Below are 129,809 nucleotides of genomic sequence, written 5' to 3'. Positions count from 1 at the left end.
GCAGTAAGAACAAAAGGCATGCCCTCTTATCCACTGCTGCCAAATTAGGCTTTTGGGATCTTTGAATACAATGTAGATTTGTACTTAAACGTGAGGGCTATCTCAGTATATGGCCGGTGTTGTCAATCCTCTTATATAAAAAAAGTTAGGAGTGGGGTAGAGTTTGGGACTTGGGCATCTATACAGTAAGGCACGAACTACAGACTGGGAAACTGACTGCAGACTTTTGTGTAGTGTGACATTTTACGGAACCTTCCATGCATAAGTACAGAGAATCACAAGGAGGGCTGGAGTCTTTAATGGGAAAACAACATCAAACTGCAAGTATGATCAGTGGATGGAAAGTAATTTTATGGGGTGGGGATAAGGGGGAAGCCTGGAGAAGGGCACAACTGACCTGAATCCTGAAATCATTAACGATCTAGTTGGTCATGCTGGCTGGCGATGATAAGTCCAACATACTTAAAGGTACTAGGTTGCTGCAGAGCTGGGGGAGAAAAATCCTTAAAAAAAAAAAAAAAGAATGGCAACTCCAGATTGTTGTGCAAGTTGACAGATCAGCACCCAGTGGTGAAGGCTGCTTTTGACTAGCAAAAGTCATTGACTTCAGCTCCTTTGGCCATTATGATACTTCCTTGCAGAGCACCTAAGGCCACCATGTCCTTCCACCTTTTTCATCATGAGATGCTGGGTAATATCCTTGGCATACCCAGTGACCTACAAACAATCCATAAGCCACTGTATCATTGGGAAGGGCTATCGAGGTGCGTGACTTGTGCGCAGGGCTGAATCTTCAGGGTCTTCAAGAAACCCTCCGAAACTCTGCATTGCTGCTGTTGTTCAGAGCTGATCATCCAGAGCTAGGAGAGCCAACAATCTGACTCAGTGTAAGGCAGTTTCCTATGTCCAATGTCTTAAGGCAGAGACTTGCTATTTTGGCCAAGTTGCTTTCTGCCATGATTTGGGGGTGATGATTAGATCATTTAATAAACCATCTCATTTGTATGTAGCTTTAAGGCAGAGCATTTGATTTGCACATTCTTTCTTTTCTCACTTTGTATTCCCTTAAGCTCTGGAGAATCTCAGCCTGTGTAGTGCTGTTATTGTTGTGTGAAGAATGTTTACTCCTAGCTCTCTTTAGGACTTAAAAGGATGGGAACTGCCTCCTAATTGCCCAATTAGTCCTAATGCTGCGTAGTGTTGACTGTTTAGTTACCACGTATTGTGTACAGAACTAATTGTGGTGAAAGCAAATGAATGGGAAGGAAACAAACAAGCTACTAGAAAATAATTACTTGGAGTGTTTCTTTTTAGTACCTGTAGAGCAGATTTCATTATAGTCAACAGCTTCTAAAGCTGCTCAAAATAGTGGTATTTGTCATTTTCATAGAAACTTGATAATGACATTAATTTATCTTAATGGTCTGTTCTATTGTTATAAATAGTAAAATTAGCTCAAATTGTCTTGCTTTTGCTGGTTTTGGATGGCTCCAAAGGGCCCCACAACAGCAGATGAGTAGGTAATTTGGTGTGCTTGACAGACTTCCAATAATTTGTTATGTGGAACATGAGTAATGTTAGTGCCATTAATGTTCATTTTCCTCTAAATTCATTACTGCCCTTTTCCCTTTTATCTTTTTTAATGTCTGGGCCATTTTTCTATATTTCAAGTGGCTCCACCAAGCCTATTCATATTCCTCTATAGTAGCTATTAACATTCTCAACATAGCGAACATCAGGTAGAAAAACAACTCTTTATGGAATGATGGGCTTGGTGGCTATTTATGACCTGAAGCAGGGAGAACAGGGTGGCACAGGCTACGACCATAATTAAATAAAACCACATTGTAAAGAAATTTAAATGTTTTCGTGTTTCTTGCAAAGATTAATGGAAAAAACATTTACGGAAATGTCTATGAAGGTGTAAATGCTTTAATATATAACCAATTATTTGATTTGTTTGTTAATTGTATGGTGGTATTTCTGACACTAACAAAGGAAAAAAAGAATAACAAATAATTACAAGAAGAACAATAAAAAGTCATTAGCACAACCAATTACTTTTTTGTTATCTGTGTTCAAACTTCACTAGATGTTTCAATCCAATGTAATGGTATATAGAGGATTTTCTGATTTGTTTAATTCTTATTGTCCCTGAGAAATAGTCCTTTGGAATTATAGGATTAATTGTAGAAATGTGTTCCTTTTTGGATCTATCGGCTTTGAATTCCTGACTCTTTTCCTCCCTTCTATAGGTTATCTGGGTTTTGCACTTCCACTGAAATTAAAAATAATATTTTAATGAAAAAGGGAGGCTTGATTTAATGCAGTCTTGCTAGCTGGATTGTGCCCAAATAAGCCACAAGGAAAGAATAGTGTGCCAGAGGTTTTAACACTTTGGCTCCTCAATCTTTTTTTAAATCCAGCTATTGGCCCTAGATGAGTGGTTCCCAACCTCGGGTCCCTAGATGTTCTTGGACTACCCAGAAATCCTGGACAGCACAGCTAGTGCTGAAGACTTTTAGGAACTGTAATCCAAAAACCTCTGGGGATCCCAAGTTGGGAACCACTGCCCTAGACTATAACCCTTTTCAGTCATTTTTTAAAACATGCGTATAAAACAATAGAGGTAAAGGGGTAGTCTGTGACCCTTCAGTGAGCAATATGAGCTCTTCATCAAATGTACAAAATTAGCATGGCTTTGGCCTTGCCACAGATCCGTGCACCACACCTCTGTGGCCTGCATCTCTGTGCTGTGGGGTCAGGGGGAAAGGGGCTTCACATTGGTCAAAGATGTAAATGTACTAGCATATTTACTCACACATATTTGAGCCCAGTGTAAGCCAATGACTCCAGTTTCAAAGGGGCAGTGAATCTGTTCCAGATTTTAGCTTGAACTTTGCAGTTGCTATCCAACATGCTGAACCTATTTTGCGGATATGTGATTGGTTCTCACTGTCTGTGGGATCAACGTCTTGATTATTATTGGGTGTTTGTCTTTCCTATTGTACAGGGGATCCTGGTACAGGGAACATGTCCACCCTATCTGTGCATAGTGACACAGTATGTTATTCGTATCTGGTTAACTAATTACAATATTCATTCATACTTTAATACAGAAATGGAAAATTATTATTTTAACACTGGATTTAGAAAAGAAACATTGTGCCACAACATGTTAGTTTTCAGCCTTTGCTTCCAGAGAACTTTTTCTTTAACTGCAGAAAATGCAGAAAATTAAATGGAATGGATCACATCCATTCCTAGGATCTTTCTATCTTGTGGCTTGTGGAAGAAGCACCACAATCAGCACAGTCATCAAAATATATTCAGGACTTGTATGAACACAGTTTTTGAAAAAAAAATATGGAAGATAATGCTTTCATAATGCAGGGTATCAGAGACAGAGTTCATAAATATTTATCTTAATAATGTAAATGCATCCACCTGCCTTCATTTATAAAATAATAGCTTTCGAACATGAGGCACAAACATTATTCCATTTAACTGACTTTGTCTACAGTCCATTAGACTGGGTTATGTATTGTGCTATGGATGCTGCAGCATGTCAGCAGCCCATAATGATTCATAGAAGATAAATGGAATTAGGCAATTGAATAATTACAGGGCCACTCTCTCTGTAACACTGTAAGTAAAGGTCTGTCAGCATTTCCATTAGGAAAACTGGTCCTTCCTCAGCTTTAGCATACAACTGCAAAAGTTTGAGTGAAACAGGAGAACTCAATACACAAAAACACATCCTGAAGGAGGAATTGTTTTACATTAGTTTTATATAGCTTGGTGGCAAAATAAAATGACATATTTGTAAAATACAAGTCTATGCCACCAACTCTGTTTTGACGTATGCAGTGCTTCTCAGGGACGTGGTGGCGCTGTGGGCTAAACCGCAGAAGCCTGTGCTGCAGGGTCAGAAGACCAAGCAGTCGTAAGATCGAATCCACGCAACGGAATGAGCACCCGTCACCTGTCCCAGCTCCCGCCAACCTAGCGGTTCGAAAGCATGCAAATGCAAGTAGATAAATAGGGACCACCTCGGTGGGAATGTAACAGCGTTCTGTGTCCAAGTCGCACTGGTCATGTGACCACAGAAGATTGTCTTCGGACAAACGCTGGCTCTATGACTTAGAAACGGGGATGAGCACCGCCCCCTAGAGTCGGACACGACTGGACAAAAATTGTCAAGGGGAACCTTTACCTTTACCTTTACCTAGTGCTTCTCAGGGTTTTCTGAGAGTTTTTTGGGTAAAAAGTATATAGATACACCTTCTGGTAGTGCTTTTGGGCCATCCAGTTTCCCAAGCCTCTGAGAGGCACAGTGGAGAATTGAACTCCTGCCCCCCCAGACTTCTCATCTCCACAGAGATGTGCTCCAAGCCATTTACCAGTTTTTTTTTTTAAAAAAAAACACAATATATTTTCTTATATGCTATGAAGTCACATCTAACTTATAGTGATCCTAATAGCATTTTCATGGTAAGTGAGAAATTTGAGGAGTTGTTTTACCAGTGCCACTTGCCCTTGCCGAAGAATTTCCATGGCTGAGCAAGGATTCAAACCTAGCCTTCTGCATCCTAGTCCATCACTCTATTCACTACACTACACTGAGAACATCTTTACCCTTATACCTCTTATTTACCCTTTTGTTTTTAAAATATCCCATCACTTGTTTTGGCTTAGTGGTGACTAGTAAATCCAATTTCAGAGGTGCTGTGAATCCACTCCAGGTTTTATTCTGTGTTCTATAGGCATTCTTCAAGGTGAGAAACCTGTTTGGGGAATAGGGTTCGGCACTATAGATAGCTACCCTGAAATGCAGAATAAAACCTGGAGTGGATTTACATTACTCTCCAAACTGGAGTCACCAACTGCCACCACTTCCACAAGACCTATGAAGTAAGAGCTAAATGAGTAGGTTTGACCTCAAGTACAAGATGTGTGGTTAGCTCATTATGTTTTGATGTATGCAGTGCTTCTCAGGGACGTGGTGGCGCTGTGGGCTAAACCGCAGAAGCCTGTGCTGCAGGGTCAGAAGACCAAGCAGTCGTAAGATCGAATCCACGGGACGGAGTGAGCTCCCATTGCTTGTCCCAGCTCCCGCCAACCTAGCGGTTTGAAAGCATGCAAATGCGAGTAAATAAATAGGGACCACCTCAGTGGGAAGGTAACAGCGTTCCGTGTCTAAGTCGCACTGGCCATGTGACCACGGAAGATTGTCTTTGGACAAAAACGCTGGCACTACAGCTTGGAAATAGGGATGAGCACCACCCCCTATAGTCGAACACGACTGGACAAAAATTGTCAAGGGGAACCTTTACCTAGATAAGATTTTGACCATTTAAAAAGGTGATCCAGTAATACTAAGTAGGCCAGAGATGGACCATCATAACTGGGCTCATTATACTTCAGTTTATATAAGCCCCTTATAATAGATGTGCTTCACTTAGAAGAGAAGACATTCACGTAAATGCCAGATGCTCCTACTTGCCATTTCTATCATTCCCCATCATTATTTATTCTGGCTAAAGCTGATGAACTCCAGCAACACCTGGATGTCTATGTGTCCTCTAATCCAGCCTGAGTCAAACAGTATGATACAATGAGCACAATGAGTAGAAGCTGATATGTTTTCCCTTTGGAGAAGTAATTCCTTCAACATTCTGTGCCTGATAGAGTATCCCAAGCTTTTCTACCACTTGAGAAGAAAAACAAGGCACTACATGTCCGACTTTACGTATGCATCAGCACAGCCAAGCTGTCTTTGCTCTGCTGGACCTGGAGGAATTTGCATCCCTTCCCAAGCATAGAGATGGTGGCAGAAACCTCCTTTCCTTGGAGGTGCCCAAGGGGGAAAAAAAAGAGAGTGAGAGAAGGAGAAGGTTCATGACGGAGCTGGCAAAAGACAGTGATGTTTTTACTTTTCAGAAAGAGAAGGCATCCCCCCTCCTCTCCAGAAAGGGTAGGAAGAAGACACGGCTTGTGACAGGGATGAGGGGTGTGTGCATGTGGATTTATAAAAGAAAATGGTAGGAAGCCTGGCTCTGAAAAGTTTGCCTCTTGAATCAGTGCCAAGCTCCAAGGGGTCATTGGAGCCGAGTTTGTACGGGAGGCATGATCAGAAAAATTGCCTGTGCCATGGCACAAGCAATGGCTACTTCTCTCATTGTGTTTTCTAAACATTAACTGAAGAAAGTGAGCAATCTGGAACTCTCTGTAGCCCTCACCCTGTGTGAATACGTTGGCTGGCAGGCAGCTGTGTGGCAGACAGTGAGATGGCTGGGAGTAGCAAAAAGTGGCTATACATTTGCTGCCTCTAAAAGCCAGATTTCAGAGCTTGGCACATGACTACCTTATCTAACTCAATGGCAGGGATGGGTTTGGAGTTGAGGGATCATCTTGTACACAAAGCCCTGCTTATGCTCTAAAATGCATCTCAAAACAAATGCAAGCCAATTTGGAACAGTCAAAGCTTCAGCAAACTTATTCTAAGATAAATAGATGTCCTGTATCTTTTAAGGGTACTTTGTCTAATGATATGCTGATTGTACTGTAGCATTTCACTCCAAGTCACAAGCCAGTATCTTATCTTATCTTATCTTATCTTATCTTATCTTATCTTATCTTATCTTATCTTATCTTATCTTATCTTATCTTATCTTATCTTACCTGCTTTGCCCAATTTAGCACCTTCAGGATCTCTTGCACTACAACTCCTATTGGCCATGGGAGCTAGGAATGATGAGGGTTTTAGTCTAGCAGATCCAGAAGCTTGCTCTAATTCACTGTCAACACTTTGTGTTAATTCCCTTTTTGCATTTCTGCTTAGATGAAGGGACATTTCCAAACTGTACAGAACAAGGAAGATCAGATTCAAAAAAGTAACCTTTGTCAAGCAGTTACATCTTAAAAATCAGGACACATTTGGACTTCTACAAAATCAGCTCGAGATATTAGTTTTTACTAAGTGAATTATTATCCCATTTGAAGCACAGAATCTTTCTCAAATGGCTTTAAAACCATATTGTAGTGAAATATGCAGTTTATTCCATTAACTACTGACTGAGTCAATTGGAGAACAGCTGTTATTATATTCAATGGAAAGCTAAAATGTGGTTCATTTTCAGTAATTGCAAGCCCATGGCCTAAAGAGTCCGTAAAAGCTTTTAATCTCAGGCATTTTTAGAAGGGCATGATCAGAATTACATTTAGCATCAGCATAAGGTGCATAATTATGAAAGGCTCTGTAAAATACAAATCAAAAGGGGTTCAGTCAGTATGATCTAAAGCTCCAGAGAAAACACACACAAAAACACACAATATTATGCACACTTACACAATTTTAAAACGGTGGGGGCATGCAGGTGTTTGCATTTCAATCTTGTTTTGAAGGAAGCAGAGCTTGACATTTTCTTGGGAGAACATCTCCCAGCCAGCATGACTAGATTCTGAAGGTTATAGCCTGAAAAAAGTAACTTAGCCAAAATCTAAAAGTAAGAAACACAGTCATTAATTAGATTAGCATATCTCAGCATTCACCTGAGAAATTGAGATCAAGCTGAAGGGGATTATAATATTTTACCAGTGCAACAGCCTTGCACCGTTGATGAGGTTATGAGACAATGTCTAGAATCCTATTGTTGTTTGTGTACATTTTGTGTAACTTGCCACACATAACTGTGGGTAGTGGATTAGATGCTGGGGTACATCTTGGTTTAGCAGCTGGGTGCATTACAAGGTGTGCAACCCAAACATGCCTCATAGCAACGGGTTTATTTATTTATTTATTCAACTACAAATCCAACAACTCTCCATTCTGGGAGTTTTATGTGATAGAACCTAAGTGTGGCTCACCTGCGGAAAAAGCCTAACTGGAAGGTTTTGAACTCTGCCTAGCTTTGCCTAACTTCCTTTCAGTAAGAAAGTTCCCAGCTAGCATTAGGATGGGAAGAAGAAACCTGGGAGGAGCTAATTTCAAAGCCTTCCAGTTTAGCCCTTTCACTCAAGCGAATCACTCAAGTGAATTAAGTGTTTGTAAGGTATCTGTCTCTCAGACAGAACTCCCTGAATAAATTATGGGATTTGTTGTCCGTCCAGCCAACCAACCAACCAACCAACCAACCAACCAACCAACCAACCAACCAACCAACCAACCAACCAACCAACCAACCAACCAACCAACCAACCAACCAACCAACCAACCAACCAACCAACCAACCAACCAATCCCATCGCTAGTGCTATGGCAACTCCTACATTAGTTGCAATTAGCTGCAACAAGTTATGCAAACCTTATACAAACACCAATAGGACCGTGATTTATCTAAGGCCACTTAGGGAGTAATGACTCTTGTTTTCCTGGTCCAAGTTAGCACCAGTACACTACCATGGGTACCATGAGTCATAGAGCTCACAGTATTCACTCCTCACTTTTGGAGGATGACTCTTTGCTGTTGCCACCATTACTCATTCAGTCTCTCATTCCCTAGGGACTCAACACGCTTGGTGTTCACCCAACTGAAAAGGGACGGCCAATAAGGAGAAGTTGGGCAGTGGAAGGGGCAGCAGTGGGCACTGTTTCTGGGGTCATTTGCTCTCATACTGAGAATGGCACTTTCAAATAGAGTTTAGAAAAGTCCCTTTTTAAGATTATATAAGTGACAGTATGCACCAGCCAGCATGGACATTGGGTAGTCCAAAACTGTAGTCTGAACAAGTAATATTTCTAAGCTCTGTATTTCAAATCAAGTGAAAATATATCCTGGCCTTAAAACACTGTAATTCCAGATCACAATTTATATAGAAATGGGTTTCCTCAGTAGTACAGATTTACTGGGTATGCAAAAGCTTGATCCTGGTGTGAGAAGGGGGAATGACTATGTATGGAAACCACAAAATGTTTAAAATTTCTAGCAATGTGCAGTGACTTTGGAAAAAGGTGTCCAAATGTAGTGGAACAGAGATATTTCTTTGTTACAGGGCTTATACATGGTGGTTTAAAAAACCTCCAGTCATGCTAGAGTTAGTTTGCAAACCCCAACAATCCCACTGAATCTCCTGAGTATCTGTGATCAAAAATCATTGATTGATCTTACGTATTTATTTTCCCTCTACCCTGTGCAGCAACTGTTTCACATTCAGGCATGGCTATAAAGCCCTAAATGGATTGGGCTCAAGCTATCTCAAGGACCACATCTCCATTTATGAGCCTGCTTGGGTATTAGGATAATTAGGAGAGGCCTTTCTCTCAGTCGTACCAACTTCTCTGGTGTGTTTGGTGGGGAGTAGAGATGGGCATGAACTGTGAGTTTGGCAGTTTGGCGTTGTTAGTTTACTGGCCGCAGAGCAGATCCGTGGTCTGCCCCCTGCCCCCTCCAGTGGGCATTCACTCTGGGACAGTATAAAGAACTCTGGAAGGAATCTTATACAGTGGACCCTTGACTTACAGACGGCTTGACTTACAGACCTTTTGAGTTACAGACTTCTCTGGCCACAAAATTTAGGTTTGACTTGCAGACTGAGATTTGACTTACAGACCAGAAAAAAACCAAAATGGAACAAAAACGGCCTGTTACGGGATTAATCGGTTTTCAATGCACTGTAGGTCAATGGAGACGTGACTTACAGACTTTTTGACTTGAGAACCGCCTTCCAATACGGATTAAGTTCTCAAGTCAAGACCCCACTGTTAGTAGTTTTATGTACAAATGCAAAGGCCACCATTTTCCAAAACCTGATGGTGCCATTCCATATAATTGCCTTTTATTTCACAAATTTCAAGGGGTTACCTCTCCCTGAGTTGAAACATACAAATACACACACGTATGTCAAAAACATTCAAGAACATATCAGGCTACAAGAATTTACAGGAAATATTTGTATATTTTACAGCAAATATTTGTACACCCCTCAGAATTTTCATTTCTGTTGAGTAAACTATTAGTGGCAATTTTTCAGCACGTGCTGGACACTCAGTCCTCATTTTCGCTAGTCACTGATACTGTATAAGAAATATATTCTGGTATTGTAGTTCTGTGTGTAGGACTATTAGCATAGGTTGCCGTAAAGATGAGCTGGAGTTGACTAAGGACTGTTGAGGCAATTTTGTTGCAGACAATGTAGCTTAAACTCAACATTAAGAGGAATGCATATTTAGTAAGTTAGGTATTTGGCTGTGGAGCAGAACACAATTCCACAGTGTGTCTTGCAGGAGAACAGCCAACTTGTGTAGCCTTTGGTTACACAAGGACACCCCAAAATAAGGAAATAGCAAACCTTCTGAGTACTCTGTACCGAGAAAACTATGGAACGGCCACTAGAAGTAAGAATCATTAATATTATCAATATTGTCCAGAATTAACCCATCTCTCCTCCCCCATTAAAGACTTCTGTCGTCAGAAAGCAGACGCAAAACAAAAGCTTGTGATTAATTTCCAGTGATGACTCATTAAAAACATTTGAAATGCAAAATGGATAAGTAGGGAAAATTATATGCTATGACAAACATGTCCTTCATCACTTTGACGGAGAATCTGGAAAAATGTGATAAACATATTGTTCAGCTTGACACTTAAGAGACCTGCTCTGTGCTCTGAATGTTGCATTTGTATCTCTCCTCAATGTGCATATATATATATATATTTATATATATAAAAAACTCTCTTCATTTGGACTTTACTTCACAACCACCTTTCTGTCAGGCTGAGAGATGATGACTGGCACAAGGTCATTCAGTTCTTTCTTGATCAAACTGGAAGCAGGCTTTCCAAATCTCAGTCTAGTACTCTTAATTACTACACTAGACTGTATCTTAAGGATCTGGCTGTCTTCCTCGCAATCTAGCACAGGATCCGGAGTCTAGTCACCTCTCGTGTTTTAAGCTTTGCCTCCACCTGTGTTCAGCTGGTATATTTGCAATTAAGTTTGAATACTGTCAAATATCAGCAAATCCCCATGACCTCCTCCTAAAGAGGAAGAAAAGCTGGCTTAGAGTGGCAAGACAAATGGGGGCTCAATTCTGCAATTAGAGAAACGTGTTCCTCCAGCAGGTAAAGTGTTTCAACTGGGCAGTCCGAGGTGGCAGAGGAGAAGGCCTCTTTGGGCAGTTAAAAAAAATGAACCAAACTAGTTCAGACCAAACTACAGCCATTTTGCTGCTGCTGCACTTTTGCTTTGGCTTAATTTAATGAAATGGAATGTCATTAAACCTTAACATATGCCCACGTCCCTACATTCGAAGCTGTAAACTTGTTCATTAATTTAATTGCACAGGCGGCTCAAAATTGGAGTGGAGGATCCACCTAATATGTTGGAGTGAGGTACCCCTCTCCACCCAGTCCAGAACATTCACCGTATACTCGTCCAACATCTTAGACTCAGTCCCAGTCTAAAGGCGTCTAGTGCTGGCAAAGGACTAATTTGGCAGGGGAAACAGTGGTATTAAAGTCTTGTTTCTTTTTGACTGCAGTTCTAAGTGGCCTCAAGAAGAGAGACAACTGCCACTTGCCCAGCAGAAACAAGAGGAAGACTAGCAAGACAACACACTTTTGAAGGCCCCTAGCTCTACTCATGGGAAGGTCTGCTGTTGTTGGTTTTCCTTTGTCTTGAGTGGAGGACAAGGGAGCATGTATGGAACGTGTTAGATGGATGGTAAGGATGTGTACAGGAATTTATTGTATTTGTTCTGTTTAAACATAAGCTGCCTTGAGCAAGCAGTCTTCATTAAACAGTAGTTAGATAACCATCTGTCAAGGAGGCTCTGGGGTAGATTTCTTGCACTTACAGGAGGTTGGGTTAGATTATCCATTCTCAACCTTTTTTTTATTTTTTATTTTTGCCGTGACCATAAAAATATGAAAAAAAAATTATAGGTCAACTCAGAATTGTCTAAGACGCTTAATGAACCTTATAAGGTGGTGTGTGAAGACTTGTTTCCTGTCTGTGGCCCCCTTCAAGTGTTCCAGGACCACCACCACCCGGGGGGGGCATATGGCCCTCATTGATAATGGCGGGCTTAGATGACCCTTGGAGCCCCTATCCAACACTTCAAACAAACATACTGTACTGCAGAATTCTTTGATTCAGTATCATACTTTGCCTGTGGAAGCTGAACTGTAAAGAGCTATTAGCGTTCTTGTCATGACCTACGTGGGGAGTTCACTTATGTCCCTTCTCTTCAACGGCACAAGAGGCAGAGAGTGCAATGAAAGTATCGTTGTTTGGGGACTCTTTTTGTTGGGTGAGGATAAATGGGCCAATTTGTGCAATCAAAAGCACTGTAGATAGAAATGACAGATAATGGTGCCAGGAAACCATGCAAGATCACACAGGCCATGTTTACTTTCAAAAAAAAAAAAAAAATTGAGTTTCGCCAACCAATCCTTGTCAGCTAGATTCAGCCAGGAGAGACCTACACTGACAAGAGGAAACTTAAAAGCCAAAGCCACACACTACCGCGAACAGGAGAAATTGTTTTTATTTTTTTTCTTATCCTTCAGTTAATACCAAACCACTGGAATTCATAGTTGGAAATAATTTAAGACAGAAGGCACAGAAGAACAAACCCAATAAGATAATCTACAATAGTATAGAAAGGGGGTGGGGGTGGGAAGATGTGCATGGTGGGAAAGAAATAAAGGAATCTAGTCTGAAGAAATATATAAACAGAATGAGCTTATATGACCAGAGATTGGAAGGGTCGGACATAAAATCTACAGTACCCCTTGCACTCCCGGATCATGTATTGAGAGCAAAAAATGATGTGTTTTTTTCCAGAGCTTGTAAAAGTTATTCTTTTGGACCACGTCTTCTAGATTACTTCACCTGACATTCAAGCCAAAATGTTGCTCATCCTTTTCCCACCTTGGAAACGGTTTCTGAGTTGTATATTTCAATATAACATGTATGCTTATTCCATTTTTGCAGGTGAGAATGAAAAATGTGTAGAATCCACAACACCACCACCCCCACCTTGAGCAGGATTACAAGATTTTTTTTTGTACTTTTTGCACTTAGCAGTTTTTTAAAAAAGAAATTAACAGAAGTGTTTTTTGCACAAAAGTATACTTTGCATAAAAAACTTCTGTAAAAAAAAAACTTATATTGTTTGAAAGATACAGAGGAGGGGAAGGATCTGTATTCAATCATCCCAGAGTTCAGGACATGTAATAATGGACTCAAGTTACAGGATGCCAGAATTTGGCTGAATATCAGGGGAAAAAACTCTTTAATATTAGACAGTATGACAGTGGAACCAATTTTCTTGGGAAGTGGTGAGTGCTCCAGCGTTGAGCAGAAAGTTGGACTCCATGGCTGTTATAGGCTTCTTCCAACTCAATTATTCTGATTTTCTAATTGTGAAATACAAGGTGCTTTGTGCAAAACACAAGTGTGACGACTCAAAAGCAATGCAAAGAGGAGGAAGAAAATTACGTTAGTATGTAATGAGTAAGTTTCAAGTTACTTTTTAGTATAACTTTTAAAGGGCATTTTTAGAGGCATTTTGGCTTTTCTAAAAGGATGTGAGCAATGAGAACAATTTGCTTTGGTAAACAGCATTCAGATCTATGGCCCACAATGGTAGTTCAATAGTGCTGTGAGCTTTTTTGATGACACACTGGCATTGCCAGAACCACAATAGATCTCTTCTTCCTCCTCCTCCTCCTCCCACTCCCATTCTTGTGATTTGCTATGTGCACAGGATCCTGAGATTCACCTTGCCTTCAAGAAATTCTCTAGTCTTATCAAGGAAGAGGCCCTTCAGCAATTTGGGAGAAGTTACGTAAACAAGTGGAAAAACCTGCACAGATGGCATCATTAAAGCAGAGACGGAGAAACATCTGTTTTTTGGAGTATGATTCCCAGAATGCCCAGCTTGGTTGAAACAAATGTTGTGGGCAGTGGGATTCTGAGAGTTGTATTAGCATCTCATTGGGTAAGTCCATGAAAAACCTTGCAACAGTAGCTCCTCTCTCTTTCCATTCACCAAAATGCTTGCGGAACAAGAAGGCCTATCACAAGCAGTGTGTGTGTGATCCAGCACAGGACTCAGCTTGTCAGAGAAAATGTTCCACAGCACCAACCCCCCCATGCAAACCTAAATAGTACTTTCGAGCTAAGCCTGTGCATGGATCCGAGGAACCACTGGAGGTCTGATTCAACTGATACATTCCTTTCCCAAATGGATATCTTCACCACAGCTAGGAAAAGTTGTTTTTTTTTTTCAGACTATAATTCCCACAATCCCTAGCCAGCAAACTAACTGGGCATACTTGCTGAGGGATAATAAGACTTGTAATTCTGAACAGTCCCCCCCCCCCACCTTTCAAGCTCCAGTTATAATGCAGTAGTGTACAATGCGGATGTACAGGACAAACACAAAAACTTTCACATCCTACAGGGAACATAACCTTTTTCTCTGATTTTTTTCTTTTTGGTTGAGAACCCTCTTTTTTTAATAGAAAAGGCTTGTAATTTTTAATTGTATTTTTTTTTTTTAAAAAAATGACATGCTGTAGTATGGCATTGCTTTCTAAGAGGGCAAGGAGGAAAACGGGACCAACCTGAACCATGGATATATATTAAACTAGCTAATGAAATACATTCTCTGATCATTAATAACTAGCATTATTGTATAGAAATCATAAAATTCATCAAACTATCTGGGATTTGGTTGCATTTTCAACTAAGCAAAACTTCTGATACAAGTTTGGCTCTAGTTCAGAACAAACATTATGGGTGCCTTCTGAAAGGCCGGAGCTTGGAAGAATTATTTCCAGTTTTTGAGACGACAACTTCCACAACACTCCCGGCTAGCCTCTACCCACTAGGCACCCACTGGCTGGGTGTTCTTGAGAGCTCTAATCTGAACAAGGAAGAATACCAAGTTCTGCAAATCGATACCCATTCCATCCAGGTTGCAGACCAGCTGAAACACATGACACTGTCCATTTGGCTTAGACGTACGACTGCAAGTAAACAAGCTAGCAGTTGTCAACTCATGCGACTGGCGATTAACGAAGAAAATGCTTCTGCAAACATGGCAGAATTGTTTCAGCATTTTATGTGAAGGCATCTGGGCTTTTGTCAGCAGATGACAGGACAAGCAGCAAAATATGCAGTTTTCCCCCCTCTCAGTTTTGGGTGTGGGGGGAAAAGAGACTCTCTCTCCCCTTTGGGATTCCTGAAACTGATAACCAGCAGTCCTACCAAAAGGTTGGTTTTCTTTTTCTTAAATTACTTCTTGCGTTTTGCATACATACACAATAGAGTCAAGAGAGAGCACAGACAGCTGCAATATAAACTGTAAAAATGGTTCTTAGAAAAAAAACGACTCATCAAAATTCTTACATAGTAAAACATTCACTTTGGAACAGTAGTATCAGTAAATTACTAACATTGCAGATCAATTAAAGATCATTTCCAAATTCATTTTCTTTCTGTTGTTCCCAGCATAGCAAGTAATCACACCACCTTATGTTTTTACTATAGGATACAAACTCCTTTATACACTAAATTCATTTCCCCTCCCCCAAAAGAAACAGTTCAATTATTGCACTTCATTAGGAAAACAAAAACAAACCCAGTCTTTAGTCCTAGTTATTCAATGCACATGGCCTGCAAATAAAACTAGGAGATGAAAACAATTTCTGACCACAAGACAGACCCTTGGATGGTAATGTAAAAATGTGGCACGTGAATATGAAAAAGGTTTGCAACGATCTACTTTTTAAAAAATTGTACTGAAAACGAAAGGGAGAAACAGCTGGAACTGCCAACAAGGCTGTTTTGGGGGAAATGGAAACTTGACTATATCTAGATTATCATTCCATTCCACTTTTCAGAAACTGCTAAGGACAAATTAAAATTACACCAATTAGGCTAATTTTGCCAGGATGCTACTAGCCTGGAAAAGTTTTGGCTCTGCCTACTTTAGTAAACAGAAACGTTGTGGCATACCCTGTACTCCTGAAACAAGGAACATTCTGTCGCAGAACAGCCACTTATATATAATGACTGCACCAGCACCTATCTAAACAGGGCACTGGAAGCCATCCAATGCCTCCATGAAGGAGCTGTACCACTTCTGGATATCCTGTGACAGTCCTGCACTCCAAACATCGGTGTTGGGCACTGAATTTAACACTGTCACCACTTCAGTTGAAGAAAGCTAAGTTTCTAGCCCTTAAGGTTAAAGACCAACATCTGGACAAGTAAGGATTTATTAGTGTTTAAGGTAACTTTTGGTAGAAAGGGACTGAACAGAATCTCCAGGGCCAAAGATCTGGGGAATTATGAAAAACTTCCTTCAGAGCAAGAGACATTTTCTTTCTTTCCTTATTTTTGGTGAGTTATTGCTTTCAAGCACTGAACAGGTCAGTAGACAAAAGAGGGGGACAAAATACTAGTATATGTCAGTTCTTATCTCCAGTAACTAAGCCTTAGGGGAGGTATTGGAAAGACACCCATACAAAACTGGGGAGACACTCAAAAGCATCATCATGGGGGGGGGAAAGGGTGTAGCCATCAAAGAGAGTCTGAAGTATCAAACTGGGACCCCCTGGAGGCCCAGATTCAGCCCTAGTTCCTGAGGTCTGAGACTTTATGGTACTGCATGGTTCCATGACTTACTCTACAACTACCGCAGCAGAATAAATTATGCAAAATACAGATGTACTTGCAGTTTTTCATAATTTATTAGGTTACAGGATTTGGATTTCCTTTATAAGAAAGAATACACAACCTCACCCATTGCACAGCACAGATTATGCAGGGAGGAATCCACGTTGTTATGCACAGACTGGTTGTGCACTTGTGCATGCCAGGTGCCGTAACACTGAGTGCAGCCACAGCCTTGGGACTGTTGCCGACACTGTTGCTGGATAATATGGTGGGTGCTCTTACAAAGTTGCTGTCATGCTCGACAAGGAAACACAGGACTGCCAACTAGACGAAGGTAGGGGTACATTGAGACCCTGCATTCTTGACATGGTATCTGCTATAGTACATGCTTTGGCAGGTCAGTGGCCATAACATGGGGCAATGTTCACCTTAATGACTCCCCACTCCTTTTTGGGAAAGGTTCCCATGCCTACAATGCCATTTCCTGATGACACCGATAGCTGGCTGTTGGGTGGAATCATTCCATACAATGGGGGAAACCTACAAGGTCTATTCTTCTCATGTGCAACAATTGTTATGATGGTGGTTGCCACTTGGGATTGTTTCCTCAAGCTTCCATGTAGCAGACACAGTGCATGGCATTGCCCCCACCTCCAAAGGGAATGTGAGGGACAGCGACAACTTCTGGGAGCACTCCCTTGTGGAATAGTAACATCAGGAGTGTACTGTAGCAACACAAGAGGTGCTTTCAGACGTTTCCCTCCCAAACAAAGGTGGCTACAAATCTGGAGTGGAAAATACCTTACAGAATGGCAACCATTATTTATGGGTGCTGGAGCTACCACTGAAGTTACGGCATGTCAGATGCTTGTGAAACCTTCACCCCTGCTCTCGGATCCTACTCATATATGTGGATCACTTCCTAACCGCAGAGGAACATCTGGCATACCTGCCTGTTAGCATACTGATTAGGTGCAAAGAAACACTACCACTTCCTAGATCATAGTTGGCTTGTGACTGGGCAGCCCCAACCCCAGAAATACTGGGGGGGAAGCACCGCTTCTTACTTGCTCCCCAAGTCTCCCTATCCTTGAGAACCCTGACTTCTTTAAGCACCCCCAGATCACAAAGTGTGCAGGTGTAGATGGATGATCCGAGTGTCAGCATGTGAAAAATGATGCAGAAGCACAAGAACTATGGGAAGACGGTGGCTGTTTCAAGATGGAATGACAACACGTAATGACGTTGAGAACCTTCATCTCCCAGGTAGCAGTTTTTGGCCCAGCTTTATTACCAGCTGCAACAGTAGTAGAAAAGAAAAGAAAATACAGCTTGCTTGAGGATTTTGAACCAGCCATTTAGAAAAAACTAAGCTGCTTGAACCAAAATGGTGTCATTATGCACGTCTATACTAGACTTCCTGGCCAGCAGATAACTGTCAACGTGACTTTGCTTCTTTGCTCCTTCAGCATAGGAACCAGTGCTGAGTGGCTCATGCCCACGGTTGAAAGTCCATTGACCGCAACAATCATATCACCACATCTAGGGAGAGAAACAGAGAGTGGGGAAAGCCCATGAAGTTCAGTAAAATGAAAAATGTTACAGCATCCAAAAATGTTGCAGCATAATTCCCTAATGGAATTATGCTCTGTGGCTGGATTAATCCATCCAGAGAACATCTGATCAGAGAGCAAGAAACCTATCATTCTCCATATACAGTTGAACTACTGTACATTATAACTACTGACCATGGTAACTAAAGTTGATGGCAGCTGGAATCCATCAATATCTGGACAGCCACCAATTCCCCTCTTTTGGTTTAGCTGTAAGCGTTTTTAACATGAGTTAACAAATTAAAAATTCAGATTAAAAATTAATCTGAATGTATTTGCACTGGTGGCTGGGGGATCATGGATGTTATATCCCAACACAGACTCAGGAAGAATGGCATGGAAAGAATATTTGAATTGCTTGAAAAGGTTAAGCCTGACTAACCTCTCAGTGGGCAGAATCCAATTGGGAATTTATGCTGGTGTAATTCTGTAAATTATAGCAGTGAGTTGTCACTAACTAAGCTGTTGTCACTTTCATTCTTGGATACATGCCAATTGTGTGATGCATGCAAAAGCAATGAGTGCTGCTCATATACCGCCCCAGAGCACTCAAAGAACTCTCTGGGTGGTTTACAATTATATTAGGCAGGCCACACATTGTGCACACACCCTGCAACCTGAGTGCTCAATTTACCAACCTTGGAAGGATGGCAGGCTGATTGAACCTTGAAACAGCTACCTGGGATTGAACCTGGGTTGTGAGCAGAATTTTGGTTGCAGTACTGCAGTTTAACCACTGCACCGAGACTCCTCGTGTAATTAGACCTTTGTTGGTAGATACCTCCAGCAGGATTTGGGCCATTACGTGTTAATTTCAAAGCTATTTTTAACATGGGTGCCTCACTTTAAGAACAAGAAAATAGCAACTGCTACTGTACTCTTGTGTGTCATAAAAACAATGTTACTTTCGTAAAATGCAATGGTATCTATCATTGTCAGAGGCAAAACAGCCAATCCCCCACCCCCAAAGATATGGAGACTAGAATTCAGCTGTGCAATTTTAATGTGATGATGTCATCAGCTGCAGCCTTCTGGGGAGAATGAGGGAGGTGCTTAAAAATGGCTGTCGCCAGTCCTGATCTCAGAGTTCCCCCCAGAGTTCCCTCCTCCATTCTGTAGCTTCCAAAAGCTTCCTCATGATGAAGGAGATTGCTGAGGCCTGGTAGGGGCATAGAGAGCTTTTAATTCCCCTGTAATGGCTGTGGGAGATGTCACCATCACAGTCGCTGTCCATGGACAGGGTGATGCTCACCCACAGAGGGAGGGCCCACGGATGCCTAGTGGCCACAAAAGTTACAAGCTCCTTCTGGAGCAAAAGCCGCCTAATGCCACTGTGCACCAGTTGCAGGTGGAAAAACACTGGCAGGAAAGTTAGTCATGTATTGCTTATGGCAATCTTGGACGCATTGATGCAATGTGCTGGACGACAGAGTGCTTTGGCCTCATCCAGCAGGGTTCTGTTTATGTTTATCCTAAGCCTGGCCAACCTTGGAGCCAGAGAGTGCGTGTCAGTCTCAGTGATGAATATTTAACCCACCAGTCCCTTCTGTTTATTAAAATAAGGCTCTGGATCCTAAACACAAAGAAAGCCCAAAAAATTCCTGTTGCATGATTCAGAGTTTGGAAATGTACATGCTGGCATAAGCATAGTGTCTTCGGAATTGTGATGCAATGTGTGTGTGTGTGTGTGTGTGTGTGTGTGTGTGTGTGTGTGTGTGTGTGTGTGTGTGTGTGTGTGTGTGTGTGTGTGTGTGTGTGTGTGTGTGTGTGTGTGTGTGTGTGTGTGTGTGTGTGTGTGTGTGTGTGTGTGTGTGTGTGTGTGTTGGCCATCAAACAACATACTACCATGTTTCCCCGAAAATAAGACAGGGTCTTCTATCAATTTTTGCTCCAAAAATGCATTAGGGCTTATTTTCAGGGGATTTTTTTTCATGTACAACAATCTACATTGATTCAAATACAGTCATGTCATCTTCTTCTGGTTGCTGCACGATGGTGGAGGGCAGGGTTTCACTTAACTGGGGCTTATTTTTGGGATAAGACTTATATTACGAGCATCCTGAAAAATCATACTAGGGGTTATTTTCAGGTTAGGTCATATTTTGGGGAAAACAGGGTATCCCATAGATTTATATATTTTATTATAAGCTTTGTTACATTATATCACATTACATTCCTTATATCTATGCATCTATCTATCCAAGTACACTGCAGAAAAAAGGGTGATCACACGTCAATAAATGTGCCATGACAACATTATAAATTTGCATAATAACACATTTAGATCACAAACATGTACATTGTCTGGACAATGAATTTTTAGATTCACATACTTTGAATGTATTCTTGCATTGAGCAGGGAGTTGGACTTGATGGCTTTATAGGCCCCTTCCAACTTCACTTTTCTATGATCCTTTATTAAGTCTGGCTATTGCACCTCCTTGTTTCAGACGCATATGAAAACAGGAAAATAGTATAGCTTACTTGAGTCTTCCATCGAAATACGCTGGTGTTCCCAGAACAATCGTTTTTATGAAGAAAGGCTGGTTTGTGTGATTTTCCTCATAGCCCCCAACAATGCTAAAGCCCCAGCTTGCTAAATTGCTCCTCCGTAGAACTACATCATGGCAGCTATGCAGGCAGCTAAGGAAAGAGGAGGGGGGGGGAAGGATAACCCATATTTTTTGTAGTCAGTGCTTCAAAGGCTTGCAATAAAACTGTCCACACCCACCTGCATGTGTAAATTCAATCATGATCAAAGCTCAAAAAAAGCTACTTTTGGGAGGATATGACTCCCAGAACTCTTCAACCAGAAAATTATTAAATAATTTAGAAAAAAAAACCCAAACAAACAGAAAACAGTAATCATTTCTATGTGGCCACACCAGGTCTTCACAATTCTCTAAGGTAAGTAACCAGTCAGTTGAACAGGAAAGAGGAATGATTTAATCAAGGTTAAATAGTCCACAAAGCTACTGTTCAGATAGCAATTTACTTTTACAACTTACTTTAAAAACTGATCTTTATTTTGTGCAATAGATTTCCATTTTAACTTATTTTCCCTTTGCTTTTTTAAAAAAATCTCTTTAAAACACTCTGCTGACTCATCCTAGTGTTCTACAATCAAAGCTAAAGAGAAGCATTGCTCTCTCAGTTTCTTGCAACACTGGTAAAAAATTAGAACACTGGGGAGAAAATTATCATTGGTTAAAAAAAAATTAAAATAACTCATTTGGAATCTAGGGCGGGGGAAATCAGGATTCTCCCTCCCCCTCCCCCGCTTTTATTCTCATAAGAATTGTGTAGCATATGACAGGTTGAGAGAAAAGAGTGCCCATCTCAAAGTTACTCAGTTAGTTTCATGGCACAGTGGAATCTGGACCACGGACTTCCAAGTTCTAGCCCAATATTCAAACCATTTATACCATACTAGTTCTCCAGTGGCATCAAATCATATTAAAGACTTGGGAAATACATAAAATGTTACAGTGACTCAACTAGGAAATGAACTGAAGGGTATTCAAAAACCAACCAAAATAAATACCTCCAGAAAACCACAAATGAGCCTGTTAGGTGTTTAGCTGTTTTACAAGCCCTACCTTGGGAGTCCAAGCCACATCACCCATGACGGCGACCAGCTGGCATCGTATTCATTTTCACTGATGGTGCTGGGCTGCTCCTCCATTGCCTGGGGCTGCTCTTCTGCGATCTGAACCTCCAAGGCTTTGAGGGCAACCACCGAGGAGGCCGCGCTGGCTTTCAGCATGGCCACGGCCTCGCTGTGACTTAAGTTGGTCAGATCAATGCCATTAATATTCATCAGAACATCACCTAGGGAGAAAGTAAATGGTCCATAAACTCATGACTTCAATATGGAGATACATCACGGTGCTGTTTTCTCCTTCTAACTGGAATCTGCAACCTAGAAGCTGGTGTAGATAGTACTGCAAGGGCAAACACGGTGTCCTGCAGCATCCTGCTAGCAACGATACCCAGACTTGCATTCCTGGACTTGAAAACTACATTTCTCAGGTGCTATCCACAAGCAATATCACCCAAGCTTGTATTTCTGAGCTGCAGTGTCAGGGACCCCTGATGAAACGATGTTTCCCAGGAGCTATCTGTAAGCAAAGTAACCTAAGCTTGCGTATTTCTTGGGTGCAGTATGAATAACCTTTGAGGAAAACTATATTATCCATGAGCTGTTTGTAGGCAATGTTCCCTTAGTTGTATTTCTGGGCTAAAGTGTCTTTGAGAAAACAGCTTCTACCAGGGTCCCAATGGCAGTGATGTAAGGAAGTTGACCAGGAAGCAGTGGGGCAGAGGACTGCAGAAGGGGAAGAGGTAAAGTTTGGGTATTCAGAGGGATGGAATAAGCTTAATGCAGCCTGGCCTGGAAATAAGCAGTTACAGTTGTGCCCTGCTTAACAATTACCCCGTATAATGACGAATCCACTTCAGGACGATGTTTTTGCGATCGCAATTGTGATTGCAAAATGATGTTTTAATGGGTTTTTTTTCACTTTGCGACAATCGTTTCCCTGCTTCGGGAACCGATTCTTCACGATCAAAACAGCTGACTGTCGGGTTTTCAACATGGGCGCCGGCTGCTCAAAATGGCTCCCTGCTGTGTTTTTGGACAGATTCCTCGCTTTACAGGCAGTGAAAATGGCCGCCCCTATGGAGGATCTTCGCTGGACGGTGAGTTATTCAGCCCTTTGGAACGCATTGAACGGTTTTCAATGCGTTTCAATGGGCTTTTTTATTTCGCTTTATGACGTTTTTGCTCTACAGTGATTTCGCTGGAACGAATTAATGTCGTCAAGCGAGGCACCACTGTATTTTCATTGGAATGAGCAAAAAAGCAAAAAGCAAAGTGTGCTGCTTATATACTGCCCCATCGTGCTGAGAGCACTCTCTGGGCGGTTTACAATTTAATTAGGCTGGCTACACATTACCCACCCAGCCCCACCCCCCAGCAAGCTGGGCGCTCAATTTACCAACTTTGGAAGGCTGGATGAATGTGGGTTGTGAGCAGAGTTTGGCCTGCAGTACCGCCATTTAACCACTGAGTCATGAGGAATGAAGTGAGGAAATGGTCCATCTTTTTACTAAGCTGATCCTATTTAAGCTTGGAGGATCTTGCTTGCCACTAGATCATATCATGCAAACCCAATCTGCTAAATTTCCAGTCAACTCTAAGAGAGATTATGTATTTTTATGCTTGCGCCACTGTTGGTGACTATGCAAAATACGAACAATTCATCTCTAGCACTGAACAGCTCCTTGTCTTTTGCCCATGACAAGCAAATCTAGAAGAAGTGGCAAGATATACAGACACATGCTTATTTTTGTACAATTCAACCACAGAATATGGCTTTTCAGGGCATGGGGGGACGTTCTTGGCCCTAAATCCCACCTCTTGCTGCAACATATAAACAATTGTGAATATGGCCATCAGCTTTACAGGTGTGCAGAATATGCCTGGAAAGGAAATGTTGATGGTGCTGGATAAGAAAAGTGATTGCTATGCCCACTATTTGTACCCTTCAAGCTTTAACGTGAAGCTCAGAACACTTGAGGGGGACCAGAGTTTGCAGATGTTACATTTTACAGTGGTTTTTCTGGTGGGGCAACAGCTCAGGACCACAAACAGTGGTGTTCCTTCATTTGAAGGACAAAGGACACTCATTTGATGACCAAGATTTTAGACCAAGATAGGTTTGAGAGAGGGGTTAGGAAAGGTATACATGTGCATATAGATAATCCCTCACTCAACAGGTGTGGAGGTCTTAGATGCAGTCTGTCTCCTATTTATCATGCTGCTCTTTCATCCATCCCCAGAAAGATAAGGACCACATACACCAGAAAGACCACTGTTAATGACTGTTAACGACCCATGACAATGAGTGGAGAAGGACGCAAAAATGGGATTATCCCTCACCCCCAGTCCTTTCTCCTTCTAAGGAGCCTATTCAGACCAGGGGGAAGTGAAACCAATGTGGAGGATATATCAGGGATCTCCTACCAACTCTCTTCAGACTCAAGAAGCTACTTGGATGAGTAGCAAAATGTTTCAACCTAAGAAGAAAGAAGTCCAATTGCCATGACTCAGCTTCCAGATAACCACGCCTGGATGACTGAGAATCTTCACAGATATATTGCTAAACAACTTTTAATGATGTTAACCACCAATTTACTCATTTAGTCATTGTTTTCAGCTTTAAATATTGTATTTCATTGTTGTAAACCACCTTGAGTCCTTTATAAAGAGAAAGGTGGGGTAAAAATATTTTAAATAAATAATTTTCTTTTGAAAAATACTGTATACTGGAGAGAGATCTCAACCTACTTTCTATCCACCCCTGCTTTACCATAATGTACAAGTACAAGGGGTATATTTGTATAATGATTACACAAATTTTTGCAGGGAAACCAGATTCACACTGTACGGTAAGGCCCCATCCGTTGGAACCTCTCTTATCTAAACCCTGTGGCAATGGAAAAGGGAAACAAGTCAGGTGAAGGGTGCTCCCCATGCATTTCATTGGGGTCTATGTGAGACTGAGTGCTTCCTGCCAAGAAGGCATCTCATAGGTTCATTCCACTCCCACCTCTTTTGATCCGTCCGTCTCTCGCCAGGCAGCCATGAGGTTGCACACTGGTCACAAAGATGGGCAGCTCTCCACTTTTGCTTCCTCGGCCTCCTGCCACTGTCATGCCAAGGGACTCGTGAGGCTCTTTCTTCACCATTATGTGCTTCTCTTGGCAAGTGACACACTGGGAAAGGTCCTGGAAACAGGTATTCAGTGTTATTCTTATCTTTTAGGCAGACAGTCAAGTCAGGCTGATCTGAAAACCATGTAGGGACACATAAACGTATGGCCTCTTCCTTCACTTCTTCTCTACCACCAATAATAACAGAGATCCTGATTACCTTCATCAACTTTCTCGGAGTAAGCTCCCATCACTTGCCCCAGCTCCTGCCAGCCTAGCAGTTTAAAAGCATGTAAAATGTGAGTAGGTAAATAGGTACCACCACGGTGGGAAGGTAACAGCATTCTGTGTCTAGTCGCGCTGGCCACGTGACCATGGAAACTGTCTACAGACAAACGCTGGCTCTATGGCTTGGAGACGGGGATGAGCACCGCGCCCTAGAGTCGGGCATGACTGGACTAAATGTCAAGGGGAACCTTTACCTTTATCTAAATAAGTCAGCCAATGAATAAAAAAAAGGATAATCAGTGTCATTGACCGACACCACTCAGGTGTTCATCAATCATCCATCCTATCCAGTGGATGAAAAAACAACAGCAAGCCATCCAACCATAGTACCAAGCCTGGTTCCCCTTTGATCCAGCAGCTTACCCTGTGCGGGCTGGGCCTATTGCTGTGATAAAGCTGATGCGACTGGTGCTGGCTGAAGGGATGACTGCCTCCGCCGTCTCTTAAGATGCTCACCATTTGGGACTTGGCTGGCCTGGAAATGGCCAGACTTACTCGCTCCCCACTAGCCTGCAGAATAGAAATGGAAGATGGGGACAGGGAGTGCAATCAGCCTTCCAGCTCATACAGCAGATACCCATGAGAACCAAAACTCAGTCAAAATATTCAGCAAGCTTAGTTCTTCAGGTAATAATCACAATAGTCTGAAACTGGACTAAAATGCACAAATTAATTTAGTTTCCAGTTTGCAGAATGTTTGCTGCAGACACACTCAATCCTCAGGCCTCCTTTGTTAGGTGCCAATGTATTTATAGTTCCTCAGTCCTCAGGAACTATAAATATACTGGCACCTAACAAAGGAAGGGCCTGTTTGAGGCGGACAGGTCAGCTGGTTAAGTTCTCCTTGGCCTTTTTTCCCAAGGGTATGGAGGGCATCTCCATAAGCCTTTTAACAGGCAGCATTCCCTTCTTACATAGAATTTACCAAGACATGGAAGGTTTCTCAACTTGCACAGACAGTGAACATTGAAATGCGCCACATACGCCAGCTAGGAAGTTTTGATATGAGAAGCTGTGCTACTCCTTACAGGCAAGTACAGAGTCTCTACGGTGGAAGACCAGAAGAAGCACATGCAAGTGTATCCAATACAGTGGTGCCTCGCTTAATAATTACCTTGTTAAACGATGAAACCGCTTGACGATGAGGTTTTTGCGATCGCTTTTGTGATCGCAAAACAATTTTTTAATGGGCAAAATTCACTTCCCGATTATTGGTTCCCTGCTTCAGGAACCGATTCTTCACATTATGACGATCAAAACAGCTGATTGTTGGGTTTCAAATGGCCGCCTGCTGTGCTTTAGTATGGATTTTTCACTGCACAGGCATCGGAAAATGGCCGCCCTATGGAGGATCTTCGCTGGACGCTGAGGTATTTAGCCCAATGGAATGCATTGAGCAGTTTCCAGTGTGTTTCAATGGGCTTTTTTATTTCGCTTGACGAGGATTTCGCTTGACAAGGACTTTGCTGAAATGGATTATCCTCGTCAAGCGAGGCACCACTGTATATAGCAGATGACACGTTGAAATGTTTTCTCTAAACTGAGACTGTAGGGCTGAAATAGGGGGAAGTCAACCCGTCATTCCAGGGTCCCCTTTTTCTCCCGCTGCAGGACCCTCTGGGGACTACTCTAGGGCCTCCAAATGACAAAACTCTTTTTAAAAATCACATGTGACTTTAAAAAATGAGCAACTGCTAAAACATGGAAAGGGGGCGTACTTTGTTTTAAGGGAGAATTATGGTCCCTGGACACCCCAGAGGGACCTGAGGCACATATAAAGAGCCTTGAGATGCTCCATGTAGCCAGTGGTTCCCAACCTCAGGCCCAACAAGCATGGCTCAGGTTGGCATAGGCTGGCACTGTCATAAAGCGTATCTCATTCCTGATGCATCAAGCAGGAGGGTTGAATTATGTGACACACCAAGAGGGGTAAATCAAGCCGGTGCCCTCCAGATGTTTTAAATAACTCGTATCACCTGCAGGAAGCCTGATCAATGGCCAGGAATAATGGAAGTTATTTCAAACATCTGGAGAGGGCAGTCATGAAAGAACATGGTTTATTTTTAAGAACAGATTTTCTTTTCTTTGAAACTGGAATGTTAACCTGCAGATTAGAACTTCCAGGAGGGATCTCCTCTCCAAAATCATAGGGAAAAATCCATACTAAAAAGTAAATGGGGTTGAGAGGGTCCCCCCCCCCCACTTTTTTCTAGTGTGGAGAGGATCCCTTGCAAGCAACAGCTATGTACAACCCTGCAGTGCATGCCAGGATCTGAGTTTAGCTCTCCCAGCCCCAGAAAGTAGTAGAGAGGTCAGCAAATGATTGTGACTGCCTCCCTCTCCAAGGGACCAACTTCAGGTGTACCTGGATAATCTGTGCCGCCAACTCCGGTGTGCCATGCTTCAGGTCATGCCCATTGATGGCTAGCACCTTGTCGTTGCTACAGAGCCTGCCATCCTGAGCCGCCAAGCCCCCTTCCAAAAGGTCAAGTATGAACACCCCAGGCTCATCTGTTCTGCGCACCAGTTTAATGCCCAGCTGCTCACTGGAGTCCCGTTTGTGCAGGGTCACGTGGAAACTATCTTCTCGCTGGGGAGGGCTGTCGCTGTGGTTGTGAGTCCGGCCCCCGAACCGCCTCTCTCGGAGGACAGTGAGGTGGAGCACAGAACAAGGCTGGGAAAGGATGGCTCTGGCATTGTTGTGAGACACGTTGCTGATATCAACATTATTGACCTGAAAAACAAGAAGCAGAAAAGGACTAGTGGAATTTGCAACAAGAGGGTAATGTATTCGCGAAGGCTTTCACGGCCAGGATCTAATGGTTGTTGTGGGTTTTTTGGGCTCTTTGGCCGTGTTCCGAAGGTTGTTCTTCCTAACGTTTTGCCAGTCTCTGTGGCCGACATCTTCAGAGGACAGCACTCTGAGAGAGCACTAACATCACAAAATACAGATTCAAACCCAGATCTTTATGAATCAAACACTTAAAGCTCATGTTTGAATCTACTAGTTTTGGTTTCTTTTAAAACTTGTAAGTTCTTTCCACCGCACTATCACCTAAAAAATATAGCTTGCTAAATTCCCATCAAAAGTGAACTGAAACATTTGTATATTCTCGGCCATTGGTAGTCATGGGCACATGATGTATCTTTTACCTTTCCTATCGCTATCTCTGGCTGCTCAACAGCATTTCGCCCAAAAAGCAAAGAGAGGAGCACTAGAAGCTCTTGAAGCATGCAAGGCAATTATAAGATAGCTACCAGCAGGTTGGGGTCCTCCATATGAGTAATCAACCTGGGCAATTCATGTCTGCAAGGTCCCTGGATCCCAACTTCTCAAATAGGCTTCCCCAAATCTTGCATCTCCTTCTAAGCCCCGACAGACTTAAAAAGACAGCCTGTTCTCCCTTGAATGTGCAGCAGCAAGCAAGAGCCACGTTTAGCTTAGCTTGCTCTTGAGATGGTTAAGATAAAGGAGGCAAGAGATGTGAACCAGTCTGCATACCAAAGGGAAGGAGGCAGCAGATTTAGAGGAAAAGTCATAAGAATGTAATAACATAAGAAGAGCCTTGCTGAATCAGGCTTCTAGTCCAGCTTCCTGTATCTCACATGTGCCTCTGGGAGCACATGAGACAACTAGATACCGGTCTCCTGATACCCCTGCCCTGCATCTGTTATTTGGAAGTACCTCCATTCTAAGCCTGGAGATTATACATCCCCATCATGGCTTGTAACCTGTGATGGACCTTTCCTCCAGGAATCTGTCCAATCCCCTTTTCAAGGCATCTATGCTAGATGTCATCACCATGTCTTGTGGCAAGGAGTTCCACAGACTAACAGCACACTGGATAAATAAATATTTTCTTTTGTCTGTTCTCACTCTCCCAACACTCCATTGGAGTGGATGTCCCCTGGTTCTGGTATTGTGTGAGAGGGAAAAGAGCTTCCCTCTATCCACTTTCTCCATCCCCTGCATAATTTTATATGTCTCAACCATGTCCCCCCTCAGGTGCCTTTTTTCTAGACTAAAGAGCCCCAAACGCTGTAGCCTTTCCTCTTGAGGGAGGTGCCCCAGCCCAGTCATCATTTTAGTCGCTCTCTTCTGCATTTTTTCCAGTTCCACAATGTCTTTTTTGAAGTGTGGCAACCAGAACTGTATGCAATACTCCAGGAGCTGCTTACCAGTGTTTTGTACAATGGCATTATAATGTTGGCCATTTTATTTTCAATCTCCATTTTAATGATCCTTAGCATGGAATTGGTCTTCTTCACTGCTGCCGCATACTGGGTTGAGACTTTCATTGAGCTGTCCACCAGCACACCAAAAATCTCTTTCCTGATCCATCATGAACAGCTCAAAACCCATTAGCTGATAAATAAAGTTTTTAATTTTTTGCCACAATATGCATTACTTTACATGTTTTTATACTGAAACACATTTGCCATTTTGTAGCCCATTCTCCCAGTTTGGAGAGATTCTTCTGGAGCTCTTCACAGTCCCTTCTGGCCTTCACCATCCGGAAAAGTTTCATATCATCTGCAACTTGGCCACCTCACTGCTCTGTTTCCTGATTCTCAGCCAGTTCTCAGTCCATAAGAGGACCTACCACCTTATCCCCTGAAGTGATCAACAATAATCCACGCCACTGCACTCAGTTTATGATAAGATCCAAAAACAAAACAAAAAACAAAAAAAACAACCCTCTCAGGACACTAAAAGCTACCAAGAACAGAAAGCATTCCACATCATTCACAAAACAAAGACAGAACAATTAGCCTGACTTCCCTTGTTCAGAAAGATGTGACGGACCAGAAGCAGTTATTGGATGCAAAACTCCCAGAGCCACATAAATCACCGGTATTGATACTGAAATAGTAAATCTTGTTTTGTCTGATTAATAATGTTTTCCCAACCAGAAACTGCTGTGCCAACATTTGCCCGGAGCAGAGATGCCCAATCAGGAAATTGTGACTCCCACTCACAGTGCCTTCTTCTCTTGCTACTCACTTGATGTGATGCTGCACAGTCCAGGCTATGGACACATTCAGTCAAGAAGAATATATAATTGGGTACCTACCTGCAGTATTTGATCTCCAGCAAGGAGCCTTCCATCTCTGGCAATAATCCCATCTCGATACACTTCTTGAATAACAATGTTGATCAAAGGTGTTTCATTGCCACCCACGATGCTAATGCCCAGCTCAATGTAAGGATTGGATCGATGAATTTCAATGGTGGTGATTTCACCTTCTGGCAAGCTTGGCGGGTGATGGGTTGCTGCCCAGTTTGAAAAGAAAAACAATACATAACCCCTAAATAGGCTTTCCCCCCACAAAACCAAAGGGACAGTTGGACAAGAAACAAAAGGACATTGGATTTCATAATGGATATCAAATAAATAAATTAAATTAAAAGCTCATGCAACTTGTGATCTGCCAAGCGAAATGCTGGTACTAGAGATGTAAAATTTCCAAAAATTACAATTTTTTCCAGGGGAAAAAAAGTTACCACCCCTTTTTTATTGGGAAACATTTGAAATGTTTAATGCGCTAACATTCAAGTGATTTACAGTATGGATCAACAGGGCCAGTCCTGCCATAAGGCAGAGTGAAGGAATTGTCTCAGGTGGCAGATACTGGGAAGCAGCAGCTGCAACCTCCATCCTGAACTCTCTGGTTACTTCCTCGTGTTAGAGGACAGAACTGTGTGTACCACACAATCTGTCCTGCTCACATTATATTAGAGCACTTCCCTCAAGTGCAGCGCAGGCCATTGTTCCATCACCTACAGTGGTGCCTCGCTAGACAGTTACGCTGCATGACAGTTTTTTCGCTAGACATTGACTTTTTGCGATCGCTATAGCGATTCGCAAAACAGTGATTCCTATGGTGGAATTTCGCTGGACAATGTTTGGTCCCTGCTTCGCAAACCGATTTTCGCTAGACGATTTTGACAGCTCCCTCCGCGCTCGCAAAACAGGTGTTTTCGGGACCTAAGCTTCGCAAGACAGCTATTTAAACAGCTGATCGGAGGTTTGCAAAGCGGCTTTCCTCTGGCCGATATTCGCTAGACAACGACGATTCTTCCCCATTGGAATGCATTAAACAGGTTTCAGTGCATTCCAATGGGGAAATGCTTTTTGCTAGACAATGATTTCGTTAAACAGCTATTTCAGTGGAATGGGTTATCATTGTCTAGCGAGGCACCGCTGTATCTTGCTGTAAAATGCAATTGTCAGTTTTGTTTGTACATGAAATTGGAGGGCAAAGGCATCTTGATTTCTGCCTTGGATAGGAAACTCTTTGGATTTGCCTTGTGTACCAATAGTGTCTCACAGAGGAAGAACTACCTGATCTAGTGATACTAAATGCAACCTGAAAGCCAAGGTGCTTCACTGAGGAAAAACCAGGGTTGGGGTAGTGGTGGAAATGGCTCCAGTATCCTTGTATTATATAAGCAAACCTTGGATAATGAAATGGCCGTAGGCCAAGTTGTGCAAGAGGAGGCATTTCTCCAACTTGCCATCGAGTAGCCAAGAGATGAACAGAGATCATGTAGTTCATCTAGATTAGGGTGGGCAACCCAACAGCCTGTAGGCCCTCATTTTGCAGCTGCAGACATTCCCATCCACTGGAAAAAATGTTTCTCAGAAAAGGGAAGCTTCCACTCTGGAAATCATCAGGAGAACAGTTCTCTACAACAGTGGTCCCCAACCTTGGGCCTCCAGATGTTTTTGGACTTCAACTCCCAGAAATCCTGACCAGCAGAGGTGGTGGTGAAGGCTTCTGGGAGTTGTAGTCCAAGAACATCTGGAGGCCCAAGGTTGGGGACCACTGCTCCTACAACAAAGCACAGAGCCTTCCTTCAGACTGTCTCTGTGTGAGGTGTGATTCTCCCCTCCCCAAAAAACAAAACAAAACCTGGAAGTAAACCTCAACTTCAGTTTGGGCAAAAAGGCCCTCTCCCAATTTCTGAACTGGATGTGGCCTGCGTCTAGTCCTGGCTGGGGGCGCTGAAGCTGTATATCCTTGAGATTAATCAACAGATAACAGGAAAAAGATACAAAGAGCAAACAGATAAGATACTTTCTGGCCCAATTCTGGGTGAGTTACAAAATGAGTCCCTTTCTCAGGGAAAAAGGCAGGGCAAAAATCAATTGAATGAATGAATGAGACTGAAACTCTAAACATTCAAAATAGCACTGCCACCATTCAGAGATGTGCACAAATACTGTACATGGCTAACATCTGAAATTCCAGCAGAATCAAGAAAAGTTACTGTCTTCTACTCTTACTTCTAGAATCCTTCAACCAGCATAGCTATGACTAGGTGAGGAATTCTGGGAGTTGAGGTCCTAAAGAATAAATATTTCAAGAGATGAACAGGTCACCAGGGGAAATACTTTTATTCTTGAGAGCTCAATCCAATAAAGCCACTAATGCCACTGGATGTCCCTTAAAGTAGGTTTCGTCTCTCAGTCTTCTTTCCTGGCCATCATTTGAACTCTAAGTAGTTTAGTGAACTGATTAATTAGATGTATAAATTAAAATGGTTATCTGGACTGCTTAAAATAGTGCACCAATTAAGCTGGCAGATGGTGCTTCAAGCCTGTTACTTCTATTTTCTTAAAGTAATCAAAACATGGAAGGCTTGAACGCCTGGAAAATTAAAGATTTGTTACACACATACAATCAAGTCTCAAAGAATCCAAAAGCTATTTCACTGTCTTGTTGGTTATGTGTGTTGTCATATCACCTCTGACTTATAGCAACCCTATGAATGAGCAATCTCTAAAATGTCCTGTCCTCAAAAGCCCTGCTCAGCTCTTGTTGACTCAAGCCTATGGCTTCTTTTAGGGAATCAGTCCATTTCATATTTGGGGTCTTCCTCTTTTCCTGCTGCTTTCCACCTTTCCCAGCATTATTGTTTTTTCCAGAGAATCCTGCCTTCTTATGATGTGCCTGAAGTAAGACAGACTCAGACTTCAGTATTTTTGCCTCTAGAGATAGTTGATCTAGGGCCCAATGGCTTGTCTTTCTGGCAGTCCAGGGTATCCACAACAATCTCCCCCAGCACATTTCAAGGCCTTTGCTGTTTTAGTTGTTATTGTTAAAAAGCAACCCTGTTTCCCCAAAGTAGCTAAAACAGACACTTTGGGTTCTTTCAAGAAGGAGGACAAAGCTAAGGAGAAGGAGAAGGTTATAAGCCATTAGTCAGTGGTACAAAACACACACCCCTTCTGTTTGTTTGGCAACTCAACATTCACGACAGAACATGAGCGGGCAACAAAGAATACAACATAAGGCAGCACTTGAACTATGTGATGCTATCACTCATTAAGTTACAACAGTAATATACTGCAATGCTCCCTTGTCTTCCCTGGAAAAACAAAATAATTAATTCTAAGTAACTAGCTATTTGTAACTCATTACTTTCAGCTTTGGTCTGTAGCCGTATCTAGTTCACAAGATTGTTGTGAGCAGAAGATTGCTGAGCACTAATGAGAAAACATAAATATTTGGAAAAAAAGTGATGACTCACTTGCAAGAAAGAATAAAATCTCCCTTTAAAACATCCCAAGGTTTAAGACAGGTGGGTCAAACAGTGTGTCAAAACAGAAATAGAACATACTGTCAGCTCCCATGTTCTCCTCGAAGGCAGGGTTATCAAGGCCAGATTCATCTGTCCACACTGGAACAGTTGCTGATGTGAGGTTCTGCTCCACTGGTGCTGCTCCCGTCCCAGAATGCTCTGCATCAGGAGACTGGGAACTTGGGCGATCCAGCATGCTGTTCTCATTCTCACTCTCTGCATCTCCCTGTAATTTGCTGTTTTTCCTTCTCTCCAATGCAGCTCTTCGATGGGAAGCCCCAGGACACCTAGGAGATTACATGCAACCATGTCTTTACAAAAACAGGGAACATAACAACAAGCCTGAACACAATTAAAACGTCTTACTGCTCCAAATGTACAATCCAGTATAGCTTTCCCCAATGTACAGTCGTGCCCCGCTTAATGATTACCCCGTATAACGACAAATCCGCTTCACGGCGATGTTTTTGCGATTGCAATTGCGATAGCAAAACGATATTTTAAATGTTTTTTTTTTTTCACTTTGCGAAGATCGGTTCCCTGCTTTGGGAACCAATTCTTCACATTACGACAATCAAAACAGCTGATTGTCGGGTTTTCAAAATGGCCACCAGGTGCTCAAAATGGCTCCCTGTTGTGTTTTTGGATGGATTCTTCGCTCTACAGACAGCGAAAATGGCCGCTTATGCAAACTTTCACAAGAAGCCCATGTTTAACCTTGGCACCCAATCACAAAACAAACATGCAAAATACAGGAAGTGAGAAAAGGTCATGCTGTTATAATCACATATCCTTTAATACTTCAGGGAGCTCTGCTTCTAAATGCAAAGCTGCTTTCTTGCCTAATCTGAGCCTAGAGAGAGCAATTTGGTTTGCCTCTAGCTTGCTATTGGACCATTATCTCCCAACTGAGATAATGAGTTGTGTCCAAATGGGTCCAATTAATTGGACTGAGATCTCACTGAAATTGATGGGAATTAAATTCAGACACTTTGGTCTGAATCTAACCCTCTGTGCACTGCATTCTGTAAACAGATCTGAATGCAGAGATCCAAAAAAAAAAATATCTCCATCAATTAGGACAATGAGCGAATGAACATCCACTATGGTTGTAGCTTACAGTAGGTGTGGTGCTGTATTCACTTGTATTTATTGAGTATACCTGGACAGAGTATACTCTCTGGCATAGCATATAAATTAATCTGTAATGCCTGCATTCTTGGAGAAGCTTTCATCATATCCTGAGCTGCTAGCCTTATATTTTGAATTTGTATTATTTTGATGAAGCAACAGAAAACAAAAGTCAACTAAATTCAGACAAATAGCTGCAGCCCGTTGTTCAGTCAGCAGCTTTTGGCAAAACACATCTCAAAATACTATTAAACATTTAGAAGGTTTCTAAAACAATGCATGCTTGGGAATTAAAAGTCCACCCAAAACTTCGGGTAGTTTATTAAAGATGAACTGTAAGTGCTTTCTGGAGTCTGTGGCTCTCAGGGGAACCTGCTGAACCTGAAAATGTGGTAAATCAAGGGGATGCTAATGAGGCAATAGCGTAATATTGGGGGGGGGGTTGATTAGTGACCAGGAAATAATTACATTTGTGCCTCTTTCTTCTAATCTCCTTGTTAAACTGGGTCACAGATTTACCACACACTCAAAAATTGCCAAAGGGTTACATTGACATTTCCACTTTGCTTTTATGCTTAAACGAGGCAGTTTATTTTGTCAATGGAAAGTGCCAGGCCGAAGTCAGACTGTCTCCAATGCTGAGGTCAGCTGAGTCTGTTCCAGTTTTGTGTGGTCATAGTGAAAGTTGTGGCCTTGGATCTGGGAGGTGGACTTCAGCCTTGAATTCAGACAACGGTTCACTGAAGCTAGCTTTGGACAATCCGTATTCCTCAGCAATGGGGCTAAACACAATGTTAACCTTACCTACAGGAGGCTCATTGTAATAAATCGGATTTGAATTCTTTGTGACTACCAAGCTTATTTTTTTCACCAGGTGTGTTCTCATCAAGACTACATTTAGCCAGTGACTTTCCATCTACAGAACTAGAACAATAATGACAAACCATGAAGGGGTGCCTTGGAAAATGAACAGAATTTGGAGAAGTTCCTTTTCGGATTACAACTCACACAATCCCGCACTCAGCATGGCCAAAGTAGCAAATATATTTTGGAAGAGGTAGTCCAAATTTCCCCCCCCCCAAGCTTTGAAAATAAGTTTAATAACTCTAAAGCACCCTAGGTGTTGATAGCGGTGTGTTAATGAGGGCAATGACATCCCTGCTTACATTTATCTTCTCCCAGGTAAACTGTGCACATGCCATACATTTACTCAAAGGATGCCCCAAGCATCTGAACAAGTACTGTACTGTGATATCTGGTATTCCTGTCTACCCAAAACAATCAGGTTTCTTGTTATATAACTACAGCACAGTGTTTTTGACATATCTGTAGATCAATCCACATGGAAATGAAAAGACCAGGGCTTGGTTTGTCAACAGCAGCACATGCAAAAAGCTTTCGCTTTCCATGTAATGCAAGGTTTGGGTGAAAAATTCAAAGTTTTTGAGGGGGAAAAACATTATTCATTCAGTCAGTTTTTTAAACTTGGTTGTAGACATTATCAGCAATGTGTTGTTGTTTAGTCATTAAATCGTGTAGGACTCTTCGTGACCCCATGAACCAGAGCATGCCAGGCCCTCCTGTCTTCCACTGCAATCAGCAATGTATGTAACACCAAAATAGTGTTGTTTTTGTTTTTGTATAGTTATGATTATTTAATGACTAAAACAGCATTTGTTCAAAAATTGCTGCTAAAAAATTTGAAGAATTATGCCAATAAATTAATTTTTAACAGATTATTTTCAACATCTAGTTTTTATTCAAATGCAGAGAGGGAAAAGTTTAGAACTGGTTGTTTCCCCCCCCTTAATTTAAAAAAAAGAGAATCAGGAGAATTGATAACTCTTCCAAGATCTTCCATCTGACTTGGACAACCTTCTCAGCTTACCTGTTTTTAAGGTGTGCCTCCAGGTCGCACCGTTGCATGACCTCCTCACATATTGGAGAAAAGGGACACAACACCAAGAGCTTGTCAAGCAGTTTGTGAACAAGGATGCTGGATTTTTTGCACAGCTTAAAGTGGAGCCGTTTGCGATCCAAAGGACAGAAATCCTTCTCTTGCAGAAAGTTCCGTAGGCACTTGTAGCAGAATGTGTGACCGCAAGGCGTATCCAATGGCTGTAGCAAGGGCTGAAGGCAAATATGGCAGACCAAGTCATCATCCACGTCATTTTGATAATTGTATAAATGGTTCTCCCTTGTCCAGTGCTGCTGCCCACATTCAAAGCACAGAGGGTTCAAGTTCTGTTCCACTGAAACCATCTCTTCATTCGTGGTGCCCATTATAACACAACCTGGTCTGGCTCCCTCATCAGTGGAGAACTTGTAGAGGTTTTGGCATTGCTTAGCAAGGAGTCATTTTTCTGAAAAAGTTAAAAGAAACACATCACTGACAGAAACAGTGGCTGCTAAAAATAGAAGGTTAGCAACAATACTTAAAATGCTTCCAAATTCATATAGGAAATTTCTGGTCTATGGCTGGGTCCACGAACGAAGCGCTAAAAGGTGGTCCACTTATTCTCAAAGGCTTTCACAAAGTCAATTTCAAGAGGTCGATCTCTTGAAATTTTGGGGTCAAGATTTTTGCAGGGAAGCACAAATCACGTGGGGGAATCATGAATGCTCCTTTGGCTCCTTCCATTGGTGGATGCCACTTCCAACCTACCCATGTCCTCAAACATGCTGTAAGGTAGCATTCTTCCAGGCACCCTGAAAACACCAAAATGGCTGCCATTGCACAGCAGAAGGACTGGTGAAATGTTGGGTGTCCTCTGACTGACCCCTTCCCTACTTTCTAGGCCATGAAGGCATCTGTGAGATTTGGAAAAATTGAAGGGAGAATTGACATGGCAGTAATGTATACCATGTTCTTTTCAAAGAACCTGAAAATTTAAATCCAAAGCCCATACATCTATATCCTGGCCAGACAAAGGTGATGCCTACAACCCAAATACAGTGGTGCCTCGCTAGACGATGATAATCCGTTCCACTGAAATCGCTGTTTAGTGAAATCATTGTCTAGCGAAAAGCATTTCCCTATTGGAATGCATTGAAACCTGTTTAATGCGTTCCAATGGGGAAGACTCATAGTTGTCTAGTGAAGAATGGCATAGGAAAGCCGATCAGCTGTTTAAATAGCTGTCTTGCGAAGCTTAGGTCCTGAAAACACCCGTTTTGCAAGTGCGGAGAGAGCTGTCAAAATCGTTGTCTAGCGAAAATCAGTTTGAGAAGCAGGGACCAAACATTGTCCAGCGAAATTCCCCCATAGGAATCACTGTTTTGCAAATCGCTATAGCGATCGCAAAAAGTCAATGTCTAGTGAAAAAACTGTCATGCGGCGTAACTGTCTAGCGAGGCACCACTGTATGTTATATGAGCTGCAGAAATTTGCCCTGTTTCTTTTCCTTTACACAACATCATGCAACTTTTATTATTCTGCATAATTCATGCTTCTTCTGCAGGCAACAGAGGACAAGCTCCATACACTCAAATACATGTACCAGATCTATCGTAGTTCCACTTTTTGTGGCTTGTCAGAACCACAAAAACTCCCTTTTTCAAAGGAAAAATTGAGAGGAAAAATGTGAGGGTATGTGTTCAATCCTTCCCCATCTTGCTGTAAACTCCAAGTCCCAAAGCTTTGTTTGCTTAGAAAGGGCCATCAGGGTTTTGCTATGCACATCTATACAAACTGTAGATCAGTCCTCAGCCTCAGCAGGGATAAATTCCTGGAAAGCTGTAAGAGCGAGAGAATTGCTTTGAAAATACTAATAGTAAATATTCAGGAAGGAATGCTTTAATATCACGTTCTCTGCTTCTTTTGCTGCCCTGGATCCCCCCAGTTATAGCAGAGTCATGACCCTATCCCTTCCATACCCTTACACTGCAATACATGCATAGCACTAGGCTTTTATTTTCACACAATGGCAAGTATGCCCCAGTGCTATTATGTGTTTTTTAGTCACATGAGCATATGTGGCACTGTGGGAGTACTAAATGCTTCAAACAAAAACAATTAGTTTCATGGACAAGCACAAAATAAATGCTCCCATTGTGCAGGAAAGATTGGGTGATGCCATTAATCAAACCTGCTGTTTAACTGCAGGAGAAAACACGGCCATCCCATGTGCACAAAGGTTTGGATTTGTTTCTTTTCCTTTTTAGGCTTTTTAGACAGTTTGCAAGTCTGCATATCAGAATCCAAATGCACACATCAGAAGTTTACCTGCTTGCTGATCTCAGTAACAGACATTAGCAGTCAGACTCCGTGTGCACTATCATAGCATGTAGTCTTGATGATGCAGGCTGATGACGTCTGCTTATTGTTCTGTCTGCATTTTAACATAATTGTTTTGCCATCTGTTCTTTTTTATATATATTGTTATACTATGTTATTGTCCACCACTGTAGGTGTTTAATAAATGGAAAGGCAGGATAGAAATATGTTCTAATAAAGATCAAACAAACACACTGGGTAACAAGTTAGAATCTGAATCCAATATTGGGAAGGAGTAATGGAATTCATAACCTAGCAAGGTTATGCTCAAAATCCTCCAAGGTAGGCTTCAGCAGTATGTGGACCGAGAACTCCCAGAAGTACAAGATGAATTTCAAAGGGGCAGAGGAACTAGATACCAAATTGCTAACATGTGCTGGATTATGGAGAAAGCCAGAGAGTTCCAGAAAAATATCTACTTCTGCTTCATTGACTATGCAAAAGCCTTTGACTGTATGGACCACAGCAAATTATGGCAAGTCCTTAAAGAAATGGGAGTGCCTGATCACCTTATCTATCTCCTAAGAAACCTATACGTGAGACAGGAAGTAGCAGTTAGAACTGGATATGGAACAACTGATTGGATCAAAATTGGGAAAGGAGTACAACAAGGCTGTATATTGTCCCCCAGCTTATTTAACTCATATGCAGAATATATCATGCGAAAGGCCGGACTGGATGAATCTCAAGCCAGAATTAATACTGCCGGAAGAAATATCAACAACCTTCGATATGCAGATGATACCATTCTGATGGCAGAAAGTGAGGAGGAATTAAAGAACCTTGTAATGAGGGTGAAAGAGGAGAGTGCAAAAAACGGTCTGAAGCTCAACATCAAAAAAGCTAAGTTCATGGCCACTGGTCCCATCATCTCCTGGGAAACAGAAGGGGAAGATATGGAGGCAGTGACAGATTTTACTTTCTTGGGCTCCGTGATCACTGCAGATAGGGACAGCAGCCACGAAATTAAAAGACATCTGCTTTTGGGGAGGAAAGCGATGACAAACCTTGACAGCATCTTAAAAAGCAGAGACATCACCTTGCCGACAAAAGTCCGCATAGTCCATGCTATGGTTTTTCCAGTAGTGATGTATGGAAGTGAGAGCTGGACCATTTGGAAGGCTGACTGCCGAAGAATTGGTGCTTTTGAATGTGGTGCTGGATGAGACTCTTGAGAGTCCCCTGGACTGCAAGGAGAACAAACCTATCCATTTTGCAGGAAATCAACCCTGAGTGCTCACTGGAAGGACAGATCCTGAAGCTGAGGTTCCAATACTTTGGCCATCTCATGAGAAGAGAGGACTCCTTGGAAACGACCCTGATGTTGGGAAAGTGTGAGGGCAGGAGGAGAAAGGGACGACAGAGGACGAGATGTTTGGACAGTGTCATCGAAGTGACCAACATGAATTTGACACAACTCCGGGAGGCGGTGGAAGACAGGAGGGCCTGGCGTGCTCTGGTCCATGGGGTCACAAAGAGTCGGACACAATTAAATGTCTAAACAACAACAAATATGGAATTCATTCCCCCCCAGAGCATGCAGTAGCATTGTTGTTCTTAGGGGCCCTTGTTAAATTGGAACAGCTTGCCCAATGGCTTATGCAACTTGAAGCTGTGTGAAATCTCTCAGTTGCACATAATTTGGTACCCAAAGTTTCAGATAGAGCATAATTTGCTTTAGTGGAAAGATATCCCAAGACACAGGCCAAGGAAAGGAAAGGAAAAGATTACCACTTGGTTCGGACATTCATTTGTGGACTTACAAACCATGGTTTATAAAGAAACAAGCACCCTGCTAACCATGATTAGAACAACAAGCACTCTGCCAACCATGATTAGAAAAATCAGCCTCTAGCCTTTAAAATTTGTAGTTTCAATCCTTTCACAGCCTTTCCGCCATCTCAAACAAATGTGTCTATATGCACCTTCGTCACAACCATACAGTTTCAAACCACCAAAGTTAAACTGCTCAAAGCTTACTGAATTCTTCTTTAACTTGAATCTAACACTGTATTCCAAATCCTAGCTGAAACCCTAGTTAGCTATGCCCTGATTCAGAGGGGTACCAACAAACTGCTTCATGGGTCAAGGGAGGATTGTGCTTTAGGAAGGGGATGTTATGAACAAGAAGCCTGCACTAGGCTCTAATAATGGTTAACAAAAATCAACTTCTTCCTGCTCCAGCGTGATAACAACACACATTTTTGGTGTGTTGAAAAAAGAGCAAGTAACATAAGCAGCTCCAGTTACGGATAAGTTTCACTGGCATTTCTTTCCAATAAAATAAAACATACAACATGACAAGACAGTGAGAAAGTTACTCCAATGATTAAAAGTCAGCACCAGCCAAATGATTAGCATTCATGTAATATGCAGACTGCCTCCCAAGTATGTTAATAGGAGTTTTTGCAAACAAGACAGATTCAACAGGAAGACTGGGCAGCAACAAAGTACCCTGAAGTAGAGATGTAAATCTTCACCAGTCTTATTCTTGTGTGGAAAGATACACTATTCTTCTCCTCACCAGTGAAGATGGTAAAGAATTTCCTAAAATTCTTTGTAAGAGTAACCCCGAAGGGAAAAAGCATTTTATGAAAACTCACCTCCCACCCCCAACTCACCTATTTTTGCTTATTACATAGTTTTTGTGCCAGACGGTGAAACAACGTGAACTGCCCCAAAGCAGAATGATAGCAGCGTCATTCAGAAATGTGGAGCGCTAAAGGGGTTGTTTGCTGTTTTTTAAACAGTCCTGTTCCTGCTGTGTTTGTGTGTGTTTCACTGCTCAAAAGAAGAAATCAACTAGAATAATTTTGCACAAATTAAGAAAACTTGAGGGGCAGAGAGAGAGAGAACTTTGATTTTTTTTTTCAAATTCAGATAAAAAGATTTTTTTTAGGGGGCCTGTGTTGAATTGGGTAAAGTATTCTGGGAATTATAATGTTAAAAAAGGTGTCGTTCTCATCTGTAATGGTGCTTCACATCATATTGTGCTGGCCTTGAATTAACCAAAATGTTTCTGAAGGTGTTTTTTTAAAAACTGTCTTGTATTTGAAATACAATCTATTTTGCCAGTGCTAACTGGGAATCAAACCTTTAGGCAGTTTTCAAAGATGCAGCTGTGTTAGTCTGTTTCAGTAGATATAGATATATAAAAGAAAAAAACAGAACAGTTGTGGGATCTTAAAGATTAACTGATTTATTACAGCACGAGTTTTTGTGGATTGCAAACTACCTCCTCAGATACATGGAGCACAACAGTTGCCTTCCACATTTACAATTGGCTTAAAACAACTTCTTTCTGGAATAAAGGTGATGCTATGATTATGAGTTTCACATGACAGCCAGTTACAATTACTGTAAGATAAAACAACTGTCCTACTAAGATACTGTAGGTAGTTCTTGGGTAGGACAACTCTACAGCTATTTTAAAAAGCAGTACTTTCCAAAAGACAAATGCTTCTGGTTTTAATTGGCTACTTCTGGGTGTGTATATGCGCCATTCCACCCACCCCAGCCCCACCCCCGGTCTGGCATAAATCATTCTGGATTCATGTAAGGTTTTCTCATATCAAGAGACAATTCTTTATAACCTGAAAAAGTATTCCTGGCATCTAGTTGTATGTAGATAGTTCAAATTCAGTTGTGTTTGCTATTTTTTATTTATTATTATTTTATTTTATTTGATTTCTACCCCGCCCATCTGGTCTAAAAGACCACTCTAGGCGGCTTCCAATATAGTAAAAACAGTGAAATAATACAAAAAACACAAACAATTACATAAATCATATTGTAATAAACAGAATACAACAATAGAATAGAAAATACATAAGGAGAGAATAAACAGAAAAGTCAGATATTAACTGGAGGGAAGGCCTGAATGTATAGCCATGTTTTTAATTGACTTTTAAAAGTGTCCAAAGTGGGGGCCGCACGGATCTCAGGAGGGAGATTGTTCCAGAGGCGAGGAGCCACCGCTGAGAAGGCCCGGTTTCATGTCCTTTCTTCCCGGGCCTCCCTCGTTGTTAGGCTCCTCAGCCTCACCTCCTGGCTTGTACGGGTGATACGAGTAGATCTAGGTGGAAGCAGGCGTTCTGTCAAGTATCGAGGTCCTAAACCGTTTAGGGCCTTATATGTAAGCATTAACACTTTGAAGTCTTTTGGGCCACTCATGTTGTGGATGTGGAAGTTGGGGCCCTGAAGATGTTTTCATAACTCCTATCAACCTTAGCCAACATGGCAGATGACGGGGGATGATATCCAACAACAATATTTGGAGAGAAAGTTTCTCCGCCCCAAATTATAATTTATTAAGGTCCTGGTAACTGGCAGCCAAGAAATATAACGACCTTTAGGATAATTTTCAGGCAAATCACGTTTGCTGCTGACTTCAAAACAACTCATTGGCAAAAATTGGACGCTATCAAGAAACTGGTGCCTGGGAAGGTATGCCAAAGTATTTCTTATGGCAGTGGCGGCGGCGGCAGCAGAAGACAATGATGGCAGGTAATGGGGGTTAGATTCAGAGTACCAGGATCTGAGATAGTGTGCGCACAGTTGTAAGTAAGTGTGGTGACTTCCACTGGCAACTTGCACATGAATGATCTCCCTCTGCCCTTCTTTCACCTTCCTCTCAAAGATGAAAATTCTGAATGGTTCAAATAGCGTAGGGGTCCAAGTACGGCAGCAGAGCCTTGAATTGTTATTTCCTATTCACCGACCAGCTGGACCAAGCAGGAAATCATACACACACTAATACCTTTAAAAATATTTAGAGGAAACTGAAGCAATGTCGCCAGCCGATGGGACGTTTCCGCAGCTGAGGGTGTCTGCTAAGCACCTGAACAATTGGTGGAAAAGACAGGCTTCTGAACATATTTCCATCTACGTTAAAGGCTTCCGAACAGATTGTTTATTTTCCTCTACGCTCCAGTTGCTCCAATTTAAACCCTACCATTATGCTACTAAGTAAAATGTAAATGTTTTTTCATAGCACTTCAGACACACACACACACACACACACACGTCTGTTGATATTTGGTCTACTATTTCTTATAATATTTAGTAGATAAAGAATATAGTCATTTAAAAAATGTGTTATTTTTAAAATGTTATCTCCAAGAAGGCATTGATTCATCAATGTGAATAATAAAGGATAAAGGATTACTATTATTTAGCAATCTGTGAGCAAACGCTCAGTCTCTCACTCTCTCTATGATTCAGGGTGTGCACCCAAAATAAACCATGTACTTTTAAGCAACTCCAGCACTGCAATCCCATTCATGCTTATTTAGAACTAGCATCAAACTCAATGGGATTTATCTTTTGGCTTGTTTATGTTGCAGCTTAAAGACAGTCTTCCCAACTGCAGAATGAAAGACATTTTTGGCAAAGGGCTCCAGATTCCTCAAGTGTAAAGGATGTGTTTGTTTCATTCTGAACCCAGAAAGAAGAAAGATAGTTCTTAATGGTGAAGGAAGGCTATTACCAGTGTAATGATGATGGGTGGTTTCTCCCACTTAAAAACTAGACTGAGTCAATGAGAAAGACGCCGTGGGTAATTATTAATAACAGGTGATACCTTATATAAAAAGCAAATACTTACAAAAGGACTATAAAGGTGGATCCTATACAATAATAAACAGTGTACAGTGGACCCTCTACTTACGGAATTAATCCGTATTGGAATGGTGGCTGCAAGTTGAAAAGTCTATAGGTCGAATCTCCATTGACCTACAATGCATTGAAAACCAATTAATCCCATAACTGGCAGTTTTTATTCTATTTTTGTTCCATTTTGGTTTTTTTCTGGTCTGTAGGTCGATTCTCCGGATGCAAGTCGAATCTAAATTTTGCGGCCAGAGAAGTCTGTAACTCGAAAAGTCTGTAAGTCGAGCCGTCTGTAAGTCGAGGGTCCACTGTACCACAATTGTTTAATGAATAATATCGCTGTGTATCTTTTTTCACAAATTCATTAACGTACTTTCTGGAGAGGGCATCTCAGGAGCAGGGCAGGGGTCTCTCCTGAAAATCTGTTGTGAGGTGAGCCCCCCCATCCCACTCCATGACCCAACCCCAGCCTCCTGGTCTAGTGTACAGAAGTGAGCATAATTATTATTTTGGAATTTGCACTCCTTTTCTCCATGCAAAAAAAAAGGTATAGAGGAGCACTGAAATCATGTGAGCCTCCAGAGGTAGCAAGCATATAATTGTGCAGGCCAAACACACCTATCTCATCTTCTCTGTCTGCGGGAAGCAGTTTGGGACCAGCACCCACTCTTACCAATGTACGAACTAGAATACCGAGTGACTAAACACAATGCACGCAAGAGGTTGATCATTACCGCAGTAACTGTAATTACTCTTAAGAAACGTAAACAGATGAAAACTATTGTCAAAAGAAAGAGGATAAACTGACACAAGCCTATTTTTTCAAAACATATAATTCACCAGAAAATAAGCCCCTCAGACCTTCAAAATAAATAGCATAGGTGATGCCTTTGCCTCTTCTTTAAAATTATAACCCTTTCAGCAACAGGTCATAGTCGGCTAGACAGTTGCACAAGAAGGATTTTGCAGACTATTTTCTGTGATTTGCTTACAATTTTGATTCTGTTTATAAAGCTTCAGTGCAGAGGCACTTCACTGTACAATGTTTAAAAGGAAGGAAGACAAGATTGGATATTACTAACTTTATCACATCACATAGAACTGGATAATACCTCTATTGACTCACTAAGTTACAAATAAGACCAGCTTTTAAATTCTCCAGAATGCTCCATCAGACAAAGATGGCATAACATTGGGAAGACAATCCACATATTGTGCCAGATGTGATGCCCTTGACTCTTGAAACCAGACTGCCAGCAAGGCAGGTAGGAGTTTGCAGCTTCTGCAGGAGACCAGGATGTCAACCATGTCAATTTACAGCCTTTCTTGTTCTTCTGCAGACAAAAGCCTGGCTTGGCCCACTAAAGATCCTCTATTGCTTCCCATCTGGTATCACAACTGGGCCAACTTTTGACTATTTGCCTTAACTCCACATTTTATACCATCTTTGCCTGCGGAAGAGTTGTGGAGAACTCAGAGGTTCATCCCATTTTTAACTTTTAGTGATCCAATAAAGGCATTGTAGCTTCCATAAAGTAAAGTCTGATCTTTTCTCCTTTTGACAAGATAGTATGGCAACTCACCATATTCTCTGCATTGGAGTGTAATTGATTTAAGTGACTACTGGTCTACCAAGCTCATTGGCAGTGTTGGCAATGAGATTTTGGGAGCTGTAGTCCCGTTTCCAGTCTCAAGCCAAGCTTCACTGAAATCTGAGACAGTGCTTGGTGGGGCTGCCCAAAAATGGAACCAAGATCTGGAGGCAAGAACTCCCTAATAAAAATGTATACACAAGATTTACATCATTGTTAAGCCTAAACTTGATTCACAAATGTATTTGCAGTGTTGTGTTTTATTTATACCACCTGATTTTTTTGGGGGGCGGTAGGAATCTCATCTGCAATGCACTAACACAACATGTAAATTAATTCCAGATAGAGGTACAGTGGTGCCTCGCTAGACGATGATAATCCGTTCCACTGAAATCGCTGTTTAGCGAAATCATTGTCTAGCGAAAAGCATTTCCCCATTGGAATGCATTGAAACCTGTTTAATGCGTTCCAATGGGGAAGAATCTTTGTTGTCTAGCGAAGATCGGCCATAGGAAAGCCGCTTTGCGAACTGCCGATCACCTGTTTAAATCACAGTCTTGCGAAGCTTAGGTCCCGAAAACACCTGTTTTGCAAATGGGGAGGGAGCTGTCAAAATCGTCATCTAGCGAAAATCGGTTTGCGAAGCAGGGACCAAACATTGTCCAGCGAAATTCCCCCATAGGAATCACTGTTTTGTGAATCGCTATAGCGATCGCAAAAAGTCAATGTCTAGCGAAAAAACTGTCATGCAAGGTAACTGTCTAGCGAGGATACAATGTAATGTCAGGAGATGATACAAGAGTATGTTTCTGTCATGAGTTTTACCTCTGGAACAGTCTCGCCCATACAGTATTTGGCAGCTTCTCCAAAAGACATTTCTGCAGTTACAGGGCAGAATCAGACACATCTGACAGTGACTGGCCCAAGATCACGCAGAGAACTTTGGATCTGACTCCAGACCTTCCTAGTCCTAGTCTGATGCTCATAAACTCTACACCAGATAGCATTCAGTGTCCCAGCAGTCAAATCCTATTTATTTTCATAAGATTTGGTAGGCAAAGTGTGACCTACTGCTAACATGCAACGTTGGATGTCCCATTCTTCTCCAAAGTATGTGGTTCCCCCATGAACCCTGACCAGTAACTTTCTGTTTTGCAAAAAAGTCATTTTCTAGCTGAAAACAGTCCCCCAGTATATCAAAATGACAGATCAAACATTCTGAAGTCTCCTGCCTGTATTCTAAACGAAGTAGAGAGATCTTGCATGCTCATATTACGGATCAGGCATGTGTGCTTCCTTGAAAAGACTAGGAGATTCTGCACTGGCTACAGCTTGTCTTCATCTTGAGCCCTCTTCAGCCCAGAGTTTGCAGAAATTAGCTTTTGGGGTCTCAGAGCCACTCAGCCTGTGGCTGTCCTGGGACGAGTAGTTTCATACAGATAACATTCTCAAGCTCCAAAATTTTTTGACATACGTTCCCCCCCCAAAAAAGAGCCAGATTTGACAGGTCACCTGACCACAAATCAAACAGGAATTGTCAGTGAAGTTCACATTTAAGCCTAATTATGCTTTGGCTTCCAAGCAGATGCTCAGCCCATCCCAGAGCTCAGCAGAATTACAGAATGTAATGTAGGGTCTTAGCCAGCTGTCTTAACTAGGCAGTGATATAGCTGGATAATTAGAGATGACATAAATTGCTACATACTCAGTCTTGTCATACTTTTTTCCATGACAAACATCTGGTGCTGTAAAGCAAAAAACAATGCTCCATGTCCATTGCTGATGACTCTATCCTTCATCAAACATGACCTGGCTCAATGGGTGGTTGACTCCACAATGGAAAATGCATTTTCAGGAAGGGGGATGACAAATATATGATGCGAACCATAGATAACCTTCTGATTTCCTCTCTTCTTCTGTTTTAGACAAATATTCTACCTGTATATCCTGCCTTTCCTCCGGTGTATTTGAAATAGCAAGGAAGAGTAGCACAGCTTTATCCTGTTCACTTGATCCACACACCAACTTTACAAGAGGGAAAGGGACAGACTGCACTCAATTAATTTCACGGTTCAGTGGGGACTTGAAACTGGACTTCCCAAGTCCCACATTAACCACTAGACTGCATTGGTGCAGTGTGGATAAAACTCAATGATTTTTTTTAAAAAATCAAACTGATTTAAATCATGATTTAAACTTTAAAACTGTTAAAAAGTAAATTGTCAAAAAATTTGATTTTTTTAAAAAATTAGATCATGATTTATATCAAAGCCACTCTGATTGGCTGGAATATGTGCAGCTTGGAATAATTAGTGGTCGTTAATACTGAACACTAGTGCCCAGGAAAGCAGAAACATGGGAACAGGCAAAGTCAGTGCAACAGATGCCTGGGAAAGCTTGCTGAGGTGGGGTATTGACACTGAAAGGGAGAGCAATTTAAAAAGAGAGGTTTGAAAGAAAAATAATCATGAAAAGGGAAGAAAGCAAGGACAGAGAGGAAAGAGGGACCAACTGAGAGGAGACAAGATGCTTTCTTTTCCAAGCGGGAATCTTGCACTTGTCCAAGGTAAAAGGCTGGACTCTGAACTCATCAGATCAACAATGGGCATAACAGTTAGGTGGGAGTCACCAGAAAAATCAAGACATCACAGCGTATTGGTACTGGGGTTCATCTAAGACACTATGAGTGTACACAGCAACTGGCATCAGTGTCTCACAAAAAGCAACAAAGTGGTGAGGCAAGGATTTGGCTCAACGAGACGGAATGTTCATGCTGTTCAATTTCAGTTGGAGAAACACTATGCTAAGCATTTGACAAGATCCTTCAATCCCTGTCTTAGGTCTCTATTTAAAAAGAGCCACTGGACCCATTTGTCTATAACAATGAAGGACTGGAACATTCCAGCTTGTTTTGTGTAGCCAGCCAATTTTCCACTGTCAATGATCCCTCCTCTTCTCCAGATCTTGTCAGAGAAGTCAGCAAAGGTGGCCACTCACTGCCCACTGCCTTCAGAAAGGACACAAGTGTCATGAATCTATTTTCTTGTTTTAATTTCCTTCTCCAATGGCCATTGTATGAGACGGACAGCAAACTTACCACTACATTCCCACTGCACTCCAAAGTACTTTGAGAAGAATTAGTAATGTAGACATCCAGTCAAAGACCCTGACCACCACCCCCTGGAATTTGTCTGAACTACGTGGCAATCAGAAGGAAAGAGGGTGAGCTAGACTGTGGAAATGATGCTTCTAATCTATTCTGCAGGAAGGGGGATTAAAGACAGGCATGAGGGACGGATGGAGTTGGATTTCCTCCTCTGGCCCTCCAAGAATTAGATGGCATTAGATAAAACAACTCCCTGATATCACTGAATTCCAGGTTTATATCCTGGAGGAAACTTTTCCAGACAGTGCATCCATCGAAAACTAGGTTGTGCTCCCCCTTTTCATATGGGGAGGGTGATGGAAGAATGGATGGAGGTTTCCATGAGCTCCTGGAATGTTGGCTTAGAGCACTGGTTCTTAACCTTGGGTTACTCAGGATTTTTGGACTGCAACTCCCAGAAGCCTTCACCACCAACTGTGCTGGCTGGGGTTTCTGGGAGTTGCAGTTCAAAAACATCCGAGTAACAAAGGTTAGGAACCACTGGCTTAGAGCATGAAAGGGTGCCCTCACTATCTCCAATCACTGATTGGAAATAACACTGGGTAACAGCAGAGTCTGTAGTGGACAGTGAGGGGCAGGACTCACAAGGCCTGAGTCTGAATCCTTGCTCCGCCACAGAAACTCACTGGGTTAGCGGAACTGGGTGGCATTAGTAAAACCACTGCTAAAGTATCTCACTAAAGAAATATAAAAACCTTATAGTGGACCCTTGACTTACAGACGGCTTGACTTACAGACTTTTTGAGTTACAGACTTCTCTGGCCGCAAAATTTAGGTTTGACTTGCAGCCTGAGAATTGACTTACAGACCAGAAAAAAACCAAAATGGAACAAAAACGGCCTGTTACGGGATTAATCGGTTTTGAATGCACTGTAGGTCAATGGAGACTTGACCTACAGACTTTTTGACTTGAGAACCGCCTTCCAATACGGATTAAGTTCTCTAGTCAAGACCCCACTGTATTTGGATCACTCTAAGTTGCGTCTGACTAGACAGCACACAATGTAACAATGGCAGGGCCTCTTCTACATCCCGAGAGGGATCAGGTGGACACGAGCTGTCAATGTCCTGGATCCAAATGCTGTGTAGGATCAAGGCTTTCTCCACCCTTGACACAAGGATTACCAACAGATTCGAGATAAACTGATTTGAACATTTGAAAACGTTTATCAGCAACACTAGCCTCATCGTGCAAATTTTTAATTATTTGGATATTAGGAATATCATGATTTTGAAGATGAAAGCCATTGATTTAAGTCAAGATCTCTCACACATATGAACAATCCTTTAAAGATTTCACCTCTTAAAAATTGATGCTGAGCTTTCCTAGGTCTAACTGGGTATAAATGACTCATGTATTACATTGTCACTGGAAAGATGCTGACAGCAGGAAGCCAGAAAAGCTGCCAGGCTGCCAGAGGAGAATGTTAAGATTAGAACTGTGTCAAAATTACAATCAAGAGAAGGGAAGCCAGAAACACTTTGCAGCAAACTCTCCATTTTCCTCTGAACGTGTTTGCTTTGTCTCAGTTCCCAAAGGCAACCCATGGAGATTTCAAAGCAAAGTCGTGATTTCCTCTTCGGTAACCCAGCTTTGATTGAACAGCTTTTATCAGAGAGAGATCATATTTGCCCAGCATTCTAACTGCAATACTTTGTATTGGAAAGGGAGCATATTTCACTGATTATCCAGGCTGCAGTGATTCCCTGAAGAACTTCCTTTGCTTGGTACAAGCCTCTCTGCGCTTGCAGATCAGCTTTGAAGACCCTCTTTGTAATCCTGCTTGCTGGTTGCATTAAGTTGTCAACCATGAAAAATGGGGCCTTTTCAGTTAGGGTATCAAACTGTGTGACCCCACCTAATTAATATATATCTTTCACGATCAAAACCTAGTTTTCAATGGGCTTTTAAAAAGACATATATTTTGGGTTGCTTGCTCTTGAAAAGCTTTACCAATAATTTGGGTTTGAAATCATTTTAGCTTCTTTTTTTCTTACTAAGTTACAATGATACGTTACTGTCCTATTAGTTTGTATTGATGTTTTTAAAATGTTTCTTTTTATTGTCAAATGATACTGTATTTTATTTGTCTTCTTACTGTATTTTATGTTTAATGTAGGCCATTTGGTATAGGCTCTACCCTACAAGAGAGTCTGAAAACAAAAGACATTTGAAGGGAGGCAGAAGGTGATACAGCATTTCAATTTTCTAGGGAAAAGGCTTGGGTGGCTTTGATTACCAATTTTTAAAAAATCATTTCCTAAAAGAGTTTATTATTATCATGTAGTGCTCTTCTAATTAATCAAATGGTAGAACATTTGCATTACAACATGAAATTGAACTCTACTAAAAGAATTCCATTACATTTGTACCATGGGTATAACAGACACACTTTTTAAAGAAAAGATTAATACTTGGTTTTGCACCTGTATTGCCAATATATGGCAAAGTAAAACGCAGTCTTGTCAGCAGGCAATCTAAAAGGTAATAAAATGACTGAATAAGGTGATAGGTTGGTATAATCAAACCAAAGCAAACCAAATGAAAACTTTGTGGCACTTTGTGCTAATTAATCATCAGGGACAGATGGGATATTGGTACAGCTAGTTTAAGCTACAGAGACTGGATCTATTAAAATCCTTAACAGGAATATGCCAACAAATATGGAAAATAAGATAATGACCAAGAGATTATCGTTGGTCGCTTTGGTAGATGACCTACGCCCGGAACTGGATAGGGGATCTGTGTCCCTGTTGGTTTTGCTAGACCTCTCAGTGGCTTTTGGTACTATTGAGCACACTATCCTCCTAACCCGTCTCTCTGGAATAGGACTTGAAGGTGTTGTTTTATGCTGATTCCAGTTCTTTCTGGAGGAAAGAACAAAGAAGGTGGTGCCATGGGACTCCTGTTTGAAACCATGACCGCTGACCTGTGGAGTCCCTCAGGGTTCTGTTTTGTCTCCTGTGTTATTGAATAAGTACATAAAACCACTGGGAGAGATCATCCAGAGTTTGGGGGTTCGGTGTCTCCAGTATGTGGATGATAGTCAACTCTACCTCTCCTTGCCACCAAAATCCAAGGAGGCCTTTCTCTCAGTCCCACTACCTTCACTGGTGCATCAGATGGAGACACAGGAGAGAGCCTTCTCTGTTGCTGCTCCCAGACTTTGGAACTCCCTCCCACAGGAGGCCAGCCTGGCCCCATCTTTGCTATCCTTCTGCAAGCAGGCAAAGACCTTTTTCTTCAGGAGGAGAAAGGCAGGTTAAAAATACTTTAATTTTTTTTTAAAAAAAGATTAGAAATATTCAATACGTCCTCTAACTGCAAAGGATGAAGATGCCAAAGACTGTAATAACTACAGGACCATTCACTAATTTCCCCTGTAAGCAAAGTGATGCTCAAGATTTTGCAATAAAGATTTTTGCATTACATGGAACAAGAAATGCCAGATTTTCAAGCTGAATTTAAAAGAGGAAAAGGCACTATAGATCATATAGCAATTCTAAGTTGACTACTGGATTCTTCAAGGTAAAGATGCGTGGCTGGAAACCAAGGCCAAGACAATCAGTATGTTGTTATTCCTGGTTATAACATATGGATGTGAACACTGGACAATGAAAAACACAACCACAAAAAAAATTATGATCCTTAGGGATCAAATTTAGGTTGTGAGAAGAGTCTGGACTGCAGTTTAACCACTGTGTCATGAGGCTCCTTAAGAGTCTGTCTTCAGACAGGAGAAGGAAGAGTAGCCAACTTTCCTTCCTCAACCTTTAGAGGAACAAAGTCCCCTACCCATGATTCAACACTAGGAAATGATCCATCTGATCCTTCCTCTGGTTTTTTCCTCCCCTCTCCTGATGTGTGGTACAGCTGCAGATGGGCTGAGAAAAGGCGGCGGAAGGCCTAAGTAGAAGAAGGCATGCCTGCGCCACCTCCCATTTAATGGATAGTTTCAAAAAGAAAGAAAGCCTGGGTTGTGAACTAACGATGTGTTTTTATTACAGTGTACATTTCGAGATCACTTTTTTAGTTTTCCAGAGCACCACAGTAGGCTGCCTTCCCCTGCTTCTCCTTTGGAATTAAATCTCAAGGCCTGGAAAAAAAAAATACACAAATGGCCTCGCTTCAAGAACCGTTTGTGCTCTCACCTGCAGAAGGAAACGGTTACCCATGGGAGAAAACACGTACAGAGAGACACATACAAAGGAGCAGAAAATATTAAAGTATGGAGAACTACAACCCTGAAACCTGCGTTTCCTACTTGCGCTGGTTTGTGTTTCCATAGGAACAAGAAGCTTCAGGCTTTAATTACAGCATTGACTTTAAAAAGAGTGCTAACTCCTCTCTCTCTTTCTCTCAAGGACACCTCTTGTCATTTTGTTGTCCTATGAAAAGCTAATCTTAGGTTCTAGAACAAATTATACACAATGCTGTGTACATGCTGCGGGGGGCAGGGTGGGGAAGCAAACCTAACTATGTCCCCAAACAAAATTCTGTACTCTTTATAAATTACAGATTTAACTATAACAACATAAAATCAAGCAAAACCAGTCTTGCTGTAAAAGTTATTAGTTACATTTACATATTTCTAATGAGCTGAATGTAGTATATGCAGCTCTCCTCTCCCCCTCCTTTAATTTCACAATATCCTTGGGAAGCTGATTAACTTCAAAAGAGTGACTAGTCAACAGCCACCTTCTAGATTTTACTTCTCAGTGGGATGTACAACCTGGATTTCCAAGTCTCTGTTCAGACTCTTAACTATCACACCATCTCTAATATGTTACCCTGCAACCGTGCTGGATTACAATTCTTGTCAACCGCCAGTTAGTATAGCGATCAGTAAACTAAACTTTAAAAGCACACCATGTTAATTTTAGCAAGTCCCAAAGAACAACACATTCATAGTACTTTTACAAACACGCTTTCTAGGAGTGTCACTTGGGAGTGGAACTTGGAAACTGCTCCATTTCACTGGCATTGTCTCTGACTACCATGTTATTAATTTTATGAAACAATGCATGCACTTATTTATTTTTTTGGCAGGGAAATCTTTCTACAGAAATATAGCTGAAAGATTCCCCCTCCCCTTGGCATATCATTCAAGCCTTAGGATTTTGTGGGACGTATTACAAGAAATAATTGACGGAGAGGCTGAAGGTCCAGCAAGAATCTCACTTTGAGACAGAAAAGAAGGGCCTTTAGGTTGTAGGGGAGAAGAGAAACTATTCAACCTGTTTACTGTCTTCCAATCCTATGCTTGCTTTGTCTGTTTCACTTGTTACTGCTCATACTGATGAAACACCTAGGCCTGATAAGAGGTGTTAAATTCACTGGAATCTTCTAGCCCAGAATATAGTACAGAAAATGCAGTACATTGGTAATATGAGTCTTAGGATTAATATAGCATCAACATAAAAATGGCAAATAGCAAGAGAAACATGTACTTCTGCTCAAAAGTAGGTATCTGGTTCTCTTTTCAGAATCCAGTGTCAATTACAAACTCATAAGAAGCAATAAGTACACTGAACCTTAAATCAGATGACAAAAATATTTCTCATTTGTCCGTGATACTAAGAGAATGTCACAAATCAAAAACAGCAAAAGTGATCATGGTTCCTATCCTCTCTACCATTACATGACACGCAGGGAATCGCCCAACGAAAGGAACTGACAAAATCTGTGATGGAGAAAGAAAGCGCGTTTGCACGCAGTGCATTATTTCCTGCCATAAGGTGTGGCAATAGCTGCTAAAATCTTAGTTTTCATTAAAAAGAGATTTAAAAAGAGATGTAAACAAATGCTAATATATAAAAATGCAAAGAACCACAAAGAGAAACCTTAATTATTATAACTATATATTATATAACTTTGATTACAAGAAAGAAATACATGAAGCCTCATACAAATACACAAATAGGAAAACTTAAATGTATCGTTTGTTCATGAGACAGTAAGATGATAAATCATTTTAAAAGGCGAAATAAAATAAAACTATATACCTTATTGCACACTTTTTCAACAATCCAAACTATTTTTCTCTAAAAAAACCTGGAATGTAATATTTAGTTAGGAAATGCTTGCTTCTCTACATTTAAACAACTTCATTTCCACTAAGGAAATGACACACACACCCTGGCGCAAAGCAGATTTTTCTCATATAATTAAAAGAAGAAACATACTTAGCCAGACGGACTCCTTCTCACCAACAAAGTAAGTTTGTGGAACTAGGACGGTAAAAACGAGCTTTCACAAGGCGCACCACCTAACTGCTCTTGAAGGACTGGATGTGCTTCCGAGATACAAAGTCTAATGAAGCCCGTCAGGTCCATTTTTTTCCCTAAGTACATGTGCTTCCAAAGATTAGACAGGATGCAGAAAAGTTTGTTAATCATTACTGAAATGACAGCATCAATCCTTTTGTGCTGTTAATACCAAACCTTTAAAATAAAAATAGAACATCACAAAATGAAGTGGTATACTTTACACATACAGTACTTACCTTTCACCTAAGTTGTTTTCCAAAAGTTTCAACCAGCTTACAAGCAAATCTTTGCTTCACCTGCGCTGAAAAATGAGAGGGTAAAGTGTGCATCCTGTACACTTTGCCAGTGAAGCACAAATATCTCATAGGATTGGTGCAGGCTTAGTGGAGGAGAATGCTCAAGCCTGCACTCTGCAGACAGAGAGGAAGTGTTGTGACCTTTCAAAAAGAAAGGATGGGTCAAAGTGATGCAAATGGGAACGTCTCACAAGCAAAGGGTAGAAGAGATCAAGTAACTCTACAATATAAGAGTCACAGGAATGGGCTCTTTCATTTGGTTGTATCTTTAGAGAGAAGGTTGCCTCAGGCAGCAGATGAGAGCAGTGGCAGCAGTTCCCCCACCCATTCCTCTTGAACTCCTTTACCGTTTCCCTCCACTGGAAGACACATCTGTATATATCACACAGAATATTATGCGACAGAACCTAGCCTCTAAACTAGTCTTCTTCTAGGTTGTTATCCCATTATCATTGCTATGTGCCTTTCAAATTACATTGATCCTATTAGTTACTTCCAAAAGGTTTTATCATTAAGAGCCCTGTTCAGATCTTCCAGACTTAAGGGGCATGAGTTCGTTTATAAAATCAACCCACTTCTAATTTGATCTTTATCTTTTCCTGCTGCATCCCATTTTCCCCAACATGATTGCCTTTTCCAGTGAGTGTTATCTTCTTGTGATGAACCCAAAATATGATATTCTCAGTTTAATCACCTCGTTTTCTCAAAACAGATCAAGGTTGACTTGATCTAGCATCCACTTTTTTCTATTTGATGGCATCTTTAAGGCTCCTCGCCAACACCACATTTCAAATGGTTAATTTCTCCCTGATCAGTTTTTTTTTTCGCAGTACAGCTTGGACATCTGCAAATAGAAATATTGTAATATGGTTGATCTTGGCCATGGTCTCTAGTGATACATCCTTACTCTTAGGGATGTTTTAAGGATGCTCTTAAGGATTCCATTGCCATTGCTGAATTAAAGTTTTTAGATGCTTGTTCAGTTAACTTCTCTACTGGGAGAGAGGAGAGGCTTATCATCTAGCCCTTTGCTTCAGGCAGCAGAAGATGTTGGGCCAGCCCTGGGAATGAACGGTAGTCCCAAAGAGCCTAATAGATATATGCAAAGCTCCTTCCTCAAATATCTAGTGCTTCGAGGTAACAGCCCTTCCAATGATGGGAATAAAAAAAGGGAACATGATGAACATATTGGAAAAATACTGAATATCCATGCAGATTTCTTTCTGAGCTGTAGCTGGGCATAATACTAGCATCCAGCTTTGAAGACAATTCTGGAAGATGCATGTGGATGACTGATTTAAATGCAGCATTTTTACATGCAGCACATCCATGGAAATAATTCCGAAAGCATTCCAGTGGAGGTAAATGAGAAAACAAGACGTCTATCAGCTGTTAATAGCTCTTTTGCCATTACTTCTATTGGAGAAGTAGTTCCTGAGAATGAGGGCAGCAAGGACTATTAGAAAATAAGTGATTCTATTCTACTACAAATGAACCAGAGATGCAGAAAATGTTGCCAGGTTTGCATTCTGGAGCCACAGTAAGCAAGCCTTGTATGAGGTACAGATCTGGGATCAAGGTAGGCAGATGGTTTTAGAGGGGAAAACCTGGGCTGTCCCATTTTACTGCACCCTGAGCAAGAGACAGATGGAGATGCACAGGGGTAGGTAACTTGGTGCTCAACAGATGTTTGGACTGTAAGTCCCATGAGCCCCAAGTGGCATTGTCAATAGACAAGTCTCCATGACAACCATCACCACTATTATCATAATTATCTTAGAACTCAAGAGATGGAAGGGACTCTATGGATCATTGAGTTTGGCCCCTGTCAAGGAGTCACAGTGGGGAATCGAACTTCCAACTTCTGGTTCTATAGCCAGATACCTAAACCACTGAGCTATCCAGCAGTCATGCCCATGAAGTGCTCCATAACAGTCTCCCTGGCCTGTTGCACTCTATCTGTGTTGAACTACACCTCCTGTCATTCCCCATCCAGTGCAGAAACTGATCAAATGCTTTAACAGAAGAGTAAAAAATAAGTAGGATGGGTATGTGTGTGGATAAATAGTTTGTTCAGGTAAGGCAGGCAGAATTTATTTGCCCTGTTACTTTTTCAGCACAGTGCAAAGACTGCTCAGAAAGAACGCAGTTGATAAACCTTCACAGAAAGCTCAAGCTCCTGCTAGAGGCTACGGACAATTGGTTACACAGAATTTGAAGAACCCTCTGTGCTACAGATTGTCAGGAGTGATGATGAAATGAGCAAATGCAACTCACAGCCCATGTCATCCTACTCCGTTAGAGAGTTAATGAGCTAAATCCAACTCATAGAACATTTCGATCTAGGCACAGTGGAGCAAAAGTGATGGAGGCAGAGGAAACAGAGCTGAATCACAGGTCACTTGGGGAGCAGAGTCATCGGACACAGTGGGAAGAAAGGGGCTACAGCCAGGGAGTGTACCCAAACATTTCAAATCATATACTCAAGGCAGAAAGTAATTAAAGTTTGAAAAATGTGAATGCAAGAAAAAGCAAAACTGACATATTTCCATATCCTACATCACATCTCACATCATTCCAGTCATCATCATAGGCAAGAGACTATGGTAACGTGCTCTGTATGAAGGACTTTGACGCTGTATGTGAAATTGGAGTGTCCTCTCCAGAGCACGAAGCCTGGGTAAAATAATATGGAGGATAGGCTGTTACCCAAGCAGCAAATCCCCCCTCTCCACATCGCTGAAATAGTCCGATGGAAAGGCAAGAGCCAATACAACTGGTTCCAGCGATGTCGCAGGAGTTGCCAGAATGACACGAACTGTCTCCGGGACTCCGGCTCTGGATTTTGCCTCGAGGTTGACTCCTGAAGCCTTTTCCATCAGTGGATATAGCCACAAGGCAGTGGAGGTTTGGAATCAGAGTTTTCCTTCTCCTAGATGGGCTGCCTTCCCAGGCTAACGAGTCCCATCTACCCGGCCTCCTCCCTCGCCGCATGGGTGGTGGCTGTATTTATTAAGGAGCCATAAAGCTTGGACACTTGTTTTTCCGGTCACCATGTATAGGCATGAATTTTGGAGAGTTAAGAAAGCTGACAGGGGAAAAATGATTCATTTTAAATGTGGTGCTGGAGGAATGCTTTTCGGATATTCTGGAATGCCAGAAAGACAACCCGTTGGGTCCTAAATCAAATCAAGCTATTTGAACTAACCCTTGGAGGCAAAAATGTCAAAACTGAGGCTGTCCTACTTTGGGCACATCATGAGAAGGCAGGATTCTCTGGAAAAGGCAATAATGGTGGGAAAGGTGGAAGGCAGCAGGAAAAAAGGAAGACCAAATACAAGATGGACTGACTCCTTAAAGGTTGCCATAGGCTTGCGTTTACAAGAGCTGAGCAGGGCTTTTGAAGACAGGGGATTTTGGACATCACTCATTCATGAGGTTGCTGTAAGTCAGAGGCAACTTGACGGCACATAATGACATTGTTTGGAACAGGTGGTACAACAGTGGCAAGAACCACATGGGGTTGCTGAAGTACAGTATATGGTTCTAATGATATATGAAATATATATATATATATTTTAAAAATATACTAATATTATCTATCTATCTATCTGTCTGTCTGTCTGTCTGTCTGTCTGTCTGTCTGTCTGTCTGTCTGTCTGTCTATCTGTCTATCTATCTATCTATCTATCTATCTATCTATCTATCTATCTATCTATCTATCTATCTATCTATCTATCTATCTATCTATCTATCTATCTATCTATCTATCTATCTATCTATCTATCTATCTATCTATCTATCTATTTAATAACCTGCCTATCTGGTCATTGCGACTACTCTAGGCAGCTTCATGCAGTTTTAATTTTGTGGAATGGGGGGGGGGAGACAGCAATTATGAAATGATTGAACCACCACATTGTGAAAGCAAGTACAAACTATGATGGAAGCAATTTAATCAGCACAACACAAATTGAAAAAGAAATGGAGCAGATGTAAGCGGGGGTTAATATATATATCTGAAGTTATTCAGAAATATATATATATTTCTGAAGTTATTTTCGTGATTAAAAGTTTCTAGGAGAGGGGGGAAACACCCAAGGTATTACAATATTGAGCAATATAGTTGTGTTGATATATAAAAAGGAACAGGACAACGTCACTTTTAACCCTTCTGCAGCTAGGAATATATTGGTTGAAAAGAAATTCATTATCTTAAAACGGAAGCAGGTCCGCTAGAGCAAACTGAATACATAAGCAAGGACCATGTGACATTCTGAAATGTTCCTTTAAATAGAAACCATGTTTGGAGAGATTAACAAGCTTCCATGCAGCTACATTATCAATATCGGAGACAGGATTTTCAACATAGCCTGGAGATGGCGTCTCAAAGGCAAATGGCCATTAGATGATTATGTAAACTTATGTATCTATCCCCGGGGGGTGAGGGGGAGGGAACCATACAAATTAAGATAATGCTGCTTTTGTACAAGTCAATAGCTAAGTATGATCCATCCCCTTATTATTTCAATCTTCATAATTCTATATCCATGAAATGCATTAGTGGTTTTTAAGAAAGCATTTGTCAGATCAAACTGGGCGTCCTCATCCCAGCCTTTTCAAATCTATTTTTAAAGGCATGTTATGCTTTCTTTACTCTTAATAAACCACTCACAATGCCAGATTCTTGTCTATTTATTCACAGGCTCTTTGAAAGCAAAACAAAGCATCATTTTATATACATATATAAAGAGAATGAGAACGAAAGTCACACAGGGTTATCTAAGGCTGGCTCATCATGGCCAATTTGGCTACTCTTTCTGCTGGAGTTTTTGCAATCTCGCATGTTGCCTTCAGCAGGTGTGGCTGGAAGAGACCTTTCCGGGCTGGAGTGACTGTCAATCTATCCAGGACTAACCAATTGTTCTTTTTCCCTGCCTCTGAATTCAAAGACAGCCCCGCCTCTCTGCTCTATGTCTTTCCTCTCTCTTTAGTCTGTTGCTAAAAGCAGTCATGTTTCCCAGTTTACTGTTTAGTGTTTTCAAGTGTAATTAAATGAAACATTTATATACTTTTTTCCCTCCAGATGTCTCAACGTCCGTTATTGCAACCTTGTTGTTGTCTAGTCGTTTAGTGCCAGTTAATGAGAAGAAGGGTGGACTACCTGGGGAACCTGAGCCAATTTCCTCCACGAACCTCTGCACTTTTACTGCACAGTAGTTCTGTAATAGAGCACATGTTCTGCATGCACAAAGTCCCAGATTCAATCCTCAGAATTTCCAGATAAGGCTGAGAAGGAGTGTTGTCCAATCCTGGGGACTCAGTGGTGCACATGATAGTCCCTTCCAAACCCGTGGAGGATTCAGAACTTCTGAAATGCAGTTGTTGCCAAGTTGCCTACCTGCCAGTTACCTATACACGTTGGTGGCAGTTGTAGCCACTCTCTATGGTACAGACAGGTGCTAGAATACCTTTCTGTACCATACAGTCCTTTTTGTCTGCAGGGCAAAGCATTTCCTTCCCTGCCCAAGGCTGAAAAGATTGGAGGAGGGTGCAGCAAATATTTGATGGTACAGTTCTATCAGCAGGAGTGTTTCAGCAGTAGCAGGAACCACAAAAATGGTTCTCATTTTTCAAATGGCCTGGTGTCAACCCTGATGTAGGTCACTTTGAGCTAGAGGGACTGACTGGCTATACCTGGTCATGTGCATAACTGCAGAAACCTGCAACTCTTCAATGAGCCACAAATAACTGCAGCATGATATGAAAATGAACACCAATATAAATCCAGCCATTGTCGGCCTTGGTATAATTTATAGATAACAGCTACAAGAGGCCGGACTTCCTTTTAGTTTATTTAATCCAAATGCAAAATCAAACAACCTGGAAAACCCACAACAACCAACAATTGCAAAATCACTTGAACCTTACATGAATATTTTGGGACATAAAGTACTTCTGCATCAAACTATAAGAAGAGGGAGGTCAAAGACAAACCAAGTGGAAAACTGAACCAGTGAAATGGAAAACAGCACTTTCCTGTAAAAGAAGCCCTGATTCAGATTCTAGAGTTACTTCTTAAGCTCATATGACATCATGATACACAATTTTATTTTATTTTTTGTTTCCTGATGTTAAACAAAAGATGTATTTTTAGAAACTGGTCTAAGAAAAAAAAAGGGAAGCCTGGAACATCTCAGTCCCAGTTATTTATTTCATTCCTTAAAACATTAAGGAATGAATGACAACAGAACAACCACTTCCAAAGTGTACTTGCAACTGACAGTTTGTAAAACACAGTCTGTGCATGCAGGAGAATGTGGGATGAGGATAAACTGTAACAAGTTAAAAGCAGAGAAAAATAAGTTTTTAAAACAATGCATTTCTTAAATTTATGTATTCATTTTCTTAGTATATAGGGTCCTCTATACCAAATATATTTTATTGGCTTCCAAGAGAAAAAAATAATAACAATTACAACAAAGATAAAATAAAACATAGCAAAAAAATGTTATTAAAAACAGAGCAGATGGACACAATGTTGCAGCATTAAATAAAGTGATTTAGACATTAAATAAATAAATAAATAAAGATTAGGGCGTGGGGTCTTAAGAGAAAGAGATTCTAGATCTTGTTCAGGTATCAAACTAATTTTCTGACCCTGAACTACCTCACAGAGTTATTGTTCTGAGGTGAAAGAGGAAAGCCACATATGTTGCCTTAACTTGCCGAAATACTGAGCAGGTCTAGGAAAACCCAGTCCTTCAGGTACTGAGAATTCAAGCTAAGATGACCTTTAACATTTTGAACTCAAGAAAGGTCCAGAAACTGGCAGAGATAATAAAGTATCAACATGATATGTTTTAACATCTGGTTCCACTTAGCATCCTTACAGCCATATTCCATACAAAATTAAGTTCCCAAACCATAGGCAGCCTACATAAGAGAAACAGTGCTAGGTATTCATCAAGGTATGGATCACCTAAACCAGCAAATATCAGCATATACTGTATGTACAGCCACAGATAGATGCTAGGAAAGGATGTAGCATGCTAAAAGCCATGTTTTGAATCCACTTTAAGACAGAAGCAATGACATAAAGCAAGAGTAGAAATAAGGAAGTGTGACCAAAGTAGGGATGTTGGCAAGCCTTTGGGTCCAAGTTGCAAGCTCCAAGTCCAAATTCCTATTAAAAACAGTTCCCTCCCCCGCCAGAAAAAAGGGAGGAATGGGTGGGTTCCATGTCACAAAAGTCAAGTCCAAGTTATCAAAAACAAACCCTGAGTTAAGTCCCAGTCAAGTTGGCAGTGCAACTTAAGTCCGACTTGACAGCAAGTCCTGCAGCTTGAGCCCCCATCATTGTTAGAAAGCAAGATGCTAGAATCATAACACTTCGGAACAAAGCAGTTTGTGGGAAGAAGACCATCATGTGAAGAGACAGAACAAAAGGAGAAAGGTTGGCAGTACAGAGCCTTCCAAGCATAGCTGTTGATCTTTAACTCTATAAAACACTAGACTAGAGTTCTCTTAGGGAGACAAACATGTAATCCATCTCCTTAAAATACATTTCAACTGGAACACACCTTTTTTTAAATTCTGTCAGAGTATTGAAAATTTACAGGCCTGAACAGAAAAGAGCAGAAATGGTAAGGAGCTACCATGTTATACTGTACAGGTGTGCAATTTGCTGAGTCACAGTGACTCTGTGCCTTGGAGGATGCAACCTGAGTACAATATTGCATGACCCTGCTGTGATTGGATAAAAGCAGAAGCTCAACTGTATATATATGCACTGTATAGAGAACATGTACCCTCCACCTTCATGTTCTCTATACTTAACTTTGCTTCTGGTAGCCATTAAGTAGGGAACAATTACAGAGGTACATAAGCTACAGGAAGTCTGCAGCCTGAGAATTTTGTTGGCCTATAACTCTGGCTGTTGAAGGTTGACTGGTGTAGAACTGTACATTTTTCTCTGTTAAAATTCATGTTGTACTGGTCCAATTCTCTAACCCAGCATTGTCAACCTTTTTTTTGCGACAGCCATAAATACCATATGAAAGAAATATAGGCTGACTCAGAATTGTATAAGTTGCATAATGAACCTTATAAGGTGGTGAAGAATTGTTTCCAGTCTGTGTACCCCTTCAAACATGCTAGGACCCCCCACAGGGAGCCATATGGCTCCCACTGAGAATGGCTGCTCTAACCTGCTAAGGCTATCTTCAGTCCACATTCTGTCTTCTGACACATCAGCTACTCTTCTGCATCTGCTGATTTCCATCAATTTGACAAGCATCCCCTCCACTTCTTCATCCTAGTTATTTATAAGGATGTTGAACAACCCAGACTCCGTACACAACCTTGTGGTCCACTTGTCTCTTCTCTCCAGAATGGTGAAGAACCACTTGTGGTCAAACAGTGATTTTTGATGGTCAAATGTATAGGGAAGGGACAATGCCACCATTCAAAATGCCATCTGACAGCCCCTAAAGCAAGCCAGATACCTTCCAGTGTAGTGGGAACTGAGAATTTAAGTTCAGCTGCATGTCCCATTGCTCTGAGAGGCTAGGTGGGAGAATACGTGAGACAGGGCTTTCCACTTCCGTTTCGAAATGTCTTCTCAACACAGGCTCCATCATTTATTGAAATCCTGGTGGCAAGTAAAAATAATATTTCACATTCTTCAGGTTTCAAAATTATTTTTGACACAATCTTAATGAATTTTTTTCAGTACATACTTCTGATGCACAAGTTAAGGGGCTCTGATGAGCAGAAAAGTGACCAACAAAAACTGTGAATAAATAATGATGAGAAACTGTCAGTCCAGTTCACGCAACACCAGCATACAACACTAGTCCAATTTCAAGAGCCAAAGGTACAGGTCAGCAAAATTACCACTTTCCATACCTCTCTGCCCAATCGTTACCAGAAGCAAAGTAAACAAAACAGGAAATGACTCCTTTTAACAGCAACCATGATAAAGATGCTTTTTCTTCTCTCCATGTTCCAGAAGACATAAAAAGATGGGACAAAAATAGAAAGGCAAAGAAACAAGCCAAATTACACAGCTGTGCTATCTTGCTTTAAAATGTGTTCTCTTTCAAATCCTGTGGCACAGTATTTGAGCGGGTGAGGTATTTCCAGATAGACTAGATACTAACATCTTGCATGTGCACGTGAATCTTTCTGCAGGGGGTGATTTAACAGTCAGACTATTTAGAGATACATCTGTGTGGTTACAGTGAAGAACTGTAAATGTATACAAAGTGTGATTATTGAGTACATATCCTAGGAGATGAGATAGAACTCTAACAACAAAAAAAGTCACAATACTTTTTTTTGTTTCCAAGGCAAAGAACAAGCTCTATAAAAAACAGAAGTATGCTTAACAGATGAAGCTGATGACTTACTTGTGGCATATTTTAAAATATGTATTTGTCCTTGCTTTGTGCTGCTAATTATATACATAATTATATTTTCCCCATAATACAAATGTTCTCCCCCACCCAACTCCATGTTTTCCAATGATCGAGGAGTTAAGAATCCTCTACTTAAACTTCACTTGAAATCAAGAAACAGAGTATCAGTCTTTACAGCAGCATCTTGATGCTTAGGTATGGTCCACTTTAAAACAAGTCTTTACACAAAACAAGGAACTACTGTAGCACTGTTCTAAGATAACAGCTGGAACACACTTAACAAAGGGGATACATAAAGCCAAAACAAAACTACACACCATTTTCCAAAGCCATGCAAATGTTTTAAAAATAAAAGGGAACATAATTATAGTTCATTTCAGGCTATTTGCAAAGACTTTGCATTTTTAAAAGTAGAACTGCCAGAACAACAAGACTTTTGGGGAAGCCTGGAGCCTCATTGCACTCCTGCTTTTAGGTAAGACTTCTCTCTGCCAAGGTCTACAACAATGTTTTCAATATGAATGCTATTTTAAAAAGCAATTTTAAAAAATGAGACAATAACAACAGGAAAATGTGATCCTTTTCTTCTGAATGAAAGACAGGCCATGGAAAAGGAACATAATAACAAACTCTTTGAAAAAACTGCACAAGGAGGTAGGCAGACAGCCAAGAAGAGTTATTTCAGAAGCTTGAAAATATAAAATACATCTTAAGTCCCACTGCCCTTTACCTTCATGCTCTTGCACGTGGTTCTAAATGGAAGCACAACATACCTGCACCACGTATATTTAGGTGTCGGGAGATAGGCTAAGGAGATCACATGAGAACACTGAATTTCAAGAAGAGAGGTTGCTCCTATGCTTGTATAACACCACATACCACTGGAGTAATTAAAAGAACAGAAGCCAGGCCCTTCGCTAACCTACTGCAGACTTCACAGCCTCCGCTTTTAAACACAATAAATTGGTTCTTGTGCATAATAGCACATAAATGCAAGCTCAGCCTTGACAGCCACAGGCCAGTGTGTGCTGTAGTGCTGCCTGTCATCATTTAAAGGATGCATAGTTGTTAGCATTTTAACTGCTTTCCCTAGAGGCTACATTAAATAAAACCAGACTTTCAAACAGACTCCAGGCTTAGATGTGGCATACAAATGCTTCTGCAGGTATATAAAGGCAGCTCTGTCCTATAATTTTGAATTTGAAGTACTTGATATGAGTGCATGTCTATAGCAGGTAATATCACACATAGAGGGCATGTTTATTGTACATCATATGAGATACAATTCCCTGGTACAATTGGTGCCTCGCATAGCGATGTTAATCGGTGCAGCAAAAATCGCTGCAAAGCGATTTCGTCGCTATTTGATTTTAAAAAGCCCATAGGAATGCATTGAAACCCCTTCAATGCGTTCCTATGGGCTTAAAACTGACCTTTGCCTTAAGCGAAGATCCTCCATACGGTGGCCATTTTCGCTGCCCGGTAAGCGAGGAATCCGTCCCTAAACACAGAGGGCGGCCATTTTTTTTACCCGGCGGCCATTTTGGAACCGCTGATCAGCTGGGGAAAAATCATCACTGTGATAATCGGTAAGCGAAACAGGGTACCGATTATCGCAAAGCGATTTTTCCCCATTTAAAACATCGCAATGCGATCGCAAAAGCGATTGCAAAAAGTTCCTCGGTATGCGATTTCGTCGTTAAACAGGTCACCCGTTAAGTGAGGCACCAATATATTCCGCATTTCATGCAATATGCTTGTGAACAGAGAAAGCTCTCAACTCTTCAGATTGTTAGCCTTCATGTAGGAATAGAAAGAGAAAGTCACAAGAAGGAGACAAGGCCAGTATAAAGAAGAGGATATGCATTATTAAAAGGGAAGACATTGATTGTATACTTTTTGCATACCATTTGTATATACCAATTTATCTGGAGAGAGAGTGAGACAGGCATCAGGGCAACCCTAACTGTTTCCACACACCATAGCTTTAAGGCCTGGATCAGACTGCATGAGAACAAAGTCCTTAACAGAAAAAAGTTTAGTCGCCTATAGTTTCGAAATGGAGGTCTCAAACTTTTTTAAAGCCTACGAAGAAATAAATGCATTATGCTACACATGCCTTTTCTATCAGAACATACTCTAATCCACTGGTTCTTAACCTTGGGTTACTCAGGAGTTTTGGACTGCAACTCCCAGAAGCCTTCGCCACCAGCTGTCCTGACTGGGGTTTCTGGGAGTTGCAGTTCAAAAGCATCCGAGTAACAAAGGTTAAGAACCACTGCGTTGTGCTGTTAGCAAAGCTATCCTCTTGAATACTCATCTTTAACACCAAGATCCTATTTTTAATGGAATTGTGTTAAGGGCCGTGATAGAAACGGCAGTGAGTGTTTTGCTATCTGTTGCAAGATGATCATCTTCTGGTTGAGCAACCAATGGCACAAGCAATGGCTGGCAAAGCATGAAAACCCACTGGTGTGATCATCTTTATGTGTGCAATTATCCACAAATGGGCCTAAGAAGCTAAAATATCACCACCCACACTATCCAGTAAAACTGTTCAAGATTATGTGATTTAGAGGTTTTCTTTTGGAGGCTGTTCCTTGACTTTTTTTTTAATGTGAACAGAACATAGGGACAAAAAAAGTCACTTTTGGAATTGGATCTGTGGCTACACTGATGGATAACTTTGGAAGTTTCACTTCAAAAATTCATTTTTCCAAACATTTACTATGGTACTTCTCTCCATAGCCTCACACTCACAAAATATACACACACAACAGGCGTTGCTTTTCTTTGGGTAGAAAGTGGGGAAGGGGAGGGGGGAATTTCTTGTCCACATCCACGTTCCAATCAACCTGCCTTTACAACTGTCATTGGCCTGAACCAGCCATTACAAGTTCTTAGGACAGATGTAGCAAAGGGTCAAAAGTTGCAACAGCACACAAATTAAGCCCAATATATTTTGGACAGCTGTTCTTCAATGGGGCAGTCATCTCTGGTATTTGCACACTGCTGCATATGATGTTCAGCAATGACTCTGGGAACAAATGTTCAAAACATGTAGGCCTTACTTCCCTCTCTTGCTCCTGAAAGTATCCTTCCTTCCTTTCTCTGTATTCCTGTTTCCTTTTCTCCTTGAGGATTGCAACCCAAATAAATCAATTAATTCTAATTCCTTTATTGTAGCTAAAAACCAAGCTTGAGAACAAAAAATAAAATAAAAATGCTGTCTCCCATTCTTTATCTTCAAACTTCTCACTGATTAAATGGGATGGGAGGCGCAACTGTCAGTTGATGTTCTTTCCGGTCTATGTTGAGCTCTCAAAGTCAATTTGGGCTGAGCATAAAATAGAACATCAGCACGATTTATAAGCCGTCTGTCTCTTCCAGTAATTTTAAGATGTAAAAGACATCCCTCTCTATACCTGGCTTATGGTCATGCATATAATTTGAATTGGAGGGAGCTTTAAGGCTTTGCCATTTCTGCAGAAATTTCGAAACAAGGCTGAAAACATGTCATACGTAGAAGCGTTCACAACACTGGGACCAACCAGGCCCTGTGGCTCATTGCTGTAATAATATTCCAAGCACGGGCATCTATTGGTGCCATGTGAATCAGAACCCGTGAATTTCTGCCTCCATCTCTCTTACTTGGTTAGAAACAGAAACTGATACAGTGCTTTAGATATGACAGGTTCTCAGCTGCAGCACCACAAGAAAATATTTCCATCAATCAAAAACAAAACAAGCCAACAAACACAAAGAAAATATATACTGTATTTTTCTGTGTATAAGACGCCCCCCCCCACTTTTCTAACCCAAAATTAAGAAATCTAAGTGGGGCTTAGTAAGTGTAGGGGGAAACGGATCAAAGCACTGCAGGATTGCTTTGATCCGTGCTTTCTCCCTTTGCGCTAAGCCCTGCAGGGCTTAGCAAAAGGAGGGGGAAAGCGATCAAAGCAATCCTGCAACTGGAAGATCGCTTTGATTCCTTTCCCCCTTATATAGCCACGGGATTGCTTTGATTCTTTCCCTCCTCCTTTTGTTAAGCCTCATGGGACTTAGCAAGCAGAGGGGAAAGCAAGGATCAAAGCGATCTTGCAGCGCTTCGATCCCTGCTTTCCTTTTGCTAAAGCTTAGCAAGTGGAGGGGTAAGCAGGGATCAAAGCCCTGCAGGAACAATTTGATCCCTGCTTTCCCCTCCACTTGTTTCTCTCTCCTCAGCTTACTTCCGTGTATAAGACGACCCTCAATTTTTTGTCTAAAATTTTAGAAACGCATAGTCTTATACACAGAAAAATACGGTACTTATGAATAGACCTACAGGTCACATTCAATTTGGTGGCACCTACTCACAGGTAAATGTGTGACAGTGGAAATGGACATGTTTTGGGAGCCACGTGTCCACCACTCCCACTGTGGCAATTCAAGCCACATAGCAGTAGCAAAGAATTGCAACTTGCCTTCAAAACAAGGTGCACAGTGAGGACATACCTTGTTTAAAAGCTAATTAGCACTTCTGGTAGACTTCCTGGAGCACTCTTTCTAGGAACAAGCTGTGTTTTAGGATAAACAGGGGAAGCCCTACTGTTATTCACCAAAATTTGGCAATGGTGGGTTGGGGAGTGCAGTGGGGTCCCCTTTCCATGCACAACATAGTTTATGGGAGAGGCAGTCAAAATACACATCTGAGGCTGCACGAGAACCTCCAAGGCTGCTTTTGTGGTCTCCAGCCTCTCTCAGCCTCTTCTTTTTCTGACACATCAGTGGTCAGAAATAAAGGTGAATTGTCACAACAAAGTTAAATTGGTTCTCCTGGAAGTCTCTAGAAGTTGCAATTGGCCTTTCGAATAGTACACGGGGCTATCTTATACATTTTAAACCTGCCCCATACAAATTTTCTTCAAAGCTGGAAGTGGGCGTATAGCCATTTCTGATTTCTTCCCCCTCCACACTTTTATCGCATTTATGTGGTTTGTGTATGGGTCTCTGGAAGATGCTACAGCTGCCAAAGTTGTTAATCCCCTCTTGTGTACAGAGCTTCAGCCTTATTCAGCCATGGGTCCCACTTGCAAAATTGTATTTATGATCATATGTGTCACTAGAGACAAACTCAGTATCCATGTTCACTGACTAATATATCTGTTTCAAATTGTAGAGAGTAACCAGTCAACACAGGCAGGCAAGCAAAAGGACAGACAGACACTGTAGGGTAGCATTCAAAAATGGCACTGCTCACCTGCAACATTACTCTTTCTCCCACTATAGGACTAGGAATAATGCTCTCACACTCTGGAAGACCTTGTTGGTGTTTTATGTTACTACAGTAAAGTAAGCCACAACTGGAACAGGCCGATGTGAATCAAGAGGATTTACAGAGGAGTTGATCTACCAAATCCCCACTGATTCAGTGGGCCTACTTTAATGCAACTTACTACACTAAGTAACAGGACTTCAACCTGTGTTAAATAAAAATGAAATGATGTCTGGAAAGGAGAAGAGCTTATTGGCTGAAGAATCTGAGAGACTGGGTTTGGACTTCAACAACAACAACAAAAATCACTGTTTAAAATGGCTTAATCCAAAATCCTAGGAGCAGTGATGACATGCACCCTCTGGCAGGAGAGAATCAAGAAGCAATTCCCCAGTTATTCAGAAAACTATTTTCAATGCAGATCTCTGATGAGGGCCATGGAAACTATTAAAAATGGTTCAAAACTTTAGGCACAGGGCTCCTTGATTGCCTGACATTTTGGAAATGTGTTCATTGTATGCTTTACAGTGGGGTCTTGACTTAAGAACGGCTTGAGTTAAGAACATTTTGACTTAAGAACCACTCTCATAGGAAAATATTGACTTGACTTACATACTTAGATTTGAGTTAAGAACTAAAAAAACCACGTGGGAGGCAGGGAAAGTGCAAAATTTGAACTTTCAGTTTATTTATTTATTTATTTATTTAATTTATACCCTGCCTATCTGGTCGGTGAGGACCAACAGTTAACTGTTGGCCAGTGAAAAGGGTGCCTGTCTGCTTCCTCACTCCTCCCAGCATTTAGAGAGTGGATTGGGAGACAGTCATCAGACTGCCTGGTACTGTACTGCCTGGACTGTATTTTCCCTGCCTTCCCTGAACCTTTCTTGACCTAAGAAAAAAAGAAACAATATATCCCCCTCTAGTGGTCGAAGGCAGAATAGCAGCTTCCCATTAGTTTCTATGGACGGAAAAGAGCAGATACGGATCAAATGGTTTTCAATGCATTCCTATGGGAAATGCAGATTTGACCTGAGAACTTTTTGACTTGAGAACCGCCTTCCAATACGGATTAAGTTCTCAAGTCAAGACCCCACTGTATGTTCTATTGATCTCACCTGCGGACACGTATGCCTGCAACCATCACTGCACTTCAAAAAGAAATAGGTTAAAACTTTGTAGAAAAAGGTAATTCCATATCTGAAAACAACTGAAGCCAAAAGATCACTGTCATATAATGAAAAGGATCCATTTCATATTTCTTTATGAATACAAAGGTCTCAATTCAATTGGCAATTCCAGGTAGAAACAACCCACTGAATCCGTATGATCTATGCAACTGTGGATTCACCATTCCATGACTGATTCAGTCAATACATTCTGGTTAAGACAAGCAGTTGAATTTAGGCTGAAGTGGCACCAACCAAAACTTCTCCAACAACATTAATACCAGTAACTGTTTGGACATCTCTTGTTTGGCCTGAAGCTTTGCTTGATTAGAAGCCACCTAGAAATGTAGCTCTGTTTTGTACAATTAAGAATGTGCCCTGTAATTCCTTACAGTATGGTCATGTCTCTAGTAAAAAAGGGGGCTTACTTAGCAACCTTAACAGAAGGAAGAACAGCTCACTCATTTTAAAATTTCATGAAATTTAATAAAACTTGAATTGGTTATTAGATCAATTTAAAATATTGCTGAACACAATGAGGATGGTGAAGAAAATTCTACATATTCTTGAAAAGAATTCTTGCACTTGCCAGGACAATGTACTGCGCAAAAAGCCTGCCCATTTATGTACAAAATTGTGCAGCTGGTTAAATTGCCCAAAATTATTATGACAACTACTGCTTTACTGAAAAACCCAAAGGACCAGATAGGTTGTTTGCATCTTTCTTAACAATCAGCTGGTTCTTCTGCAGTTTCTCTGTGTTGTTTTGTGTTCTTTAGTTCTAAAAAGGGAAGGGCAGTAGAGATTTATTACATACCTTAAAGAGGAAAGAAAATATTATCTGTGACTCTTGGATAGATGCAAGGAATCCTTAGGGACCCTGAAATGTCTTGGCATGTAGTGACTGCTGAAGTACATAGATAAGAACAAGGTATTTAGCCTTGTGTGCATCATTTTTGTCACTAATACAGAGTAAGACCATCAGTCCATGTGGCACAGAATGGTGATCCAACCATCACTGGCTCTTCATGGTTTCAGGTAATATTTTTTCATAGCCCTATCTGGAGTCATTGAGGATAGAATCTAAGACCTTAGACATGTAAAGTATGTGCTCTGACACTGAGTTATGTCCTGCCCTTCCATTTAGCACCTGTTACTCTCTAATTCTCTGCCATCCAGGTACTGAACAGATCCAAATCCGCTGTGCTTCCAAACTCAGAAAAGATTGGGCATATTCAGAGAAGTGTGGAGAAGAAGCAAATCAGTCTTCTTGTAACTCTGTATTAAATTCCTGCTCTCCAGAAGATTCCCCTTTGTTGCTTTCACACTTGACACCTTTAATAGCAGTAAACTTATGTGTGAAGCAGTTATTAGAAGTTACTGCATAACTGCATTTCAGTAGAACATTACTCAAAACAAGCATCTATCTGCATAAACCTGACTCACTGACTGAGTAGAAGCCAGTGTAGTGTTGTGGTTAAGATGGCTGGACCACAGCAATGAGAGACCTGAGTTCAAATCCCTATATGGACACAAACTACACCGAGCAAAATCTTGAGGCCAGTCATGGACTCTTAGCCTGACCTACCTCACTGGGCTGTCAGGAGGATAAAACAGGGAGAAAGAAGTAGAGCCATATATACTACTTTGAACTTTCTGGAAGAAAAGTGTGATACGAATGTAACAAAGAAACAAATGCTCAAGTTTGCGGCTTTTCCTCAAAGGCAGGCTCATCCGTTTTAATGAGATGGACTCCATACAGAAATGCTTTCAGGAGCAAAGTGCCAGGAACCAATTGTTTGAGTCTAACCAAATGCCATTAAAGAAGCAATCCTAAGCATGCCTACTTAGAAGTAATTTCCATTGAAAATAGGCAGAACTTAATTACAAGTAGATTTGTTTAGTAGAGAGCAATAAGATGAAGAGACAGATGGCTTGCTTGGTAAATGCTTAGCCTCGCCCTCAATCCTAAGGGAAAAAGGAAGGGTCCTTGGGAAGGAGAAAGCATATATAAAAAATTAGACTCTGAGCAAAAAAGGGGGGGGGTTTAAAAAATGAAAGCAAAAAGCATTTCCCATTTGCAGTACATGCAAGATCAGTTGGTTCTGAACCTACACCACCAACAACAGATTCAATTCAAAACTTCAACTAGACACAAAAAAATCTATTTGCATTTTCATCAAGGACAGATCAGTACCTAGGAGAGATTAATGACTAAGGTATATCACAAACGTGTTAGCTTGCAACTTATTATGGTCTTTGTTTCAGCAACATGTTCTTTAATATGAAGCTTCAACACAGAGTTTCCTGGAGACATCCAAGATCGAAGCATTGGCCTCAGCTCAATTTGATCCTCACTAGACGCTCTAGCCTTCCTTCACACACAGTTACCAGAGTGCTGATTGTGATACTGGTCGCTCCCTGGTGTGTAGTAGAGTAAAACTGCGAACAAAGAGAGTATACCACATGAAAAAGGAAGGAAGACCACGTATTGACATCAGCAAGACTTGTAATCAAAGAAAAGTGAAGGAATTTGCCCAAGCACTTGAGGAAGCCCTTCCAGGTCCGGCTAATGCAAATGCACCTGAACGATGGGAACATTTCAAGAATGCTGTTTATAGCACCGCCTTGTCCACATTTGGCAAGAAGAGCAAAAAGATAGCAGACTGGTTCAAAGCCCATTCGGAGGAGTTGATGCCAGCCATCGAGGAAAAGAGGAGAGCTCTAGCAGCATACAATGTCTGTCCTAGTGAGTACAACTTGCACGTTCTTCCAGTTGCTCATAGCAAAGTCCAACAGGATGCCAGGAGATGTTCCAACGATTCTTGGCTTCAGCTCTGCTCTCAGATACAGACAGCAGCGGACACAGGTAACATCAAGGGGATGTATGATGGTATCAAGCAGGTCCGATACAGAGGAAATCTGCTCCCTTGAAGTCTGCTACAGGCATGATCATTCAGGATCGAGTACAGCAGATGGAATGCTGGGTGCAGCACTACTCCGAGCTGTATTCCAGAGAGAATGTAGTAACTGAAGAGGAAGGAATTAAATAACATTGGGTGCCTGCCTGTCTTGGAAGAGCTGGACAGTGAACCAACTTTAGCAGAAATAAAATCGGCCTTGGATTCCCTCACCTCCAGCAAGACACCTGGAAAGGATAACATCCCTGTTGAAGTGCTGAAGTGCTGTAAAGAGATCATCACCACCTAGCAATATGAAATCTTTTGTCTTTGCTGAAGGGAAGGTAGAGTACCACAGGACATGAAGGATACAAACATCATCACGTTGTATAAGAACAAAGGAGTCAGGGGCGACTGCAATAACTACTGGGCATCTCTCTTCTCAGCGTTGTAGGGAAGCTGCTTGCCCGTGCTGTGCCGAAGAGACTCCAGGTCCTTGCAGTCTGTCCAGAATCATAGTGTGGATTTTGAGCCAATAGATCCACCACTGACATGGTATTCTCCTTCAGACAGTTGCAGGAGAAATGTAGGGAACAACAACAACTACTCCTTGTGGCCTTCATAGATCTCACAAAGGCCTTTAATTTCTTAGCGTGAATGGCCTTTTTAAAATACTTCCAAAGATTGGATGTGCACCTTGAATCCTTAACATCATCCAGTCCTTTCATGAGGAAATGAAGGGCACTGTAGTTTTTGATGGCTCAACATCAGATCCCTTTGACATCCAAAGTGGAGTAAAACAAGGCTGTGTCCTTGCGCCGACCCTGTTTGGGATATTTTTTGCTGTCATGTTGAAGCACCTCTTTCAGAACTGCAACTTTAGGTGTCTACCTCGAGACTAGATCAGATGGAAAGCTCTTTAATCTGTCTAGATTGAGAGCGAAAACCAAAGTCCAGCTGAAATGTATGCGGGACTTCCTCTTCGCCAATGATACAGCTGTTGTTGCCCATTCTGCTGAAGACCTGTAGCAACTCATGAATTGTTTTAGCAAGGCCTGCCAAGACTTTGGATTAACAATCAGCCTAAAGAAAACACAAGTCATCGGCCAGGGCTTGGACTCATCTCCCTCTATTACCATCTCTACACAAGAATTGGAGGTTGTTCATGAAGTTGTGTACCTTGGCTCAACTATCTCTGACACTCTCTCCATAGATGTAGAACTGGATAAACGCATTGGCAAAGTAGCTACCATGTTCTCTAGACTCACAAAGAGAGTATGGCTCAATAAGAAACATATACCAAGATCCAGGTCTATAGAGCCTGTGTCCTGAGTACACTCCTGTACTGCAGTGAGTCCTGGACTCTTTGTGCATGGCAGGAGAGGAAGTTGAACACCTTCCATATGCATTGTCTCCGATGCATTTTTAATATCACCTGGCAGGACAAAGTTCCAAACAGAGTAGTCCTAGAACAAGCTGGAATTTTTAGCATGTATACATTATTGAAACAGCGACGTCTACGTTGGCTTCAGCATGTTGTGAGAATGGTTGATGGTTGGATTCCAAAAGATCTCCTGTATGGAGAATTAGTGCAGGGAAATCACCCCAGAGGGAGACCACAGCTGCAATACAAGGATATCTGCAAGAGGGATCTGAAGGCCTTAGGAATGGACCTCAATAGATGGGAAAACCTGACATCTGAGCATTCAGCCTGGAGGCAGGTGGTGCATCATGGCCTCTTCCATTTTGAAAAGACACTTGTCAAGGAGGCCGAGGCAAAGCGGCAGTCCCAAAACCAGCTAAATCAGGGAGCTGGACAGGGACAGATTGTATTTGTCTTCAGTGTGGAAGGGATTGTCACTCCCGAATTGGTCGTCTCAGTCACACTAGACTTTGGTCCAAGTCCTCCTTTCAGAGCACATTACCATAGTCTCTTGAGACTGAAGGGTGCCTAATCCAATCTAGCTTGCAAGTCATAAGGTGGGAAGTCCCAGCATTGATTATCACTTTACCAGCTCTAGGGGTGGAGGCATGTGCTCATCCAGATGTTCCTGAACTGCAAGCACTTCAGCTTTGACTGGACAGCCAATGGTGAGAAATGCTGGAACCTGCAATCCAACATCTGGAGAGATGTCCTTTGCCCCTCCCTTTACCACAGTGATTCCCAACCTTGGCTCCCCGGATGTTCTTGTACTACAGATCCCAAGAAGCCTTCACCACTAGCCGGGCTGGCCAGGATCTCTGGGAATTTTAGTCCAAGAACATCTGGGAGACTTAAGGTTGGGAACCACTGTTTTACCAAATTTGGTTTATTTAAAATAACTATGACCTATTCCTTCAATGAAGCTTCCAGGGCAGTTTACAAAAACAAGATGAAACAAAGCCAGCATTTTCAGACCACCAAAAGTCACGATAAATCATAGCAGGAAAAAAATAGTCATTTTTCTTCTCTGCCAAACTGATAATGTAGACCTCTTTGAGCAAACCATGTTTATGTCAACCTCATTTCTACAATGTAGGGACAAACTTATTTACCATTTCATACGGCTGTCATACTCCATACTGACATGTCAGCAAGCTGAAATAGGGATTGTTGTTCAGGAGATACAGAGTTATTCCACTAATGTCTCTGGTCAAGAGATGTTGCAGGGTTTTATGCAGTATTTGAAAACCTGCAAAACCTGTTTGATTGGAGGTATTTGAAGGAGAGATGGGACATACATACACTAGGAGGGAGCCACAGACAAGTCTGTATCTACTAGTAGATTTCTGGTTGAATTGAGTAAGGGGTTTTGGCTCATAATCTACCTGGATGGCTCAATGAGCCAGAATCAGGAATTTAATTCCCCACTGTGTGTCATAAGAGAAGAGCCTGTTTATTCTTGAGCAAACTACATTATCCTACAGCATCCTCAGAAGAAGAAAACGGTAAACTACCAGTAACCCTACATCTAGAAAACCTTGGGAACAGTCATCATAAGCTGGAATTGACTTGACAGCACACTGTTATCGTCCTTGTTGCAGCTGCTCTTGCCTTAAGGATAGCTGCAACAAAACAATCCCCTGTGGGGGATAAGGGCTCAGGTTACCCTACTGCAATGAAAGAAGGCTTGAGATCAGAGGTGGATTCCGGTGGAGAGAGTCTGTGAGCTCTAGTAAAAGTTGGTCTTCAGAGCAAACATCAGGCCCCAGAACTCTTTAATGTTAAGTGTAAGCCTTCTATATCTGGCCTCAGGAGGCTGATTTTGAGATTCTTTCGACAGAGAAAATCAAACCAACCTAATGTTTGCCCACCCTGACATACCCAGTGTTAGAAACAACACATCTCTATCAAAACTGCTTTCAGCTCTCTCTCAAAAGCTATTGAATGTTTCCACCCTAGATATACAGTAATAGAAGTGAAATGCTAGGACCCCCTTGAGATGCGCTATATAAAATACTATTATGAAATCTGAAAAGCAACAAATGTGGCATTGTTATCCATCAGCAATGCCATGTTACTGCTCTACTGACTTCAAGCCATTTTCTCCTCATTATTTCCTCACTTGGCAATATTCTGCCCTCCCCCCCCCCAGCTCCAGCAAAATCGCATGGTGTCACTCACTTCCAGCACATGTTGTCACACAGCAGTCAATCCATAACTCCCCCATAATATACGTAGATGATTGTTGTTTAAAATTCAGTTTTATTCTTCAATTACTCTGTTAGCTTGACTCTAATTTATCACATTTTCTGGTACATTTGATTTTGGATATTAAGTCATCCTGGCTCATGCCATTAAAGAGGAAACAAAGTGACAGCAATGCTGGAGGACAAAATACCAACGGCCTGGAAAATTAAGGTTATCGCCGCCCGCTGTGTTTCCTATGGAGGCTGCTTCCCTATTAGCACCAAATGCAATTAAACCCTTTAGGGTTGCGCAAAAAACAGAGGACGCCGTCTTATATGTTGCAGAGTTTTGAATTTTTGGTTAAATTTCCCTAGCTACACAGCAGAAGTGCAGGAATTCACAGAGCAGAATAGCTTCAAGTTCGCCAGAGTAGACCACCTCTTTTCTCATTAACTAGCACTTACTCTCAACTCACTCTGAAATATTAGTACTGTAGGAGTAAATAGAATTTATTTATTTACAGTCAAAGACCAAAAAAAATTGAACAATATAAAAGAATAAAACAGTAAAACAATAAGCAATACAAAACTTGCAACATACATTATACCAAGGAATAGCTCCCTAAGCATATAAAGTTTATGTTGGAGTTCATATTGAAAATATCCAAGACCTCTTCTGGGGAAAAATCACTAGGTGATCAAGTAGGAGAAAGAATAAAATGTTTCATTAATTACAACTGAATGGATCAAACAGCAAACTGACAAACATGACTGCTTTTTCAACAACAGACTTCGAAAGACTCATTGACAGCTTCCAACAGATAAAAGGGAGGGGGGAAACACTGAGCAGAGAGGCGGGGGTCTTTTTGAATTCAGAGGCAGGCAAGGAATGATTGGTTAGTCCTGGATAGATTGACAGTCACCCCAGCCCAGGAAGGTCCCTCCCAGCCACACCTTCTCCAGGCAGCATGTCAGGCTGCAAAAACTCCAACATTATACTGGGTTATCCTCAGAAGCCCTTGTCCGAAGACCGCTTTCAAATGAATGATGGAACAAAGGGCTCTTTCAGTCATGGCCACAGAACTCCAGACTGTCCTCAAGGATGCTTGTCTGGCGCCCATGCTGTTATCTTTCTGGCATCATCCCTAAAAATTCTTGTTCTTCCAGCCTTTTTAAATACTTTGAGTACTTCAGGCAATCACTTTAGCCCCTAGGGTTGTTTTTATTCCCTGGTTTGTTTCAGCTTTGTACTGCAAGGTGCTTATTTTTTTCTGAGCAAAAGATTGCAACTTCAATTATTTATTTATTTATTCTATTTTATTTTATTTATATCCTGCTTATCTGGTCGGATCAGGACCACTCTAGGCGGCTAACAACATAAAATAGTACAATAAATATATATATAAAACAATTTTTACATAACAAAAACATTAAACAAGATGGGAGAACTATAGGAGAGGGAAAAAAGGGCGTCAGGAATTATCTGATGGGAAGGCCTGCCGAAACATCCCTGTTTTTAATTGCTTCTTGAAAATACCCAGCGAGGGAGCCATGCGAACCTCAGGAGGTAGGTTGTTCCAGAGGCGAGGAGCCACCGCCGAGAAGGCCCAATTTCTTGTCTTTTCCTTCAGGGCCTCTCTCGGCGTTAGGCTCCTCAGCCTCACCTCCTGGCTCGCACGAGTGACACGGGTAGAACTTGGTGGGAGTAGGCGTTCCGCCAGGTATCGAGGCCCTTAACCGTCAGCCAAAGGTCAGCTTTTTTCCCTAGACATTTCCCAAAACTGTGAAAGGATGATAAAACTATCTAGTAACCAAAAGAAAGTACTTATTTTCTCAGCTATCACACTATTATATTTTAAGATAAATAGAATCAGGGACAATATACGTATTTATTTCTGATCCTAGGTTCAAGAATTTTCTATGAAAACATAGCTTGAAATCTTAGCTTACACCCAGCATTATACCTGTACCTTGAATAGTAAAAACAATGCACATTAGAAAGATTTCTTGCATACATTTTCTATTTCTGTTTTCTTTTTTTCTGTGACTTTGCAAGAGCTTAGTCCTTCAGAATTTGCATAAATCAAAGTCTTGTGGCTCTCAGGCTATGCAAAAACGTGATAGCGTTTTTGTACTTGCTGGCTACATTTCTACTAATATAGGTGCATCCCCCCATTTTATCTAAAAAAAGGGATCATTAGTTTATCCAATTTAATCTAGGAAATACAGTAATAAATTGTTCAACAGCTTTTCTATGTGCAGAAACCCATGGAAAGCTTCCAACGAAGTGCCAGTTACTCTTTTAAAGAAAAAAGGCACATTCATTATCTGCTTTGGGACATATCTTTACAGTGTGAATACTGTACATTAATTTTTTAAAAAGTGATAATTACCAAAGCAACGTGCCAATGTGCATATTTTACAACATTATGCATTGCATGGAAAATGTATGGCATAAGGACAAGAAAGTAGCTGGAACAGGTGGAAAAATTCAGAATTTAAAAGATGTTTTCATTAAACAACTGTTCGATATTTCTGTAACTACTGAGTTTCCACATGCTCTATAATCAGCTAGTTCCACTGCTCAACAAATAGGACATTTTCTAGTGTATAACCCAGTTGATGCTAAACATGGCCTAAAGGTATGGGATGTCACCGATTTTCACAGAAATAAATAGTTATATTTTAAGAGAAAAGGGCGCTTTCTTCCCTGGGCTCCCAGGGTTTTCCAGAAAATGGCAGCAGTATTTCACTAAAATGCAGCAACAAATTTACCGGTACTAAATCTATAGAGAGGGGAAATGGCCTTGTAACTTTAAGCAGGAAATCTTTAATTATCACCCTCTTCCCAGGCGCTTTGCCACCCTTTCTCTTTCTCAAACCTAAATTGTAGAGGACTAAGCTGTTTGTTAGTAATGAGTTCAAATATTGTTAATTAAAAGCCTTAGGTCTGGGGAACTACAGTAAATCTGAGGGACTATTAAACTATCCATCGATGTTATTTAGTGCCTCTTCGTTTACTATATTCTCTCTGGAATACAGCTCAGCGTAGTGCTGCACCCAGCTTTCCATCTGCTGTCTTCTGTATTGGACCTAAAGCCTACTTGACACCGTCATACATCCTCTTGATGTTACCTGTGTCCGCTGCTATCTGTATCATACAGCTGAAGCCAATAATCGTTGGAACATCTCCTGACATCCTGTTGGACTTTGCTACGAGCAACTGGAAGAGCCTGCAAGTTGTACTCACTAGGACAAGCGTTGTGTGCTGCTAGAGCTCTCCTCTTATCCTCGATGGCTGGCATCAACTCCTCAGAATGGGCTTCAAACCAGTCTGCCATCTTTTTGGTCTTCTTGCCAAATGTGGACAAGGTGGTGTTATAAACAGCGTTCTTGAAATGTTCCCATTGTTCAGGTGCATTTGCATCAGTCGGGCCTGGAAGGGTTTCCTCAAGCGCTTGGGAAAATTCCTCTACTTTTCTTTGATGGCGAGTCTTGCTGATGTCAATATGTGGTCTTCCTTCCTTTTTCATGTGATACAATCTCTTTGTTCACAGTTTTACTCTACTACACACCGGGGAGTGATCAGTATCACAATCAGCACTCTGGTAACTGTGTGTGATCATAATACACTATTAGGAAGACTGGAACATCTAGTGAAGATGAAATTGAGCTGATGCGAATGCTTCGATCTTGGATGTCTGCAGAAACCTCTGTGTTGAAGTTTTGTATTAAAGAACGTATTGCTGACACAAACACCATTATAACAGCAAAACTCCAGCAAGCATTGGCCATTTTCGTTCATCTTCCCATTGCCAAAACGGCCTAGACAAGTGAGCCAAGAATTGTGATCAGCACCAACTCTAGCGTTAAAGTTTCCAAGAATGAACAGTGGTTCTCTCTTGGGGATTTTTTTAATAGTAGCTGCCAGATCATCGTAGAATTTGTCTTTGGCTTCTGTTGTAGATGACAGTGTTGGTGCGTATGCACTAATAAGAGTGACCAGTCCTGCTGATGTGTGGAGCTGCAAAGAACAGGATTCTTTCACTCCCCACAGCAGGTGGAACAATGGATCTCAGCAGAGTATTTCTGACCTCAAAGCCAACACCATGTTCCCTGGTCTCATTCAATGGTTTTCACTGCCAGAAGAATGAGAAGTTTTTTTCTTTGACAGATTCCATATCTGGCAATCTTGTTTCTTGCAGGGCAACAATGGCCATCTGCTGTCTACTCAGTTCCATGTCGATGACAGCTGTCTTGCGCATGTCACCTATTTCCCGCAGGTCGTCAGAAAAGCCAGGGGTCATTGCCCAAACATTCCAGGTGCCCAACTTTAGGGCAGAAGTTTTCTTATGATTGTTGCATGGTGCAGGGTTATCGATCTGTTTGACAGACTATTTAAATAATTGGAAAGAGAATTCCTTCCCATGACTAAATTTCTATTAACTCTTAAATAAATAATTAATAACTGCAGGAAACAGGCTACTGTACTTTTCTCTGAATATTTACCTGCCTTCTTAGACTTCGGAAAAGGACACAATGTAGGCCACTGGCAGGGGTACAGCAGCATCAATTCTACATCCTTTGGGAACTTCCTTCTTGATTGGTAGAGCAGGAAAATTATTACATGCCTTTTAAAACTTGCTACCAATGAAACAAGTATATAAACCACTGATCATCATAAGCCATCAAGCCAATTCTGATTTATGGCAACCCTTTCCAGGTAGAGAATATTCAGAAGTGGCTTATCATTCCCTTCTTCTGGGGGCACCCTGCGTCTGTCCAACTTGCCCATGACTACACAGACCGGCCCTATTTATAGGAGGAACAGAAAGGAATCAAATTTACAACCATACCTAAACTATTGAGCTATCCAGCCAGCTGAATAGAACTAGCCTGTTCTATTCTACTTGGCCTTGAGCAATTTGCACAGCCTCAGGGCACCCCCCCCCCAAGAAGAAGGGAATAATAAACCACTTCTATTTTCTACCTGGAAAACTCTGAAAAAAGGGTCACTATAAGTCAGAACTGACTTGACAGAACATGATTCATAAGCCACTACCAGTTATTAATGAATTAAAGAACCACTTAAGTCAACAGCATGGCTGTTGCTCAAAAGAATCTGTTGGTATCCTGTGTAACTGGATTGGGGTCTCCCCCCACCTTGCTGTAGCCTCCTGTGGTGCTAGAAAAATAAATTCTTACTCCACTATCAGGAGGAGGGTTTTGGAGTACACAGGGACTACAGGCAGAAGGAGCATTTGCTGATTCTCACAGGAGCAGTGAGAGCCATTTGAAGTACTCTAGTGGATTTGGGCCATTGATTTTAACTGAATTAGTGTTTTCTCCTGAGCACTGCGATAAAATTACAGATTAACATCTGAACAACCAACCGGGGGTGGGGAGGGAGGAGAAACCCACTCTATAATCTTAAAAACTCATTTCATAAGTTCAGCATCTTCAGTAAAAGGGAGGGGGAAATTCATGTAACTCAGAAAAACCTACAAAGCCACAACTATGGAAGAAGAAATCAGAGGACAAGCCTGCCCACTGTGAGTTGAATACAGATGTAGGTGCATGCATCTGGGCTGGCAGAAGCAGGCTTGCTTTCTCCCTTTTCCTTGCTGTAGACCCTTCAGCCCTGCTAAGCTGAAGCCATGAATAGTTTGAGGTTTCTTTGGAGGGAGGATTCCTGAAAATCAGGCAGAATGATAAGCTCAGTGAGGCTAACTTCCATGCAGGCGAACAAAGGATTTCAACCTGAAAATGATCTTCACAATGTTTGTATTATTCCCAAGTAGAGTACAGATGAGCACCACTGGAGTGGAGTGAATAGAGAGTCAGACTAGGGCTCAGGAGACCCGGGTTCAAACCCTTACTTAGCCTGAGAAACTCACTGGAGAGTGGCAATGCTAAATGACTCCTTAAATGTTTCACATACCTCAACAACCCTAAACAGGATGGCTGAAAGTCAGATGCAACGTAACAGCCGAGTAGAGGCATTGATTTGAATGGGATTCATTAGTTAATATCAATGCAATACATATTGATTTGTATGTACCTACTCTAGGTGGGACAAAGAAGGATTTAGTCGTAGGTTTCTAACTGCAAAAAGGAAAAAAAGCATAATTGGTCACACCAAACTGGTAGGTAAAAACCTTTAATGGACATATTGCCATGTAAGAGCTTTCAGAAACTGTCAACCTCCTACTGAAGCAGCACAAGAGTAATCTCCATATATTGGAAGAACAATGTCAATAACCTGAAGAGGGAACACTAAAATCTCTTGCTTTAAGCGATGTTATTGAGTGCAATATTACTTAGATCAGCATTATTCTTCCGTTGGAGATATACTGAAGTGCACCAGACATCCTGACATTGATTTAAGTGCACAGTGCTTTGAAGTTACTACTACAGTTTAATGGGCTAGCAATTATTTCCATCCAGGAGGGATGGGAAGGGCAGTATGCATATTAAGAAGCAATCCTAAAAACAACAATCTGAGAAAAAATCTCACTAGATTCAGCAGGTCTTACTTCTCAACAAAGTTCAAAGTTTAGTTCAGGGTGCATGTCAATGAAAGTGGAAATTCCATAGGCTTCCATAATTCTTTCATAGCAATATAAAACACTCATCCCGTTCCACCAATAGGAATTGTTACAAAATGAAAACTGATAACTGGCTTGAGTAAGATAAAAACCCCAACTAAAATCTTCAGCTACTTATTATACGCTATCATAAAAGGGCAAAAAAAGTTTGTGACATTTCAAAAAACTAGCAAGTTTTATTTGGCATTAGCTTTCATGCCTTGTACCCCACTTCTTCAGACATACCTAAAGAAGAGCGCTACAGTCCAGAAAGTTTGGTCAAATAAAATGTATTACTGTAGTTTGTAAGGTGCAACAAGCCTCACTGTCATTTTCTAATAGGTAGCTGTGTTAGTCTTTGCAAATATATCAGGCAAAAGAAAAAAAAAGAAAAAGAAAGAAAAGACAAAAGTGTAGTGGCACATTAAAGACTAACTACTATATTTCAATGTAAGCTCTCGTGGACCTTCTTAGCCCACTTTTTCAGACATAAGAAGTGTGAGCTCTACTTTCTATCTACTTCATATGTCTGAAGAAGGCTAAGAAGGTCCATTAACGCTTACATTGAAGTATAATACCCTGTTTGCCCAGGTATTAAAAGGGTAGGAAAATAAGGCCTATCCTGAAAATAAGCCCTAGTATTATTTTTCAGGAGGCTCATAATATAAGCCCTGCCCCTAAAATAAGCCCCAGTTAAGTGAAGCTCCCGCCCTCCACCCTTGTGCAACAACTAGAAGAAGATGGCATGACAGTACAGTATTTGAATAAATGTAGACTGTTGTAGATGAAAAAATAAATAAAACATCCCCTGAAAATAAGCCCTAATGCATTTTTGGAGCAAAAATTAATATAAGACCCTGTCTTATTTTCGGGGAAACACAGTATTATATAGTATAAACTGGGTTCACCCTGTTGATTTGGTTGAAAGACCAGTACCCCTAAGCAGTTTCTTTTTTAAGTTGGTCACAGCAAGAGCAAACATCTCAGTTTACTTTTGTATTATGTGTTTTTGATCATGACCCCATGGACAGGGATATTCTTGCTTTTTATGTTTTTGTCTCTCTTTTTTTTCTGTTGATTTTGCCTGATACACTGTCATTTTTGTTGAAATAGACTATAACCGGTAATTAAAATGGCTATTCGTTTGGAAATGTATGTTGCATCTTATACATACTGATTTCATAGCAGAACCGACTAAACTTTGTGATATGTGACTGTGAACATACAGGAATAAAGAACCAATGCTGTATCTTTTCTCTTAGTATGTCTGTGGTGTCGACGGTGGGGAAGGATTAGAGATTTCTTTTCTCCACATACGGGTCTTACAGCGTCCTACAGCAATTCCTAGCAACCAGTTCCTAGGAATTTCTACCCAGTGTTGACCCCAAATAAAACTGAGTCCAGAAACAGACATTAGAGATAGCCTCTAATAAGAACTGAAAACACATGAATGTTCAGTGAGGTGGCTGAAGCTGACTTCTCACGTGTGAAATCAGTGTTTAAGGAAATCCCCACTGAAAACTAATGCTAACCTGCATAATTTGAAATTTTTAACTTGTAAACTGCCCAGATTAGTACATGCAAGCAAGTAAGCAATCCCTAAAGTGAGAGCAGTTCATTCTGTGAGACTCGGATGCCTTTCATTAGTTAAGAATTTCCTCCTTCTAGTCATGAGCTATCTCTAACATCTGCCATGGGCCTTGGACTGGTAATTTAACTGTGACTACTACGTGTATGAGAGAAACTGGTAAAATAAGATAATCAGTGGGTTAAAACAGAAGGCAACAGTGGAATAGACCTTCTCCCTGGAAACAATGTTTTAACATTATAAGTTTCCTAACTCTCACTACTACAAAATACACATTCCAATTTAGGATGCCACAGTATCAATCACCAATTCCAATTTTACCTGCAAACCATCCTAATAAGGGTATAAAATTAATATGTAGATAGGTGCAACTTCATGAAATACTGTCTCACTGTAACAGAAATCGGCAGAACCACCAGCACTTCATGCATGCAATTTAGCCTCACCATTACTTAAGAAAGCTTGGTCTCTACAGTTAAAGATGAGTAATAGGATCATCACTAAATGGAAGCACAGAAGCAGCCTGAGCCATACCCAGAAGCTTTCCCCTACCAAATTAAAACTGAAATTGAAAAAAAGCATATTCACATTTGCTGCTCTCCCCTACCCAAAAAAGACATAGTTTCTACTATGCAGTATCAGAAAGCATGTTGTTATGCTGGCATTGCAGGCTGACATGCAACAGAAATGTCTGGATTGGGATGCCAGATGTCTTCCCATTTACGTCAGTCTGTTCCTTAAACTCTTTCCACTCTGCAGGGGATTACCATATAACTAGGGGATTGCCTTCTTAGGGTACATTCCACCAAGCCCCAACACTGCACATTCAGTATTCATTGCATTATCAGGTCTAGTTGCTAGCACTGACTGATCCTTCTTTTGAAGCCTGGAGTAGAATCAAAAGCAGGTTCCCCCAACTCAGCTGACATGGAGAATGTGGCATGGAGGGGTTGTTGCCTTAAAGGAAAGTTATACAGTGGTGCCTCGCATTACGACGTTAATTCGTTCCAGCAAAATCGCTGTAAAACGAAAACGTCGTAATGCGATTTTAAAAAACCCATAGAAATGAATTAAATCCCAATTAATGCATTCCTAGGGGCTTGAAACTCACTGTCCAGCGAAGATCCTCCATAGTGCGGCCATTTTCGCTGCCTGTGCAGCGAGGAATCCGTCCCAGAAAAGAGTGGCTGGCCATTTTGTTTACCTGGTGGCCATTTTGAAACCGACGATCAGCTGGCTGAAAATCATAGGGAACATTGTTTTGCGATTGCAAAACATCGACGTCTAGCGATTTCGTCATCAAACGGAGCGCCCGTTAAGCGAGGCACCACTGTACTTCTATTGTTGGTAGACAATGTTCCCAACACTGCTCAAAAGTTCTTAGCACTACAGCTATGTTTAATATAACTGAATAGCAAACCATGGCCACACTAGCTCCTCCAGAAGCACTCACAGCCCTCAATCTCAACAGACATACTGTATCTGCCCTTCTCAAGAAGTGAACCTTGATCCATGCAAGCTCACACTGAAATAAAATTGTTAGTGTTTTGATTTTTTCTTCTTTTCTTTTTGCCAAACACATCTGCCAGTTTGCTTCACAACCTAAGTTTTTAAAAGAACTCAAGTTCTGACTGACAGAAATACAAAGAAACTTGCAAACATCATTAAATGCTTATAAAAAATGAACTGAAATGAAATTCTCACCCATCTCTACATGCACCTGTAGGTACACACATCAACTGAGAGTAATATCGAATAATTTTTTTAAAAAAAAATCAATTGCCTGGGGAAGAGGGAAGAGTGTGTTAAAATTGTCTGCAATCATATATTAAAACAGGAAGTAAATGTAAAGATCATAATCTGTATCAGGTCCCAAGGGAAATATTAAAAAGACAAAATCAGTATTTTGTTGTCGAACACTCATAAGAGGTGAATTGATGCATCTCCTCCATGAGGTCATTCCTAACCCTCTGGGGTAACAATTACTGATCCCAACCCTACCCAGCCTCCATCTCCTAATAGAAGGGACTCAAAACAAGAGCTTCAATCTTGACCTGAAAGGAGAGTGATGGTTGGACATACTGAGAGAGATTTCCTAAAAGATAAACAGCAAAGCTCAATGTTTTGTTTCAGAGTAGGATGCTGCTCTTACTTGACAAATCAAGGTCCCCACTCATCTCTGGTTAGTTGAGTCATGCAAACACACTCAAAGGACCTCAAGTGGGGGTGGGCAAAATGTAGCCCTCCTGACCCCATTGGACTGTAACTTCATAATCCCTCAGTATTGGCCGGCTTGGGCTGGAGGGCTGAAAATTGTATACCTCTGCTCCAGAGAAACTCTTCTTAAGCAAAATGTACAGTTTCACAGAAAGGACTGAATCAATTAATTGCTTTCTTCATTATTCAAACATGTTAATGATTTGAAAACGACTCATTGTAATAGAGCCAGACAGAATTATTTCATGTTTCAACGACAAACGCGAAGTAATGAAGAGAGTGAAACCTAATACATACACTTGTTGCATCTCTGAAACATTTACACAAATAAAATGTTAAACAAATGTGTAGCTCTATCAGCTCTTATGGAAATATTCACATTTCAAGTTAATTATTTGAGTGCTTCTAAGATTGGATCCAAAATCAGCGCACATTAATGCATTACTATTTGCCTTCACATTGTGACCTAACATTTACAACATGTAATTAATGGCATTTGAAATTATTTAATTTTCAAATGTACAACGATCTATAATTTATACACAACAAACACCATCCATTTAATAAAGGAATCAAGAGGCATGAGCATCAATTATACCTTACTAAACTGGTACAAACTGAGTTCAAAGAAGGTTTAAAATAACCTAGCAAATGGTTACAGTGCTGATTTAAGACTTTTGACTTCTCCTCCCAATTCTGAAGACTCCTTCCTGTCATTCCCATGACAGATTATGGATTGTTTTTAATGGAACCTCTGACATGGCTGGTCCAAAAATCATCACAGGTTCCAGAGATAACAGGTTATACATTTTGCCAAAATCTGCATAATGCTCTGGAGGTGCTCCAAATGATCAAATCCTGGGCCAGGATCCTTATCACCCATAGACCTCCCATGAGCTCCAGCATGTGACTGCAAAACTTACAGATTGCCCTATTGTTTTCAATGGCTCTTACAGCTGCACCAAGAGGTACTGGATATTTCCTTGCACAAGGCCTTAGAAAGCTTATGTAAGCCCTGTGCTTACACAGCACAGTGCTATGAGCAAGGAATGGCACAAAAATGTACTGGCCTTGGCCGCTTCCACTATGCTTGATGCTACAATGCTCTGGTCCATTATTTCAATGAATCTCCTACCATGTAAACTAGGAACACAATGACAATTAAGGGGCAGAAAGTCTAATCTATAAGCCTATCTACTGGGGAGCTTCCAACTCTCCTGGTTTAGAATCCTAGATGTCATTGTAGAAAAAAAGGAAGGCAAATCTAAAAGCCACAGATTTCTCTTTCATTCTTTCTATTTTCCTGTTCACACAGGAAAAGAGTTTACTGGAAGGAAGATCCCAGGAACCACATAAGTAGCTGCAAAAGAGCAAATTACTGTAGGCATGGGAAACATATAGCCCTCCAGATGCTGTGGAACTCCAATACCCATTAGCCTGGTGAACAAATCATAGGAGGATGTGATTCGTTAACTTTTGGAGAGCCGGAGCTTCCACTGACTTGGACCAAATCATGACTTTGAAGCTGTTTCATAATCACAGTTCAAATGGAAAGTGCAAAGTGATAAAAGGAAATGTCCCAGTTCTTCAACCATCTCAATGGTGATAAAGCACAGCAGATATTATCCATAAATAGGCTTAGTTGTGGTGAATGGAGGGTCCTCTTAGTTTCTAACAACACTGTCTTACGCGTGTCAACTTAAGAAATAAGTCCCACTGAAATTAAACCCAGGTAGTTCATTTCAGATTGCAGAATTATCTCATTTTGAGCAAGGATATGTTTTTTTAAAGGCTCCCGAATGCTGCCTTCCCTGATCCCCTGCTTTCTATAAATCCTGGATTACAATTTTAGCAACATTATAATCTAGATAAATAATTCTAATACTATTAAAACAATACTGTATCTTCCTGTAATGACTTAAAAAAATCATACCATGAACTTAATTTTTCTTTTTAGATTAATACATATATTTGATCAGTAAACATATAAAAAATAAGAAGCTACAGCTTGAATTATCTGCATTCCAAAACAAAAATGAAATAAAATAATTAGCACACAATACCATAGCTAATTCAACTCAAATGTGACAGTTTAAAAAAACTACTGTACTCAGGAATTCACAAGCTTAATCCAATTCATTCCGGATTATTTATGGTTTTTATCATAGTACTAAAGACATGCACGTGCTTTTCTAAGAACTGCCATTTCCTCCATCCCTAATCTTCAGTCAGTTAACCAATATGATACTGTACATTTATATGATACTGTACATTTAGATGGTAATGTTTCAAGTGTTTCTGTAGGAGTAAGCCCTATTACACTTACGGGACTTATTTCTGCATAGGTGGTACAGAGAGTTGCACTGATAACAAAGGATCAGCTCCTGACTTCTCATTCAGCAACCATAGCTGTTTCTCCTCTTACTCTACCAAGCTCCAATACTGACCTAAAATTCTAGCTACCATAAATGAATAATATGTTTTCTAAAATCCCCCTTGCATCCTACTCCTTCCATATAACCTACATATTTAGAACATAAGGAAGCCTTTCACTGTAAGTGAGAAAATTAGGCCATCGAGCTCAGTACTGCCCCATCCAACAGAGGCTCTCAACACTTTCAGACAAGGGTTCCATCCAGACCTACTCAGAGGCGCTTGCTGCAATACCTTTTATACACAAAGCACAGAGACAAGAAAAGTTATTTGGGGGAATCCCCAAACCACTATGATCCAAAACACGTTTTACTGCCAAGCTATGGCCTTTCCATTAAGGAACAATTATGAAATCTGATGAAATACAGGTCTTATTACAGTGGTGCCTCGCTTAACGATGATAATCCGTTCCAGGAAAATCGCCATTAAGCAAAAACAACATAAAGCGAAATAAAAAAAACCCCACTGCAATGCATTGAAACCCGTTCAATGTGTTCCAATGGGGTAAAAACTCACCGTCCAGTGAAGATCCTCCGTACGACGGCCATTTTCGCTGCCTGTATAGCGAGGAATCCATCCCTAAACACAGTGGGGAGCCATTTTAATTACCCGGTGGTTTTTTTTGAAACTGCCGATCAGCTGTTAGAAAAAGAATCGCAGGGAACGGATCATCGCAAAGCAAAATTCCCCCATTTAGACCATCACAAAAAGATCGTCGTTAAGCGGATTCGTCATAATGTGGGGCAATCGTAAAGCGAGGCACTTTCTTCCTTATTTGTGACCCAAACCACTGTATTACTAAACAATTACACATTAGCATATCATCTTTCTGACCATTGCAATGCCAGGATTTTAAGGCTATACCCAAATATCTTAATTCATCCTCCACGGTATCTTTTATCCCACCTTACAAACATTTTCTAATACGTTTTTCACCAGGCTCACATCTCTGATATGCTTCATTTCTATGGAAAGGAAAATTGTTTCTCCTAAGTGAGAGCAGCATATGGCACAAGCATCTTTACTGGGGCAGCAGCTCAACCCATCTGATGTTACTTCCTAAGCCCTCTTGATCTTCTTTCTGATTGTATGCGTAGCAAGTGTAAAACATCAACAAGTCAGGGGGGAAAAACCCAGAAAGAATTCACATTGGCCACATTGTTGGTTTTAATGAGATGAAAGGTCTAGCCAGCCAGGAACAGCACCTCTTCTTAACAAAAGGTCAAGCCACACTTATAATTTAGAATTATTATTTTTAAAAACAGATCGTCAAACATACCTTAAGCTAATCCGTAACAGGTTTTTTTACTGTGTACAAAAGCAGGGGGAGGAGACTAAGCCCACAATATAATGTAATTAAAAAAGGAATTAAATGAAGCTCAGAAGTACTTAATAGCGGATTTCTACAAAAGTAAACAATCAAATAGCACTGAGCATGCATTAGCAATGAGAGGGGATGAAGAGAGGAAGTCAGAAGGGCCAGCCCTGTGCGTTCATTGAACATCTAAAACAATTGGTGTTGTGACGACTGTTATTATTTATTTAATGCAATGTTTATCCTCACATTCAGCACAAGTCATGTCATAGCAGCTAAGCACCCGAAGGTTCTCTCCTGCTCTTTTCATTCTCAGAACCAGCCTGTAGTGTTGGCAAGACAGAGAAACAGTGACTGGCCCAAAACGATCCAGTAAATGTCATGGCTGAATAGGGATTTTACCCAAAGTCACCCCAGTTCTTCACAGTATGTTTTTATGCCATAATTGTGTCTCAGTCACGAACACCTATTCAATAGTATTTGGGCAACGGATTAAACACTAACAAGAGAATATTTTCTTGGCATTGTACAAGAAATCTGTTTATTGTCATGTCAGAATTATCCAGCCATATTATAGCTTCAGAGAAGTAAAAACTGCCCCAGAGAAAAAAAAGTATTGCAAATTCCTTAAGTAAAGGAGGAAGATTATAACCACCTCTTCCCTTAAGATACACTGGACCAGACATTAAGAAAACATAAGTTTCTCAAACCTGTATTTGCTGTATTAAGCCAGTGCAGAGAGAGGAAAAGGAGAGGAAAGTGATGGGAGGGGCTGTTCAGCCCTCCTCTAGCCATCTCATCTCTCCTGCAATCCAATCCATACATCCTTGCCATTTGTTGCTTAAATTTCTTTATCTGGTCTCCAACACAGACAAATACTCCATCTGTAAAGGGACAAAGGGATTAGCGCTACTCATCCTCTCCTACTAGGCCAGTTCTCTTTTACAAACCCTCTTGTCCCCTGTTGTTGTTTAGTCATTAAGTCGTGTCTGACTCTTTGTGACCCCATGGACCAGAGCATGCCTGGCCCTCCTGTCTTCCACTGCCTCCTAGAGTTTGGTCAAATTCATCTTGGTAGTTTCGCTGACACTGTCCAACCATCTTGTCCTCTGTCATCCCCTTCTCCTCTTGTCCCCTACATGACTATTAATCACAAAGCACACATTCAGGAAACTGGTTAAAAGGAAAGAAAGCAAGGAGCTGGGCTTAAAGAAAAGAGAACATAAGTGAGGTCTGATATCATGGCAATGCCTTTTGTACTTCAAGAGAAAGCAACAAAGAACCTGGCCATCCACAGAATTGAAAGGCACCCTGCCTAAGGGAAGTCATAAAACCAGAGAACTGTAGAGCTGGAAGGGACCACATGGGTCCCTGAGTCCAACTTCCTTCCAAAGCAGAAAATCCACAGTTAAAGCATTCCTGGCAGATGACCATTGAACCTCTGTTTAGAAACCTCCAAAGAAGAAGGGTCCACCATCCTCTGAAACAGTCCATTCTTACTGTCAATAAGTTCTTTCTAAGATTTAGATGAGCTCTCCTTTCTTAAAATTTGAATTAATTACTTTGGGTCCTAATTTCTAGAGCTACAAAAATCAGGTTTGCTCCAGCTTCCCTGTGACAGCTCTTTAAATATCTCATTATACAAAGCCTGTGGAACTAATGACCACTCTGTCATAACTGAACTTAGCATAAATGGCCTTTTTTAAAAAAAAATATCAAATACCAATGGAGACTATGGGTCCAGCCCCAAATGCACATTCCAAACACAACAACATGCCAGATACCATGGATTAACAAAATTTAGATGCTGCTATCATGTCCCACCATGGCTATTCTATTTCCAAAAGCGAACAGAACGGTGAACTAAACAATAATTCCTCTGGTAGTATGATGTCCCTTTACCACCAGAAAGGCAATTTTTTCAAGGTGATGGCAAAGGGAGGAATAACTGGTAGCATTTCTCAGGAATCCTTTTGAATACACTAATTTCATCTGTGCCTTTGGGGAATAAAAGATGATATGTGCTGATGAAATTTGATGACACCCTGCTGAGAGGTCGAACTGTATGAAGTCTTTTGTCTTTGCAGGAGAGAAGGTGGAGTACCACAGGACATGAAGGATGCAAACATTGTCACATTGTACAAGAACAAAGGAGACAAGGGTGACTGCAATAACTACCGTGGCATCTCTCTTCTTAGCGTTGTAGGGAAACTGCTTGCCCGTGTTGTGCTGAAGAGGCTCCAGGTGCTTGCAGACAGAGTCTATCCAGAATCACAGTGTGGATTTCGAGCCAATAGATCCACCACTGACATGGTATTCTCCCTCAGACAGTTGCAGGAGAAATGCAGGGAACAACAACAGCCACTCTTTGTGGCCTTCATAGACCTCACAAAAGCATTTGACTTGGTTAGCAGGGATGGCCTTTTTAAAATACTTCCCAAATTGGATGTCCACCTCAACTGCTTAACATCATCAGGTCCTTCCATGAGGGAATGAAAGGCACTGTAGTTTTTGATTGCTCAACATCAGATCACTTTGACATCTGAAGCGGAGTGAAACAGGGATGTGTCCTCGCACCAACCCTTTTTGGGATCTTTTTTGCTGCCATGCTGAAGCATGCCTTTGGAACTGCAACAGAAGGTGTCTATCTCTGGACTAGATCAGACGGAAAGCTCTTTAATCCCTCTTGATTGAGAGCGAGGACCAAAGTCCAACTGAAATGCATACGGGACTTCCTCTTCGCCAATGATGCAGCTGTTGTTCCCCATTCTGCTGAAGACCTCTAACAACTCATGAATCATTTCAGCAAGGCCTGTCAAGACTTTGGACTAACAATCAGCCTGAAGAAAACACAAGTCATGGGCCAGGGCGTGGACTCACCTCCCTCTATTACTATTTCCACACAAGAATTGGAGATTGTTCATGACTTTGTGTACCTTGGCTCAACAATCTCTGACACTCTCTCTCTAGATGTCGAGCCAGATAAACGCATTGGGAAAGCAGCTACCATGTTCTCAAAACTCACAAAGAGAGTATGGCTCAATAAGAAACATATACCAAGATCCAGGTCTACAGAGCCTGTGTCCTGAGCACACTCCTGTACTGCAGTGTGTCCTGGACCCTTTGTGTACGGCAGGAGAAGAAGCTGAACATGTTCCATATGCGTTGCCTCCGATGCATTTTTGGTATCACTTGGCAGGACAAAGTTCCAAATAGAGTAGTCCTAGAATGAGCTGGAATTTTTAGCATATATACGTTACTGAAACAGCGACGTCTACGTTGGCTTGGGCATGACGTGAGAATGGCTGATGGTCAGATTCCAAAAGATCTCCTGTATAGAGAATTAGTGCAGGGAAATCGCCCCAGAGGGAGATCACAGTTTCGATACGACATCTACAAGTGGGATCTGAAGGCCTTAGTAATGGATCTCAACAGATGGGAAATCCTGACATCTGAGTGTTCAGCCTGAAGGCAGGCGTTGCATCGCGGCCACTCCCAATTTGAAGAGACCCTTGTCCAGCAGGCCAAGGCAAAGAGGCAGACTCAAAACCAGCAAAACCAGGGAGCTGGACAGGGGACAGATTGGATTTGTCTTCAGTGTGGAAGGGATTGTCACTCTCAAATTGGCCTTCTCAGCCACACTAGACGCTGTTCCAAGTCCTCGATACAGAGCATGATACCATAGTCTTTCGAGACTGAAGATGCCATCGATATATCGCTGAGAGGCACTGGTAACAGAGCAGGGTTGTGAAGCCACACCCAATCAAACAGATGACCTTAAGAAGTGGGACAATTACATAATTGAATTAATCACAAGGAAGTATATAAAATCATATCCTTTAGGGGACAACAAAATCAATTTGGAAGCCCATTAAAGAAGCCTTCATAAAAAGGGACATCTGAATGATTTGTGTACAGAAAAATGGGAAGTAAAAAGACCAAAAAAAGGGCTGTGATGAAGCATTACAGGTAATTTTCAGATATATCAGGTAGGACATTTGTAGCAAGAACAGGGAGTGTGAGTCACTGCTAGGACATCATAGGAAGTTGCCTTAAACACATCCAGATCTTTTCACCATCATGTTTCGTATTGTATGCAACACTGTTGTCAAAATCTGGCCCTCCCAGAATCCCTGATTAGTGGCCATGTTGGTTAGAGCTTCTGTGAGTTATAGTCTACAACATCCAGAGTCAACGGCTGAAAACCACTCGTCTACTATACAACACAGGAGCAAGGAGTAACTCTTCAACAGGGCCATCATATGAAGCACAGAAAAGCTTACTTAGAATAACAACAAGAATGGAGAACTCAATGAAAGATTAAAAAAATAGAAGTTGAGAAAGAATCTAACTTCCGTGCACAGAACAAATTTGGAAGTAGGAGCAACAGTTCAGTGATATGGTACAGATCCTGGCTCTGAAGCCCAATTAAAAGGCTCTAAGGGAGCACAGCAGAAATGTTCCTCTGTTTGATACCATAATGTCTCCCTGGCCAGTCAGCACAGAGAGCTCTGGTGTCCTCAAGCAATGGTTCATCTCAGTGTATGGTAGATATAAAGTATATACACAACTAGAGGTTACAGAGGAAATGGTGGCCTTTACAGATGAAACAGCCGTATTTGTGTGTTTATTGTTGTGTCTCTTCTGTATCAGGAAGGATTTTTGGCAGAGCTGAGAATCTAACATTTATTAAGGCAACCACTCGTGTAGCTTCCTCGGTGCTATCCACAATACAGTACTGGATATTGCAATAGTAAGTATTGCTGGCAGCAGATCTTCAGGGCTTCAGATAGGAGTCTTTGCCATTATGAGCTGGAGAAAATGGGAAAGAAGCACATGTTCTGCCATCAACCTACAAGCCCCTTCCCTAAGAATGTATTCAAGATCTACCATTCAGGTATAGAACAAATCAAAACTCAATTGGCTTCAGGAAGACAGTCCCATTGTTATACACAGCACTGGAATATGCACTTCCTTGGTTCTTGTAGAATAGCTTTCTCCCTAGACTTACCAATGTTGGCTTCATTCTGGTAACAAATTAAAACACAGCTGTTTTTGAGTACTCTGCACTTCTCACTTGACTGACAGAGTTATGGGTTTAAGGCTTCTTCCTTTTTTGGCCCTATAGGCTTCTATTATGCCAAACTGACCAAATCATTTCACAGTTCATTTAAAGTTGTAATTGGCCATACCCCATCCTGATATCTTCTTGTATATGGCAGGATATACATGTTTTAATGAAACAAATACAGTACATAATCTTCAAATTACATATATAATCTCTGATTCCTGGAAATTATCCCTTCGCCACATTTTTTCAGAAGGGAGGCAACAAGGCACTGATTCAGAACATCCTCACAATGCCTGCCTGACTCTTTTCACCACAGACACACACAGCAACCCAGAGCCTTCATGAAGGCTTCTATCATAACACAAAGTTGACTTTGCATATTTTTTTTTTGGTAGTCTTACTAATTTTGGGATTTTGACACAATATTAACAACAATAGTGTTCATACTTTTTAGCTCAGACATATTTATCCCACTCAGCTAGAACAGTGTTGTAGGATGTGCTCATCCATCCTCTACATATACCCATCCCAATGCCAGATATTTACTCAACACAAGACCATTATACATATTTACTAATCAAAGATCCCCCTGATGATAGACTAAAAACTGGCTATTACGTACCTTTGGGGCTAAGAATGACTAAATGTAAACAATGCACAAGAAAGAGATTCCAGACCACAACCTCTTGGTGGGACACACTAATCCATCACAGGTATTTAAACATTCACCTAACCAAAAGCCCAGTGAGAAAGCCCTCTGGGTTTTTTTGGGTTTGTTTTTTTTTTTGAAAGCATGTATTTGTATCACATGCTTGAACTTTGCTCCCGGGAACTGCCCTTAGCATCTCCTGCCAATCAATGAGTTCATTGATCTGCAAAAGCAATCTTTCTCAAACTCTGTTCTAGGAGTTTCAGTTTGAGGGGTGGGACCTCAGAGATACTCCATCAGCAAAGGCATAATAAAGGCAGACAGTTCAGTTTCGAGGGTCTCAGTTTCAGCTCATGTCTGGAAACTATCGAATTGACAGAGAAAGGAGAGAAGGAGAAGACACATACCTGCAACATATTTCTTTCATTGAGGGAGAAACAGAAGCAAAAAGACAGGACACCACTGTAAAAAATAAAGGGCCAAGCACCCCAGAATACTACAAGTGAGTCCATAACAGCTTCCATTCAAGCATACACCAAAATCGGTCTGAGAAAGTGGGGTGGGGGGTGCATGGGTGACTTAGCAACCAATAGTGCTTCCTTGGAGAAGACAACCTCACAAACTTTTGAGTACCACTGCTTTGGAAACCTGTAGGTTTACCAAAACTATTCTCAGGGGTCAGTGTAATAAATAATGAAATATTTTAAATCACAATGAAGGGAGAACCCCCAAATACCATATATGACACAATATTTGTCTGTGTGAAAGTGGCAACACCACTTCCAGATGCTGGAGAGGTGGAGGACAACCTTCCTACCCCTTCACTTACCTTCCCATCTTTACACGGATTGACTCCTTTTCCCTCCACCCCCTTGCCAGTTTTTTGGGGTGGGGGGGCAAAGCATTCCTATACTCCTCCTATAGCCAGGACTCACCATCCGCGTCTCCTCTGCTGATCAGAGGAGGCTCGATCAAACTGCCTTTCAGCGGGCTGTTAATGAAGCCGATCAAATTGGCACGCGAAAGCCTGGAGGAGGAGGGGAGGCTGGTCGAGGGGCAGGCGACGAGGCGCACGAGCCTGCGGGCAAAAAGACCAAGCCCCGGAGGTGGCGGAAGCCGATCTCAGGGCAGGTGGTCACGGAAGCCGATCTGCAGGGCAGCTGGTCACGGGGTAGGAAGAAGGCACCCCGGGGGGCAGCACCCACTGCGGAGAGCTCGGGGGGGGGGGGTTGCCAGCCAGCTCGCACCATCCAACCTGGAAGAAGACTCTCAACTGAGCCGCAGCGCCAGGGAGAGCTTGTGAGGCGGAGCGGGGGAGGCGGGGGCAGGTAATAGCACTCGTTCTCCCACCAGCGACCGGCGCGATGCCTCTCCCGGGCGGCGATGGCGGGTTGGGGGGGGGGGGGGACGAGGGAGACGATCTCTTGCAGGGAAGGAAGGCAGGAAGGGGGAAGATGGGGAAAGGCGGCCGCGGACGAGGCGGCCGCCCCTTGAAGTTACTTACCCTAGTGGGCAGCGGAGGCTCCGGGCTCCCGGCCCCCGGCCCCGTCCCGCGCACGCATCGCGCTACGAAGGGCGGACCGCTCCGGCGAAGGAGCCACCGCGGGGAGGGAGGAGAGGCAGGCTCTTCGCCCCGCAGCCGCCGCCGCGGCCCCGCTGGCTCCGTCTAGCTCCTCCTCCTCCTCCGCTCCTCCTGGAAGGAGACAAACTCCAGGCAGGACTTCGCCAGCGCCGATTTCTCCCTCTCCCGGCGGCGGGGGGGGGCTACTCCTCCTCTTCCTCCTCCTCCTCCCTCCCCCCTCTGCTCCCTTCCCTTGTTCCCCGGGGCTTCCAGCGACTGCGCGTCTGGGCCACTCAGGAGCGCCCGAGAGCCGCGGGAAGAAACGCCTGCAACCTATCGGAACCTCGCCGGGGCGGGACCCGGCTGCTCAAGGCCACAGGGAGTCCCCCGCTCCGGGCCAGGGCTGCTGCCCCTGTCACTCTCCTGACGCCGAGGGAAGGCAGCTGCTGGCTCTGGGCAGGAAGAAGAGCGGGGGAAGCGCCGAAGCCAGCGGCGTCGCGGGGGGGGGGGAGGAGAGGGGGCGAGGCGGGAAAGACCCGACTCCTACTGTCAGCGCCCCCCGGGGGGGGCAGAGAGCGGAGGATATACTGTATATACTGTATTTTAGAACATACAATTTGGGCGTAGGGGGGTGGCATTTGTATAACTGATCATCACTGCCCTAACATGCTGGCAGGTTGGTTCAGAGGAGCAGCAGCAGCCGACGGAGTAAAAAGCTCCGGGAAATTAAACAAGTTGGCAAGAAAGCAGGTGGAGACTTGATGGCAAATGAAAATGGGTGAGGAAGTCCGCTGTAAGAAGAGCCCAGCGGTCTAGACTAGACCGAAGTAGGCCCGCCGGATCCTTTAGGTGCCCATCTACAAGAAGCTCCAGCCAGTTGACCAATTGTAATGAATTATGGGAGCTCTAGCCGCCCCCCCTCCGCCCCCCCCAAAAAACCCGTGGAGGGCCAAAGATTTCCCCATCCCAAGTCAGCAGCCTCTTTTCTCTAGGGGCCAGCTGGAGCCTTTGAGCTGATCGAGTAGTGGGTTTGTGAAGGCCTCTTCCGCCTCTAAACCTAAGGTTTCTGTTTTGCTCCTTTCCTTGGTCCTCCTGAGTTTCTCTCCCCCTTTAAAGGCATCCTCTGGGTCAATGCCTAGCCATCGCCTCATCTTCTGGCGCACAGTTCTGTAAGCTCTTAGAACTGCTACTAATAAATAAATAAATAAGTAAAAATAACAGAGCTATGCTAGACAAAAGAAGAATCCAAAATCCATAGTAGTTTAATACCTTGTAATATGCTGTCAAATCGGAATCAACTTACAGTGATGCCTCGCTAGACAGTTACCCCGCATGACAGGTTTTTTTTGCTAGACATTGGCTTTTTGCGATCGCTATAGCGATTCGTGAAACAGTGATTCCTATGGGGGAATTTCGCTGGATAATGTTTCGTCCCTGCCTCGCAAACCAATTTTTGCTAGACAACAATTTTGACAGCTCCCTCTGCGCTCGCAAACAGGTGTTTTTGGGACCTAAGCTTTGCAAGACAGCGATTTAAACATCTGATCGGCAGTTGGCAAAGCAGCTTTACTATGTCTGATTGTCGCTAGACAACAACGATTCTATCCCATTGGAATGCATTAAACAGGTTTCAATGCATTCCAATGGGGAAATGCTTTTCGCTAGACAATGATTTCGCTAAACAGCGATTTCTGTGGAATGAATTATCATCGTCTAGTGAGGCACCACTGTATTGTTGTTTAGTCATTTAGTTGTGTCCGACTTTTCGTGAACCCATGGACCAGAGCATGCCAGGCCCTCCTGTCTTTCACTGCCTCCCGGAGTTTGGTAAAATTCATGTTGGTAGCTTCAATGACACTGTTCAGCCATCTCGTCCTCTGTCGTCCCCTTCTCCTCTTGCCTTCACATTTTCCTAACATCAGGGAGATTTCTCTTCTCATGAGATGGCCAAGTACTGGAGCCTCACCTTCAGGATCTGTCCTTCCAGTGAGCACTCAGGGTTGGTTTCCTTCAGAATTGATTCCTTGCAGTCCAGACTCAAGACTCTACTCCAGCATCATAATTCAAATGCATCAATTCTTCAGCGGTGAGCCTTCTTTATGGTCCAGTTGTCACTTCCATACATCACTACTGGAAAAACATAGCTGTCTAGGTTTGTCATCTCTTTCCTCCCAAGAAGCAGGTGTCTTTTAATTTCATGGCTGCTGTCACCATCTGCAGTGATCATGGAGCCCAGGAAAGTAAAATTTGTCACTACCTCCATATCTTCCCCTTCTATTTGCCAGGAGTTGATGGGACCAGTGGCCATGATCTTAGTTTTTTTTTTTTTTTGATGTTGAGCTTCAGACCATTTTTGTACTCTCCTCTTTCACCTTAATTAAGAGGTTCTTTAATTCCTCCTCACTTTCTGCCACCAGAGTGGTATCATCTGCATGTTGGAGGTTGTTGATATTTATTCCTGCACTCTTAATTCCATTTTGGGATTCCTCCAGTCCAGCTTTTCACATGATGTCTTCTGCATATAAGCAGGGGGACAATATACAGCCTCGTCCTCCTTTCCCAATTTTGAGTTCTTCAGTTGTTCCATATCCAGTTCTAACTGTTGCTTCCTGTCCAACATATAGATTTCTCAGGACATATATGTGGTCAGGCACTCTCATTTCTTTAAGGACTTACCATAGTTTGCTGTGGTCCACACAGTCAAAGGCTTCTGCATAGTCAATGAAGTAAAAGCAGATGTTTTTCTGGAACTCTCTGGCTTTCTCCATAATCCAGCACATGTTAACAATTTGGTCTCTAGTTCCTCTGCCCCTTCGAAATCCAGCTTGTACTTCTAGGAGTTCTGGGTCCACATACTGCTGAAGCCTACCTTGTAGGATTTTGAGCATAACCTTGCTAGCGTGTGAAATGAGTGCAATGGTACAGTAGTTGGAGCATTATTTGGCACTGCCCTTCTTTAGGACTGGGATGTAGACTGATCTTCTCCAATCCTCTGGCCACTGCTGAGTTTTCCAAACTTACTGGCTTTCAGGGTAAGTGAGATATTACATTAATGGTTTTAATAGTTCTGCTTCCCCAGTAAGTTTCCATAGCCAAGTGGGGATGCGAACTCTGTTTTTCAGAGTCCTAGTCTATCACTCTATACACTACACCACACTTTGTAATCCAAAGGCTGATCAGAACAGAACATTCATATAAGCAAGCTTTTTGAATTTCCAGAGAGATGTTTTAATAAAGGCATCAAACTGATACAAGTTTTGCAATTTTTTTCAGACACATGGTTGCAAGTTTTAATAACAATGTAACTTTCCTTGACTTTACATGAGTGTATTTTTAATATTGTTATATGGTCAACCATGTTTTAATACTGCCATTTCATTGTGATGTGACTTCCATATGTTTCTTAATCAGTTGTAAACTGTCTTGGATCCCTCTACTGGCAGAAAGGCAGGGTGTGGGATAGAACACAAATAATATCAATAATTTTCATTAAAAGTTGGATAAAAAGAGCAAAACAACCAGTCTTGTCAATCTATATTGGGGAAATCCATGTTGGTCCTCTTAAGTTAAGTACGGGTGCCTAACAGTAGTTGACTTGGGTTGGGGGGAAAATTCCCAGAATGTTATAGCTAGCATGACCACTGGTTAACTAAGTAATATAACTTTTAAAGCTACGTATACTGTCCAGTCCTGTTTACACAGAAGTAAATATGACCATGTTTAGTGGGTATTACTCAACGATATGTGTGTTTTACATTGCAGCAACCTTCATTAAACATTATTACCTGGGACTTTTGCTGTAGTGGTAACAATGTCTGTGAAAATAATAATGACATAAATAATAGTATCTGGAGTCTTGAATTATATTTCTTTACTTTGGATGAAATACATGCTTCAAGAATACCCCAGTTTTCACTCTGTAGATGTAGGTATAGCTGGCTTGGTAGTTCAGTTCAGTTCTCCAGTCTGCATCCCAAAAGAATCAGCCTGTGTAGTCTTGAGCAAGCTGCGCAGTCCCAGGATGCCCTTGGAAGAAGGGAATGATCAACCACTTGTGAGTGCTCTCTACCTAGTAAACCCTGAAAAGGATTGCTATAAATCAGAATTGACTTGATGGTGCACATGCACACACAAGCACACACACAAAGATACAGTTATGAAGATTTACTCACAAATAGTCTCCTTGGTTTAAAGAGTCTTACGTGCTCCTTCTGAGATTTGTCTCTTCAACCTGATTTGCAACTCTATGTGAATAAAACTTCTACCTGTAATATAGTGGCAGCCATATTTTGATCTTGCTTTCGGGTCCTATATTGTGGACATAGACCTGGATTGGAAGGACCTGGATTGAGATTGCTGAACATAGTCTTACAGGAAATCACTCCTTAAAGTGATTTAATGGAATTGGGTTCACAGGGTCAATGCACTGACTAGAGCAGAGGTGTCAAATTCAATTTCATCTTGGGCCGTATGGGCATTATGGTTGCCCTCAAAGGGCCAGTTTTATCTGTAAGACTATATAAATGTATCTTTATCATATTAAATATAATCCTCCTCATTCAATTATTACTGTTTTTAGTAATAACATAAGTAATAACTAGCTCTGAAAGTAACAGTCTATAATCAAAGTCTAGAAATAATGGCAAGCAGAAGAAGTGGCCAATAGCCAGGACTACATTTCCCAAGGTGCTGCATGCCACACAAGTGGCTGCACTTTCTGACTCTTCGCTGCTTGGAATGCTGGGATTAGAAGTTCCACTGGGCATCCTTGCAGAGCATTTTGGGTGACCGAGTAAGTATCTGCATATTGTACACTGCACAGTAGCAGGCAACACTCTGAGGGCCACATGAAACTGCGAGTGGGACAGATGTGGCCTGCTGGCCTTGAGTTTGACACAAGTGAACTAGGGCACTCATTCATTCATTTGCTGCCTTTATCTACCTAGGATTTTTTACTAGAACAGTTGGTGACATCATTGGGCACATCCACCCACACCCTCATGCTATCCTTCTCTGAACTTTACTGTTATCTTCACAACAGCTGGAGCAGAAATTTATTGTTGTGATCTGGCTGGATAGCTCAGTGGCTTAGACATTTGGCTACAGTGACAGAGGTTGGAAGATAAATTCCTCACTGTGCATCCCAGAAGATCCAGCCTGTATAGTTTTCGGCATGCTACACAGTCCCAGGATGCCCCCAGAAGAAGGGAATGGTAAACTACTTCTGAGTTCTCTCTAGTTAGAAAACCCTAGGAAAAAAAACTCCACATTTAAGTATTTAAATTAATATAGTTTTGTGAACTCTTTCTGTTTGGCCTTGAATGAATGGTTATTTCCTTTATAAGACCTGTTCTAAGGATGAATACTGCTAGAATTGTTGTGTGTGTAATGCGGCTGCTTGCATTTTTGGATGCTCTTTGGTCTGGCTATGGTGACTATCATGATGAGCACCTACCCTTCAAAGTTTATCACTACATTACTGTAAAAAAAAAAAAATCACTATTTGTTATTTTACCAATTTGTGTGACAACAGTGAAGCCTTTTCCTGGATGATAAAATTTCAGGCAATAGTGGGGAAGAGTGATTCTTGGCAAAGGGAAGCCAGAGGAGGTAACTGAATTCTTACCTTTTAGACAGCTCAGTGGTTTAGGAATCTGATTATTCAATATGACATAGCTACTCTCTGAAGAAATCAAGTACTGTATTGCAATCCTACAGTGTAGTCTAGAACATACTGAATTTCCTGCTTTTCGCAGGAAAATGGGATTCTGAAATTGATTGCCACTGCCGCTTTCTACAGCGAGGATGCACAATAATACCCAAGGCCTGTGGTTGTGTAGGCACATGCACAAGTGCACACACAGATACAGAAAGCTCACATCCCCAGACACATTTTTATTTTGGGAGGGGAGGGGTAACCCTGCGTAGACAGGTCCAAGGGCACAAAACAAGTCTTGAAGACCTACAGTAAATCACTGAGGAATTTACTACTTGATCCCGATCTACCTTCTGGTGTAATTTACAATCGCCCATGCAGTGCAGTTCTGTCTTAATAAATTCACAAGTAGGCCTAGAATGACAGCGACAGTAAGCCTATTACAGCGTGGACGTATGCATGCTCACTCGGGAGGAATGCCTTTACAATCTAACCCCTTAAAATGCCGCAAGGAAAGCTAGTTTTTCCTCAGTAGAACCACGAGCGGAATTGGAACACGAGTTTCCACAGCGGCGTAGAAAAGGCTTTGTCTCTCAATGACGCTCGTGTCGGCAAAGCAGGCGGGGGGGAGGCGGGGGCGGTTCTCTACATGCACTTCCTACGGAGCAGCATTTTTAACGTGTGAAAACGCCGGCCCAGGCCTTGGGCCTTGACAACCCCAGGGAGGAAGGCGGTGCTCCGCCCGGCCTTCCGCGGCAGCCTCCGCCCCTTCTCGCGAGCGGCAGTTGGCAATTGTCGCGAGTTCTGCCTTCGTTTTCGGTGCTGCGTCGCTGGCGGGAAGACATGGAGGAGGCCGGAGCCTGACGGAGAGGGAAGGGGAGGTTGATTAAGCGCCAGCTGCCCGCCATGGCGGCGGAAGACTCGGAGCTGGAGAGGTGAGAGAGAGAGAGAGGAAGGCCCGCCACAGGCCGGAGGGCGCGCCAAGGTGATGGCGGGAGGCCGGCTGAGGAGAGGAGGCAAAAGGGTGTTGGGAGGCTTTTTAGGCCTTTTAACACACACCCCGAGAGGTGTATTAAAGGCGGAGGGTGTTCTCCGACACAAGTCAGGTTGCCTTCAGTCAACCGGCTTTGGCCCACACGGTCACTGAGGTCACAAAAAAACCAAACATTTTCAACGACTTCAGAGCGAATTATATAAGGGGAGACGACACGCTACATAATATATCGCTACGTTGGGATGATTTCCTTTGATAGGGCAGCCCTGCAGTCCTGTACGTCCCTATTACTGCGTCAGCTCCATTGGGTGGAACGAGGTTTACACTCCTTTGAGTAAATAGTTGTACAGTATATGGAATTGCGACAGAAAGCGAGCTTGCAGGCCTTGCAACGCCTGGTCTGTTATGGTGGAGCAGTGTTGTCTGATCCTCACGTTTACGGTCTCGCCTTTTATGCCCTTCCCACCACCCGTCCTGTTAGGAGCCTGGGGTAAGTCGGGGTGGAGATAATGGGGTCTTGTTGGTTGTTCTTTTAAATTGTTCGTTCTGTTCATAAGGCCCAAAGGGAGAGATTTAGAAAGACGCCAAGTATTGCTATGTTTAAAGTCACTTTTCTGCAAAATAAAGATTCAGTATGAGGTGTGTGCATATTGGGAAGGAGATAAATCTGTCACATTTCTGTTTAATGTGTCTGGATGCGGTGGTGGTTTTGGCTGCCAGTTGCCACTAAGTTCATAAGTTACTATATTATAACTCACCCAATGTCAGCATCCATTTTTTTCCTGCCCTGCCCTACTGGATTTTTTGCAAATTGATTCATTTATGTGGAAAACTGACAGTTGTCATTGTCATTATCATCTTAGAACTGCAAAGCTGGAAGAGGCCTTATGGATCATCAAGTCCAGTCCCCTGTCAAGGAGGTGCAGTGGGGAATCGAACTTCCAGCCTCTGGCTCTGCAGCCAGATACCTAAACTACTGAGCTATCCAGCAGTTCTTAATACATCTGGAAGCAATGTTTTGAATTTGATTGCAGGATTAACTGAATGGATTTATTTTAAGAAAGGCTAATTTAATTTTAAAATCATAGATTTTTATCCATTGAAATGAGAAAAAGGTTTCACATAAAGAAGGACAGAGAAGAGAGTGAGTCAACAGAGTCTAGTTAGTAACTTGGCTGGTATCTTAAAAGATCTCAGACAAACCTAGAAACAAGAGCATGTGGCCCTTGGTATAAAGGGCTCGGGATAGTGCAAGGCAGCCAGAAAGTGTAGAGGCTTTAGGAATCGCCAAGAGACAAGGTTGCGGAATACTGTAGACAGCAAAACAACAGGCCTAGAGGTGAAAAGGAGGAATTGAGGGGATAGCAGGGGAAGTATGGAATAAGAATAAATATTAAATAGATATTGCTGATTTGAAGTACTAAGTGCGCTTTGTGAGTCTGTCTCCAATGTCTATTAGACTATAAATAGATTAATCTTAGAAGCTGGGAAGCTAGAGGTTGAGAAAGGGAGAGGCTGTATTTCTTATATATTTCATGAAATCAGTTGATTCCTTTAATTTTGGGTTTTTATTGTTATATGCCATCTGGTCGTTTCTGACTTACAGTAATGCTGTGAATTAAATACCTTGAAAAGTTCCTATTATTAACAATCCTGCTCAGGTCTTGCAAACTAAAGATTGTGGTTTTCTTTTTTGGGTCAATCGATATCATGTTAGGTTTTCTTCCTCTCCTACTTTCTTTCATGTTTTGTAGTATTATTGTTTATTCCATTGAGTCTTCTCTTTTCATGATACATCCAAAGTACAGTAGGCTCAGTTTAGCCATTTTAGCTTCTAGAGAGAGCTCAGGCTTGATTTGACCTAGAATCAACTTGTTTTTCTAGGAGTCCATGATATCAGTAAAGATCTGCTCCAACACCACATTTTGAATGAATCAGCTCTTTCCTGCCAGCCTTTTTCATTGTCCGGCTTACATATCCATACGTAGTAATATGGATGATCTTGACCTTGGTCTCCAGTGACATATTCTTACATTTAAGAATCTTATCTAGCTTCTTCTGTCCATGTCTCAGTTTTGTTATGATTTCTTAACTGTATATCCATTCTGATTGATAATTGCCCTGAGGAATAGAAAATTATTCACAACTTTTTTTTTTCATTATCAGATTGAAGTCATATAACTTGGTAAAGCTGTATAATTCTTCTGTAGTAATTGTTTTGTCTCTAATGGTCAACGGTAATCCTTGTTTTTCATTTTCTTCTTTCACTTTGAGCAGCAGTCTGCTGTTTTATGTCAGTCATATGAAGCCAGCTGCATATTTAAATTACTGGTGTTTTTTCCACCAATTTTCATTATTTTATCTGAATATAATTTATTTATTGTACAATATGCTTTGCATATAGAATGGATACACAGCAAAACACATATAGATAGATATGGAGGCAGTGACAGATTTTACTTTCTTGGGCTCCGTGATCACTGCAGATGGTGACAGCAGCCACAAAATTGAAAGACTCCTGCTTATTCTGAAACTTGCTATGGTGCAATAGTAATTATATATTTGCTATATGTTGTGCAATTCCTCTTCATTTTCTGGATCCAACTTTAATATCTGATATTTCTCACTACAGTGGTCCCCCCTTAACAACATTAATTCGTTCCAGCGAAATCGCTGTAGAACGAAAATGTTGTAAAGCGAAAATAAAAAACCCATTGAAACGCATTAAAACCGGGTTAATGTGTTCCAGTGGGCTAAAAACTCACCGTCCAGCGAAGATCCTCCATACGGTGGCCATTTTCGGTGCCTGTATAGCAAGGAATCCATCCCTAAGCACAGCAGGGAGCCATTTTTGAGCACCCAGCGGCCATTTTGAAAACCCGACGATCAGCTGTTTTGATCTTTATAATGCAAAGAATCAGTTCCCGAAACAGGGAACCGATCATCGCGCAGTGAAATCCCCCCATTTAAAACATCGTTTTGCGATCGCAAAAACATCGTCGTGAAGCGGATCCGTCGTAATGCGGGGTAATCGTTAAGTGGGGCATGACTGTATATGCATGGTAGAAGTCTTTTTGTTGTTGTTGTTTTGTAAAATCTGTTTTTGGAAAATCACTTTGCTTACATGGAGATCAATGGAAAGGTCCTGTAATCACTACAGTCTTTCAATATACGTCCCCTTCACTGTCTTTGGGATACTGAACATTTCCAGTATGGGGGCCAGTTTTTCCTATGTTTATTGCCCTATTCTTGTTATGCTTATGATAGATTTGTTCTTCATAGCTTTAACTGCCCGTACTGGTATCCCATTTGTTGCTGGTGGTTTATTTTTCCCTATCACTTTTAGAGCCAGCTTCATTTCTCTTTGTGAAGGTTTGTGCTTTTATATTTTTTCATATTGGAGAAGCTTCAGTTTGTAGGCTGAATTAATAAACTCTTAAGATCTGAAAGATCTATGTGAAGATAACATTTATAACTCTGTATTTTTCCATAGAATGTAACTGAACCACCAGGTAAGTGAGGTAAGGAAATTTGGTAATTTCAGTGCAATAACACCCTAGATGGGTTTGGAGATGATTACACTGTAAACCGCACAGGTCTCTTAATAGAAGAGCCTTTTGGCACAGTGGTTAAACTGCTGTACTGCAGCCAAAACTGTGCTCATGACCTGGGGTTAAAGCCCAGGTTTTGTTGTTGTTTAGTCATTAAGTAGTGTCTAACTCTTCATGACTCCGTGGACCAGAGCACACCAGACCTCCAGTCTTCCGCTGCCTCCCAGAGTTGGGTCAAATTCATGTTGGTAGCTTCAGTTACACTGTCCAACATTTTGTCCTCTGTCATCCCCTTCTCCTCTTGCCTTCACACTTTCCCAATATCAGGGTCTTTTCCAGGTCTTTTCTTCTCATGAGATGGCCAAAGTATTAGAGCCTCAGCTTCAGGATGTGTCCTTCCAGTGAACACTCAGGGTTGATTTCCTTCAAAATGGATAGGTTTGTTCTCTTTGCAGTCCAGGGGACTCTCAAGAGTCTCCTCCAGCACCACAATTTAAAAGCATCCATTCTTCGGTGGTCAGCCTTTATGGTCCAGCTCTCACTTCCATACATTGCTACTGGAAAAAACATAGCTTTGACTATGCAGACCTTTGTTGGCAAGGTGAGGTCTCTGCTTTTTAAGATCCTGTCTAGGTTTGTCATCGCTTTCCTCCCAAGAAGCAGGCATCTTTTAATTTCGTGCTTGCTGTCACCATCTGCAGTGATCATGGAGCCCAAGAAAGTAAAATCTGTCACTGCCTCCATATCTTCCCCTTCTATTTCCCAGGAGGTGATGGGACCAGTGGCCATGAACTTAGCTTTTTTGATGTTGAACTTCAGACCATTTTTTGCACTCTCCTCTTTCACCTTCATTAAGAGGTTCTTTAATTCTTCCTCACTTTCTGCCCTCAGAGTGGTATCATATGCATATCTTAGGTTGTTGATATTTCTTTCCGCAATCTTAATTCCGGCTTGGGATTCATCCAGTATAGCCTTTTGAATGATGTCTTCTGCATATACGGTAAATAAGCAGGGAGACAATATACAGCCTTGTCATGCTCTTTTCTCAATTTTGAACCAATCAGTTGTTCCATATCCAGTTTTAACTATTGCCTCCTATCCCACATATAGATTTCTCAGGAGATAGATAAAGTGGTCAGGCACTCCCATTTCTTTAAGTACTTGCCATAGTTTGTTGTGGTTGACACAGTCGAAGGCTTTTGCGTAGTCAATGAAGCAGAAGTAGATTTTTTTCTGGAAGTGTCTGGCTTTCTCCATAATCCAGCGCATGTTAGCAATTTGGTGTTTAGTTTCTCTGCTTCATCGAAATCCAGCTTGTACTTCTGGGAGATCTTGGTCCACGTACTGCTGAAGGATTTTGAGCATAACCTTGCTAGCATGTGAAATGAGTGCAATTGTACAGTCGTTGGAGCATTTTTTGGCACTGCCCTTCTTTGGGATTAGGATGTAGACTGATCCTTTCCAATCCTCTGGCCACTGCTGAGTTTTCCAAACTTGCTGGCATATTGAATGTAGCACCTTAACAGTGTCATCTTTTAAGATTTTAAATAGTTCCACTGGAATGCCATGATCTCCACTGGCCTTGTTGTTAGCCAGGCTTTCTAAGGCCCACTTGACTTCACTCTCCAGGATATCTGGCTCAAGGTCAGCCACCACAGTATCTGGTTTTTCCGGGACATCCAGATCTTTCTGGTATAATTCCTCTGTGTATTCTTGCCACCTCTTCTTGATGTCTTCTGCTTCTGTGCGGTCCCTACCATTTTTGTCCTTTATCATGTCCATCTTTGCACAAAATGTTCCTTTAATATCTCCAATTTTTTGAACAGATCTCTGGTTTTTCCCTTTCTATTAGCCGTCTCTAAATTGACTCAACCGTCTATTCTTCTGAAGTTGGTACCCAGCTCACGGGGGGGAGGGGGGGTTGCCTGCATAATTGTAAGCTGCTCAGAGAGTGCTTGAAGCACTATGGTGCAGTATATAAGCAGCAGGGTTTGATTTTTGCTTTTAAAATAAAGTGGTGCCTCGCATAACGAGCGCACAGTTTAACGACGAATTCACATAGCGACACTTTTTGCGATCACATTGCGATGATCTAAATGGCCGAAAATCGCATTGCGATGTTTTTTTAAACAGCTGATCGGCAGTTCCAAAATGGCCGCCGGGTGCACAAAATGGTCACCCGCAGCGTTTTTGTGCGCTGCCCTCGCTTACCGAGGCGGCGAAAACGGCGGCGCTGTGGAGGATCCTCGCTCAACGGTGAGTTTTTCCCCATAGGAACGCATTAAACGGAGTTTAATGTGTTTCTACGGGGTTTTTCTTTCCATTTAGCGACGATTCCGGATAGCGATGTTAATCCTGGAATGGATTAACATCACTATGCGGGGCACCACTGTACAAGGAAGAGTCTTAATTTGAAGAAAGTCCCAATATTGGCTAAATGTTTCTGTTTACCAGGTTATTCTTTGTTAGCAAGTTCTAAGTTGTCTGTGTAAGATGTTTACAATAACTAGAAATAATACATAAAGGCAGAATCTGTCTGAATATTTACACTGTAGTAAATATAATGGCTAGACATGGGTATTTCAGGATTGTTTCCCTCAAGGTGGTTGGCTGTGTGGGGAGGCAAGGAAGGGCTGGCTGGGCTCCTGCCAGGATTGGCATGATGACGATGATGGAGATGAGCAGAGCCTGATATGTTCTAAGGGGCAGGATTGGGCCAGGAAAGCCAATACAAAATACTCATGTCTAGTAATAGCATGACTCAGAATGAAAGAATTGCTGCTAATTAATGAGACCTTGATTGAATTCCTGGCAGTGGGCCAGCTATATAACTTTACATATGACTAGGAATTCAGTCAGTGGTTGTTAATTAGTGACTGTTTGGTACTCTGAATTAACTCCAGTGCATTTAGGGAGTCATAAATATTCAAATGGATTCTGGCCATATTTTTACTTTATGAAACAAATATTTTAGTTCCAAACTGTTGTATGTGCAGTGATGGGTGAGGAGTGGAGTTTGAAGTACTGTATCATAAGTATAACAAAAAAGTCAACGTTTTGAACATTTGTTCCAATACAGTAATTTGTTGTCCATCTTTTTTACAAGTAAATTGAGTTGGACTTCGTAACTTAAATAAAAGTAGTGGAATGACATTGAATGAGAGTTTGGAAGAATATAATCTTGGAATGTTTCAATTTCAGCATAAGTTTCACTTAAAATCAAGCTGAAGTTACATCATTCTTTCAGTGATGCCAGCAGTTTCCATTCCAAATCAGTTTGCTTCTTTTTGCCATCAATCCTTTTTTGATAAAAAGTTTTTTTGAACAGCAAGTACTTCTCTGATGACTCCTGGGATTTAGACAGTTAAAGATAAAAGCAGAAAATCAACAATGCATTGCCTTACAGTTGTGATTGCATTTTTGCTTCTTTCACTTGCTTCAGTGAATATGAGATGTATTAATAGCTTGCACTAGTATTTGTCACAAACAACAGAAATGCATCAATTTGGAAGATATTGGAAAATTAATCATAGGAAATGTTTTTCCTTAAATATGTAGGAAAGCAGTAGAAGAACTTCTAACGGAGGCCAAGCGAGGTAAAACCAGAGCTGAAACTATGGGAGCTATGGGCTGGTAAGTTGTTTAGCCAAATAAAGGTGATGCTTTTCTGTTATGTTCATTATCGTGTTCAGTATTTATAAATGTGTGGAGCTCCAGCTATGGGCGCTGTTCTGGTGATGAAGTGCAAATTGCTTGTATATAAATGTATTTGGAATCCCTTTCCACAGGAGGCCAGACTGGCCCCGTATTTGCTGTCCTTCTGCAAGGAAGTGCAGATATTTCTCTTCAGGCAAACTTGTCCTTAGTGGCTGATTGTCTGAGTGGGATTTTTTTCAATAGATTATTGTACTTTACTGCTTTGAGCTGTTTTGGTGGGGTTTTTTTTGTTTGTTTCTTTACTTTTTTGTTTGGTATGTGTTTGATCTTTTGTGTTAGCTTTACGTATCGTATTGTCTTTTAATGTTTTAAGCCACCTTGAATCTTTTTTTAAAGAGGAAGGCAGGGTAAAATACAGTATATATAAATAGGATACTATGCAAATAGTTTAAAGTACAATACTAAGGCTGTGGTCATAAGTATGTTTAAAGTAAATAACTCCCATTTCATATTGGAGGGATTACTTCAGACTAAAGACACCTGGGATTTCAGTATAAATCTTTCACAAATAAGTTAAAAGACAAACTTGCTTCTTTTTTCGGCTATGGTAAGCACAAATGTACAAGAAGTTGATTGAAATCACTAATAATTAATTTTACATAATTGCTCTGATAAAGAAGCATTTTTTTATTTGAAGCAGTGATGCCCATAGAGCCTCTATTTATGCATGGCCTCTATTTATGCATTACAGCTAATATAGCATAATCAGTTGCAGTACCTGTTGGTGGCACCAAGGGTCAGAAGTTTGAATAACAATTGTGTATCCCAGGAAATGGGCTAGCCAGGGTGACCTGTATGTAGTGTGTCTAGAAAAGCGTATAAAATTGTGTGCCTTGTCACCTATGCAGCATTAGCCAAGCTGCGTGTCTCACTGCTCTACCGGAAGGAGTGTCTGGTGAAGCAGTTCTGAATACTTTATACCTTGAAAGTCCTAGGAGGGTTATCATAAGTCAGAAATAATTTGATGTCATATGATTGTTTTCTGTGCATCACAGTCACCTTCATTTAAAAAAAATATTTCTGGCAAAATACTGTTAAAAGTGCTTTTGTATTTCTCAAGGTAGTATACCAACTAGAAATGTATGACGATTCTGTTACAAGCCACAAAGTGTTTCTGACTCCCACCTCCTCTTTCTTAACATGTCATATCCCAAATAATTATATTTTAGGGCAGGGGAGCTATGAAGGCCCCAACAAAGCTTGTTGCCCTACCGGATATTAAAGGAATGATGGCCCTGTCTTGTTCCCAGTGTGGAAATAAACTTTTCCAGAGCGCCCGTTGTTGCCTACATCCTTATCCTGACCAAATTAATAACTGGGTCCTTTATGCTGACAGGCACAAGATGGACATAATACTGCTATCTAATGTTGCACAATATTTAGGTCTCCTTATTTGCACTCTTTCAGTAAAAAACAAAACAAAACAGTGGCATAAGATACAGCTCTGAATCCCCTGTATGATGATATAAGAGAGAGCTGTTTCAGCCTGCTGCAGGAAAAATACGAGTCTTAGGATTGCCTAAAGGCTAACAAATGTATTGTAGTATAAATTTTGTGTACCAGAGCCCCTTTGCCAGTTATGTGACTATTATCTTTGTATGTCACAAAAGTCACAATGTTACATCTTTCTCTTTTGGAGACATCTGGCTACTTGATCCTTTCTGGTACACATCTTATTTCTTTCTGTAGTCCTACAGCTACACTAGGTGGCATACAAGGAGAGCCAAAAACATGTGAAAGAGAGCTGTTTGATTTAGGTACTGGATATGTGTTTGTCAGATAGTTATGCTGTTGCTTTCTAATGTCTCTGCAGGATGAAGTGCCCTCTCGCCAGCACAAATAAGAGGTTTCTTATTAATACTATTAAGAACACGTTGCACTCCCCGAAAGAGCAAGACCAGGGACAGAAACAGCAGGAAAGTGATAAGGAATCAGAGCCAAGCCAGAACAGGGAAGAAACGAAGCCAAAGAGATACAAATCACATGCTTACACACCTAGCTTTCGGTCAAGGCGAAGAGTCAGTTCTTCTCCACCTAGGCGCAGGCATAGGCACAGGAGCCAGAATGCAAATGACAAATACGAAAAGCAGTCAAAGAAATGATGAGAAAAACGTCATTCCAAGCCACGGATTTAATCAGACCCTGAACTTTGATCGGGGAGGATTCTTTGACTACAGAGTATTCTTCAGTACAGATATCTGTGTTGGTTAAAAAAAAGATGTACGTGTTGATAACAAGTTTCTAGAGTTACGCAAAGCAATTTATTGTGTACCTTATTTGAAGAGTCTTTACATTAGAAAAAAAGAACTGATAGTGCATTTGTTTCCCCTCTTTCCACCCAGGTCATTTATATTTCTAGTTCAGCTTGTTTCCTTTCATTGGATAGTTAACATGTTTGTGCTTAGCACAAGTTTTGGGAAGCATTACCAAGATTGATTTACATGAGTGGTGTGCTCTGCTTATGATAAGTTACCTTGTTTCTAAATGTCTTCAGTGAAGCATCTAAACTCATTATTTTTAAAATAGTTTGTTCCGTAGGTATTGCAAACTTGGTGTGCTTCTTAGCCTTCAAATAGCTATATTTTAGCAAGGCATGTAAGAGGGAAATGGCAAGGCTCATACGTTGAGAATGGTTGACGTAACATCTAATATTGTAAATTATTTGAAATAATGAAATAAAAATGGATTTACTATATACTGATAAACATGTAAGAGACTCATGATGTAGTAAAGTGGTTTTAGGGTCTGTGTGGGAATTCCCTTGTACACATGTAACTCTGCATAAGTGATGACTGCTCACCCCTTTCAGATTTAATAGAATTCACTAGTCATGTCATGTATTAATTTGCATAACATATTTCCCAGCAATGAAGTGAATCTTAGACGCTGTGGTGGGGAAGACACTGTTTTGTGTGCATCCTGCATTTTGGAAGATCAGTCACTGGATGGATCTGAAGTCAGTCCACTGTTTGGTATCTGTTTAGATGTATATGTTTGAATCATAACTAATAAATGCAACTCAATGTTGCAGCTTCCCTGTGGAGAAGCAAAGAAGAACAATAGCATCAGGAAGACTAAGAAATAAATTTTACAGAAATCACTGAGGCTACAGTCCTACTGCCCTGTTGTATGAGTTGTGTGGTTTTCTCAAAACTTGTACAAGGAGGTACAGTACTCAATATCTCATTGCACAAATGAAAGTCCTTTTGAAATAAAAGGAAATGATTTTTGCAACAGGCTAGAAATCATAACTGGGCAGAGGATTCTGACCTGAGTAATTGAACAGCAAAACAATACAGTAAATTGTCATTTCTGATCATTGTCTTGTTACACTTGTATTAGTCTAGTGCTCAATGATTCCTGATCTGCTGATAAATTATCTTTGTGATTTCTCTGTTCAGTGACAATATTGATCTATAAATCTGTAGCAGATTTGGGTAAGTGTATGGTTTAGCTGTTTTCAACTGTTGGTGATTTTTTTTAGTTAGTATTAAACCTGAGTTATTTTACTAAATATGTGAGAAGTATTTTCCAGGTATTCAACTGTGAAAAAAATATAATCTTCATTGCATATATACCATTTCACTAAATAAAAGCAAATATGTCTTCAGCTTATTATGTGTCAAGTGCAGATGCTATGCTATATTGTGTCCATCGAGTTAGCTAAATTAATATTTAATTTAGTGTAGTAGGACTCCTGTATCTGTTGGGTAGTGGTTCTTGTGGATACTGTTGGGGAGTGGTTCCCGTGGATACTGAAAACCATGGATAATGGTGAATGGTGTATTTCTAGCATGGTAAAAGGGGCGGAGGAGATTTTTTTCACATGCATTGCCAGAACTGGCCACAAGAGGGTTCCAGAGACCATGCTATGTATTCTTCACTAACAAACATTTATAGCACCGTCTCTGGTGGCTGGTTCTGGTAATACATGTGAAAAAATTCTGGATTCTTTTTTAATAATTTTAATATTTTCAGTCTGTGGGTAAGTGGGTAGTGATCCCATGGATAAGGGGGTCCTATTATATTTGTGCATGTCCGTGTATGTCACAAGTCCTAATGAATGTAGTGGGATTCACACCAAGTTATGTGTGCTTACAGCAAGGGGTATCACATGCAAGTGACATAGTCCCACTTCAGCTGGGACAGGCAAAGTAACAGATGGTTGCCCTAGAACTTCTTTCTTATGGTGAGGAAGGGTCTATGACTATATAATTGCAATTGCTTTCATTCTACAAACTGCAAAAGGCAATTAATTTGATATTGTATATACAGACAGAGACCTCCATTCAATGAGGAATGGGTAGGATAGGTAGTGAGTTCAATTAAATATAATTCTGTTATGTTAAATTATATTTTCAAAATTCTACATTTGTTATAAAATGCCTGTAGGCTATTGGTTGATTTTATTTACTTTTCAATATTAATTGTACAGCAGTTTGCCATAATGGAAAATGTTGGGTGGCATTCTATCTAAAGCCAAATGATTAGAGACTTTTTCTTTACTAGCAGAACTAAAGATAAAATCCCCCCTGATTATAATAGAGCAAAAATATTTTCCAGCTGATGGAATAATTTGTTCACTATTTACCTGTCTTTAGTCTGTCTTTCTACCAAAAATTTCTTTCAAAGAAAGAAAATGCCCTTAAGAAAATACAGAGGAGACACAGCCAACTTCAAGTCAACTTTGAAAGGCAGAAAAGACAAAAGAGACAACAAACTTAACTTTCCTCTGTTAGAATGTTTAGAGTCTGGGAATTATCATCAAGAAGACCCTAATGGACCTTCTAAGCTTTGTCAGTATGTGTCATAGTATCCATCGTATCTGTGGCAAACATTTTTCACTTTAAAGTGGCAAGTTCGACTGCAACTCTCAAAATATCTCAAAAATATTCACCCTTTGAAATAAAATGATTCCATTGGATTTTTTAGACATTTTTTGTTCTCATTAATACTGAATACAATAGTGCTGCAATCACCACTTCCCTGTAACAGTGCCTACTTCCATTAGATTCTATGTACCACTTGTGCTATGAAATTTTGTCTCTCTCAGTAGTACTGGCAATGGGGAAAGTTAATTTAGTTTACACAGAAATACAAATCTATCTAACTTGAACTTATACGGATGGGCAAAGAGAAACACAGGCTCAAACTGGACTCATTGCAGCATTAGATGTGGAACCAGTTTAAGAGGTAAAAGATACAGTACTCGTTAATCCAAGACAAAGCTTGTCTGTCTCTGTCACAAATTAACTTGCAAAATTTGTTTTCTGGTTGGTCATCAGGAGGTAAATGTATGTTTCATTTCCTTAAAGGAATTGTGTGCCTGAAGGGAAATCTTGATACAGGTGTTTTTCTTAATGTGTGATTTGTTCCACAGTTATTTGTTGGTGTGTACCTCCCCCTGAATTTTGTAATGTTCTCCAGTTAGAAAACAAGTGTATTAAGAAAAGATCTGCATATTAGTGAAAATGTACAACGCAGTGACTATAAAAATGCATACCTTAGGTGAATCTTCTTAGAAGCATATACATTTTCATATGGAATTTTAAAAATAGCAGATGTATGCAGAATTAGGATAAAAGAAATTATGACTAAAAATGACAGGAAATGAGAAACAGAATGACAAGTTGATCCCTCGTCAGGACCTGAATGTAACACAAGTTAATACGAAAGAGAAATAGCTGTCACCCATTCTATTTCACTTTTCCTGCTTTCCTGAATTCACCAGTAGAATGTTAATTATCAGATGGGCAGAGTCAGTCAGATTCTGACTGGTACCATTAGTACATAGTGGTATGAGTATCTGGAATGTCTAATATGTGAATGTGATTCAAGCTTTAGCAAAAACTTGGTGAGAGTTAAAGGTTTATGCTCCACACCCTGACGATTTACTCCACTTTAGTTTGCTCCTGCTAAGGAAACTGGTGCTGCTGCCACCCACCCACCCCTGTAAGCTATATTTTAACAGGGTGGGGAAATTACCCTTCATTGTTTGGAGACACTCTGGAGTATACATGAAAGATGCCCTGTGGTGCAGGAATATAGTCAATCCATGTTCTGAAACACACAGCAGTTCTAAGAAGCCTCACTGGAGGGTGGTACGTTCAGTGTTCCACCGCTACAAAGTTCCTCATCCCTACTTTTTACAATCCACAACAAAACAAAATTCAGAAAACTACATTTTGATTATTTTAGTCTTAAATACATGCATTGCCTTATTTTCTATTTTGGTCGTTTTTAATGTTGTCCCAGTATACTATATTAAAAATGGGACACAAATACACGCATTTATTTTCAGCTCCGGGATATAGTTACCCTATGAATGAGCCATCTCCAAAATGTCTTCAACAGCCCTGCTCAAGACTACAGTATATAGCTTGTTTCCAGCCACTGAATTTCATCTGAAATGAAGAAGAGGAACCAAAAGTTGGACCTGAGCTGTTAGGCAAAGCCTATTGGAGGACACGTGAGAAAGATGCTCCTTCAAGTATGGAGGTCACTTTTTAATGTGCCCTCCAACAGTCCAGCATGACAAAGACTTTTGGCATCAGCACTGCTTCCATGTCCATTTATTCTTCCCTAGCTGTTTCTAATGGAGAAGCTGAGCTTGGACCTTCTTGGCTACTGGGTGTTTTGGACTACAGCCCCTTACCACTGGCCATGCAGGCTGGAGCTTCTGGCAGTCTCGAGTCCCCGGCCATGCTTCCAGCATAATGTTTTTGTGTTGACTCTGGAACCAACCAGCCACACCCTGCTGCTACTTAATTTCTATTCTAAAGCTTGCAGTGGGAAGGAAAGAGATCAAGGTGGCCTTGAAAGAAGCAGAAAGTGGAGGTAGGATCTGTGCTTCTTCATCTGTTCTATCAGTATGAGTCTGGCAAGTTGTTAGGGTGTGTCAGAGTCTCCTGCACCACAGTGCTCCAAAACTAAAGGGTTGCATTGCCCTCTCCATCTTCAGTGGTCTCTTTCTGAAAGAAACCAACGGCAAGAAGTAACCCAACAGTCTACCCCATTTACTGATGTGAATATCTTCTAATCTAAAGGTTGTAAGTATACTATAATCTATTCTCGAAAGCTTTTACAGGTGGGGTCTGATGGTGGTTGTAGGTTTTCCTCCAGAACATAGCCAAACAGCCTAGAAAACCTACAACAGTCATACTATAATCTACTTCATATACTATGTTAGCCGCCTAGAGTGGTCTGGTAGTCCAGATAGGCGGGGTATAAATCAAATAAATAATAAAAATAAATATTGGAGTCTGTTACACTCCAGACATTCATGGAAGCGGACAGTGCACACACCAGCATATAAACTAGTAATTCACAAATTATCTGCTCCAAAAATGCATTCTGCTAAGGCCCCACCAGGAGGAAGCAGTCATAGAAGTGTGCTGATTGTTGTTTGAGGCTATAACTTTGAAGTGTGTTTTGCAATATGGCCTTAAATCAGACACTGAAACTTGGTGGAAAAAAAAGGAGTGTGTGCTGTAAGTTGATGAATTCTGTGGCATAGAACTCTATATAATGTACAAAAGTAAATGGGCAGAACAAATTAGTGGTTGTCTGAAGGAAAGACGCAACTCCAGCTGAAAAATGAAAGTAGAAAACAGAATCGGTTAAAGGGAAAGTTGCCATTTGCTGCTGTCCCTTTATAAACGTGTTTCCTTTATTTCTTCTTTTCTGAAGAATTGCATTTAGGGAAACAGCTGTAAAGAATGTGTTTAGGGGTGAGGGTGAGACATTCCCTGATATGGTTCCCTTTTCTTTTGCTGCCTAGGATGTCATGCAGAATTTTCAGGGCAGGTGGTTGAATTCACAGACTCTTTACAAGGAAATATAGCAGTTCTAGGAATACATTGGTTAAGTAATAGGGTTGGGGTGTGTGCGGGGAGGGGGAGAGTTTGCTGTCCATGAAACCCTGACAACATCAGCTGCTTGCAAGCAGAAAGACAAGTTAATCATGTCAACTTTTTTTCCCCCTTCTCACAGAAGACGTGCAGCTGTCAAAGCAATAAATAAGGTAAATGAGTCTTCTCAGCTGAACTCTAAATAGGAGAGCCCAAACTATAGAGCCACGGCCCTCTTCCTCCGTGGTAATGCATCCTTTGGTGCCTGACTGGGTGGTCTTAAATCTGTTGCCACAGTGGCTAGGTCGGTTTGATACCAATCAAGGCCTCTCTGCAGCTGAGACCCTAGTGACCTGCCCCAGTGGCTTTTTTTTCCCCCTCACAGGCCTCCCGATTTGCTCGTTTGTGTGTGGGATGCTTTTTCTGCCCCTCTATTTATGGGATTACATAAATGAGCCATTAAAAATGTAAATCTTTGGAACAGTTGAATAAAGAAAGATTTCAGCAATCATGCGCAGGGCAGTACAGTACAAGACACTGCCCCCAAACCATCCAGGCTGCGTGACCCAGTATTGTGCCTAAGGGGACAATGGGAGGTTAAGCGGGACAGTACAAGGAGGAGTAGGGGGAAAAACAAACTATCTGGCCATTGTCACTGGTGCTGGCACCAAGGGGAAGATTAGGGTTTGGTGGGTTCCCCCCTTTTCTTTTCTTTTTAAAAGCACGTTAGGACAATAATGATGAGCTATTATATGTGACAAAGGAAGACCATCTCATCACCCTCCTCAGAGTGCAGGTGTGGATACAATCAAGCTTAAATACAAAACTGAGTTGGAGGGGGTGTGTGGAATGAAAATTATTTCATTTCCCCTCACAAAGCATTTAACTCTTTCAGATCCATAGCAGGCAACCAATACCCCACCTCATAAGGACGGCTATTTCACGCCTGTTATTCCTCCTCATCTTGTGATTGCTTGAAGCTTCATTTGCTCTCCACTTTTCAGTTCTTGAACGCACCACACGGACTCATTTCTGCAGCACTTCTGGAGTTTCAAGCTATGTGTAGACGCCAGATGTGGTTGTGCTTAAGGCTAATTCACTGAAAACAGGATCACAACTAGCTTAGGCCCCATTGATTTTAGTGGATCTCTGCCCTGTTGTTATTACATGTTGCTGTGAATGAGTGCTCTCCAAAATGTCCAGCCCTCAACACACCTACCTACTCAGCTTTCTTTTTCTTTAAATTCTGCACCCCTTGGGTTACACCTGAATCTGCTCATACTTGCCTCGTATGTGCAAATGGTGTCATTTAAGTAACTAAGGACCCCATGTTTTGAGAATGAATTTACTTTTTGTATATGGGAAAGAAACTTTGCTACAAATTCTTCTGGGTTTCAATCATTGTGTACAGTGGACCCTCTACTTACGGAATTAATCCGTATTGGAACGGTGGCTGCAAGTCGAAAAGTCTGTAGGTCGAATCTCCATTGACCTACAATGCATTGAAAACTGATTAATCCCATAACTGGCAGTTTTTATTCTATTTTTGTTCCATTTTGGTTTTTTTCTGGTCTGTAAGTTGATTCTCCGTCTGCAAGTCGAATCTAAATTTTGCGGCCAGAGAAGTCTGTAACTCGAAAAGTCTGTAAGTCGAGGGTCCACTGTACTTAGCTGATAATAGATCTTTTAGACCAGATGGGTGGGGTATAAATAAAATAAAAATAAATAAAATAAAATAATTCTTATTGAATTCTAATAACATTGGTTCACATGTTGGTAATCTCAAGGATCAACTATTGCTATGTTCTCTACATGGGGCAGCCCTTGAAGATGGTTCGGAAACTACAGCAAGTGCAAAATGTGGCAACTAGTTTGGTTACTGATACATTTAAATTTGACCATATTTCACCTGCACTGATTGCCAGTATGCTTCCGGGCCAAATTCAAGGTACTGATGTTAACTTATAAAGCCCTTTACAGTTTAGGACCCAGCTGATTATCAGAGTACCTCTCCTTCAGGTCATCCTCCCATCCCACCTGCACCTCCCAATCCTTGATGCTGTGGGTGGCCACTCTGAGAGAGGCCCGGAAGTTGTCAGTCAGAGACTGGCCCACTCTGAAACTCCCTGCTTCCATAAGCAAGTGAAAACCTGGCTTTTGACCTAGGCCTTTACAAATCTCACCCCTTTGTAATATAATTTTTTTTTCCTGAGTTTATGCCAGCCCATGGTTTGCCAAATGGGTATTTGTATATAAATGTTCAATTTTGTGTTGTTGTTTTTTTAAATTATTGTGTACAGTATATTTTTGTTTATTTCCTGGAAGCTGCCTCAAATAGTGGCTGGTCCACTAAATGGTACAAGTTTAAACAAACAGACAGACAGACAGACAGACAGACAGACAAAAACCTGTAAGAAAACATTTATGTAAGTAAGTGCACTTGTCTCATGCTATATATTAGGAAACGAAAGCAAGGAACAATCAGTAAAATCAATGAAGAAGTGTTTAAAACAAACCCATTATTTTAAACAATTTATTTTATTGGAACAATTTAATCATTCAGAGGCCAAAATGATACTGCATTTTTATACCAACAAAATGCAGTCCGCATACATTTTAGCAGGAGGTTGCCATAAACTAAGACGTTACTGTAAGTATTTGCTGTTTAGTGGTGAATCAGATGGCTCCACAGGCCACAGCAAGTGCCTACACTGACTTCTTAACTTGCCACAATTATCTGCTATGATTTACATAGATGGTGATATGCTGGCAGGCATAACAAATAGCATTGTGAGGGAGTGCAAGCGCGCACCCTCAGCAAGCCCTCAGGCCCCAGCACACATGCATCAAGGCAGCTGGGATCATGGCAGATTTCTTCAGCATCAAGCTGGAGGACGGGAGTCCACGTAGCTGAAGGAGACACGCCTGCCTGAGAAGGAACAGCTGGAAGAAGCAGGGTCAAGAAGAATAAAAGCAGGACTGGGAAGGCAAGGGGTCATTGTTAATCTCTGAAGAAGAGGACATGTGGAAGGATGCAAGAGAGAAGAACACTGGAAGCTCTCTACCCTTGCTGGATTTGTTTGCTTGCAACAGGAGTCAGACACCAGATACTCCAGTCACATGCTTGGATAAGGCCATGTTAGGCTGGACCACACTGTAGCCCCGGAGAGGCAAGTGAGGACAGGCATGCTGAGGGAGGGAACGGGTGGAGACGAGCTGGAGGGCCCGACTTATTTTGCTGATCTATAGAAGCCTTTCCTAAAATAGGTGCTTTCTGGACCTAAGCTCTCCTCTCCTTCCTGCTTCCCAGAACCTGGCCTTCAGGGGACTCCACTGAGGTTAACTGGGGGCCCCAGTGGGCAAGTGATGTCCAAGGGTTTAGAGCAAGGGTCTCAAACATGCGGCCCGGGGGGCCATTTGCGGCCCCCCGGACAATAGTTTGTGGCCCCCACCTTGCCTGCTCCCCTGAAGTGCCCACACTTCCTCTGCTGTCAAGAGTAAAAAAAGCCTCACCTCGCTCACCGGCTCTCACCCAAGACAGTGCTTCTTGCACCCTCCATCTAGAACTACAGCCTGCCGGCCAGCCAGCCTGCCTGTCTGCCGGCTGGCAGGCTGCAATTCCAGATGGAAGGTGCAAAAGGCACTGTCTTGGGGGAGAGCCAGCAAGCAAGGTGCGCTGCTGGCCCTTTTCTCTGAGCGCCTGAGCTGCCGCCGCACAATACTGGTGGGGGCTCTTCTCCTTTGGCAAGGCAAATTCTGTGAGGGTTTTTAAAAAATTATGTTATGCCCCCCCCGCTATGTGGTCACCCGCTCCTTCCCTTCTCCACTTCTTCATCCTGCTGGTGGTGGTGGTAGTGAAGGAGCTGGAGGGGATCGTGGCCAGCGACGAGGGCTCACATGCCCCTCCTCCTCCTCCTCCTCCTCCTCCTCCTCCTCGGAGCCCCAGCCAGGCTAAGGAAAGTCCTGGGTGGCTTCCTCAGGCTCTTGCTCCATTTGGTGGAAAATCTGATGCGGCCCAGCCTCACCTAGACTCTGTCTCCAGCGGCCCCCAGGTAAACTGAGTTTGAGACCCCTGGTTTGGAGGTTATAATTCAGCCCTATGAGACTGTAAGGAGAAAGGCAGGAGGAGGAGGTGCTGTGTGATTAATGGACAGCTTATATGAATCACACAGCACCACCACCTCCTGCCTTTCTCGCCAAGAAGCTGAGCTGGAGCCTATGGAGTTATTTCCTGGAAACTCTGGTCCTGTCCGTGCCCTGGGGTGGGCGACCAGCAGGGCAAATAAGCCTATTGACTAATGAAACAAAACCTACAAAGAAACAGGTAAAAAATCGAAGTATGGATTCACAAAATTCTCAGCACTCTGGTGAACAGCACTTAGTGATTAAAGAACAACAGTACTGTTGTTTCCTCTGAGGTCATTCCACTGCTGTGGTGCTTCATCTCCTCTGTACTGGTGGGATGTAAAGGGCATCATTCTCCCAGCAGACATTAATGATGAGGCAGGTAAACACAGAGCAAGTTGCCCTCTGAAATTTCTATGCTGGTTAAGGCCTTAAAGGCTTTAGACGTCATTGCCTGCGTCTGAAACTACAGTGGAAAGGTCTTGGCAGCCAGTACCATTCCTATAAATTTGTGACATGCCAGAGAACTATACCTTAAATAATAATAATAATTAGTGAACCAAGGGTGTGAGGTGATGTGTATAATTGTTTGTTCAAAATTTGTCCCTACATGAATGCGTTTTGTGTTTTAAAAAAATATGGGTAGAATTTGTGTCCAAATGGGAGTGGTCATAGCTCATTGTTGACCCCTGGGATCACGATTTAAAAGCATGCTGGAAAACAGAGCTTGGGATTCTTCTGGTAATCAATGTAGACATTACGAGATGAACCAATGGTGTCAAACATTATAGGTGATGTCACTATCTGAGATAACTGAATTCGGTTTTTCTTGACTCAGAAATACAATTCTTAGAATTCTATAATATTTGTCTTAAAGAGAGAGAGAGAGGCAAACATTGCAGCCCTCCAAAACTTATCTGAATTGCATTCATTATACTGCTCATTATTATATTTTTATGAATAATATAATTATACATTATTAATTATATATTGGCTAGAATTTTGTTATGTATGCCAAAACAGTTTGAAGTATGTAACAGGATTCTAGCTTTTAAATCTGGATTTCTTAGATCAAAAGGATGGCCAATTAAGAAGTAATGAATTAAATGAATAAGGGCAAAAAAAATCATAAGCACTTAAAATGCATGATAAATGGTCATGATAATTGGGGGAGGGAGAGAAGTACAAGGGTATCACAGAAAAAATAAATAGGAATAGAAGTGCAGAAAGAAGAACTTTATGGCCTAAAAGCTTTAGAAGGTGATTAGGAGGCAGCACAATATGAATGTTCAGAGCGCCACCTCAGAGTCAGGACTGCCATCTTGGTGTCCAGGCTCAAGCAGGTGAGGAAAAAAGAAGTTCTAGTGTCCATGCCCAAGATAGCAGCATGGGGTGGGTGAAGTTGCCCCTTCATTATTCAGAATAATCAGGTCCTCAAATTTTTTTTTGCTAAAATAGAATCTGTACTCAAATGGAATTTGGAAGCCATGTGAAACATAAAAATCTTAGGCTCATCTTTTAAATTTACTTTGCCAGTTCAAGCCCAATATTGTACTTGATGGGCATGTGTCAGTCTGAATGAGTGCACACATGTATGTAAGTCACAGTATTGAACTGGTTGCTAGGTCTATATGCCAGGTTTGGACACATTTCATGTTTTACTAATTGAATTGGCCTGATCTGAACCGATATTTGTGTAATTCAGAATGAAAAGAAAGGCCCAATTCGTCTTTAGGGTGAAGCAAAATAATTGATTTGAGTCCAAAGCACAAACTGGTTTAGCCTTTTTTGGACTTTAATGCAACCTCCTGAAGATATCTCTCTAAAATATGACAGGATTAGTCTTTTTAGTGCGTATCAGCCTGTAAATGTCATGTACATCAGTGCAAAACGAAAACAAAAAAGAAACAAGAAACAAGAAAAAGAAACAAGAAAAGAAAAAATCTACAGGTGTTTTGGGTTTCCAACACAAATGAATGGGAGGTTCCCAAGATAGCTCAAAACTAGAGGATGATCTGGACTGAATCAGAATACATTTCAAAACCCTTAAATGGTCTCCTAATCAGATCAAGGAACCCATGCATAACCCTGATGATGATAATGACAAGTAATTCTGGGAATTGTAACATTCTCCAAGGTCTAGTATAACCTACAAGTTTGCATTAAGGGTGCAAGTTAAGATCCAGATGTGTGACAGACCATGCGGGTTAAGTGTGTGCTTCCTTCACAGCTCCAGCAATAGTGAGCTGAAATGGCAAGATGCATAATATGTGTGTGAAATGACAATGTGGCAACTTGTCAGCAGAAACAACTAGGGGGATTGGTTTCACTTCCACTGTTGCTTTCTACCACACTATAACATAAAGGGGGGGGGGAATGAAAGGCCCTCTGGGATTAGACCAAAGGTTTATCTAATCCAGCATTCTGTTTAGGCAGTGGCTAACCCGTAGCCTGCAAATGGGATCTGAGTGCCACAAGCATAGGTTCTACCTATTGTACTTGCCAGCACCAGCCACAAAAGCAAGACCTAATGTTAATGAACTTTTGTTACTATCTGTAAAGGTAAAGGTAAAGGTTCCCCTTGACAATTTTTGTCCAGTCGTGTTCGACTCTAGGGGCGGTGCTCATCCCCGTTTCCAAGCCATAGAGCCAGTATTTTGTCCGAAGACAATCTTCTGTGGTCACATGGCCAGTGCCACTTAGACACGGAATGCTGTTACCTTCCCACCGAGGTGGTCCCTATTTATCTACTTGCATTTGCATGCTTTCCAACCGCTAGGTTGGTGGGAGCTGGGACAAGCGATGGGCGCTCACTCCGTCGCGTGGATTCGATCTTACGACTGCTTGGTCTTCTGACCCTGCAGCACAGGCTTCTGCGGTTTAGCCCGCAGCGCTACCACGTCCCTATCTGTAGTGCACTTATGAATTCATAACAGAGGTAAGAGCTCCATGTCTTCACCTGATTATCTTGACAACTTACATGTGCTTGGATAACTCCCTTCTGGTGCCATCCACTTTCTGCTGCAGAAGGTGGCTGCCTCATTCTGCCTAATGGTAGGGCTGGCCCTCCAGTTTCTCAACAACAGTGTGAAGATGATGTTGCAGACATATGAAGTCCATGCCATTATTGAGAATTAGATGGTAAGTACTCTTCCTTCCTTCCTTCCCCTCCCTCTATCCCTCACACAGAGTTTTTCCCCCCTTACAAATAAATTTGCATATGATTGTGCACATGAGGCTGGAGATCATGCATATGGTGGGAGATGCTGGATAGCTCAGTAGTTTAGGTATCTGGCTCTGGAGCCAGAGGCTGGGAGTTCAATTCTGTACTTTGCCTCCATAACAGGGGCTGGACTTGATGATCCTCAGGGTCCCTTCCAGCTCTGCAGTTCTAAGATTCTAAGATGAAGAAAAAACACCAGACAGCCCCAAATAATGTCCATGACTTCAAAGTGGAAATGAATAGGGTGTGCCTCATTTATAAATGTCATATGAAACTTTGCCTTAAAAGGCAAGCCTGTCATCATGGGGTTAGCAGCTGTTGCTATATTGAACAAAATGGATACAAACGGGTATTATTTTAAATTGGAATGCTTTAATTTCAGACTTAACAAACACCCTGTCCTTTTGGTAACCTTGTGTCACCCAAGCCATGATCTCCAGTAGAGGGCTTTATTGCATAGGAAATCAAATTCACTAGCCTGGATCTAGAGCAAACCAGCTCTTTCCCCCCAGCTAGAAAAGCAAAACACAAAACACCCCCCCAATACACTGGCAATGTTTGAGTTACTATGGCAATCACAAAATAGGAAGGCCTTTTCTTCTTTCTCCATCTCTGCATGCAGCCACAGACTGCTCCTGAATGCCTCACATCTGCAAATGTTTTTAAAAAAGAAAGTTTTAAAAAAGTTTTAACACGGTCCTCAAATAAAGAAAAGGGTCCCCAAAATGGGCACTG

At 41.6% G+C, this 129,809-nt stretch overlaps 2 protein-coding genes across 10 annotated transcripts; one reads left to right on the top strand and one right to left on the bottom strand.

Annotated features, from left to right (window-relative positions):
* Window positions 1-16,686: 16,686 nt before the first annotated feature.
* On the bottom strand, window positions 16,687-100,315 carry LNX2 (ligand of numb-protein X 2). Of its 9 annotated transcripts, none has more exons than XM_078390008.1 (12): window positions 99,902-100,312; window positions 93,388-93,561; window positions 91,879-92,001; window positions 36,862-37,336; window positions 33,878-34,129; window positions 30,328-30,527; window positions 27,618-27,986; window positions 25,616-25,762; window positions 24,862-25,039; window positions 21,847-22,078; window positions 20,732-20,890; window positions 16,687-18,176 (listed from the first exon to the last, which is right to left on the bottom strand). In XM_078390008.1, exons 4-12 carry the CDS (start codon window positions 37,142-37,144, stop codon window positions 18,041-18,043), a joined length of 1,956 nt encoding a protein of 651 aa, XP_078246134.1. In that variant the 5' UTR covers window positions 37,145-37,336; window positions 91,879-92,001; window positions 93,388-93,561; window positions 99,902-100,312; the 3' UTR covers window positions 16,687-18,040. The 9 variants fall into 9 exon arrangements, with proteins under 9 accessions (XP_078246134.1, XP_072849832.2, XP_072849833.2 ...); XM_072993731.2 differs by having other exon boundaries at window positions 33,882-34,129; window positions 99,902-100,308; XM_072993732.2 differs by lacking the exon at window positions 93,388-93,561 and having other exon boundaries at window positions 33,882-34,129; window positions 99,902-100,308.
* A 6,051-nt stretch (window positions 100,316-106,366) lies between these two features.
* LOC110076454 (uncharacterized) lies at window positions 106,367-117,491 on the top strand. The gene is made up of 3 exons (XM_020788586.3): window positions 106,367-106,549; window positions 113,718-113,792; window positions 115,690-117,491. Exons 1-3 carry the CDS (start codon window positions 106,521-106,523, stop codon window positions 115,976-115,978), a joined length of 393 nt encoding a protein of 130 aa, XP_020644245.1. The 5' UTR covers window positions 106,367-106,520; the 3' UTR covers window positions 115,979-117,491.
* The last annotated feature ends 12,318 nt before the right edge of the window (window positions 117,492-129,809 follow it).

This window comes from Pogona vitticeps, chromosome 3 (assembly GCF_051106095.1).
Source record: "Pogona vitticeps strain Pit_001003342236 chromosome 3, PviZW2.1, whole genome shotgun sequence".
In the NCBI taxonomy this organism is placed as follows: domain Eukaryota; kingdom Metazoa; phylum Chordata; class Lepidosauria; order Squamata; family Agamidae; genus Pogona; species Pogona vitticeps.
This window is presented reverse-complemented; position numbering and strand designations above follow the sequence as displayed.

Coding starts and splice junctions, on each gene's coding strand:
- LNX2 (XM_072993731.2), bottom strand. CDS start 37,256: ATGGGCACCACGAATGAAGAGATGGTTTCAGTGGAACAGAACTTGAAC. Junction 25,763..27,617: donor TGGCGGCACAGATTATCCAG/GTACACCTGAAG, acceptor TCTATTCTGCAG/GCTAGTGGGGAGCGAGTAAG. Junction 25,040..25,615: donor ATAGGCCCAGCCCGCACAGG/GTAAGCTGCTGG, acceptor ACCTGTTTCCAG/GACCTTTCCCAGTGTGTCAC.
- LOC110076454 (XM_020788586.3), top strand. CDS start 106,521: ATGGCGGCGGAAGACTCGGAGCTGGAGAG. Junction 106,550..113,717: donor GAAGACTCGGAGCTGGAGAG/GTGAGAGAGAGA, acceptor TTAAATATGTAG/GAAAGCAGTAGAAGAACTTC. Junction 113,793..115,689: donor ACTATGGGAGCTATGGGCTG/GTAAGTTGTTTA, acceptor ATGTCTCTGCAG/GATGAAGTGCCCTCTCGCCA.